At 40.8% G+C, this 144,179-nt stretch overlaps 6 protein-coding genes across 18 annotated transcripts in view; 2 read left to right on the top strand and 4 right to left on the bottom strand.

Moving 5' to 3' along the window:
- Window positions 1-33,252: 33,252 nt before the first annotated feature.
- On the top strand, window positions 33,253-110,056 carry LOC106746471 (sodium bicarbonate cotransporter 3). 8 transcript variants are annotated; one of them, XM_014623090.1, is made up of 22 exons: window positions 33,253-33,447; window positions 56,694-56,818; window positions 63,142-63,276; window positions 73,485-73,623; window positions 74,214-74,433; window positions 74,857-74,980; window positions 76,172-76,348; window positions 81,707-81,811; window positions 87,439-87,542; window positions 88,252-88,437; window positions 91,474-91,683; window positions 92,747-93,159; window positions 93,563-93,728; window positions 94,247-94,405; window positions 94,966-95,115; window positions 95,272-95,547; window positions 95,818-96,207; window positions 96,547-96,654; window positions 98,341-98,475; window positions 103,735-103,916; window positions 104,143-104,266; window positions 106,258-110,056. In XM_014623090.1, the coding sequence occupies exons 2-22, from the start codon at window positions 56,701-56,703 to the stop codon at window positions 106,333-106,335; spliced, it is 3,699 nt and encodes a 1,232-aa protein (XP_014478576.1). In that variant the 5' UTR covers window positions 33,253-33,447; window positions 56,694-56,700; the 3' UTR covers window positions 106,336-110,056. The 8 variants fall into 8 exon arrangements, 7 of the variants coding, with proteins under 7 accessions (XP_014478576.1, XP_014478572.1, XP_014478574.1 ...); XR_001374604.1 differs by lacking the exon at window positions 33,253-33,447 and adding an exon at window positions 38,756-39,089 and having other exon boundaries at window positions 104,143-104,383; window positions 106,258-106,346; XM_014623086.1 differs by lacking the exon at window positions 33,253-33,447 and adding an exon at window positions 38,756-39,089.
- Window positions 110,057-111,475: 1,419 nt separating this feature from the next.
- LOC106746519 (putative gustatory receptor 28b) lies at window positions 111,476-114,750 on the bottom strand. Of its 2 annotated transcripts, none has more exons than XM_014623185.1 (4): window positions 113,089-114,750; window positions 112,901-112,969; window positions 111,978-112,067; window positions 111,476-111,816 (listed from the first exon to the last, which is right to left on the bottom strand). In XM_014623185.1, the coding sequence occupies exons 1-4, from the start codon at window positions 114,166-114,168 to the stop codon at window positions 111,751-111,753; spliced, it is 1,305 nt and encodes a 434-aa protein (XP_014478671.1). In that variant the 5' UTR covers window positions 114,169-114,750; the 3' UTR covers window positions 111,476-111,750. The 2 variants fall into 2 exon arrangements, with proteins under 2 accessions (XP_014478671.1, XP_014478670.1); XM_014623184.1 differs by having other exon boundaries at window positions 111,476-111,864; window positions 113,089-114,746.
- Window positions 114,751-117,987: 3,237 nt separating this feature from the next.
- On the bottom strand, window positions 117,988-119,426 carry LOC106746458. Its single transcript, XM_014623062.1, has 2 exons — window positions 118,280-119,426; window positions 117,988-118,233 (listed from the first exon to the last, which is right to left on the bottom strand). Exons 1-2 carry the CDS (start codon window positions 119,424-119,426, stop codon window positions 118,097-118,099), a joined length of 1,284 nt encoding a protein of 427 aa, XP_014478548.1. The 3' UTR covers window positions 117,988-118,096.
- Window positions 119,427-122,266: 2,840 nt separating this feature from the next.
- On the bottom strand, window positions 122,267-131,088 carry LOC106746515 (PC4 and SFRS1-interacting protein). Of its 4 annotated transcripts, XM_014623175.1 has the most exons (13): window positions 130,817-131,088; window positions 129,337-129,407; window positions 129,043-129,203; window positions 128,681-128,832; window positions 128,180-128,372; window positions 127,274-127,363; window positions 126,524-126,538; window positions 126,193-126,448; window positions 125,898-126,072; window positions 125,760-125,813; window positions 125,332-125,397; window positions 125,095-125,227; window positions 122,267-124,959 (listed from the first exon to the last, which is right to left on the bottom strand). In XM_014623175.1, exons 1-13 carry the CDS (start codon window positions 130,892-130,894, stop codon window positions 124,694-124,696), a joined length of 1,710 nt encoding a protein of 569 aa, XP_014478661.1. In that variant the 5' UTR covers window positions 130,895-131,088; the 3' UTR covers window positions 122,267-124,693. The 4 variants fall into 4 exon arrangements, with proteins under 4 accessions (XP_014478661.1, XP_014478662.1, XP_014478660.1 ...); XM_014623176.1 differs by lacking the exon at window positions 126,524-126,538 and having other exon boundaries at window positions 130,817-131,087; XM_014623174.1 differs by having other exon boundaries at window positions 126,193-126,538; window positions 130,817-131,085.
- Window positions 131,089-132,221: 1,133 nt separating this feature from the next.
- Window positions 132,222-140,023, top strand: LOC106746512 (bone morphogenetic protein receptor type-2). The gene is made up of 12 exons (XM_014623169.1): window positions 132,222-132,401; window positions 134,148-134,424; window positions 134,648-134,750; window positions 134,840-135,031; window positions 135,135-135,371; window positions 135,477-135,632; window positions 135,725-135,907; window positions 136,107-136,276; window positions 136,355-136,550; window positions 136,678-136,878; window positions 137,289-137,510; window positions 137,598-140,023. Exons 2-12 carry the CDS (start codon window positions 134,263-134,265, stop codon window positions 138,638-138,640), a joined length of 2,865 nt encoding a protein of 954 aa, XP_014478655.1. The 5' UTR covers window positions 132,222-132,401; window positions 134,148-134,262; the 3' UTR covers window positions 138,641-140,023.
- Window positions 140,024-142,595: 2,572 nt separating this feature from the next.
- Window positions 142,596-144,179, bottom strand: part of LOC106746517 (zinc finger CCHC domain-containing protein 8 homolog) — a 6,599-nt gene continuing 5,015 nt past the window's right edge. Inside the window, exons 5-7 of one of the 2 annotated variants that reach the window (XM_014623181.1) lie at window positions 144,139-144,179; window positions 143,713-143,891; window positions 142,596-143,625 (exon numbers count right to left, since the gene is read on the bottom strand). The exon at window positions 144,139-144,179 is cut by the window's right edge and continues 137 nt beyond it. In XM_014623181.1, coding sequence (XP_014478667.1) covers window positions 143,209-143,625; window positions 143,713-143,891; window positions 144,139-144,179 — 637 coding nt within the window. In that variant the 3' untranslated portion in view covers window positions 142,596-143,208. Of the gene's footprint in view, window positions 143,626-143,712; window positions 143,925-144,138 lie in introns of both variants that reach the window. The other variant, XM_014623180.1, reaches the window with a different exon arrangement.

The raw sequence follows: 144,179 nt of genomic DNA, 5'->3' as shown, positions 1-144,179 counted from the left end.
TTCGGGGGAACTTTTTAGGGACTCGGATTACGTGATAATCGCGCTCGTGATATTTGCCGAAGTGATTTACGTCGGAGTTGCGGCAAATGAGAACGATGGTGAAACTCGCGTTGCGCGATCTCGAAAAGGGGAAAAGAGAGGACAGAGAAGAAGAAAAGAGGCGAGAGAAAGAGACTCTTATAATCTATTATATAATGAGATATTATACAATTCTCGACCCCCTACCCCGCCCAGCATAGAAACACTTTGCGTTCGTCTGTGTGTGTGTGACACACGGAGGCGTGATGGCGCGGGAAAATACTGATGACGAGGGGAGTTTTCATGTTCGCCTTAGAGACGAGTATCGCGCCGATCTAAAGACAGCCGATGTTAATCCGCTTCTCCTTCACGTTTCCGCCGTAACGAGGAAAGGAGCGCCATTATTTACCGAGGAGAAGGCGAGGCGGTTTATCGTTAGCCGGCGAAATCCGAGGCAATTACGCGCGGAATGTTCAGCCGCATCGCCGGGAAGACACGATTGCACGTTTCGCCCGGAGCTCGTAGCGCGCGCGACTGCATATTACCCGCTTCTCCCCTCGCTCCGCGCTATTGTCATTGAGCGATCGTTAAGACGCGTTTTCTCCTTTCTCGCAACTTTCGCGTTTACCTCGTGCGCACAATTCGCACTGATCGCTCGCTCGTCGATTACCTCTAATAAACGCTCGTTAACGAGTCTATTCCGTTTACCATTTTTTTTTTCTCCATCCGGTGTCAAGGGTGGAGCGTGAAACGCGCGCTTCGTACGTTTCTGTTGTGAAATCTGTCAGCGCGAGAAAAAAAGGAAGAAAAGGTAGGAAGGAAGGGGGAGGGGGGGGGGAGGAACGGCTGGAGACTAGTCCGCAACCCTAATCGCCGCGAACAACTCGCACGATCATGTTTGTTGCCGATGTCTGCCGACGTCGTGCGTTTCTTCACGCCTCCGCGCGAGCGCGAGCGTAAGCAGAAATAATCGTTCTCGCCTGTAAGTCACGGACGAATGAGTCGTTACTATGTATGATCGCCGAGAGCGAGGACGTGGACTCGCGTGATGGACAGCCTGTCTGTACCGTACTTAAGCCGACGCTTATGATAATTACTTAATGCCGCTCTCTATGTTGCACGCACGCATAAATCCGCGTGAATGCGCCGCGCGGCTTCTACGAATCCACGGCACCACTTTTATCCGGCGAGTAAACGAAGCGTCCGGATAAACGCGCGCTGCCTGTCCGATATTAGTGCCGCGCTTACTCTGCGAAGGTATATCCCCCCACTCGACGACGACGACGATGACTCAAAATGAAATCGTCCATCAAGTGCACACGGCAGATATTTAACACGTACAAACAAAGAGAGAGAATCCGTTTTTTAATTTCTAGTTTTTTAATTGAATTAAATTAATTAAATTAATTTGATTAATAATCAAATTTTACAATTTCAAAATTTCAGAAAAAAACCGTTTTTCCAATTTTCTCAGTTTTTTTTAATATCTTTTTTATAGAAAAAAGAAACGTGGTAAATTTTAACCAAACACATATAAATTTTTCCGAGTGAATTTTAGTACCTTTGGGACAGAAATAAGAAAAATCCGCGGAGAAATTAGGGAAAATGTTTTTTTCCCGGAACTTTGAAACCGTATTAAATTCTTTCTTTTTGATAAAATTAATTTTAAAATCAATTTTAAAATTGCAAAATTAATTTAAAAGTTACTAATTAATTTTTAAATTAATTTAAAAATCGAAATTATAATTTTAAAAGCTCGGAAAACCGGTTACTTTCAACGTTTCCGCGATTCTTTTCGGTTTCCCTCCGGAAAAAATATGAAAGAAAAAATGTTTTTCCCTTTCTTTCCGCGGATTTTTTCGGTTACCGCGGAAAAATGGAAAAAAAGCGGGTTTTAAAAACTATAATTAAAATACATTTTCATCCATTATCTCCAATAAATTCGTCTCGTTTATAAATTATTCGAGCGTCGGTTTGTACTCCCTTAGATTGGCCGAAATATAAAAATAATCCTTCGCTATAGTGATGCGCGTAATAAATTATCGTTACCAGCGATAAGGCACGCTACGCTACCACGTGAGCAGATCCGGCACATGGCTCTTTCAATGCAGATAACTTCGCGGACGACCGAGCGATAAATCTTGGAGTTATCATGCCCCTTCGTGCATCTGGACCAAGTGGCAAAGCCGCGGTATCTATCTAAAGTATCGGAACAGTGGCGAAACGAAGGATGCGACCGTACGTGGAACGTTTTATATGCATTTCTCCCTCCTCCTCCTTCTGTGACTCGATCAGATGTTTTAATTTCACGTTGAGTTGCACCGGGTACCGACACAACTCACTCGCAGGATCAAACGTGAATGGTCGCAAATCGCCCATGAATTTGCACGGGACGGGTCTCGTCTTCCGAAATAGACCGCTCGACGATTAATACGCGTCTGAGGTGACCCTCGTGAGCGTGTGTATATGTGACTCGCCTATCACGGATGAAAGGTCGTAATGGGAATCATTCTTTCTCGGAAACCCGTGTTAGGCGAAAATGTCTGCCACGAGGATACTACGGCCGTAGGAGGCGATGTAACGAAAAGGTATAAAGGAGAAGAGAAAGATCCAGAAGCGATATAATTTCTCTTCCTCCCGGCGACCCTCGGCGAAGGTGATGAGGTCCACGCGGCTGTTGTGAAACGGTAATAGCGGTACCGGACGTTTTCCCTCCTACGAGAATCCCGGGCCCTTCTTTCATTTCTCTGTCTATCCTCTCGTGTTCCCTTGTGTCTCACAGATCGTCGAAACGGTTACGTACGACTTCCCGGACAGCGTAACGAATTTTACGGTAGACCCGTGGTGGCAGGGCCACCATGATCACTCCGGTGAACCACCGTGGGCGCAAAAGCGATAATAGCGATCGGATTCCCGAGGAGCGAGGCTGCGGTTCCCGGTTCCCGAGATGAACCCATCAGTACCCTCGAGCGATCTCTCCGACCTTCTCGATTATGTCACGCGGTTATTGGAAGTTTACATTCTTCACCGCAATTGTCCTCGGCGGGAAGGCTTGTCCCGCACGACACTCTGCGCGGCGGCTCAAACCGTGTCCGAACGGCCGCTTCGTGTAAAACAACACGTGTTCGAGGAACTTCCATTGCGAAAACGCAAGTCACAGTTCGATCAGCTATTAACGGCTACTAACGATCAATCGAAGGTAAACGCGCGCATGTTTCATCGTGACGCGACTTCCATCGTGCTCACTTTTGGACGTCGGCCCGACATGCGGGAACGAGAGGGAGAACAGCGAAGGGAGAGAGAAAGAGAAGCGAGACTCTGCTCGTAAATCTAAAGGCAGCGTTCGGAGGGTCCGGGGAGGCTGAATAGGTGTAAATGAAGTTGCGGCCTGCCGCAAACTCGGCCGGACCACCCCGTATATTTTGTCTCCTGTACGCGCCGCGGACTCGCCGCTCCGTCTGGCCGGCCTCTTCCATCTCGGCAAATAAATAGTGCCGCGCGCATAGGTGGGCCTACCTACAAGCCTGATAACAATGTCGATCCCCGACTTCTGATTTCTTCCTTTCTGATCTGCCGGCACCCTCGCGCCACGCCTACCGCCGAGGGAGGAAGAAACGCATCGCGTTCTCGTGCGTGGAAACCAAAATATCAAGTGTTGTCAAAAGAGCGGCTTCCCTTCACGAGTTCGCGTACGTCCGCGAAAAAACATCTTTTTCACTTAAGCCTCCTCTTAAGTTTCAGCCCGTTCGCAAAATATGACTCGACGTATCCGTTCGGTAAGTATCGTGCAATTTTAGCTTTAAGAATTTCAGCCACCGTACATACGAGGCGTTAAAATTCAGATCGGGCAATGCCATTAATTAAGATATCAAGTGTCAGCAAACGTATAAGAATTGCGGCAGGAAAAGAGAACAAGCTCTTCTTATCTGTGCTGTTTTCAAGAGAGTTTTGTTTAGGTAACAGTTAATAAGCGAGGAAACCTAAGGAAAATTTAATATAAGTTTTTGTATTAAAGTTATTTGTAATATAGAGATACATGTAATATTAATGAAATATATAAAATTGTGATGGATAATTGAGAAGGATTTTTAACTATAAAGTATGTATTTTTAAAACAAAATTGTCAATAATTCTGAAGTTTATATAATGTTTGCATATTAGTCTTTAATACCATAATAGTTTTTCATTGAAATCTTATTTTTAGTTTAGAAGATATTAAAAGTTATTAAAAGAAAGAAGATATTAAAAGAAAGTATTAGAAGATATTAAAAATAGAAATAAAAGATACATAGAATAGAAATAAAAAGTATAACATGTTAATCTTAAGGAACACGTATAAAAAGTGTCTTGATATTCACAGATATCTCAGTTCTCGAATAGTCAATTTTTTTCTACTTGCACGAACAATAAGTTAAATATTATTTCAATGTACACGCAGTGCAAATTTCATTGAATTCTTATCACACTCATTTTACCTTACAACTTTCTTTAAAGTGGAATAACTTTTAATCCGAGTTCTGAATCACCGTCGAAATTTTGATACCATTTTTACATGCAATATAGATCAATTTGAAAATTTTTCATAATTTTTTCATTATTTTGGATTACGGGAAATACATTCTTAGCATGGCAAACACATTCGCGAATTCATATACACAGCCCGAGTTGAAATTTTTTTTCTATATTAAGTCTATTTAGTTCTACGTTAAGTCTTCATTAGATATTTTACTGTGCTCTTTTGATGCTACAAATAAGAAGTTATTCTCGTTTTCTCCACTTAAAGACTTAACGTAAAACTAAATAGATTTAATGTAAGACCAAAATTTCGGTTTCGGGAGGAGCTTACAGTATCATCGTCCGATGAGCAGATAATGACAGATGTAGCCAACAATACAACAGCATTCTTGCGATAATGAGTAACAATTGGAAAAGAGAGGAAGGGACGAGATTACTGTCGCATGATAACATGGCGGTAATTGACAGGCCAGACAGGGAGGTAAGGAGAGGAACACAATTATACTTTCCGTCGTCGCCATTTAAGGTCGCTCGGCATTTTTCCCACCGGGATTGTTCAGCACACGCCAACAGCCATTAAGTCCGGCGTAGTTTTCGGCGCTAAGTGCTGCTGAGAGGCCGCGCTACAATGGCGAAGTTTTTGGAAATAGGATTTGGAAGCTACGGTTACAATGAGAATTAGGGATGAGTTTAAGGAAACAAGCGGGAAACCGCTTCACCACGGTCCTACCTCTTTTCTTCGCGGGCGATTTACATTCAGTTAGTTAATAAGGATCAGTGTAAACCTGTAATTCCTCGGGGAATCGTCCCTTGGAAATCCGCCCGCGTGGCGCTTCCTGCTGGCATCGTGCTTATACTCTGGGTTCCTTCATCCGAGAATTTCCCGACAGCCGATCGAGGCCTTGTTTATCGAAGATTTTCGCCTACGATAAACGGCTGGAAATAATCTCGCAAAATATGCTTATTTGTTCGCTACTTTGGAAAAAATCCTCCGGCGGGTCTCACAATCCGGCCGTTGCTGCGAGATCGCGGTAAAGCCGATTGCTTCGCTACTCGACTTCCCGATTCTCGCACTTGTCCGGGGTAACCAACTCAGTAACCAACAATCAGATGCGTGCGTTCACGTCGCACATTTTCGCACTCGCACGCTCCATTACCGGAAAAAGCCATGAGAGAGAATAATGCCCTCGGACGGTCTAAATTCAGCGACTTTAATCGGCTGCGATATTTCGCCCACACCGTGGGCATCGTAAAATTCCAATCCGACCAGTCCCAATCGCGAGATATAAACGGAGTAGCAGAGAATTCCGTTTATCCGCGGGATTTACGGACGACGTTCGCGCCGGTGCACCCGGCGCTGAAGATCGAATCCGTGAGGGCCGATTAAATTCCACCGAAAGTGGCGAACATTAAACTCACCCGTTCTCTCATTATCTGGCGTTGCATACGCGCCCGGCGAGATAACGCGATATTTCTCATTCCTCGGGCGGGTTAGTTAAGGGCCGGCACGTCGCGCGCCATCGGTCCTGAAACTTTATTGTCCGTGCGGTTATATCCAGCCGATTTTTCCATTCACCAAATCGACCGCGACCGCCGGCTAGTATCTGTCCCACGGCACTCCCGTGCGCGTGTGCGTGACTTTCTGCGGCCACCCGGGACACCTACATGTAGAACGTTTGTAGGGCGGGGTGCGAACACGTCGGGGGACATCAAAGGACCCCGTGAGAGGTAATTATTGTTTCTCGATGCCGGCCGGAGAGCGGAACCGTGAGCACGGTGGCGCCTGCACGATAGGCGCTGCCGTTCTCACCCCGCTCCCTCCCCTCCCGCCGAGAAGGCTCATTTCTTATTGAGGAAGGAGACAGGCGGGAGAGGGCGAGAAGAAGGCAGGCAGTGAGGAAGAGAGATAGAGGGAGAGGAGGGGGAGGGAGGGACGCAACGACCCCCGGGCACTCCTCCGGGACACCCTTAATTAAGAGAACGCCATTCGGCCCACGACCGATTTCTCGCGGTCCCGCATTCCAAGATTCTACACGCCGCAAGGTCGACTTAACGATTCCACCATCGGCGCTCAAGGACGACGCCGATGACTAGGCGCGATTTCTCGGCAGCCTCATTGTAAGCCGCCTTTATTCGGATGTCGATTTATCCGGACGACCGAGATGCGCGTAAACGGAAAACTTGAGACAACAGACGCGAAATTTCGCGATCACATACTGACGGAATTCGGTTAGTTTTCGCTGATTGCTTTACCGGTGGTTTTTCGATTAAGACCGATTCAAATTCCGTCGCAAAATTGATGAGACTCATCATCGTCCGGGCCGATAGGATGGAGGCTAAGCGGAGGACCGATCGTTGAGACTTACAGTTCAGAAATCTGAAACTCTTCAGCGCCGTTGACCATTTAAAGCGCCGACTAATTGTGGGTCAAGCGTATTCTCAATTCAAGGATTCTCCATACTGTGAAATTCCTGAGACTCTACGCACCGCAATCTATAGCTGTGACTATTAAGATTTATTCCTAAGGACGTAGTTGACGACAGGACGCTATTTCTCAGCATCCGTATCTGAGGACTCTCTCTTTCACTATTCTATGCAGATGCGTGGAATTAAAAAAATCGCTGCAATCAAAGGCATGAATTTATTTCATCCGACACCGTGCAAGTAATTTACGACTCGTAAATCCGAAGTTCGAAGATATCGCGCGCGAGTCTTGTCGATTTAAAACAGCTTTCGCGTCTTTCAGTTCAAATTAACGGGACGAAAACGCCCGTTAATGAGGTGACTCATTGGCCGAAGTGTGCTCGCTTAACGTGTTGCATTTCCTTTCCATCGCAGGTAACGAATACTTTTGTGCAAGACTGGCACGCTTTTTCGCGCCACGACGCGCGCTAATCCCGCAAAAATCGGCCCGATCACGCACTCGTGAGCGCTGGATCGGCGATCTCTTCACGGCGAAGAGGCGAGGGAAAGGTGACGAAACGGTTGTTTTCGGGGAGGGCTTTCACTCTCCGGCACGCCGGACTTTGTGGTGTTCACGCATGAAGTAATTCGTTACGGCGACTCTTGGACGGAGAAGAAAGAATGAGGACGGAAAAATTACGCGAGAGGCGCCGGCACAGCTTCGCTGTGCTGTATCACTCGACACGTTCCTGCGAGTCTCCCCATCTTCAGGATCGAACAAATATTTTGCGAGAATGACTCTCACCAGGAACAGGATCAAAGACCCCTTCTTAGTTTTTCATGCTATTTTCTTTCTTGATTTAGGGTCGGGGTTTAGGCACATAATAACGCTTATTATAAATCTCGACTATGCGGCCATTGTGTGTGTCGACCATTCGTGCAGCAATAAATGCAATTTTTTCCCATTGTTGAAAACCTAAAACGACGTGCCAAATCGCTGAATGACGAACTCCGAACACCATCGGGGCACACCACGGTTTTAGGAGAGGTAGATAATGTTTAACCTCTATGAAGTCCATTTCTTCAGAATTAAGAAAAAATAAGCAGTTTTGTTTAACTCCTAGAGTTATTAAAATTCTTAATCGACTTTAAGGAGAGTTCCATTGATTAGTGACGCTGATGTCGAAACATGTACAATTTTTTTTGTTTAGTTACAACTTCTTTTATCCTAATGGAAATCTAAGAGTGTGTTTTCTTTTAAGTTAACATATTGAGATTGATTCGTCCAACAATTTGTTTATTTTTAAATGCGCTAAATAAAAAACCGGAAAGTTGCAACACTTTGAAGTTTCATTGTTCAGAATTTTCCAAGGCCCAGAAGGTGAGATTTTTTTCAGAGGTTCGGCGTTCCTTGAGAGTCCTGGTAACTCTCTGAATAGTTCTATCGATTATCCTTAAAAATCAATGTGCTAAAATTTAAAGTAAAAATATGACATTTTCAAGTTACACAATCGAAGTCTAAAATCGATTAGAGATGTGATGATTTCGCAAAGGTGTAATCGTTTCACGAAAGCGTGTTCTCTCTCGTTGTTAACGAAAATAGCGACGGTTGTTAAAAAAGTAGCGTTATTAAGGGAACAGCTAATCTGCAAGGTTCATTAAGTACAAACAGAACAGCGAATCTGACGATCTCTGCTCCCTCGCGGCTATAAACTCTACGATACGGTTCATTACAGGGACTTTCGAAGAGCTCGCGCTGTAATCGAACCTCTGTTTAACTTGAATACGCAGCTCGAAGAGTATACTTATTCGAAGCGGAAGCGGAAGGAGCAGAGATGAAACAGCTCGAGCGTTCCGTTATAAACCGATACGCGATACCATTCACTCACCATTCACTTTATCGGAAGGGATTCGATTCGAAAATTAATCTTAGCAGAATCAAGAAAGGAATTCCAAACGAACTGTTCGACGAACTCTCGATTTTCAATCACCTGTAAATCGAAAAACCATCACTGCCCCGATGTCCTAGGTAAGAAACCACCCGGATCGATCCGGGAAGGATCTTCCATTAAATTCCGAGCCGACAGTTCGGCCGAACTCGTGCGCTTACGTTATAATAATTCCGGTTACGTGATTCTCCAGAGAGCCTTTTAGACGGAACGTTATTAACGAAGCGAAATATCGGGGATTCGCCTTATCTGCGCGCTTTATCTCTCATCGCGTCGTACATCCGAGACATAAAGAAGGTTGGATGGCCGCGGAGGAGGAGGAGGAGGAGGCAGGAGAGGGGGAGACCTGGGAGGAACATAATGTTTTCATTAGGTCGCGATCATTATCTGGCCCAACTGAACAAACGAGCGAATGCCACGGGCCGCATAGCGCACACGTATTAAGACGAATAGCCGCGGCGGTCCGGTAATTAATTACGGCCTCCCCCAGTGTTACTAATATTAATTAATCCCGTGCGTCCCCGGGGCCCGGTCGATCGGGCCCACGCAGCGAGCGTGACCCCGCGCGCCGGCTGATGCGCGCGGATCATCACGTAGACGAAATCGTTGAGGATCGCGAGCCACCTGTTCGGGGAATCGTCCGCGGCGCTGCTTCTCACACACTCGGATCATTAATTATTATAGCTGGCCGCTCGCGAATCGCATGCTGAATCGCGCGCGCGTGTGTTTGTGGCCGATGCCGCGTGATCGAGAGAGAGAATAATCGGATTCGTTTCGAATGAGAATAATCAGTAGCGTAGTGAAAGCAAATCGGCTATCGATTAAAGGTGAGACTCGTCGATTTCACGGATGTATCATATATACATATTGTGAATGAATTAAAATAATATTAGACTTGTCTAGAATTATCATTTAACATTTGATTAGACGAATTAATCAACGATTTGTTCGGACCTCCCGCGCGAATGGACACACGAGATATCACACGTGGCGCGCAACGTGTACGCAGCACGTACGATAATACAGACACAAAGATATCGGAGTACATATCCTGACAATCGGTTCTTTGAAGCAAGTTCTTTGAATAGGTAGCGATATCTTGGGTTTTAACATTACGCGTCGGTCTATAATCGCGTTACTCGGAAATCTCGTAGCGGAACATAAGGGAAATTTACTCTTTTCTGAAAAAAATCACATAGTAATTGTAACGATAAAAATTCTTCATGAAAAAAAAAAGAAACAATTTCGTTGACGCAACAACAAATTTTTCATTGTCTAGAGATCAAATGAAAATTCAGTTGTAGGGACGGGAAAATTCCTGTAGCTTCCACTCAGTCAATTGTTCTCAGTTGTCTCAACCGAGTTGTTTTAACGCTGCTTAATGTTCACACGAGTGTTGCCAGTTGTGATAACAGAAGTATAATTTTTTATTACCGAGTTTTCATTTCTTGTCATCGAGTTTTCATCTGACGCTTATTCAGCCGCGAGAGCTGAGTTTTTTTCCCGTGTTCTCTTTATGTGGCGAATCATCGCTTTTCCGGGGAACCATTACCTTCGACCATAGCCCTGAAATGTCTCCGTCGACGATGTAACATGACGAGGCGCGCTCGACGCGATAATTATTCTCCTGACTCAGGACGATTATGCGACCTCGCGTGATTCGGCACGAGACTGGCGCGATATGAAGTAATATACAGGAATCCCCGGAACCGATCGTTAAATCTGAAGATCCTCCCTCCCTCTTGGATCGGCGATTCAACGATCATGGATTGGGACGGCCGGCGAGAACGAGAAGAAATAGAAACACGTCGGCGCATTCTTCGCGTGACAGGACGCGTTAATACGTGCATCCGTGCGATCGATCCGTCGAACCGATCCGCCAAGAAATGACGTATCGTCGCACGCCGCGGGCCTGTCGATTCGCAGACGAAAAAACTTTTACGAGGTGATGCCCCGCAGCTGATCCGGTATAACACGCTTCTTGCTCGTGCCTGTTAAAGACGCTCGAATTACTGCGCGACACGCGATCTGTCCCGTGATTGATTTCATCGTATTCAATAAACCGACAGCAAGCATTTCAATTCCTCAGCTTTATCATGTTTCTATCGATATAGCAACACGATTGCTATTATCATTGTTAGAAAACAATACGAGTTATTGATTGCGCTTCAATATTAAATCCTATTCGAGTTACGGAGGAACGTCAATCAAGCGATCGACACTGATAACAAAGTCCGCTCGATCGACTATCCATCAACGGAGATCAGCTCGCGTCCGTTCTTTGTAGCTACGAGGCAAATTACCAACGTGTTTCCATTCATAACCGCCGATCCATACTTTCGGACCACCTCGTAGCGCTCGACCCGCGTGACTCGAGACCGATACAGAACCGATCGGGCCCCTTCCTCTCCTCCCGGAGGTGGTCTATATGGAGATGAAAAAAAAAAAAGGGTAACGAATGCCGTGGGCTCGCATTAATAAATCGGCGTGGATGCACGGCGCGTAGATCATCGTGTCGCGGAGCCACGATCCATGCGGGGATCCATACGATGTTCGAGTTCGTGCGAGAGGAAAGAAAGGAAGAAGAGACGGAGAAAGAGGCAGAGAAAGAGAGAAGATTCAGGGTGAAGGAAGGGCCGGAAGGGAGGACGAAGACACAGCGCGAAGGGGGTTACCGGGGGAGATTCTCCTCCTCTTAATTGCTCCGATTAATTAGCCACCACGGTTTCGCTATGGCTAATGGGCGGCCGTACGTTTCCCCGTGGCCCCGCGGACACGCGGATATATACGTTTTAATAACGTTCCGTTAATCACGCGACACGCGAGGCAAATCGGGCCGGGCCCCTCGAGAGAGGCCCCGTTTGCGCCAGCTCTCGTTTCACCAACGTGGTCCGAGGACAACGCCGCCCACGTAGAAGCGCGGAAGGCCGCGATCGCAACGATCGCAGAGGACGATGTCTTGGGACATTTCCGATTTTTTCCGTAGGCGTTTTCGTGCGATTTACGCGGACAATCGACGGACTCGGCAATCTAACGTTTCAATCGAGAAGACCGAAGCCGCGGTGAACAGCACACGAATCTTTCCGGCGAGACGAATATTAGAACCGCGCGCAGCGGGCGATTCCGCGAGATTATTGCCCCTCGTTGTTTCTCACCATCTTAGATGTACTCGTAATCGTAACGCGCACGTGCGAAAAACAAAATTCATCGCCTTCCGATCACGGTCTTCCTTTTCCTTCCGCGTCCCGTCCTTTTACCTGCCAAAATTCCTCCCGTTAAGCCTGCCGAATTAACCGTAGGCAGCAGTACGAGCGCGCACGCGTGCGCGCGCGGAAAGGAAAGAACGATCGGTATATCTCGTGCCTTCATCTTCGCTTCCTCTTCCTTTTTTCTCGCGTCGACTCTTTAATTTGCAGAAGTTTCTGCGCCGGACGGCAAGGAGGGACACGAGAGAGGAGAAGAGTGAAGGGAGAGAGGGACGACGCGGGGTTAAGAGAACGTACCTGCAGCTCGCAATACGAGCGGACGATTCGCTTCTATCTCTTAATCGATCATCGAATCGTCCTCTTCTTCCGCCCCCCTTCAGCTCGTCTTCCTCCACCTCCACCTCCTCCTGTGCCAGGAGAGACGCACTTATGCGTCGCATTCCGGTTTCTTGCCCGATCGCGAACGCGGCCCGTCTTGTATTTTCTTCCCCCGAAGGAAAAGGCTCTCTTCGTTCCCTTCCTCCTCATTCTCCTCCTTTTCCTCTCCTCCTGCCTCCGCTGCTCCCTCGTTCTCACCGCCCGCGGGAGTCTGTCTCCTACCTCCCGCCGAAGTCTCTTCCGGACGAACGTGAAGTCGCGCACGGGAGAGGCCACCGCTGCCAGCTGCGAGGAACCGGATCCTGACGGTTAATTAGTAGCTCCGATCATTCGAGGATGAATCGGTCTACGTGAGCCACCAGTGCTCACGATTCCCCTATGGGTGGCGGATTACGAAAGAATGGCCAGCGTCGTATACTCCCGAAGTTTGTTTCTTCTTCTTCGTCTTTTTCTTCTTTCTTTCTTCCTTTCGGTTCTTCTATATCCGGTGCTCGCAGCTGACACGACCGGTTTCATTAATGTCAGTTAATTTTAACCTCGATTACTCATCGACTGTTTCTCCGTTTCTGTCTAGAAGCAGAATCCTAGAAATGGATCGAGAGAGAGAGAGAGAGAGAAAAAAGATTAAATCTCAGTAAGGATGTTCTCGAACGATCGACCGTGAAAATGATACTATAATTCGATTAAATCCGAACAAATGCAAAACCGAAGATAATATAAACAGATACAAAATACAAATACAAATGATGGACGTTTAGACTCGATTAACCAGATTTGTATGTTGGCTAATGAGTTTTCGTAATTTTGACATGTTTCACTCAGCTAGCGCTTTCAGACGTTGCCTGGCTCGCGCCTTCTTATCTTGAATTTCATCTATTAAATTTCTTTTATTGTGGCTATTTAATTAAATCTTTTATATCAAAATCTGAATCTTGATTGGTACTTTTTGTGTATTCTTTTTCCGTTTCTCTTTCATTTATTTACGAGCTAAAGAATAATTCTCGTTTAAATGAATAATAATAATAATGACAATAAATCCAGCAGTTGACGAATTTATTATCGACTCTGCGAGTAATTTTCACTAACTCTGAGAGATGACGACACTGAAGAAATACTGTATCGCATTATTACTGAAGATAACACGAAATGTATAGACTATTAAACGAAGATACGCGTTTTAGACTGCGATGATATCGGGCCCCTGATTTCATTTTAAGAAACCATCGGGAAGATTCTCGAGGGGTTGAAGACCCACGGCGGGAATTCCTAATATTGATGATGGCGTAAGAGCGCGTCCTGCCGAGCGCTAATGGATCGTTCCTGGGTGGTTCAAATCCCCGCAATCACAATTTAGAGTTCGTAGAGTTCGAATTTACAGAAGAAATTTTTCGTGAATGCGCTCCTCGTGGAAACGCTATCGCGGTTGCACGAGATGTCTACAGATTGATAAATCAAAATGTGGAGCACAATGACGTCGGGACTATTGAAAAGTCAACCCGTTGCTAACTCGAGGATCGATGACAAGATAAGAACGAGCGTCCGTGACGAGCTGATTCACAACTTTGGGCAACTTTTGCTGAGACCGGTGAGACTTGGTGAATCACCGTTTTAGCGGTTCGCGCGTCATTTCCGGAGATCATTTAGACAGCCCGATTCTTTACATAGAAATCGACTTGTCGAGTCAGCGTCGCTGTTGAAAGTTTCATCGACGGTCGTTTGCTCGCGAGCCGAAAGTCAGCGGCCAAAAAATTGCAACGTTTTTTTTTTGATGAACTTCAGAACGCTAATTTTTATCTTGTGAGAAAACTTCTTTTTTGAATATTACTAAAGAAACAAATTCACTTACTGGATATCAATGTGTTACGAAATAGAAAGAAAGTAGAAAAGAAAGAGTTGCAGCCTCTCTACCACTGACTATACACACATATACTACTAAACCGGTAGAATAATAATGTGTCATGGAGCATCACGCATGAAGCCGATGAAATGCATGACCAAGAAAAAGAAATGATATGAACTACAATAAAAATTTCGCTGCTGAATTGTAAGGAACGAGCGCGTCGGCGGTCATCCACTGATCGGCCAGATGTACCTGCGATGACACGCGTAGCAAATCAGAAATGCTTTACCTACGTGGAACACGAAGAACAAATAGGTGTAACTGTGGTACTGGGTATCGTCCGGATACCACAGGCAGCGGTCCGCTTTTTTGACCGTGTGACCACCTTGACCACCCATAAGGAAAATAGAGAAAGAAGATTAGTCGCAGAATAGATCGGTGGAACAATATAAATTTCAGGGTTTTCAGCAACTCAATTCACAAATCGATAGTATCGCTCAACGCGCGAATCATCCATAGTTAAAGGCATAAGCATACTACGTTATTTAATTATGTTACGCTTTAACTATGTTTTAACTATGGTGTCTTTTAACTAAAGACCGTTGAATACGGTTTCTATCCACTCTTTGCGACATGCAATACTCACGTATTATCGCGGTCGCTGAGATGCGTTATTAAAATCTGGGTCACGTAGATAGCATTTCACACAAAATCAACAAAAAACACAAACATTGCATAATATTCTTTGATCCCATACGTTGTCACGCATCAGTTCAATGAGGAAGTAAATCAATAAGTAATAATAATAATTTTATATGACAGCATCTTGCGCTACATATATTTAGTATACAGCAGTCTCATGAGGGATGTTACTGTATATTCTTTGCAGGAATGAAAATGCTTTTTCAGGTATAATCGCCGTCATTTTTAAATAAACTCACTTTCTCGGAAGATACAGAAACTTTAGTAAAGTTCTCCGACTGTACGTTACACCATATTCACAAGAGACACGTATACATTATTTTCCGTTAATAAATGACATTTTTTCCCTATATCGTTTTCTATATAGCTTTGTATTCAAATATTCAGCTTTCCTATATAGCAAAAGAGTCCTTTTGTCAAAATGTGTGTATGTGTGTGTGTGAGAGAGAGAGAGAGAAGGTTCGTAAAGAAATTTGTAAAAGATTTGTATTTGTTTAGAAATATTTCTCCACCACGGTTCCTGACGTTTTACTGACGTTTACAAAAAATGATCCCCAGTGGTCGCCAAGAGTGTGCTTGACCGTAACGAATCTGCGGACATTGCGGTAGGTAAAATGCAAGGTAATGCTAATGCCACCCAGGCGAAGCCGTTCTTTCCCAAGAGATAATTAAAGTACGCCGCCCGTAATTTCGGGCGCGAACAAACGTGCAAAGTCTCGCTCGGCGGGCGGTTTTTCTACGACGGGGTTCTGAGAATCCTGAGAAATTGTGAATAATTTGTCAAATCCCTCGCACGTAATCGACGTTTCGAGTTGATCGTATAACGAGTTCACGCAGCAAACTTGTAGAAAAGAATAATTAACCCTCGCAAGGAAAGATGAAGTAGCAGAACAAAAAACATGAACAGAAAAATGGGATCTTGTGAGTAACCTAAAATATATAAATATTCATATTCTGTTAAATTAAAACAAGGAAAGGGCATAGAAATCATACGGAGCAATAAGCAAGAATATATTTTACGAAAATATTACAACGATATGATAAATAAAATCTCTCTCTTCTTGTTTCTCCTCTCTTTCTCTTCTTTCTTGTTGAGACTCCTACCTTTCTTTGCGACTTCTTAATAACACGTGTTTCCAAACAGTCGGGTGCCCACCGGGAAAAAAAACATCAACGGAAAAGTGACTCGTCACGACACGTAACGTGCTCATCGCCAAATGAAGCTGCTAATTATGCTTCGTTGCGCCATCAGCTCCGTTTAGGATCGTTTAGCGCGACAAGATACAAAGACGCATAATACTTCCTCGGTCTATGCGGACAGCAACGTTACGCGGACGCAATATCGCATGAATGAAACCGGATCTTGTTATAGAACGACAAAGAAAAAAAGTCCCCGAAATGATCGTGCGGTTTTCGCGCAAACTTGTCTCTACCGATGCCGACGGACGTTGGGGAAGGAGAATCCCGGCCGACATTCCGAATTAGCCATCCTTCGCGGCTTTTCCATCGCGGATGCCGCCACAATTATTTCCATCGTCCTCTCGGCGGACTTTTTTCTTCCGTCGACCGCGTCGACACTTTCCCGAATTTGTCATAGACAGGTGAGCGAGCGAGCGAGTGTCGAGACGCACGTTCCCTCCCTTCTTACCGCACATTCGACGCTCCGGATGCACGCTAGTTAGGATCCGGATCAAAGGGGACCTCTCCCCTTTTTCTTAAACTTTCAGTCCGTCGACAGCCGGTCATCGTCGAACCCCTGTGGGGTCTACCTGACCATGAATGGCTGTATGATGTTGTCATCCTGTCCGCTGTGCAGATACGATCGCCTCGAGCCGTTTATAGAGATCCGGGCATTGACGATCTCCAAGTAGCGGAAGATGATCTTCGACCTCTCGATCTCATTCTTTTCAACGAGGGCCAAGCGCGGGTCCAAGGTGGAAATGAAACCAGCGCGGTTTCCACGACATAATGCCCGGTCTGCGTCGCCTCGATCTCGCTTTGTGGCGAGATGCGTCTCTTTCCGCAGCGGCGGTTTCCTACGGCGCGATTATTCGATCGAACGGCGATAAACGATCGAGTGCAAACTGGCGCTGCAATTTGCAGATCCGGTAGACGATACGTCGTTTCTTCCGCGCGCGCGCGCGCGCACTGTTAATTGCGAATACCCGCGAACGTTACATCCCGGGACCTCACGTAAGGGACTCGAGGTGAAATTTATGAATTCCTTTGTTGGAAATGACACATCTCTGCATAAATGAATGGATAAAACGAGATCTGGAATGGAGCGGCGGTAATCCTTATTTAAATTTCTAATCGCTCAACAGTCGCGCGCAAAGTACCTACTGTTTCCACTCCGTTGTGCCGTGCGATCCGGAGGCGCAGGACACCGAGCGCCTCCGGATACCGGCCGAGAAATCAATAATCCGTTAAACGATTGTCGGGGGACATAAATTTATCGTACGACCGGTATTCCGAGTGTGGTCCGCTCGGCGAGAGAAAGAAAGAGAGGGAGGGAGCATCGTTCACTTTCAGCGCGACACGGCGATAAATTAATAGCGGATCGACGTTGATGAGGGACGATAACGATCGACGCTTCGCCACCACTATGCAAACGACTCGGTGGCAGGTACTTGATAGGATGCAAAAAAGGAGAAGAACAAGACAAAGAAAGCGAGACAAAGAGCGAGCGTCCGAGCGAATAGTAAACGAAAGGGGAAAGAGAGAAAGAGAGGGAAAGAGGAGAGAGATAACAAAAACTAGAGAGAAAAGATTCGATAGAGAAAGAGAGAGCGACAAGCGGGGGTGGGCAAAGAGAGAGAGAGAGAGAGAGAGGAGAAGAGGACAAACACGAAGAGGAGCACGACATTCCAGGTGCGCTGTAACCAATTTGTGAGCCGGACGATAGTGACAAATACACGATATTGCCATAACGTATCGCCGGGGCATGACTATCGTCGGAATTAATAGTCAACGCCGCTGACTAATAGCCTCATTAATTAACGATCCGCGGGGCCAGATTAGGCTAATCCAGCTTAATTTAGTGATCGTGCCGTCGTTCCCGTATCCACCTACCTGTCTGCCCTGCTCGAGAGAGAGGTCCGGCTCACCTCTCAAGCGCGCAGGTAAATCTCGTCCCCTCACAGCTTTCGCCCTCCACCGCCCCCTCCCCGCCTCCTCCTCCTCCTTGGGCGTGATCGTTCGAGCCCATCGGGCTTTTATATTAATTGAAAAACACTCGAGGAATTCCCGACTCCTCGGCCTCATAAGCGATTTGTCTTCGATCTGCTTTCCGCCGTTGTCGTGACCGCGTTATTTTTCAAGTAGTCGCGGATACAATAGCACACGTGGGTCACTCTATCTGCCCGAACCCTGGAAATTATTCACAATCGGACACGCGAAAATTCCACCGACCGGAGAAAATGCGAAATAAATTGGAGAGTGTCTGTTTCACGTTTACGTAGGGTGGACCTGTCCCACACGGAAAACCTTTTAAGATCACAAACCGGGCCTTAAGGGGTTCTCCACAAAAGGACACCTTGTGTGTGGCGTGCAGAAAAAATGTTAAGAAATACTAGATCGCACACCTCGCGTAGAAAATTTTCCGGAGTCTGATTGGAATCTATTCCGATTTTCCAAAAAAAAAATGATGGATCCTGATTAGGAAATTGATGAAGATTCGGATTGAGAGACGTAATGTTTCAAAAGTACGATTCTAAGCAGAAAACCCAAACAGATCCCACTTGATTTTCCCAATGTTTTCCTAAAGTTTTCTTATAATTGAGGTAAGAAGGGGATTCCTACTTAGTATCGCAATGTGTCACACTTATTAAAGAATAAGTTTGGGCAATCCGATCGGAATCTATGCTATACCTGAGAATGTTTGGGAAATTTCCAGACGGGATGTTGTTCGCTACGCTTGGAACTTACATCGTTCATCAGGGGAAATTAATGCGGTATGCAAATTCGTCCACACTTTGTCTCGCGGAAGCTAACGAAGAACGTCGAAGAAGTTTCATCGGAGCTGTCGTCGTTGGTGCTCGTTGGTGCTCGCCGCTAGGAATCGTCGAGTCCCAGGAAATTTTTTCGCGGATGCGCACCTTATCGCAGGTGCGCCTGACGTGGGAGTAGGGCAGCTTGATGGTAGCAGGTACAACCGAAAATGGCGGCTGATCCCAGCGTGACGGCGGTCGGGACGCCTGCGGATCGGCGACAGTCCTGATATCTGTTTGCCTGCGTGAAGTGCGTTCGAGCGCGTTACAACTCAAACCTTTTAGCCGGCTGTTTGCACGGCGCTTTGTATTCTATTTGTACAACCGCTTAAACAACTCGGCCTGGACGTAAGCCGCGGCTCAAGCCCCCTCGAGCGAGTTGTGCGAACCCTCGAGAACGGAGTCGAGGAGGCCACTCGCCCCGACGATGCTCACGTCGATGCTTTCCCGATATACCTGTACGAGCCCGTATTCCTAGACGCGTACCCTTCTCTCGCGGCCGATCCTTCACGTGCGCGTCTATATACCTCTCCGTTTATTATTGGGACCCTCTCAATCCTATTACACCGACCACGTTAACGATGCAATCCTTTCACGAATTCGACGCCGGTGTTTTCTTTCCACATGGGGATTAAACGGGATCACGGAGCGCGAATAAAAACCGAAAGGGGCTCGACTACGTTAGAACGCTAATATCTCAACGGGTATCAGTTCTCCACTGTCTAGCGGAAAACACGTGCCATCGTGTCTAATGCCCGATGTTCCATTGTGCGACGATGGTTTTACGCGCGATTATATCTCCAGAAACGGAATCTTTGTGTCGATATCGCCGGATATCTTTGGGGAACCGAGCGCGGGAACCTACCACTCGTCGTCATTCGCCGACAGTTACCCTTGAATTTCTTCCGACACGGTCGTGAGAAATCGCTCCGGCTCAACGGAGGAACGTCCGTATCTGGCGCGTATCGATGGTACCCGGCGACGGAGGTGACGCGATGACGACCCCGAAGTCGAGGCAGCAGGCTGTGGCATCCGAACGAAGGTGGATTGGTAGCGATTAACTCTTAGGCGCACCTTCGGCTCTTGCTCTCGCGGCCGGCGTCATTACCGGGGATGTCGTGCAACAATGGGGCACTTAAACGCCGCGAAAGCTTAAGTCATCGTAACGGCCAATCAACGGGCCACTGCCCCCCCAATTATCTCGAGGCAAAACAATTAAACGCGACCTGCGGTTGCCTCCCGGGATCGCGCCGCTAATGCCCGCCGCCGCATAAGCGGGCCCCGGGATTCGGGACTTGTGGCTTGTCCGGCAGGGACAAAGGGATGTGCATCTTCATCCAATTAGGCGATAATGGAACACGGACGCGCGTTTTGCCACGGGGCGCGACGGAGATGATTCCCCAATCGTCCGCCGGCCTCCTCCTCCCGCGTGCGCGCGGGTCGTTTTTGCGCTTCCCCGCTTTTATACTCTGTGTTGCTGCAATCCCCTTTTTGCGCCCGTAATTTGCAACGGGCCCGGACACATGTCGCCTTTCGCACGCTGCCCTTCCACTTGCCATTGATATTGGATTCTCCGAGGGGGAGGAAACTGGACGCGACGCCGTCCTTCTCGCGTCCGGCGCCGGATACCCGGGTACCCAGCGGAATTTCATTCAGATTTTAAACTTTTCTTTTGGAATTGCATTTGAAACTTTTCACTTCGGTATACTGAGCAAAAAGTACTTGAAAATTTATTTGTGCGCATAAAAGAAATTGGTCTTAAATCAAGAATAGTTATTCTCGTGTGTAAGCAGGAATATTATAATCTTCTTAGACAATTCTCAGTCTTGATTTGACTGAATTTGTACCGACGCAAGTATTACCTGTACTCAATTCAAGACTAAAAATCTTCTAAAAATATTATAATACCCCTGCTTACACGTGAGAATGTCTGTTCTTGATTCAAAACTATTTTTTTCTCTGTGTGGAATGTAAGATTTATTTCACAGAAATAAACCTTATGTCCCATAAATAAATTTTTAACTAATGATTCGACGCTGATTCGACGGCCATGAAATTGGTTTCTTCTCTTTGGAAACGATTCTGCAACCTCTTCAATGTTCAATATCCATCGTGTTGATCTTACTTACTGACACACACACACACACACATACACAGAGGACGCAGAGAATTAAAATCCAATGACACTCTTTAATTTATGAGCCAGGACGAAATTACGACGGAATACAAATTTACTGCGACACAAAAGAGAGGAGCATTCTCACTGTTCGCGGCGCGCAAGTGAGTCAGCGCAAGTGGATCTCCTTGAAAATTCGAATGACCGATCGATCCGGCGGAACGAGCCGGCGGCGACGATCGGGACGAATTAGGCGCACGAGATGTTGTGACAGAATTTCATAATCGCCCGCCGTGATTCGAATCTCTCGACTAACTGCGGAAGCGTGAGATCGATTCGTATGGACCGGCACACGCCGACTCCCCAGTTTCATGTACCGTATAATACCACAAATATCATGCGGAGACGCACACCGTCATCGATCATCGAAGTCGGAACCTCCGACATTCTAATAGACCGCTGATCCTGACGCGGTGGCCCGCGCTCATTCCCGCGAGAATGAGTGACCCGAAACTTGGCATACGATCTTGCGCGACCTCGCACGGTATCGCTACTTCTTGTACAACGGTACTCCTTGTATGTTAAAAAAGAAAAAGTGGCCACGATTTCCAGAAATGGAGATAACATCTCAATAGAGCGAACTTCCTAACTGTGAGAGAACACTTTCCGCCATAAACAATAAGACTTGAATAAGGAAATTGTTCCAACCAATTATTCTTTTAATAAACGACTGTGATTGGTCAATTACTTTTAGGTCTTATCGCTTATCGTAGAAAGCCTCTGAGAGGTACCAAATAATTCCCCAGAAAATTATATTTACTCTCGCTCGGGTTATCGCTTCGCATTCTTGTATTTCTAAGGACTCTTGTCTCCAAAATTAGGACGAAATCGTAAATGTATATTTACCGAGAGGGAAACAAAAAGTTATCTCCACTCCGCATCCCACGTATATAACTCAACCGATCTTTTCTTCCCGCAGCAACGGTTACGTGCCTTCATTTCGAAGGAGAAACCGTACTTGTCCTTTTTACGGGTAGCCTTAACCGTTCGAGGGATCGGATGCCACTGTAATAGTTTTTATTGCGGACTGACGGTTCCGACAGCGGAGATATACACACTCGCCCTTCGGCCGCGAATGTCTTCGATTTGCCTAAGCAAACGGAAGGGCCATAAACGCGTGCTAAAACCCTTTCGACCCGACATTAGCATTGCTATCAAGGAACCATCGGTCTGTGTGATTGCTTAATCCTGCGTGCGGCACGGACGTGCGCCGATCCTGGGAACGAAATCCGAGCTCTCGATTGCCGTTACCCCGCGATTGAAAAGAACTGGTCTCTCGGATTTGTGGATTATCCGACGCGTACAATCCTCCAAGCTGTTACTTTCATGACGTATCCAGCAACGAATCAGCGAGTCTTTTTTTGCTGTATTAACCACATCCACATTTTACACAAGCTCACATGGCTCTTTCCAGCGATAATGTACTGATATCGCCGCTATTGCTGCCCCGGTATTATGTTCGAATCAATGTTGGGACAACTTTGGGTCGGTAATATTCGTACATTCAATTTTTATCTAAATTTTGATACGAGATTGCAGCAGGGCGCGAAGTATCGGTGAATCGTCCGTGCCAGGTAAGATCGAAAGCAGGATATTCGTTAAAGGATTATCTCATTACGGACTCTGTTGATTTTCGAGACTAAGCTCGAGAAGCTTGAAACGTTCGAAGGTTATTTTAAACGTTGAGGCGCCGATTGCCGATGGAATTTTAAGAGAACTCTTTTCCACCTTCCGGTAAATATTTGCCGGCAACGTGACTGGGAAAACTGTACGGTGCCTCTCGATGTCATTCGAGCCTGCTTCGGGCTCGCACGGCCACGAGTGCATCGCAAATATGAGAACCGTCAACGCGAAGACATCGATTTTCACGAAGAGGCGTGCCTTACGAACGTCAACCTTCCCTAGATCCGGAATGATTTATAATCGCGATCGTCTTTCTTTTTCAATTTTCAAGTTTCGATACCTTCGTATATCACGTACTTCACAAACTCGGAGTAAACCTGGGAGTCAACGGATGCGTACGTTACGGCGAAGTGTTCAGATTCTAAACCCTCTACGTACCGTTAGACGCGGTTAAATTACATTAACAAGCTTAACCCGGCATCAGAGTTCAGAAAGGTCTCATCGTGCGGAAAATTAATCAGCGAGCGTCTCGTAAATCTCGCTAATATCGACCAAACGATGAATTACCACGCCTCTCCGCCGCAGCTACGACGATGAGGAGGCAACCGTCGTCTTTCGGTACAGTGAGGGTATTGAGTAAATGGAAGGTTTGATAAATGACGGTAGGAAAAGTGAAGGAGAGAAGACCCCGCACCTCAGAGACACTGATTGAAAGTCAGAATCTGTCGACGCTACTTTCCTTATCCATTTCGCAGGGCTTAATTTCGCTCCATCATCATCGGTACCAATTAACAGACACTGTTGCCCTACCCGATGTATTTAATCTTTGACGAGGATGACGAGAGACGATTAAATGTCGTTATTATCTGAGAAATTTCGCACTTCAAATTCCTCGGTCAGATCGTCGATCCGACTCGATTTTTATTCAACTTGACTCGACTGCAGTTTGTGCGACAAAATTTGCGTAAACCCGAGACTTGGTGCTCTTTTCGTTCGATTTCTCTTTCAGTGTATTATTTATTCGATTCAATAGTAACACGCGGATGCGTGCCGAGACGCCGATTCGCAGATTGCCGGGCAGGTGTCCATCGCAAAACGCGGATACGTGCGTGCACGCACGATACGCTCGATAATATTTGACATCTCGTGAACGAGAGGAAAGGAGGTGCGCCGGGTTTGTTCCTGCCGGTGCTCAAACAGAGGGCCTTCCACGTTGCCGTCTTCGCGGCTCCTTATCTCGATTCTCAAACAAAGGAAATGTCAGTGGAAGAGTCACGCTTCCTTATCTGATCCTCAAGCCGTCAGGGCCCGTCGAAGCCCCGGAGTCATCCCCCGAACTCGCTTCCGTGTTATTCTTTCGGCTCTCGCGCAGCCACCTAGGGCCCTGGACCCCCATTTGCCACCGTCGAGGTGTGTCTCATCCAACCGGGACCCCTCGTGCGTCACTCACGAGGCGAGAAACTCGTGCAATTGTTTCCTTAAGATGGGAGAGATGACCGAGGCCCGCAGATCCCCTCAACGGAATCTGCGCTCAACAGCTTAACAGCTTCAGCCAATTTTCGAGGGATACCAATCTCCGAGAGAGCCGTGAACGCGAACGACGTTTAATCTCAGGTCACCCTCGTCAGGATTAAGTGCGTCGGGTGTCTCATGGTGCAACAATAGCTGTTAATTAATGCCGGACGAACGGCTCATCACACGGTAATTGAGAGATTAAAAGTGTCTCGAAGAGGAATTCACGAAAGATTTACAATATAAATGTTACGTCCTGGGTACTTCGGGAAATACGGATTCCTTTTTATATATATATATATATATGATGATTCGCCGATTAAGCGCGCCGTGGGTTTCCCAACATATCTGTAATCGCTCCCGCCTTTTCACAAAGCGCATAGTCTCATTACCTTTTGGCGACAATGGGATTAACAGGTTCTCTTAATCATCAGGAGATAGGCGTTATTTGGATAAGCGTTATCATGAAAATGTGATTATACGCCATTAATTAGGTCATGAGTCAACGCATCCGTGATTTCATCCGTTTGTTAATCACCATATGTTTCCAGTTTCCACGAAAACTTCTCTCATCCGCCACCCCGAAAAATCTTCCCTATTTAAGCCCTCTCGCCTTTTACCACATCACACACTTTTTTGTCGATTTCTGTCGCGTCGCTACGTCACGCCTATCACTTGTGTTTTCGGGATCACACTCTCACTCTCTCTCTTTGCCCGTTTGACTACTGTCGTGTAATATCGTTTCCAACATCTTTTGCGTTCGTGCCATTACGGCTTCCGCCACGACTTCTCCTTCTGCTGCCGAACAACTCGCTGTGCAAGTCGGGATCTCTTAAGTGAACTATTTCTCTCGGTATTCCGGGATCCCATAAATCCGGTACACCACGATCAACGAACCCACGTACTATTCATCATAGTTGATTCATCCAAATCGTAAGTTTCTATTTCATATTTAAACATGACTTTTAATCATTTCAATCCAATCCCACTTCACTCCTCAAAACACACACATACATTGCGTAATTATTATTTTCCTTGTATTATATAATGATGTTTTTCTCGCCATACCGCTACGCGAAACATTCTTGTTACGTTAAATCCGATTGTATTAAATTAAGTTACACGAATTACTTTTTTACTTTAATCTTCATCTTGTGTTTGCATTATTCCAACAACGCTGATTTATAAAAGTTTGTTTAATGTTAACCCATATTTAGTTAACCCTTTCATCTTTTAAATATTGTTTCTTTTACAATGTCTTTTCTCATCAATTTACCACTATTATTAATCCATGTGAGAACCAAATTATGTTATTAGTATAATTAATAAACTGTTTTATTCAAAATCCCCTAAATTTAACCAAGTTGTCAAAGTTATTAATTCATTTCCTTTCAATTACTTAAATCTGAATTCCCCTCTCAACACGCTCATATGGTCCTATTCCAGGTAAAGAGATTAAGTTCTTTGACCTAAACAAAGGACCACCTAACGTACGTTCTGTGATCGGAGTAAATGGGCCTCTCCGGACCTTGACCTGTAGACCTACCAGTACGTTTAGGACTCGCGAGTGCGCGAGTAAGCGATATTTGTTGCGTACATCCTCTTCCAGGACGTAACATAAATTTAGAAATGTCTCTTTTACGCATTCTCTTTGTATGGCTGTCTAGTCGTTTCTAAAAAAATACAGTAACTTTATAATTTTGTTTTAACAATTTTTTTTTTGCAACGTCTACAATAATAATTAAAATTGCGCATGTCCAATATATACCGAGTAAATATTTCTTAGCTACAAGTTTGGAAAACTTATGTATATCACGGAAAAGATACATATTATTTTATCTGAAATTATTGGTATATATCGAAGAAGCAAGAATAAAAACAAAGAAATAATATAAAGAAACTATGAAATGTATATAAATACTAAAAAGATTGATAAAATATGAAACTTTATATTATCTTGTCTATAATTATCATCCATTTTTAATCTTGTTTATATAATAATTATTTTCGTCATGTAATTCATAATTTTCTAGTCTTATTGGAACGATATCGCCATCTACCGTTCTTTCTCTTCATTTGAAAGGCATATGCTTACAAAATTGGCGATATATGAATGATAAAAAAACATAGATACACAATGCTTGAGTGTAATAAATACTGCAAAAAACCATCGTCCAATGTCCAATGTAATAACTTTTAAAATAATCAAATAGTTCGTATGATAACTGAACGTTATTGTAGCGGAGAGAAACCTACTATATCGATATACAAAGACTTCCCAACTGGATGAGTTACCAGCACTGGATGAGTTAGTTACCACGAAGAAAATTTATTGGAAAACTTGGAACCAATTATAATTTTCTTTTTGGTCTCAGTAACTGGCAACTTCTGATCGTACTTTGTATATCATATTAAGGTATGGAAGAGCGTATCGATTTTATGCACTTTTTAAAATACAGCCTATGAAAAACCCGAAGTGAACTTACATTAAAAATTTCTTTTAACTAATTATACGAAGTAATAAATTCACGATAAACACAAACGAACTGAATGTCAAGTCGATTTATCGATTTATATTCGAACTCGCCAATTTCCCGACACGACTGCGCGGTTTTACGAATTCTATCGAGCTAGTTCTGCGTATAATTGTTACCGCCGCATCGGGTGATTGTAAAGTAAAATCAATCCATGAGCAAAACAATGGTCGACTATTTATAAAATCCATGCCGGATCAATGTGACAAACCGCTTTCGTCATTTTCTCCACAAAGGAAAACTGACATTTACGAAGTGCTCTCGAATGGAACTGAGACACTCTGCTTTCAAGCTAACGGGCTCGTTTCTTAACGGACGTCCCGCAATAACCGATCCGAAACGTTGCCCGATAGTACTTTGTCTTCGCATGAGGACCAAAGTACGACGTGCATTATCGAAGTAGTAGAATTTCCTGCGGTGCACTCAATCCTGTCTTGAGGACAGTAGCCTCGAATTTCGCTGATCGGCGCAAGGACAAATATATGATATCTTTCCTCTCCCGGGTAAAAGAATCCCGTTGGATTCAACTTTCTCCACTTTCTTTGCTGCCGCGCGAGGATGCGGAAGTTTCTTATTAGAAAAAAGTACTCGACGTTGAAAGGAACATCTTATAACTCAATCGCTAATTTGATCCCTTTTCCTCAATATCACGGTTCCTCAGTACCTCGGCTGTAATTCTCCCGCGCTAATGGCGCGAATTCCTTATTTATAGCGCAGACATTGGGTACTGGTATTACGTAGCAATCCCGGTACATTCCCGTAGCTCATTGTTGTCGCGAGAAGAACGGTTACTGCAAAGATATTTTACCGCTTCCCGCTTCTCGCCAATTGAGAAATGTACACGATGTAAATCGAGCAAGATTCCATCTCGCGCATCAAAGATAAGGCGAGAGCGATTATTTTTGCAAATATTTTCTATATTAATTATTTCATCAGTCTTATCTTACTTTATTTTGTAATTTAAATTTCGACTGTTTTTATTGGCGACTGGATGTTACTTAATATTATATACTGAACAGTTTTATTCCCATTAATAAAGTTTATTATTATTACTACTATTTTCATTTAACGACATGTCGTTTAAGCGAGAATATATTTTCTGTAAGACATATCTTAAGAGCAACGATCTCCTCGAGTAACTGTCACCGCGGTAATATAAGTTGTTATTTTTGCTAATTTACTGATCGGTCGCACGCGAGTCCGCCTGTCGAATGCTAACGCAAAAAAAAAACCGAATCAATTAACCTTTGGTCGCCGATACGCGTAGGCCTTGGGAGCAACGAACGACCTTCAGACATCCTTGCCGTGCCAATGTCCTGTCGAGCCACCCTCGAACTTGTGCTCAGGGATTCGGAGGCAGTTTCTTCTGGGAGAGAGCTGTTGCTCAGGTCGATCGTTGAATACTTTATAGCGTAAATGCGTGAATTTGTATGTATGCAGGTGCGGTTCGGATTTTGGCAATAGCATCTCGTCGAAATCGAATATCGAGCTCGAGTGTTATCTCTGGAACAAAATCGTAATCTGAATTCTGGGCTGTCTGCAGTTGGCGCAGAATCAGATAAACGAAACTGATCATACCAGACATACGCGGGAGAATATATGTGTATTATTTTCCGTGTACAATGGTTAGTTCCACGTTTTTTTCAAAGTAAAGACGAAGACGTCTCTGTGCGTATCGATATAATAGATCTCTATCCAATACAACGTCCGGTTATCGCACGAATAGTTAGATCGTGCGTGCTTCGAAAGTTTTTACATTGGGCGATTACTCGTTTATATGAATTATCGCAGACAGGCGTTACTCCGTGTCGGCCATCGCGCTTACACGCGTGTCACACGCGACAGATGGAAGCGCGTATCTTTCGGCCGCGCACGGAGCATTAACCGGTCATTCACTGGAGGGTACATGAACCCTGTCGTCGAATCGCGCCTGCGAACTCGCTTGATCTCGTTCACCCATCCGTGGCCGTGACAATTTCGAAACGGCGGGCCGAGAGAAGAAATTCTTCTGGAGAAAGAAAGAGACGGAGACAGAGAGAAAGAGAGAGAGAAAGAGAGCAGCCCCCGAGCGGGCATACAGACGGCCAGCCAGCCGACCGAGGTAACGCTTCGCGGGTGGGAGTCGTCACTTCGGCAGATCGTCACACGCCGGTGGCCGTCGTGGGTACCGGTGGACGCTGCGAAGAGCGACGGCGGGGCTGGTCGAAGCAACGAACGAACGAACGAGCGAATGAGGAGGAGTGTCGTCCACGTGGATCAATACCGAAGAGCGTGCAGGCGCCTCCACCTTCGGCGAGGAGCAGTACTCTCGCGCCGCGGACACGCGACGCACGCTCTCCACCGCGTCGTCGTCGTCGGCCGTTCGTGGACCGAGTCTCGCCGAGAGGGTTGTCTCCACGGGGACGCCGTCCGTCGCCGCGATTCGACACGCCGGTCGGTCCTTCCTCTTCTTCTACTCGCTCCTCCGCCCTCCGAGAGGATGCCACTCGGCTGCTCGCGCGACAGGAGGATCCTTGGATCTCACGCGCGACGCGTCTCACCCGCTCCCGCCCGCTCGATGCACTTTTCTTTCAACTTCCTCCCGTGATACGTCCGAGGGGATACGCGGCCCACGAGACAGAGGTAGTACTGCGCTCTTCCTCATCTGTTCGCGCGTCACATCTCTCCCGCTGATCGTCTCCTTCCGCTTTTCTTCCCCGTCTGCTGCAGCTTGTAACTTTCGTTCGGGAAACTTGCCCACCGTTTTAGCGGCGGTCTTTCCTCGAGAGCCTCGCGTGTAACTGTTGATTTCTTTCGTCGATGTTAACGTTACGTTAATGTTAGATTTTGATGAGACGGCTCCCGGGTTCGTTGATATCGCGAGGAAGAAATGGGTTTCCTGCGACGGAGGAGCGCGGGGATTGATCTTCCAAAGAGGGTGTGCGTGTGTCAGTTGTCTCCCTTTCTGTGTCCTATATTATTAGCCCTTCTCTCTCGTGTTTGACCTCGCGTGACCCTGTCGAAGTAGCGCGAGTAGAAAGTCGAATTCGCAATTTCCGCTGTTGGACGCCGGCGGACAGCGATGATAGATAATTAGTTATGAGTATTCATTACACCTTCGCCCCGCACTGGCTTCGTAAACATCCGCTTAGAAGTAATTTAATTCAAGCGTTCCTCGCCGTTACTTCAAAACGATAAGATTTGTTTCGCCGGAATCCCGCTTTTCTGCCTCGCGTCCCATTGTCACCAAGTTGAACACCTGTCGAGTGACTGCACGTGCGTTATGTACTAACAATACGACTCAGCGACTATTATGATCGCGATAACGGCTACCTTTAATATCTCGGAGAATGAACTAATTATAGAGTATTAACGTGACGCTTCGGAAGTATATATAAAGGGTTCGGTAGGTCGGGGATTCCTCAAAGTAAACTTCATTCTTTCTCGTCGCGTAATTATATGTACGCAACGAGTCCTGGGGAAGGGGGGAGGGGGACAAGAAGTTCTTAAATTACAATCAATAGCGGGGATTAGCAGACATTTTTAAAGAGCGCAGCTTCAGCAGCGGAACCGCGAACAAGCGGTGAGACCTGAACGAGAGAGGCGAGATGAATTTCACAAAGCATTTCCGATCGGAAGAGGATGTTATCCATTAACGATGGAACAGCCCGAAACGTTCGCAAAGCGGCTCAAAGTTAAATGCCCCCCGACTCCCGNCCCCCCCCCCCCCCCCATTTTAATAATCTTTCGCTCGTGCTTCATAAAGTAAAGGCTGATCGGGAATAATCCGTTTACGTCCCAGAAGCCCGTTTATAGGCGGACAATGAAGCACCGTTATCGAAAATTTGTCCCGAAAAGTCCCGCTCGCGACCTCGCCCGACCTCGTATATCATCGGTATCCGATACATCGACGCCGCTCGACGGTGTCTCTGAAATTTCTACAGGCGCGTCGTCTTCGTCGTCACGGTTCAAATTGACGTCTCGGTTTACGGATCTGTCACGCGGCCGAACACGAAAAGCAATTCGCCGTCGCGCGTTGTACGCCTTCCGCATCCCTGCACGAGCTTGCAACGACGATGCACGCGACTCGCCGAGGGTGTGCTAAACTTTCCCGACGATAAGTGCCGCTGAACTCGGTTTAGCGACTCGGACGAGTCCTTTTCAGCTTATCGCACTGCTTTTAAAACCGCCGCAAGCCGGCTTTTTTGCGTAATTTATCACTCCCCTGTGCCGTTTAATATTTTTTGCTTTCTTATCTTCCCAAACGTTTTCATACAATATTTATTTCATTCGTTTTGCGTTGCCGTTGAACTTACATTTATATCTTTCGCGTCCTGAGTTGAAGTATTTTACATTAATAATTATTTAATCTATAATCTCTTAGAGTATAAAAGATTCTCTCTTTTGGAACAATAACGAAAATAAGTCGTGCGTATCGCAAGGATGCTGCGAGCAAGGTTGCACGGATCGGTAACTTCGCGAAAGTTCATCCAGTAACAGCTTCTACATGCTGTGTTCAGATTAGCTGAGTTTTTCACTTTATTCGTGTAACTGTATTCTATCGCATATAATCGGTACGTATGAGAAATTTTGCCGACTCATGTATCATGCGATATTCGCGATGTTGGCGATGAAAAGGAAGAGAACGAGCGGAAAGAGGAAACCTTTGTGAGAAACGCTTTTGTCAATGTCGTACGGCAAAAGCCGAATGACAGCGGGTTGAAATCTAGTATTGGCGGGTTTCTTTTTCTCGCGGGTAAACACCTCCAGGCTTCCAGCAACACGTACACAAATAATTATCCGTCTCGGGAGTCGAGAGTATACTGAAAAAAGTGCTAGATTCAACAAAAAAATTACTCTAATACTGCTTAGCAAAGTTCTACTTAGATCAAGTAATACTTACAAGTAAAATATTATCCTAGTGAATTATCCAAGTAAATTATTTGCTTGATTCAAGTAAAATTTACTTAATTCAAGTAAAAATTTGCCAAGGAATATTGGAATAATCATTTATTTGGATCTAACACTTCTTTCTGTATAAGATTCGACAAAAGGATCATCCAGAACGCTTTGAAGCACTTTTTACGGCTGATTTAAATTTCGAAAATAAATTCGTGAACAAGTTAAAAGTGAAAAATTAAAAATTAAAACATGATAAATAAAATTCGTAACCCGGATAGCACAGAGAGCTCAAGAAGAATTCGTTTGTATGTCACCAATTCTGAGTTGATTTTCGGCTGCGAAAAGAATTCTTTTTATGAAAATGAACCCAGAATTGGTGACATAAAAATGAATTCTTGTTGAACTCTCTGCGCTATCCGGGTAAACAATTAATCTCGGTGAGACCCGTCCGGTAACAGAGTATTCATATGTTCGGCATAGCTCGTGTGCGGGTGTGCTTTATCCGTCTCTATATTTTGTCATTGTGAGCCACCGGTGAGCCATTCGTAAGCATCGTAGAGGCGCGGAGAAAATCCTCGATTCAACATTGCGTTTGGCGACAGGCCGCGAAGGGCGAGGCGTTCGATCGTTCCGCCACGCGGCAGTCGCAGCTGTGCGCGAACGATTGGGCGGATGTAGCGAAGGTTTCATGAATTTGTAACGCCCGGCTTTTTATAGACGGCATTCGCGCCTGCATTTCGCTGTCGGTGGGTCAAGGTGATACGACTTTGAACGTCGGTGAACCGCGGACAACACGCGCAGGTATACAGGTCGCAGCCATTGCCATCTTCGATCTCTTCGTTAACGTTTTTACACAGGACTCCGTTCCACTCGCGAGAGATCGCGAGGTGATATTTCTTGAAGGAGCGCGATAGTTATGAAATTCGTTATAAACGGAGAGAGTTTGTTTATAACAAGATGTTTTAATGATTATTAAACGAGCGGACGCTTCCTTTCGCATTCGCAAGGACGAATGATCCGAAAATAATCTTATTAATCTTGCATCCGTGATGAGGCTCTCGAGATGAAGCTTCTCGCGATGAAGCTTCTCGCGATGTTATACCGGGGGAATAAAAAATCAAACGGATTGTTGTTTTGTCAACCGACATCAATTAGCGAGTGCAATTTTTCGCGACTGTAAAAACTTCTTCGATAAAATTCGCAACTCGATATCAAAACAAATCGAATTCCCGTCCTCAGACTTGACTCGAGATGTGTTTCAATGTAACTTTTCACGTTAATGGAAGTACTTCGGTATGAGAGAACATTTTATCCCGCATCTGTAAATAATTTCATTGAATTCCTTCCGTCCTCTTTACTTTATTACCCCTCACCCTGTTCCCCTTCGATCCACTCGTTCGTAAGTAACGAGGCGAGCTTGTTCCAAGCAATGAGAAACTTACGCTCTCTGACTCTTTTTTCCAATCGCTTCCAGCATGAGATCTTCGAGACTTCGCACACGAGGGTATCGCGCTGGGATGTTTTAATTAAAGAGCATCGAAGACTACCGGCGCCGGTGATCGAGATCCGGTCGGCAGAGAAAAAGAGTCGATTCCTATCTGTGTATATAAAGTGCGATTTCCTGCGTGTGGCTATGCGGGCTATCTGAAAGAACGTGATCGAGTCGGAAGGGAAAGGAAGTCACGGTCAGGGTGCATTCGAGACTGCTGGTAAATCAGGAGGTAAGTACGTGAATGTGTACGAAATTTTAGGTGTGTGTGTGTGTGTGCGCGCGAGCATTGTGTATGTGTGTACATGTCTGCAATACCGTTCATGTTTTGAATACGTTTCGTAAATGCTAATGCCAAGTAGCGTGTGCACACGAGTGATAATGTAAGTGAAACATTACCGTGACATTTGTAGCTGATATTTGCTCAGCGTCAAACATAGGAATTTCAGCGTTTGCGGTACACGAAACACGTCAATGCAAAAACTCGCGTTATAACTGCACGCATACGTTATTCACGCTCGAAAACAAATGCCGCTGTATGTTGTTAATTAATTTTCCATCACGTTAATTTACATCTTACTCGGGGCAAAAATGGGGCAGGAAAATTACGTAATATTGTTTTATATTTGCTTTAACAGGAGAGAGAGAGAGAGAGAGAGAACTATCGCATGTGTGAATAGATAAAAATCAAAGCGAAGATATTCACGAGCTATCACTCTCGCAAGGCGAAGATATCTAATATAAATTATGTAGAATAAATTCCAATCTATTTTTTTGGGATCTGTAGGAAATGAGAAAAATTAAGAAAGAATATAGCACACAGTAAAAAATTGTGTATTAAATTGAATGCGTTTCACATATTCCAAACGATCTATTCAAATTTTTGTGCTAATTTAACATAAAATGAATATGTTGAAAAGTAACACAAAGTTTTGTCGAAGATTAACACAAAATTAATACGTTAATCAATATTAAAGTATAAAATATGTAATTTTAACACTTACACATTTTGAACGCATTTTGAACACTTATACATGTTGCATATCGACATAACACAAAATGTTAATATAACATAAATACAATATGTTAAATTAACACACGGGTATGTTAAAAACACAAAAGTTTTAATAAGGATCAATTTTAACACAAATACAAAATGTTTTTTACTGAGTATAATAATAAATATCTAAAAGTGCAAAAAATATAACACACATGAGACAAATAAAGAAAAAGTGTAAATCTGTTTTTATTTCTGGTATAAATCCATTTTTCAACCAATCTTCGACGTCTGTGTGTTAACGGTATGTGATATCGGAAAACGAAACTGCGCAATCATATATTACGAAAGTCATCTATCAATTATAAAAAAATTTGGCGGCTGCCGCTAAGCGCATTACGTGCCGACTGAAATCAGACGTCATTTCATTGTTCGCGTTCGCGCCAGGCACACATTAGATTAGGCTCGCATGCAATTTAGGGCATGCAAGCCCTTTGCTCCAACAACTTATCGTCGGACAAGAAGATCGGGCCGAGAGATAACGAGGAAAATAACGTGCCGTCGGTAGTAGGCACGAAACACTATTTATGAGTCTTTAGTGCGTACTGATTGGCTTTAAAAAGGCCCACAGTGTCTAAACAGACGCTACTTGAGAGAGCGGTAGGCGTGAGTTCGCTGTAAAGAATGAAAACTCCTCCGTTCGTGCATGTCGCGCGCGAGGCCAGTGAATATACCCGAGAGGCCCGACCTCCTCCTGCCTGGCGAAAGTTTTCAAGGAAATTTAATTATATTTAACGTCTCAAGATTTAAAGAGTTGGAATGAAATTCCGTGCACAGACAACTTAATCTCTCTTTGCGCACTGATCGCGATTTCATCGTTCGCGTGAGCGTAAAGCGGAAATTTCATTAAACGCCTTATCGGAAAAATATATTTACCACGAAAAACCATCTCTCGCTTTGGAATGAGAGAGGGATGTACAAGTTCACGCGTGAAATTCCCGCTATGAGAAAATCGCCTCGAAATCCTGCGATGAATATTTCATGAAGACCCTCATCAAACAATGCGAAGGCACTTTGTACATATACCGCCTCTCTTATATAATTACAGATCGTTCTTCTTGACTTTCTCGATGCGTGCAAGCAAACAAACGATTAAACCGAGATAGCTAAACGACGTGACGCCGCGACATAAGACGTATTACCGATGATAATATTCTTTTCGACGAACAGAATCGAAAAGAGAATCATTCGACAACTCAAGAAAAGTGACAAGAAATATAGGAAATAGAGAAAGGTAGGGAGGGAGAGAGAGAGAGATAGCACCATTTGCGGACATAGTCTCCTAAAATGCAGAATTCAGTATACAATAAATTAGTAGTATCAATATAAATATTTATATTTAATAATGATCTTAGAAAGAAAAAAAAGGACATGATATTAGATATGAAATAATAGCGAAGTTAAAAACATTCATACTATAAAAATTTCGAAGTTCTGAAAATTAGAAGATTGATATTTCACCGTGATTTCTCATGCAGTATATGTTTGATGTATAGCACTAAAGGTAGGCGTGTCAGATTAGTGCCTAAAAACCTAATCAATCAAAATCCTGCATTAATTCAAATACTGGAAATATTCATACGACTTTGTTTTAAAGTCTACCTGTCTTCGCATGTTCCTGACAGCCGAAAAAAAGAGAGAGAGAGAGAAAGAGAGAGAGAGAAACGTTTATTTCAGTCCTAAGGCATGACTAAAAATTACTAAGTGTTTACATAAGGGAAAACAGAAAACGAAAAAGTACACGAGATAAAGTATAGCACATAGCAGAAAATACAAAAAGTAAAGAAAAAGAAAAAAGTAAGAGATTAAGGTGGAAATAAATTACTAAACGGTGAAATGAAAGAGAGAAAGAATATAATTACGAACCACCTTGTATACCACAACACAATACCACTGCACATGCGACACTTGCAGCGACATTATTCGATTCCACTAGACAGCATGTCGTGCTGCTCCGGTTGAGCTTCGCCGCGCAACAGCGACAATCGGCCGTTCCTTTGCGCGGATACGTGCTGTCCTCCACGCACGACTGTGTGTCGTGGCCCGATAACGAAACACGGCCCGATTATACGTCAAGTCCTGCCGTTTGCTTTTTGCCCCCTCTTTTTTTATCCGACACACGAAAGCGTCTGCGCCTAATTACGGCCGAATTATCCCCGGATCGGCATCAACTAGCTGCCTCCGGTTGCCGGCGGTTCAAGCCGCTCGTTTCCGCAAAAAAAATGAGCGATCCCCAGGGTGCGATAGACCGGAGGATTTGTATAATAAGGAACTCTTAAACGAGCGGTGAAGCTCGAAAGGAATGGGATAAACTCACAGGGAATGACTGAGAAAAGCGTTCCACAATCCGCCAAATATTGGTTTGTCCGTCGTCGCGAAAATTCCCGTATACCGTCAATTTCCCCGGCGAGCGCGCGGTTTCGCGTTAAATTTCGATCGGAAATAGAAAAGCGTGAACGATATCAACGAAAGAAGGCGACCAAACGATAAATATTTTCACTGGCGCAAAGTCCGAGAACATCGTACACGTGGCCGCAGATATTGTACAATGTAATAAAAAATCTCTGACGTGTGTATATGTGTGTGATGTATTAATGAGTTTCATCTCGCAGTAAAACAAATCGAGATCAGCTTAATAACTCGAGCGCCTTTGTTGATGCTTTATTATACCGCTATTTTACGGGCTATTTTACGAACTCGGCACGGTATCGAACAGTTCGGCTCATGAATATGCACAGATACGGTAGAACGGTCTCTAGATATGTGATGGACAATTAAACAAATTCATCAGTCTCCCATGGGTGCGACCCACCGTGAATGCAATATCCAATATTCATACGGACGACTAAATATTTATGAAGATAGGCGCGCTATTTGTAAGTCTCCGCGGACTACATTATGCCGACCGAAACTCTCTGCTGGCCAATAGTAACACGGTTAATCGGCAATGTCGTCTCACAGCGGCGCCTATATCCCGAGAAAAAAGTGTTTGACACACGTGATTGCACCATAAAATAATAAATTGGCCGGAAAACCAACTTTTGCGTGATAAGCGCTACTACTGGTGTTGTGAGATTGACCAATTTTTCTGTCAGTGCGTGTTTATCTTCAGCAGCGGAGATTGCTCTCTCGCATTCGAGCAGAACCATCGTCCTATCGTGGAGCTTGTAACGACGCAACTTTATAATTCGCGCAAGGGAAATGAAAAGCGCGATGCGTGTTCCCAGTGCAAAACTACGTAACGCGCAAATCTATTCTTCCTTCGAAACTACTCATAAACGCTGCAGGCTCCCTATTATATTTGCGCGCGTGCGTGTGCATGCGTGCGCGCGTGTGTGTGTGTGTGTGTGTATGTATATGCGTGCGCGCGTGTGAGTTTTGTACAAGGCGACATCCTCGCACCGATACGGCCAATCCATTATCACGACGGTGTGTAATAATGATTTCCAATGAGGCAACGTCATCTGCCACCGAGTGTGATTTGTATAATAAAAGACGCGTGTTTATAATGCGATAAGCGCGATGATGCAATCGACACACGCGATTATACTAGATATAGGCGTGCAATTGGAAAAACATGTGTGCAAATTTCAACATGTTCCACTTGACGCGCGCTCCGCGGTCCACATTTGGTCAATATTACTCTTTCACGGTAATGACATTTTACATCGTTTAACAAAAACGAGAGAATTGGCGGAAAAACCGAGCTGATCGAGAGCGTTCCCTACACGGCTCTACATTATTTGGAGTCAAAGCTACGGGACTCGATGTACAATAACTATTCAAGAGCATGTATGTGTGCGTATGAGTGTGAATGTACGCGTAAATGACGTAAGATAATATTATCCACTTTCTGCACGCCGTCCGAATTCCAAGAGCCGACGGTTATCGGGATCGTCACACAAAATTTTCCAGAGGAACCGACAAATATTTTCTTAACGGCGTCGCCGCGTGACCCGGCTCGTCGCCCCGGAAAAAATTCGAAGCGCGTCATCGATACGCGCACCCATACCAAGGCGTCCTTGCGAACGTGAGATATTCGCTTCCCGCGAAAACGTCGACGTAAATCCCACGCGAGTGCACTGCATGCGCGACGGCTCGCCGTAGCTTCGTGTGTCCCCTGCTTTTCTTTCTTCTCTCGCCTCGAAATTCGAGCGTACCGATCGCCGAGAGAAGGAGGAGGAGGAGGCCGTCGACGAAGCTCGTTCTGTCACCCTTCCGATTCTCGTTCCGCCGCGCCGCGAAATGACAGAACCGCGATTCCCCTCTCCGCGCGGCAGGCTGACCGGCTTCACGGAGCGTATCTCGGCGCTATCTGGGCGGAGTTTCCTTATCAAAATCGCCGGATGACTGTCGTCCGACTGTCTCCGCGCTGCCGCCAGCCAACGACTGGTTGCAACGATCGTCAGCCACCGGCGGTGATGCCGAGAAGAGGATCGCGATCGAAAGCTAACATCTGGCCTGTGGCGACGGTGGTAAACAGTCCGCCGACGTGCATCGCGGTGCGTGGACGTGCGTACATGGTCGCATGTGTGAGTGAGTGAGCAGCAGAACAGACAGACAGAGGTAATCAAGAGAGGAGAAAGAGAGACAGAGCACGAGTCGTCGATCGAGCGCACACCCTCGCACCCACGCGTACTTCTTCTCTATTTACTCGCGAAGCGCGACTCCGCCGAACATGAGGAGGACCACCGTCGCCTGACGTCTCGTGGCCGAAAGTACATTCTTCGTTGTGTGTTTCGTCGAAAGATCATGAATGCCCAGTCCCTTCGAGTACAGCCGCCGATGGAGCTCCGAGAAGTCTCGCATTCCCACAAGTACGATCTTCTTCTAGCGATACTCGCGTCCGGGAGGAAATTTTGTAGTTTGAACAACGTCGTTGCGTGTCATTATTTTCCAACAGGGGTAGAAATAAAGATAGAATGAGAGAGAAAGGGAGAGAGAGAGAGAGAGAGAGAGAATATTCTCCATGGCAACGAGAATTGCGAGAGATAATTTCTGGAACAGGAAAATGATATTCATTCCGCGAATCACGGTGGAGAGAATATGAATTGATCATTGCTGTGTTACGCTTGATCGGCCGAATCGATTAATGGATAATTAATAACGCGTCGATAACGTTTCTATTAATTTGCATCGTCCGCGTGGCTCGACGTAGTGGCCACTCGAATAACTATCATCGCGGCTAGAAGCGGCCTGTTCGAGCGTAGATCAGAGAGGAGCGTCGAAAGCGAACTGCGGACTTTTTTTTCCATTCGCGTTGGAAACGTGTGCTCTATCGTGTATCCTATCGGGTTTATATTGAGCCCTGATTTATTTGCTCAAGTCTTTCGATACACTCGACGTCAAGTCTCTGGTGATTACTGTAAAAACGTTGAAAAGTAACTGTACGCGGTATCGATGCTGATAACAGGTTGCCGATTGAATTCAGACGATATACGTCACTGAAATTTCCCGGGGAGATTTCTCAACCGCTCTCTCTCTCTCTCTCTCTCTCTCTCTCTCTCTCTCTCTCTCTTTCTTTCTCTCTTCGGAAAGAAAAAAAACGTAGGAAAAATACGCGCGACCGGTATCAACTTCGATAGCGTCGCGAGTTCAACCTGCAATATTACGTCCTGCTGCGCGACTGATAACTCCTTATTTTCACTGGGGAAAATTCAATTTCTGCGACGGGAGTGTCCGTTTCATTAACGTTGCTCGGCAAGCATCGGCGACAATTAAATAACATCGCGACGGCGGGTTTGTAAAATATCCGCGGATCTGACGCGAGGGTGATAATTCGAGATCGATGTCACGTGCGGGCATTGATAATTAATAAATACACGTCATGGGAACGATCAGCGAGGTAATTTGTAGACAACGCAACTGCACTAATCAGCAGTGCGGTCATTCGTTGCACGAAAGGCATTTAATTCCGATGTATGTTCGCCGCCGTGCGTCCTCGAGTCGCGCGAGTCCTCGACGGGAGTGCGGCGTGAAAAGCGAACACCACGACGCTCGGTCAACGCCGGCCGCGTTTGAAGGAATTTTTTTCATGCGCATTGCGCGCGATCCAGCGATAAAAATTACGCGGGAATAATTACCCTCCCCCCGATATACATTGCCGACCGGTCGATCACGAGCTGACCCGTACTTTGACCCGAATGACGCATGGATTCCCTTATCTGCTCTTATATATGCTCGATTCTATGTACAACAATCGTCGTTATCAGGGCAGCGAACTTGAAAAAAATCACCCCTGTCTCGTCCAGGCAAATTCGATAGTTAACTCGCGATTACTATATTCTCTTTGTAAAAAAAGAGAGAGAAAGAGAGAGAAAGATACGCAGAAACGAACATCGGCACGGAACGATAATTTCCGCCCGCATGGGCGACGACAATAATCATCCCTGCCGCAGCAAGGATCGATCGTCTCGAAAACAACGTAAGCACGCGCGTGAAAGAAAAATCCAAATTATTCACGGAGCAATTAAACTTCGCATTGCGCGCTCGTTGCGTAGCATTCCAAAGTGCAAACGAATGTGACATCTGTCTGTTATTGAGTCGAAGTTGTTTGCACGTGCACGCACACGCGCGCACATTGTTACACGAACTCATTATTATATTACTTTTTATTGTGCGACATTATCAGTTTCGATTTAGATAACAGACCGGTATCGACTGGTTGTCCTCAGACGGAATAATACCATCCAAATGATGGGGCGCCGACTGAATCCGTGTATCGCTCTTGCTACGCACACGTACACACGTACACATCACGAATTCACGACTTCCATGACGACGCATTGGCCGTCTAGAATCTCCAAAGTTACAAAATTACGTGCTCGTGATACTTTCGAAATAATCGGCCGAATCGCCGTAACCCGCGTTTTATCGCCGTGCAGTTGTTTTCCGAGATAAAATGGCACGTTGTCGCCGCGATGTGAGTGTATATCGCATCGACGAGCAACGCTTAATTAAGCGAAAGGCGATTAGCTCTCTCGGGCTGAGGACGCGCTTGATACGACACGGTTGGTGGTCCTGATAGATCCGGAGGATCTGCTGATCGCTGCCAGAGCACGGTCGAGATCATCGGAGGTCGGGGGTGACGAGTAGTAAACCGGGGAGAGATAACGTAAAAAATAAATGAGGAGATTCTGAATCACATTTGACCCGCGTGTCGGCTTGTGCTCGCTCCAGTTATCGGCGAGAAAGACACGCCGAGTCCATGCGCTACTTTTAAACAATTCTGAGAAAAATCATTTCAACTGTTTTTGCAACAAAGATATCGCAATGCGAAAAAGTGTGATACTCGTTCGATAAACTCGCTCTGCACTCGTTATCGTGTAAATTGAAATATATTGAATGGAAGTGACGGTGAAATAAAATTATCTGGAAAAATTTCTCGATGAGAATGTCATTAATCGGAAACGATCGAGATACATGCGGGGGAGAAATTTGAAAATTTTTCAAAACAAATATGTGCGCGCATAAACATTAACTGGAGCGAAACTTGTAATGCCTGAAAATTTTTGAGAAACGTTTTGCAACAACATTGGATCGGGAAGCGAGTTTTTAAAATCACGAAAAACGGCAAATGCGCTCTCGCTGTCGCGGTAGACACGTGTTAGATTGAAATTTCAGTCACGCCCGCACGAAAGAGGAAGAGACCACGTGATATAAATCGGGCGGATGTTAATGTAAGATACACATTTTCATTTCATTAAAAAGGAAAAAAAGATCGCACGGTATCTTGTTGTAGAAATTACGTGCTATAACGCAGTCTCAAGTTTATTTCGCGAGAGCTGAGAAAAAGAACGAGGCTGGTAGAAAGTAACGCTCGGTCCAGGGATAGTCAACCTTTGACCTCTTTAATGCGCCGGAGGTGCATGAGAGTCCCACTGGTATTTAGAGTGATAATCGATTAGTCTTTGCGTTTCCACTCGCCGCGCTTTGCCAGCGAGACACTGCGTCTACTTTGTGATTCGTTCTCTCTCTCTCTCTCTCTCTCTCCTAAGATTTTATAAACTGTAAAACAATGCCCTCGTCTATTTTGTGCACGTCGCTTTATAAAATTGCCCTGTATCTCGCCTGTTCACTATCCTCCGTTCAAACGATTTACTTAGCGTAATAAGATGTTGCGAAAGGTTCGACGCGCCGTGTCAAGATTCACTTTTACAATATTCGCGTTCAGACGCGGCTTATCGATACGCGAAGAATTAATGGAAGCGATTAGAAGAGATAGTTCCATGTAGCTCCACAGCGCTATAATAATTATAAAAAAAATGATATATCAAAACTCGGCATGGGTGTAAAAATTGAAAATTGGAAGGGGAACCTGAGTCGAAATTTTAAATTTGACATTAAATCTTTAATGGGGAGGAAACGGGGGGAAATAAGTTCCCACTTATATAACATAAGAAGAGCACAATAAATATTTCTTTAATGTTACAAAAAGAATTTAGTCCTCCAGAGTCTTAATTTTAATTTTACATTTAAGTCTTCAAGTGGAAAAAACGGCAATAACTTCTCCATTTGTAGCACCATAAAAAAGGAGCACAATAGAAGACCTTTGAACACTTAATATGGAACTAAATTAAACTTAAAGTAGGACTAAAATTTCAACTCGAGAATCCCTGTCAGCTATGTCATTGTTCGTCGAGTCTTCTGTCAACTTCTTGGGCGAATTAAGCAGAAGCTATTATTGATCCTATAGGGTTTATTAAAAGCTACTTAAACCGCACGGAATTACACGTGCGCGGAATTATATCACGACGCGCAAGCGGTGGTTCCGACTCGCGAGGTGGAATTACGATGGAAATATCATTTCGTTCCGATCGCTCTCGTCTATCGTTCATCGTTTCCAATCACTTTCCATCCACGGTCTTGCCTTTCCGCTCTCCGCCGCTTCCCGAATTCCATTTAGCCGTTAGAGCCGCGAGAATATAAACGTATCGTCGTGTATACACACGTGCGCGCGTATTCACGTGGGTGCACGCTAATTACCTGTCGGAACTTATCTGTTATTCATCGATTCACGGTTAATATCGCACGATTGATCGATTCGGGCTACGGGTTACGGTTAAACACGCTTCGAGGAAAGTCGGCCGTCTAATGATGATTTCATTATCAATCGGATTACATGCATAATGTATCCGCGGCGTAGCCGAGCGAGAAAACGACGTCTGGTATGCTGCTATATAGCGCGGATCACGCTTGAATATTTGCGCCAGATGCGCGCCAGAAGTCTCGGTCTCTATTTGAATGACAAATTCCTCGGCAAATCGCTCGTTAAAAATTAATGTATTGTGATAACAAGTCGCTCAACACGGCAGATCGATCTTCTTCAACGACGTGTGTATGACTTCGCGATCGTTTACTTAACAGTTTCGCTTAACTGTCCACGCAATATTTGCGAGAGAAAGTAAATATTATATATTTGCGCTGAAAACTAATTCGTTATTGACGTCATGATCGTTTTCACATGACGGAATTTGTGAACAGACAGCACCTCAATTTTTCGTACCAGAAGCCAAAATTTCGGTTCCGATTTTTTTGCCGTGATAGATAACGGAACGCTGACGCGAATGTATATGAAAACATAGGCGGCTGATTAAGCGAACCAAAGACATCAATTCGTTCAGCAAAAAGAATGGCCGAGGAATTTCGAATTTTAACGCCAAGTAACGGCGAATTAGGTTCGGCCGATACAGTTCGACGGATCAGCGATTTTCACGGATGAGCTCAGCGCGACAATACTTCTCGACGCGGTTTTTTCCTCTCCGAGAAATATTTGCACGATTTAATGTAAAATTGAACAGATCGACTTAGCAACGCATAACAAGTACTTTGAATAGCGCGATAACGAGCACTATTATACGAGGAAAACACGCCCATTACACGCCTTTATCTCTAATTGATACTCTCACCTGACACGACTAACCGGCCGTCCTTCTCTCGCTTTCGCACCGATGAAGCGTGAAAGTGGTCGGCGGAGAATTTTTCACGCCATTAAAGCCTCTCCTCTGATGCCGACACGTTTCATTCATCGTTCCTCGTCGAAAACGCGATGCGGGGTGAAAAATATATTTTCGATATGGAGCCCTTTGCAAGTCGCGACCGGCCAGACCAGACGAGGCGAGGCCGTTTTCGCGTTGAAAAATTCTGCCCTTTCGCGAAATTATTATCGTCGAATATACTTGGCAAAAAAGCGCGAGCGTGCGAATGTTCGAGAAAAAGCTACGATAACGGATCGCGCGCAAGGCATAGGCATTTTTCATGGCATGAATAGCCGTCTCGCGAATGTGAAAAAATCACAGGTGATTCGACGATCCCGGGTAGTTTCCGGCCGTCTTGGTGCGTAGCTGGCGTTTTAATAGATCGTTTAAGGTCCGTGTTTTATGCGATTCATGCTGGCTCCCTCGAGTCGGCATTTTTTTCATGCCGAATAAGGCGTGTTTCTCTAACAAACTTTAGTAACCTACTAATAAAATCACTTTCTTCCATCACAATTGGAGATGAAAATGAACCAATCTGACGATAACCTATTCGATAAATTGCGGTAAATTTTGAAAAGTTGGTAAAATAAAAAATAAAAAAATTTTGATATAAAATTCACAAGGAGTATTTAGCCTTAAGATGAGTAAAACGCGTTATTTAACTCATATTTTCCGTAAAATATTTTGATACTGTATATTGATATACTATATAATATATAATAATTAGAATACTAAGTTACCTTGATAGAAATTTCAAGCATTTTTGAGCAGTTATTGGACAGTTACATTAACTTTCTACCAATTGTCTACCAACTGAGAAGTAGAACTATTTGGGATATCAATCAGGATGTAACGCTTTTCGTATAGTTACTGCGCATAAAAGATGCACAAAATCTGTACTCATTTACTGAACAACAACAAAACAATAAATGGACAAAAAAACGATTCGATTAAAAGCAACCCTACTGCTCATGAAGTGGACAGTTTTGCCCTAGAAGTATCCTTGAATAAAACTCTATCAAGTTCTTGTCCATTTCCTACACAGTGTTGTTAAAATTAATGAAAATGCATTAACACGAGGCAATAATCGGGTGAGTGTTTAGGATAACTGCATGCATTTCTACCAGGATAACTAGAGAGACTTAAAAAAATTTTTTAGCGTGGTTTATATATGAGGATAGCAGACCTGCAGAGACATTTGATAAGAATATTAAAAAAATGTTACTTCGTCTTATGCATTAGTGCGGAAAATACAAATACAGCCTATTTGCGTATCAAAAACAATTAATTTTACCAAAATTTTGAATAAATTATCATCCCGCATAGACATTTTTCCAGATTTTCCCATTTATAACATAGATTAAAATATCCAAATTGTTCCGAAATAGGTTATCCGAATGCGATACTATTTGGAAATCCCATTTTTCCTAACCATCGGTTTTCTATTTCTGGCACAAAAAATATCTTGGAATTTAATCAGGATCCTGTCCCATTTTCCAAAATAATAGTGGGTTCCACTTGGCTTAAATTATACCCACGACGCACGAGATATCAATGCAATATTCTGTGCAGTGTTATTCTAATAAATTAGTAATATTAAGCATATGCATATTTAATTTGAAATCCTATATATTCCATAATTTAACTTTAATGTTGTTGCGACAGCTTTCTGCTAAAAGATTGTACTAAACCGTCGAAACATACCGAAAGTCATATAACGAAGAAGAAGTAATATACGACATTTTGTCACTATTTTCTTATATACTAATCATTACATTCATAATGTATAAATCTATAGATATCATGCACATATAATGGAAAAATTCTGCTAACTCTAATTCTAATAAATGTCAAAGATTAGACTATGTTAGGATAAAGGTATTATGCCGATCTATGTATATCTGGCTATTATCACTGTTATATGTACTGTTTTTTTTATGTAAAATACTACTTTACGTTTTTATATGTAAAATTTAAACGGAAACCGGAAAAAATCTTTGGGAAAACGTTGGGATGATCAAATAAAATCTGTTCGTGATTCTCACTTAGAATTGCGTATTTAAAACATTACACTTCTAACTAGAATCCATGATTATTTCGGGAAATCGGACTAGATTCCAATTAGATCCCAAGACATTTCTTATGCGGGATACTACTGTGATCTTACCGTAATTTTACCGTAAATAATTATCAATTTGAATCTGACGGTAATTTTACATTTTCTCTAATTGTAATCGACATTCCTTGCATTGCGAAAGTTTACCGGAAAGCCGCTTTCAGCGCTTATTTGGCGAACACAACAAGAACTGTCGCATCATTCCGCTCTCGACCGGTACTCGAGATTAGAAGCTAAACGTCGTAAATTTTGAGAGCGTTCGACGTTGGCATTTATTGGTCACAATCGCGATAATCAATGAGCGATATGACGTGTCGATATAGGTGTATGTTGATCATCTTTAAACTGGAGCTGTTTCAATTACATAATGAATAGATTGACGAACAAACGGTGTTTTCGACGATCGACGCGCACCGTCGCGACTATCATCATCGCGACTATCATTTTCGTTATTACGCGGTCAATTATCGGCGCGCTTATCATTGCGTGTCGGAGTTAGTCGCCGGGCCACGTGCGGTCTGCGGAAAAGTGTCTATATCACAAGGACTTTTTCATTTGACGTTGTTGTCGCTCGTTAATGCTCTCATTGAACCGTCCGCCGACCTCCGCGGCTGATCATCATACTCGAGCATCGTCCGCTTCCTCGTCCGAAATCGTTCGCTCGCTCCGAAACCGGAAGCGCGACGCGATGCACCGAGAGTGGCGCTTGCGGTGCCGTCTGTCACAGTTTCACGTTGCCGACGTCTGTTTTCCATGCGTAAAATGTTTCAAACCTTGAAACTTATCCCCTCTTCCTTCGGGACGAGCACCGCGACGATCGAACGTGCCAATTTCCTAAAATATCTTAATATTTTGTCACGTCATTTTCCTCTCGGCGTGAAAGCTGGATTTGCAATGTTCGACACGGCCATTTCCTCGATACAGGTGAATATTTGTCGCCTGTTTGTCAATATGTCAAAACAATATCGAAGAAGCTTTCTTAAAGCTCGGCTGTTCATTAATTCAGAGTAAGTTCATAACTGAGGCAGTTTCACGTTCAGATTTATCGGCATTGATTGGAAAGTGCGGACGCAATATCATGGATCAATAAGCAGATACCGGGGCACGGACGTGATGAAATGTGAGGCGGTTTGATGATTTACACCAATTAGTAGCGCTGCCGATATAATGAGTGTGATTGCGCACCTTTATGAAATTGCTGTTGATTTATTCGATGACGAATCGCCGGAAACTATCTCTGCCGCTAACTCGGATAAATTTAAATGAGGTCGATTAATCGGATAACCGACGCGTTTCGGTAAACTATATGTTACTTTTACAAGACGTAAGTTCAGGAAATACGCGATATGCAATTTTAGGAGTACCGGAAGAGGAGTTTTCCGACTATGTTTCTCGCCAGAGATATTTTTAACGAAGGCAAACTCACCGATTTTAATACGTGACGGACCGCTCGTCGAGAATAATTCAACGTTTCCCTCTACTTCGGTTCTCCCCGCATTTTACGGCTCGTATATTTAATTATGTCACACAAGAGTTATTTCAGCAATAAATTTCAATAACTCGAACAGTTCTAAATTTTCACAGTTGTGAAAATTTATAGATGCAATAATTACTACACATTAAAAAATTTTGTTTTAAATTTAACACATTTTACATGTCTTAAACGGTCTATTCAAATATTTGTGTTAATTTAATATAAATCGAATATATTGAAAAGTAAATAACACCAATATTATGCGAAAAATGAATACAAAATTAATACGTTAATCGGCACTGAAGTAAAATGTACAAAATGTGTTATTTTAATATTTACACATATTGAACATTGCTACAAGATGTTAAGATAACATAAACACAATATATTAAATTAACGTTACATATACGGTTTTTATGTTAAATTTTTCACATATATGGATATGTTAAAAATTTAATATAAAAACTGTAACAAGGACCGATTTTAACACAACGTGCAAAATGTCTTTTTACTGTGTGTACTGTAGATTCAAATGCGAATGTGAATAAGCGTGAATCTCATAGCGAGACGAAGAGGAAAATAAACAGAGGAGGATGGGGAGCGTGCGATAAAACGTAAGGGAGTAACTGAGAACGTGCGTTTTTCACCGGACGCGAACCTGGAGCGAGCACTCCGGCGATTAAACAATGATCATACTCTCCGGGCTCGTTAATCGAACCACCCCTCCTCTATTATACAGACACAGCTCGGACGAATAGGTCGTTCATTACACGGAGGTCCCGTACATAGGTATAAGCTATGGGTAATCGTATCGCGGTAATTATCCACTTGGCGGCTCGTAATCGGCGGTCGACAATGGATTCGACAACGGGGAGACGATCTTGACATTCTGTCAGATGACCTCGCATCTTAGATTAACGAGGGAGGGCTCTTGAAAGACGAAACTACCGGCGAGAGCGCCGGTTCCATCGGTGATTGATGTATCAAAGACGATCGCCTTCACCGCGCGACGGCCTCTTTAACGACGTATCTCTGATAACGTATGTTACTACCGACCCACTTTCGGAATGAATTACGATAATTTCGAGACACGAACGTGTCACAAAGGACACATTAGATTATTTACTGAAGCGGCGCTACCGACGGGTCTCGTAACGCAATGAAATAACGTTGATCGATTGTTGTTTCAGTCCTCAATAATATAATAGGAATGGACTCTGCGCCTGTCTCGGAACTGTTCTAATTTATCCCGAGATTAGAACACTTCTTTCGATTACTTTCGATTACTCGTTTTGTTTATCGCACGAGTCCAAAGTTTCGCTTCAATTTCCCGCCCTTTCGACGTGTGCGAATGCTGCGAGAACGTTGGCGAAGGGTCACAAACAACGACGGTGATTTCTCGATCGATGATTCATTTGTTTTCCATGAGATGCAATGAAATCAAATTTCGCCCAAGAAACGAAATAAGACTACGAAACTTTTTGACGCGCTATTTGACGTCCGAGCTCGTCGATGAATCCGATAAGGCCGATTTGAACTGAAAAGATCGGGCCGGATTTGTTAACTGACGCGATATTTGACATTTACGTTCGTCCCAGGGAACAAACCGACGACCTCCGCGGTGTCAATCCCGACAAATCACGCCGGACTCGGTGCACATTAGCTGTGCTTTTGCGACGGGAGTCTCACGATGCAGGCCTTCGTTGTGCGCTCATTGAGGATGCATAACGCGCGGAACCGCGACGTCGCAGCATTCTACGGTCTTTCTCCGCGAAGAAGAGACGGCGCGAGGGGCCGGGACGACCCTGACAACACGTGCATACGTCGTTCGCGTTTATATCGGGCGCTGCAATTGCGCGCGTCGCCGAGAGAGCTGAGCTGCACCTGGCAGCGCCCACGAAAAAGCAGCCGCGGATCAAACGATCGTCTTGCCCGCTGCTGATTCGCGGCAGGCCGTTAAAAGCGCGGTCCCAGTCGCATCTGCGATCGCGGCGCGGTGCATGTGCACGCCGTGCGCGTCGTCGTGCGCTTAAGCCGTCTCCCGCCACGTGTTAATCGGCCACATCGGATTATAAGGAGGACGATGTCGCGCAGCCGGTGATCGTTCAACGTCCGTCGTGTCGCGCGCGACAGTGTTTTTTTCCGTACGTGGGAGTCGACGGTCGCCGGTGAGGCCAGGAATAGGAATCCAAATCGATCGGAGACGGAGGTAACGCGAGAAAAGTTCAGAACTTTGCGCGCAAATTACTATAATCGCGCAAGGTGAAACGTAAAGTCAAACTTGAGAATTAATCAGCGTGTTGCTTTAGACTTGCGTACTCGAGAAGAAGACAGAAGTGACCGTGAGGAAAAGTTGACAGTAAATGGAAGTAACTGGAATTTCAACAAGTTGAAATCTCGGGGTTACTTCTGTTCTTTTCTCTCTCCAGATTACGCAAACCTGAAGCAACGCACAATAAAAAATAAAATGTTGATTTTAATGTTTCTTACGAGTCCCAAAAAGTCCACTCTGAATTTTAAATTGAATTAACTCATTCATCGTGTGTCGCTTGTTCACAAATTGAAGACGTTAATGAACTGGCTCGAACACATTTTCTATCGACACGTGATATTAATTATTTTGATTTAAATTTTACTCGCAATAGTAACATTTGACATTAATTCAGTTGATATATTTATATTGTTTGAGTAACCTCTCTTACGTATTGTACCACTGTTACGCTTTAGTTACACATGTATGATATTTCATATTGTCCAAATTTTTTAATGATAATTGTTACTGCGGATAAGATTAACACAACTCGTCTGTAAATTTTAACGTATAAAATATAACAAATGACATTCAGTTAAATTGACACCTTTGTTAATCAATACTGAAGTATAAAATGTTATCTTAAGACGTGTTATCTTAACATGTATACATGTTAAATACCGATTTAACGCAAAATGTTCAGATAACAACGTGTTAAATTAACAAAGCAATTGTGTTAAAAGAACTCGAAATAATATTTCATTTTTAAATAATATACAAAAAAAGTTAAGTTACTTAATTGATATAAATATAACACATGAAAACGTCACGGAAATGGTAACATATCAGCTGTATGTTTATTTTACTTGAAGTAATAATCAAAAGTTGGTAGCACACAAGACAATTTTCATATTTGGATATAAAATTTGTTATCGTGTATCCTAATTGATCCCTCAGCTTGATTTCACTCACGTTTATTATTGTCTCACGTTTGTGATTTTTCTGTGCGAGAGCCTTATTTTCTTCTTCTTCTTCCTCAATTTCCTCTTCATCACTTATTTATTTCGTTATTTGCCAACGACTAAATAAACGGCCGGAACGCATGGAGACACCATCGTTTACGATAAAAAAAAGTCCGAATGGCAACAGCGAATGGGGACGACAGGAATCTGAAGAAGCGAGGGCGAGACGAGCGTATTTTGCGATCCTCACTTAATGTGACTTGTTCTTTGTTACAGCATGACAAGACACAAAACTGTCCGGCATAGTGCGCGTGTCAAAATTAACATCCGCGTCGTGGGCGGATAATGACGGTGTACCACATCTTTATTATATGCTCGTCGCGTCATGACGCATTGTCCGCGATGCGGCAGTGTACGGTTGTGGTCCAGCAAACTTCGCGTGTCGTTCTTCGTTAAGTAAGCGCGCCACGCCGCGCTAGTGTAGTACCACGCGAATGTGCAGCGTTATCTCAATGATTTTTTTACTTTGTCATTCCGGTTTGTTAGGGCCCCGGTTTGCGGAGGATTCATTCACGCGATGAGCGCGACGTGCCGAATTAATTTCCCTCTCGGGAGCGACACGCAAAAAGAAAGAAAGAAAGAAGAACGGGGCATCGAAAGTTCACGTGTCCGGTTTTATGGAAAAACTGTTTTTTTTTTTTTCCATTACTTCATATATCTCTGTGTATACAGGTGCATAACGATCTGTTTATCTTGCCGTTGTATCCATTCTTCCGCCGATCATGCAGCTTACAATTTCGAATCGTAAATTTTCCCAGAGCAATATTCCCCACGTGTGGAAACGTGCACGGATATATCTATAAACAGAATACGAGTTTTCCCATCAAAACGCGGCATGAAAAACGCATTTTTTCGCGGTGCAAGTTGCAAAACTAGTCCCCGTGCCGGCGCATTAATCCTCCAAAGCAGCTTTCCCCCTCGCCCCGCCGTCGTCATCGCGACGCCAGTGGTGAATAGTGAGTGCAGTCATTGTCGCCGGCGTTCATTCATCAGCGGCGTTGCCGACGTTGTCATTATCCCTGTTATCTTCCACCGTAATCGCCGGCCTCTTCTGCGTGAGAAATTCGCCGGTTGAGCGCGTGCCGTCTCGACGGGAAGAAACACGGCCAATTCGTCACGAACACTCACCGTGTTTACCGTTCGCATCATCGGGATTATAAATCGCGATTAGCATGATAATCGAGCCGCCGCTTCCGCAAGAGCGCGAGCATGGAATACATACCGATAAGAGCGCGACCACGGCGGCGGCAATGCTGTCACGCGATCGATGTGTGCACGTGAACGTGTATGCGACGGTTGTGCGCGAGCTATTTACACGAGACTTATATCCTCGCGACTTGCTATGACAGTGACGCCGAACTTTTCCCTATGAAGTGCGTCACACATGTACCACGATCCCGTGTCACTCGTCTGAGGCCTCCATCGGCCGATATTTAGTCGTTAATCGCCACATCAGGCAATCGTAAGGAACGCAGAAAACGGAAGATGACGTTTTCCAGAAACTCGTTTCACTTTTTCCATACTTGACATTCTTCAACCAACAATTCTTCGTGTCGTATATAATCTCTTTTATTTTAGTAATATTTTAATTATATATAGAGAAAAATATTTCTTTGGATTTAATATGCGTGTTTATTTGATTTGGGAGACTTTTTTAATGCAAACAACATAATTTAATATCACATACCGCTTGGTTTGAATGAAAATATTGTTTCGCTAAAATAAACCAGGTTTTTTGATAGAAAAAACAGTATTATTTAGAGAAAATAATATTTCGTTTCCAATTAAAAAAAATTATTTTATGTGTTAAATATTGTTTCACTGAAACAAACAAGTTTTTTAATACTTTTCTAATATAGTGTTACTCCTTTCGAATAATTTATTGCTTATAACAACCATTGCAACTTATGGGTGAAAATACAAAGGAAATACGTTATTTAACGTAAAAATATTTATTTTGTTTGAAAAACCAAACATCACAAATCCTGTTTGTTAAATTAAACATTTGTTTGTTGGCTTTGTTCCAAAGAAATTTTATGAAATCCAGAAGAATCTTTTTTCCGTGTATATAATGCGTTGGAGAAATATAGATTTTATACGCGTCTTTGTAAACTTTATACTTATCACGAGAGTGGATACTTGCAGCTTATAACTAATTATCGGAGAAACGGTAACGAATTGCGGAACTTTGTCGATAATTACGAGACCGTGCTGTTGCTTCCTCGAGAGAGCACAGGTCGTAATGGTCTCCGAAGGGATTCGATTTTTAATACGTTCCACTTGCGACGTTATGTTCGCGACTTTATGATCTGCTCTCGACAGTCGTAAGATGAACCTGAGAGGGAAGGAATTAAGAACGTCGACGCAAAAGGAAATTAGTAAATGCCGCGGCGGAAGAGAATGATTACGCAAGGAAAGATGAAGATATCATGGCGGACAACTACGTTGTTACGCTTGCTTTTTTCTCCGGGGGGAAAAATGACAGTAAGTACTTTCAATTAGTATAAAAGGAGATTCCCGTAGGATTCCGGGAGCTCGGGATTACGTGCGTATGCTTGTCGGATGAGCTAAATAATCTGCGAACTAATATCCCCAAGTGATCAAGTCCACGGGAAATGCTTTCATTACGTGCGCATAATCATATGTTGCAGACGCACACGAGTAAAAAGAAAATCTTAGATACGTGTGCACCTTCATTGGAATTCGATAAGCGGCGAAGATGCCCACTGGGCATCGACGCACGTTACATAAAGTAATTATGGGCCTCGTTATGAAATAATTTCTAAAATCCAATATTACGTGTCCCTCTCTCTTTCTCTTTTTTTAATATTCGTATAATCATTATTTGATAAAAAAAACTAATTGAAAACAATTTACTATATTTCGCGACGATTTATTCGCAGAAAGTGAATTGATTGATTAACCACTTCGAATGGACGGAAAGATACGTTCAGCCGGGATGGTCGTAATTTCGCGCGCTCCCGTCATTGAACGGAATTAAATTTATGAAGAATCGAACATCACGCACGTGCAACCCGTTAATTGCACTCTTGCAACTACGTCGTTGTTACGAGATTATTCGCGAGCGAAATATAATTCAATAGGAACGCCAGCTCTTTTGCGCAGCATCGACGAAATCCATTCCGACGGATTAGCGTTGCAAAACTCTTCGATGCGATCGATCTCGTCAGAATGTCGGGCTCGAATTACCGCTCCCTCGTTCTTGACCACGTTGTTGTTTTATTTCTCGCAGAGGGGCGATTCGTAATCAGTCTGTCGTGTTTTCCGCGTGCGACCGAGCGCGGAACGCGCGACCCTAACTTTTCTCATTTTCTCGTGCGCGGACATGAAAATAATTCTCGGTTCGTCCTCATCAGCGAAACAATGTGACGCTATGTGCGACATGTGATGCGACATATGCTCTCTCTGTGTGTTTATTCGCTCGGGCCGAAAGAAAGTTGCCGGGTTGTCGCGCTCGCGACGCAAGCCCGGAATGCGCAACACGTAGCGCGAAACGAGAAAATACAAGTCGCGAGATGCCTTCGACGCTGTCGCGTCGATTTGAACGGTTCGTACAATTGGCCGATCGAACGAAGCTCGACAAGAGCGCGGATATCAGAATAGAGCACGCGCGTGGCAATGACAACAGCGGGAACAGATGCTGCGTCGATGCGAAAATGCACGCACCTCGAAAGCTTCGGCCGAAACGCGGCCGAGTTAACTCGTCGCGCGCGATAAATTCATCCCCGCTAAACTCATTCATCGTTCGCGAAGGCGTTGAAATTTATGTATCTCCCGCGAGGATGGCGAAACGCCTGTAAAAAGCAAACGGACGGACAGTTTGCACACTGATAGAAAATTATATACAGAGAAAAGTATTTTGCTGGTACAGAAAATTGATACTATAGAGGTTACTGTAGAGGTAGTAAAAAAATTCCTTTAAGCAGCAGAAAGATTTGTTGAGAGTATTAATTGCTTTTGCCGGATATACAGGCGGCAAAAATAATTTGGTTATGCCAACTAAATTTTATCACTATCGCGACAATGTTTTGCTACAACGGTAAAATTATTTTTTCCATGTAATAAATCTTTCTATTGTCACCGTAGTAATTAACAATCTGCTGTGCTAGCAAAATTATTTCGTGTAGTTATTTTCAAACATACCCTTTTTTTATTTTAACCACAAAAATAGTCGAGAGAACTATTTTTCTAATAAGTATTAATATAATGATAATAGTGAATGATCTTATATGCACGTTGCTATTACTATAAAATGCCTTTGGCGCCGAAAATAACTACACCGAAAGAAGAAATTAGCTGTCTATATAATACAACTAAAATTTAGTTACCAGACCTAATTTTTAGCTGTGGGAGGAACAAAAAAATTAGTTAAATCAACTAGATTTCAGTTGTATTACATAGAAAGCTAATTTTCACCTGTGGGAGTTAGTTCCTTTTTTTCCGTGTGTAATTTTCTATCAACGCAAATCGGACAGGGACATATGTGTGTCCACGCCGTGTGTGTCCGACGTAAAAATATACGCGCTATAATTAATGCGCGCATTACTTCATCGGAGGAAGAGTTAATTATGGAAGTGATTTATTGTGCATGCAATATCATGAAATTACCGGGGAATGCAATCTCGAAGTTATTCGGGGCGCAGTCGGATTATAGCGGGAGCGATTTACACTTTCATCGCTAGAGAGATAATCGTCTGAAAATTGATGAAAGAATTTGCGATACACACCTAGAAAATTGATGAAAGAATTCGCGATACACCGCTAGACAGCGTGTATTAAATTGCCGTTTCGTGTTTCGATAAACCACGGTACATATTTATATTAAGAGCAAGTGTTAAACGGAAATAGCTAAGCCACGGCGGACGTGAGCGCAGCAAATGCAATAAGAACGACCGAAATAAACGGGCATGAAATTTAATAGGACGAAAACGGAAGCGGAGACAGAGGGAGAAAGAGAAAGAGAAGGAGAGGAAGACAGAGAGAAGCGAGGAGGAGGAAGCAATTGTGCGAAGCAACGCGCCTCCGGCTGAGGAAGTTTAATTATTATCAACTCGCGCATACATAGCTGCTTGCACGCGGTCACGGACACGCACGAAATATCTTGCGCTCACGTGCACACTTGGCACGTATCGCACCTACCACCGTCCCCTCCCCTGCCCCCCCCGTTATCGCAAAAGCAGAGAACTTTTGATGTGTATTAATCGGACGAGACACGAATTCGATAATAACTGCGGCGGAGCTCGTTTTAATGATAAAACTGCAGTTCGGCGAAAGTGCGCTTTCTCTCTTTCTCGGAAGGAAATTTATTAGCGATAGTAGCACGCTCCAAAGTTAGAAGCAGAGAGAAAAGGAGCAAGAAAAAGAAAGAGGGAGAGAGAAAGAGAGAGAGAGAGAGAATGGGGGAGCAAAGTCACGGACAAACGGACGTGATGACATTCAGTTGGAAACTCGTTAGTGCGTTAATAATAGAAGTGCGCGTCCGTTGACGCTGCGGTTGCGTCGACAAAGAGTCGTCGTCGCGATGCGATAATTAAATCGGACGTTTAATTAATTTTTGCAGACCGTGGATGCAGCCGGGGGCCGGAACCGGCGGGGCCCACGTGGGCGGGACAGGTGACGATGAGGCCCCGAAGGACCCGGGTGCGCGGATCACCCACCAGTCCTACACGGAAAAAGATTATGAAGGTAAGCAGCCCCGGATTTCCGAATCCTCTCTCACAACAATTACATTACTTAATGGAATTAACCGAAGTTCTTGTTGTTCAATTAACTTAATGAAAATTAACGGCGACCGAATATTTGAACGAATCTCTCTTTTCTCTTTTCATCTAGGTTTCACTCGCGAAACCACTCACTTTAGCGAAAAATAGAAAATTGTCGAATCCAATTCAATTACTATGATACAACTGACTGTCAACTGCCAAATTATGTCACGTGAACTTTGTAATGTGACTTGTGGGAGTCTGCGAAACGCGATTCAAAATTCGAGGTGACGGATTCACATACATATGGATTGAAAAAATTCGGTAAAAATATCCGACACCAAAAACGAAATGTCGAAGTCGGTTAGTAGAGTATAAAAGCGTCGATTCGTTGATATCGAGCGGTTATATGCGACTTACCCGAATCCGCGTCCTATTTTTGCCGACTATCGCTGTAACCTTCGCATGTGTTATACGTTCGAGGATTCTCCCTCATTATCCTCGATATTTCGATGGGAAAGATCGCAGTTGCAATTTAATGACGTGTGAATTTTTTCACCAGCAATATACGTCAAATTTATGCCATCTCTTGCACCAAAATAAATTTTTTATATAAAAATATTTAACTGGCGAAAAGCAATGCAAAAATATTCCTTAATATGTCAGAACTACACTGCTTCGTTTTGAATATTCGAACATGTAACGAAAAAAGCCATGACGACCGAATAAATTTGTTTTCCCGCTCGTCGAAAGTTCACTTTAGCAACTAATTCAATCTCTCTCATTACGGTCTTCTACAGTGAAATTATCCGCGAAAAATGTCAAGCAACGTACACCACAACATTTTACACGTTCGTATCTCTCGTTATAAAATATTCGTTCAATTTTGCTCGCGTCACTGTTCACCTCGCAAAATGCGCAATATTTAAATAGACGCGAAAACTGCGGAAAGAGATAGAGAGTTTCGATGATTCTTAGCGTTTAGCGCGCATATAAAATTTCCGGCCGCGGGTATTTTATAAAGCGCAGGACACGAGGACGAGCTTCCGTTGAAGCGTCAAGTCTCCAACGGGCAATAACGTAGCTATACAGCCGGTATAGGTCAGTCTGATACGAATCTGGCTTCGGTGTTTGCTCACACGACGCCCCTTTTGCACGTGTAGGTGCTTCGAAAATCGTTACTTCGTTAAACAACGGCGACTACGGATGGGCACATAGCGATGAGCTGACCTCGTGCCCGTCGTCGAGGACGAAACGCCGCGCATGGAGGCCGCATGTGTCGTGACGATTCCGAATCAGCAACGTGCGAAGCTCCCCGGCGCGAAACAAATCGATCGATTGCCGCACCTAGTCGGCGTTTACTCCCTTCGTTTGTCACGAATCGAAGCTTTATTGAACGATTGCTCCCCCCCCCCCCTCGCGGGCTTTAGAAGTAAAGTTTCAACGGACGGTCGATTAATAATCTGCTGATTCATAATCCGCCAATTTTACAACACTTCTCAGGTGAAAAGTGAATCTTTCGTTTGAGAGATCCAGATTGAAATCTAGATTAATATGCTAAGTATAAATACTGCTTTCTTTACGAACCATTTGTTTTTTTTTTCTTTTTTTATAAAGATAGGAATATTTTGTTCGTGAAAAATGTATAACATGTATGTAATGTAAAGAGTATACGTTCGAAAAAAATGTACACGGAGAAAATATTGCAGTAAAAATTGCCACGAGTTTTGATGTATATCCATGAAATATACATCACTAAAGATTATAATACACATTATAATTTCAATCATAATTCCAGTATGGTTCAGCATTACAAAATTTTGCGATAATTTTTACCACAATATTTTTTCCGTGTAGGTGGGATTTCAATTTTTAATATCGCGCAATGCGGAGTCGAAAGTACTTATTAAAACACATCTGTCAAGGTAATAAATATCAAAACGCATATCCAATACGTAAATATTTTGATCAAACGTCATTTTGCTGCCACATGTCGCGTAGTTCTCGACTTTAATGTTCGCCTATATTACCCGAGTAATACGTCACGTGTAATCTTTTGTGACTTTAACGGCACGTATAATGTGAACACCTATCTGTCATTTGAATATCTTTCATTTTTCATGTTTATAATAGTAGACGGAAAGATTTCTACACTGTCACTCTTCGCTCGGTAGCTTTTTTTAAAAAAGCGATCAATGCAATTTTATCTAAATGCCGCATGCACTACGTTATTCGCCGCTTTGTGAGCGTTCTGATTGCACACTCACCATTGCGCGATTTCCCGCAATGTCCAGCCGTGGAAAAAGATAGAGAGTTTCGATGATTCTTCTTTCCAAGCCTTCAGCATCCAGTCGTTGTCTATCAGTCGCATTTTACCTACACTGCACTCGCGTTTGTTTCAACGATTAACGATTTAACATTAACAACGATTAACGGTTATTTAATGATTTAACGACAAGCACATTATATTCCGATGCTTTGAGACGCACTCGCGAGTCATGTATAAACAGATCGCGACCCGAAGACCGCATTTAACATCAAAGGCAAGAAAATAAACATTCCGTCGGCCGATTGTACTTTATAAGAAAACACAATTTTCATTTCAAGAAAACTCTAACTTTTAACAGAAGTGATACGTGCGCATGTTGAATACAACGATCATTTCGACAGAGATAATATTATAATATGTCGCGCGTGAAAAATTTAGAAAATTGATGATAGCGATTATCGTAAAATTTATCGCGAACGAAGCAAGTAATCGCGCTTTTCGCATGTAATGGCGCATTTCTGATGCGCAATCTTGGAACGCAATTCTGATGCGCATTCGATGACGCTCGAAATAATTGCGGGATTATACCGGATGAATCGAAAAAATATATCAAGTATTAGTATCTTTAAGAACAATATTCAATATTCAAGTATATCTAGCAAATAAAATGATTATTTAAAAAAGCAATCCGCTAATTGTTTCGAGCATTATTTCAATGGACGGCACAAACACATACATGCGAAATCCTACACTGAGAAAAAAGTATTTGGTATTCGTGACTATAATTGCTTAGTGAAATAATTATAGACGGGAAGGCTATTTTTATAGTAAGTGTTACTACAATGTTATCGACAATAACCTTGTATGCATATTACTACTACTACACTTTTGTTAGTGCACTTAAAAGAATATGGCCGATGTTGAAAATGACTATAATTCATGGTGAGACTAGTTATTTCTTTTCTCAGTGTACGTGCAAAAATCTCTCATCTAAGTAAATCGCATTGATTTTTTTCTTGATATATGAACACATAAATATACCCACTACCTTACATTTTTGTTGTTGATTCGAAAGCAGGAACTTAGGATCCGCCATGTTCTGCTATAGATCTGAAAAAAAAATATAACAACCAATTAAAGATACAACTGATGCTTTAATAGCGAGAAAAATACACGTCCGAGGGAATTGATCTTTGATGATTATATTTTAATAATTTTTATTTTGATAACTATCCCCACTATGTCCCATTTTTCGATCGTTCAGATCGTGTAAGAGTATGGGAAATCTATAAACTCACCTGCGAGCCGACCCTGCTTGGCCCGAATCGAACCCTTCGATACGGTATCCTGCACTTTTCAGAAACCACACCCGCTGTAAAGTTGCAAACTACATCAGATCTGAAACAAAAAAAATTAAATTTTCTAACTAGCTATATTAAGCCGTTGCGGTCCGCGCTGTATTCGCAATTTCGTCCCAGCCGGTCCGCACAGATTTCGCCAATCGCTCATCCGCTTGGTACCGTTTACTTTGGAAAACTTTATGATGCTACACCGCAGCTCTTATCTTATCTCTTTTAGCGTACGATGAAGACTCTGTCAACGTCGACTCTGACGCGTCATAGGACGCGTTGGAACGAAACGCGGTGTCGAGTGTCACTCGACATAGGACTTGCTGGAACGAAACGCTGTGTCGAGTGACGCTCGACATAAGGCCGCAACGGGTTAATGTGTATATCAATGGATATTAACCTATTAACACAATACAGAAGTTCAAGACAATATATTTTTCTGTTAAATCAACAAAAATGAAATATAATAATTACTCTAAAGATTCGAGAGAATATCACTGCTTAAGACGATCTCACTATAATGATTACGCATATGAAATAACAAAATGCGTCTCGCACGCACTTGAATCGATTCAGAAAAATCGTAAATCATACACGTCGTCTCTCCGTTTACCCTCGCATCAAAGATTGTTATGATAGCTCGACACTTGCTTACGTTATGTATGTGTTCTTTCTGTAGTCACGTGACCTTCAGCCGGTGAAACTTGCTCTGGAGTCCCGTTAGGCAATTCATTCATGAATTTAATGTTCTTTATATCGTGATATCGCATTATGCATTATTTCGTAATAATGTTCTCTATATCCTAATACTGCGTTATGCATTATTCCGCAGTATCGAATCAACCTTTAACATTTAAACCGTCAATATACATAATATACGCGATGACAGCTGCTCGTGACGACCATCAAAGTAAGCAAGGACCTGCATCAAGCTCGAGATAGCTAATCAACATCGGAAAATAGGCAACAATGAGATAATTCCTGATGCGACATAATCCTCGTGTGATAACGGTACAGCGAGTAACAATTCACCGACAGATGCAAGCGCAAGCTTACTCAGATTTGAAATAATCTACGAAATATCACATAGGGTATAATGTCACATAGGGTAACATACCGCAGCGAACCACGTAGTTATGCAATAGGTAATTTCAGATTTTCCAATAGATTTTCCAAAAGAAAATCTAAAATCACTTATTACATAAGCCAACATATGTATCGTGTTCGAGAGAAAGTTACGCTCATACTGATAGAAAATTATTATTATAGTTATTTTCGACACCAAATTACTTTTAATCACAAAAATAGTAGCAACAATTAGACACTATAGAGTAACATTTACTATAGCAATAATGATAATAACCTTACATATTGCTGCTATTATATTTTTATAGTCAAATTAAAAAGCGTACTTTTGGCGCCGAAAATAACTATAATTTTCTATCAGTGTATATCGATATTCAAAATACTCGAAGAACACGATTCAAAGTACACGAAGAAAAAAAGGATTGGTTGAATTAACGTGATAATAAACAAATCGAGTGCGTCTTGGCGAAAAAAGATTGTGATAAATTGATTAACGTGATAATGAACAAGCCGGATGCGTTTTGGTTGAAGGGAACAGAATTCCTGATTCTAAAAGCCGAATTTAATTAGTTAATCGCATTAATATGTTTGCTAACCAATATTTGGGTGCTGTCGATTTTTTAATATAACTCGATATGTTTATAAACGCTATCACAAGAAGCATTATTAATTAATTAATACTATATATTACTATACTGTACTGATATATAATCTGCATAAAAGGGAATCACCCCATTAATAAATTAAATTAAATTAAAATTAAATCAAATCTAGTTCAGTGATTTACATACAGAAATCAGCTTAATTGGATCAATTTGAAAATAGACAACTAAATATGTTGAAGGAAATTCAGAATTTCTGATAATAAAGATTAAATTCTATTTTCTTCAATCAAAATATATTTGGTTGTCCATTTTCAGACTGATCCAACCAAATTAGTTTCTTAGTGTAATTCTTTGAACTAAATTTGATTTAATTTTAATTTAATTCAACTTAATAACGGGATAATAGAAATTCTGTTTCCTTCGATGAGAACACATTTATTTCGTTCATTACCGCGTCATAATTCAACCAGTCCGCTTCCTCCGTGTACGAATGTTACATTTTATTAATTAATACACCCCTATGATCGTCGTAAGCGCACATTTACACTCGCTCATTATCAGAAAATCGGCACACGTGCACACCTGTTGACGTATTTTCATTTTACGTCGAAACAGCCGTGCACACGCGAGCGCGTAATGACTGCTCGCGTTTCGTGCACAATCCCCGTGTAAATCGGAGCCCATCGAGGTCGAGACACGAATAGGAAGAGATCATCCTTTCGTCTTCGCGCGGGAACCCCGCTGCCCCGGTTCGCGTGCGCCTTCCGTTCGCGGCGGGATCCTTACGCGATCGAATGTCACCGATCTAATTTTCCCTCGTACGACGAAAAGAGAGCCGCGTGCGCTTCTCGCATGTGCCACTTCGTCCTAAGAGAGAGAGAGAGAGAGTCACGCTAAATCCGCCCGCGTATCGACCACCACTACCATCATCACCACCACCGCCCCGCGGTCGAGAGAGACACTGTGTGACGAGATCGTTCCTTTCATCTGCTTCCAGGTCACAGGGCGCACACGGTGTACGTAGGCGTGCACCTGCCGGGAGAGAGGAGACACCGTCGTCATCATAAACACCATCATTCACAACGGCAGTCGTACCCCTGCGGTAAGGAGGATGCCGACAACGAAAGGCCGAGTAAGTCGATCCTCTTTGTCTCTCGCATCGAGCCCCGATCGAGTCTCGTCGATAATGATGTCGCATTACGGGACACTTCGATCCTGTTCAAACGCTCCGAAAGCGCGCGAATAATGACGACGAGCGCGTTGTGTGGGACTCGTGGTAGTCTCGGGACACCCACGGAACCGTTCTCGCTGATCGTTAACTCGATGATGGTCGATCGGTCGGTCCTTTAATGCGCGAAACGTCGTCGAAACGTATCTTAAATCGTGCGTCTAGTGTACGTACGTACGTTTACCGTGAGGACGAGATGCAATTTCGAAGAGCGAGCTTGTTTTTTGTACTCGGAATGACTTTATACGTGCTACGTGGTATAGTCAGTGGAAGACAGGTTGTTGCAATACCGCCTTCTTTTTCTCAATGAGTTTATATCTCGTGCCCGGTAGGAGAATTCGTTTTTAAGTAACCCTCAGGAAAGAGATTTTCCTGCCGGATATCGCTGATGCGTTCGACGAGTCGATCATGATTATGTTTTTTCGGCGTAAATTCGTGGCGAGTGAGGATTTCCCTCGAATTCAGCTCGAAAAAGCTCTCGAAAGCGCTCACTTTTCACGAGTTCACGCCGGAGGAGGAGATTTATGATTCGACCTTCCGAAGTTCATCGAGGTAAGTGTCGCAACCTTTCTTCCACTACGGTTGAGTACTCGACACCGTTGAGCCGCGCGAGTACGATTTATATTCTCACGGCACGTGTAAACAAGTCGGCGGCGGTATCGTAATGCATTTCTGTCAATAGACGGATGTTTCAAATTCCGCGGTTTATTAATGGAACGTTGCTGCGGCGGACGCGGTGAGTCGTGTGTGCGGTGCGTTTAATTATGCGCGCGATATTACGCGCCCTACGGCAATATAGGATGGCAGAGTTCAATTCAGAAAGTAATATTAGAAGAATATTTTTATGTAATATGCAGATACCATACAGCGTTTTCCAAAGTTTCATGATAGTTGTATAGCTAGTTTTTAACTCTGGTGAAACCCGACGTCATTGCAGCCATCATTGAAAATAAGACATCATAAATGAATATTTATAAATATTTTAAGAAAATTATGCCCATTTTTACTCGTTTTCGTACACTTCATGGAAATATTCACTAATTAGCACAATAGTATTCATTTTAGATACAAAACAATATTAAAATACAACTACTTTTGTTAACATCTTGGCCTACTATAGATCCTCCATTTTTACTTTGTAATTCTGATCTTGGATTTGTATTCTATTGTAAGTCTAAAAACCCATAAAAACAAGTCAATATTAAAGTACGACTACTTTTTGTATTTTTGTCTGCTATATTGAATCCACCATTTTCAATTCTATATACCTGATTTCGGATTTATAATCCGGATTCGGATTTATAATTAATATCGATCTGACATATTATTAAATATAGCTTTGGTGGCAATCTAATTAAACTTCGAATTATGACCACTGTTTCCGATCTACCAGTCCAATGTACGCGGTCTCGGATGAGCTCGCGCTAGGGATGTCCCGATTCGTATCGACACTTTGAAACATCGATATAAGGCCATTTGATATTCAATATTTTGCGTTAATACTTTGAATTTCAATATCGTAGCGTATCGGTTAAAAGCCCATCAATTGATTCGACACAAGGCACAATTTGATTGTGATCCGTTATTGGATGATACACTGTAAATCCAAAGCGTGTAATTTTATGCACTTATATATTTAAAATCATGTAATCCGACTACATTATTTTATACACATAAGTGTGTAAAATTATCCAGTTTAAATTTGCAATGTACTCGTAAATACATTCTCATTTCAAGACACTCTCGAATGCTGTCTTCAGAAATTAATATGACCTCATTCATCAAGGGTTATTAAAGTAATACGGACGCGAACTAAATGGGCGCAGTTCGTACGCATTTTCTCAGGAGGCTCGTCGAAATACGCCAGTATGACAGCTCTTAAATTTCTCTTTGACAATACATAGAATTAAGTATTTTATCATCATTCAACAAATAAGATAATATCTAAAAGACGTATCAAAAAATAATGATATACTCTAATATCGATACATTCGTAATCAATAATTCGGTGTATCAGTATTATATATTTCGATTGATATCGATACAAAATATTGATATTTTATGCCGCTCCACATCGTCCCTAGCTCGCGCTCAGAACACGCGAACACGCGCAAATGATCAAGGATATCGTTAAGTGATCCATCGCGTCGCATGTTAACCGTATCGCGCGCGAGGAAGTTCCCTCTCGACGATAAAGTTACGGTTCTTCCGGATCAACGTCAGCGATCTCGGTCACTGCAGCGTATGTGTGTGTGAAAATAAACGCATAATCCCGCTCTCGTAACTCACGCCGGCATAAATGAGTTTACTCCGACGAAGACGCGCCTCGGCTTCGACAGAGCGACAATGCGCCGGAAACTCAAGGCAAGCTGAAGAATGGTGTCAAGGGGGCGAGTGCTCAGACGATCGTGTAACCGATCAGTCGCTCTCGGAACTTGGAAGTTCCTCTCGCTGACAACGGCCGCCCCTATCGTGATGTGCGAAGATTTCGCGAACGTTCGGCGGACGTTTCGTTACACACGAGCATACGTGTGTCTCTGAGGGAGCGCCGAGGAAACCCTGTTTTAACAATGAATTCGTCGTCGGATCTCGTAGTACGGTCACACGGCGCTCGTACTATTTGCAACGCTCGAAATTTGGCATCGGCGCGCGATTGCGTTTCCTGCAGGCTTCGAGAATGGCTCACGTACGCGCAAATTTTCAACGAATGCGAGAAATCGATTCCCCCCCGTTGCTCGACTCGTTCGCCCATCTCTTTCTATAACATAATACTATCCTCTTCTCACAATCTTCCTCGCGAAACGTTGACAGCGAAGGAAAAATACATGATCGCCGCGGTTTCTCGTTCCCGTAATTTCGAACAATTTCGCAACGCCAATGGCGATCTGTGCGGGCCGCAAATTGTTATTTTGTCGGATATCGTATTTCGTTACGTGGAAGCTACCTCGACGGAATAATCATCGCTCGAATATTCCGTTTGTCGGACGCCAAGCCGTAGACTCTCGATAAATAGCGTGAGCATTTTAATTAAACGCCGCGCAGAGCCCGGCTCACCAATCATATTATTATTCGTGCGCATTTTCGCAGCGCCGCGCGGAAATGCATCCGCCGTTCTTCATTTTCGTTGTTTCGCGCTGGCGAGAACGGTCGGATAAATATAGCGGACGTTAAAAAACGGATTGCGCCGGTCTAAAAATGGAACGAGGGCCCCCGCCATTTTACATCTCGCGACGGTGCGAGTCTCGCAGTTTCGCGACGGCACCATCGTTTCGCCCTCGCGGATTTAATTCCGTCGCGGACAATGCGCTCGTTACGCGACGCATTGTCCGACTGACCGTGCCGCGAAATCGGGCCAGTTTTTGGGCCAAAAAACCGCCGGCTATGTCGATACCGCTTCGCGGCCTCGACGCGGTGTCGCGCTTTTGCGGCGCTATCGAGCCGTACGTGGCAGCCCGCCAACCACTTGTCAAGACTTACCCGGGTATTCACCTTACTCCTGATACACCGAGTATAGAGGGATAACCGATATCGAGGCGACGCGGAAGCCTTTTGACCTTTTTTCCAAAAAAAATTCCAAGCGCAAAATATCTCGCTCACATGCAATGTCTCAGTCACATGGAATAATTCGTATTGTGAAGACTGGTCTCAATATTTCCTTTCGTTGGCATTGGGAATTTCGCATTAGGATTTGGAGACTCAAAGAGATTGGAGGAGAAAAAAAGTTGTAAAGGAACAGATAATTGTTGCTTGCCCAGTGATGCTGTGCGCTAATAAAAATGTAAATTTGCGTCGGTACTATAACAATGAAAAATAGAAGCGAAAAGGAGACGGTTGTCAACAAGATCGAGCTTGCCAACGAGAATTATTAGACGTGTGAATTAACACTCGCGAGACTCAGACTAAACTTCAAGGCTAGTACTCTTGGTTGTAAATTTACGATCATTGATTGTAGATTGTGAGAGAAGAATTGGTCGCAAAAATTCGTATTTACGAGCCGTTATTCGGCTTCTGATCAATATTCTTTGTTGTATGAAATAAATACTGATACAGATTAACGAATAATCGGCGATTTATGAAGCAAAAATTATTTGATAAATACCACGAATTATATATGCCGACCTAAATTTCAACTCGGAATATCTCTTTGTTCTCGGCGAGTTCGTCAAATGCCGGTTAAAGCCGGAAACGTGCTGTATAACAAATGATTCAACACACCTCGATATATATGGCGCGTCGCTGTCCTCGATTTAGCATTCTGTTCCCGGCTGCTCCGAATATTCCGTCGTGGTACTGACACTCGCGTAGACACGATTCAATCGAAGAAACCATATTAATGAACGCGATGTCGAGAAAGCCCAATTGCATATTTTGAGAACCAGAATGAAGGCTAAATTACCGTGATACACGCACGCAACGTCGCAGTACGTGCACGTCGTCCGTCCGCCGTCGATACGTTATGACTCGGGCACGAGAAAGTTTGTATACGACGCACGAGTGTCAAAACAATGGGCAAAAAGGGCTACGTCATTTCCCGTCGATTCTTACCCGCCTAAGGCCGAAGATCAACGTTTCCAGAATATCGCACCTTGGATTTGCCGATGTTTTCTTTTTCGCTTCTGTTAAAAGGCTTATCAGTATTGTACCAGATCCAGACGTATATTTTTATAGATGGACTGGGAATTGTTACATTATTACATACCAATTATTACATAGAAAAAATAATTAATCTTAAATCAAGAATAAATATTCTCATATATAAGCAAGGATATTATAATCTTTTTAGAAAATTTTTAGGCTTGATTTAATTGAATTTGCATTGATGCAAGTATTACTTGAACTCAATTCAAGACTCAAAATTTTCTAAAATTATTGTAATATTTTTGTTTGTATATGAGAATATATATCTCGATTTAAAACTACTTTTTTCTGTATACGCACAATATTATCTTTATTCTTTCATAACTTTTCTTATTCAGTTCTTTTGAATCTCCAAATTTATCAAAATTAACTAACGTTAATTTCTAAAACAGATTAACAGATATTACGATAAGCAGATTATGAGAGAGAAAAACTTGTTATTTCAACCATTCATTATTTGTTTCATCCATTTTAATTGTTTAATATATGTATTTATCGCAATGTGCGGTTCGGTTATATTATTATTTAATTTAATTAAAATTTGGCTCATTGAAATTGTGAATAAAGATTCGTAAGATACTGAAATATTCGAATATGAATAATTCAATAGCCAATACAATGTTATATCTCGAGATTCCCCGTTGGGCCCTCAAATTCGACTGAATTTACGGGGTTAACGCAGAAGCAAAATTTCAACTCGGGGTGTTCTCCTTCTTTTTCGCTGTTTAAATCCATAGTATTAAATGCCTCGCAATTAGCAACTAATCGAATTAAGATCTGCGAGTGAAGTTTATGCGAAACTAATTAAGAAGGAAGTCTTGTTTTCTCTTCGGGCTCTTAAGCGTAATTCTGCGGGAACTCTTCATGCTACTTAATGGCGAATTAAAACAAACATTTTCCACGGTCGAAAATTCCCCGCGCTCGCACGTACGAAGTAAGTGCACTCGAGTAAAATCGCGTACCGAGGCGAACTGTCGCGAAATATACTTTATCTAGAGATAAAGAGCTACAAGACGACACGAAGTAACTGATCACGTTGTTCATCCGTGACGAAACGAAGCGCGATGAAGACTCGCAAGAAACTTTCGGAACATTTCAATTGATGGACTTCCGAGGCGACAAGTCGATTTTCCGAGTTTCCTCTTTAGTAACAGATGGACCGAAACGGTAGAGAAATGGTAGGGAAAGAATGGAAGCAAAGTGGATCTCCCGAAGGCTTTCGCGGAAAATACACAAGTCAGGGAAACTCGTTGCAATTTCTTAGCCGATTGAGTACAGCGTTAACCGCTTAATTTCGGCCGATCGTCGATATCGAAAGCTCGCGACGCGAAGTGTTTGTGTTTTCGACCTCAGTCCGCTTTATCTCTCACTCGCGGTATCTTCGGTAAAAATAAATTGTGAATATCGAAATGTGTCATTTTGATAAGCGATAATGAGAAAATAATAATAAATATCGAGTGAAAAAATCAATATTACAGAATATTAACTTGTCGGTATATATATTTATATATCTTTTTAACGGTCTCTGCGCGACGCGTTAGAAATTTGTTATCGAAGCAGTCTCGCGAAGACTGTCATCTCATCTTGTCGTTAGCGCTTTTGCCGCGCGCAAATTACTAGCCAAACATTGAACGACTTCTAAGCGTGTATTAGTTATCGAAACAGAGCAAACAAAACGAACTCACGAGCGAGAGACTTAAGTGCCGGCTTTAACGCTTATCGACGGCGTGGATAAAGCCTCACGGTAAACATAATCAAAATAAGTCGCCAAACCTTTTATATTTGGTAACGTTCAATCTTGCTTTTAGCGAATCCGCGCGCGGGATGAGTAAACGAAGATATTTCTCGCTACGAGCGCGCGCACGAAGCTGAGTCAGTGTCGCGATTATTCTCGTATTTACGTTTGTATTTTGCTCGGATCGAGAGAACCTCAATGAGACAATAACGATTCCTTTTCGCGTCACTTAGTTTCAACGAGCGATAAATGATTGTACCATATTATAACAAATGATTTCCATCACGCGGTAGAAAGGCGACGGGATCTCAAGTTTCCTCCGTAAGAATGTACACAGGAAAAAAAGTTTCGCTAGAACAGCAAATTGTTAATGTAATGACAGCAAAAAGATTTGTCACGCGGAAAAGAATAATTTTTCCGTTGTAACAAAAAGTTGCTGCGATAGCGATAAAATTTAATTTACCAATAACCAAATATTAATACTTTATTTTTTCATTACTTTACCAAATATTAATATTAATATAACATATTAATAACCAAAAATTAATACTCTTAACAAATCTTTTTGCTGTCCAAACAAACTCTTTGCTGTCACTATATTAATAAACAACTTGCTGTTCTAGCAAGTTTGTTTTCTCCGTGTATCCATAATGTAAAAATATAAGATGAATCATTACATATAATGACAGAAAAGTAAAAAATCAATAAAATTTTTGCTTCGAAATTAGCACGAAATTCAAATACAGTATTGGTGAACACGTATGACAGAAATACAAACAAAATTAAAATTTGTAAAAATAATACGAAGATTCGTAAATTAATATAAAAATACGATATAAAATAACATAACGTCAAATAATTTCTCCTACATTGATTAATAAGGAGTAACGGATAACTCCTAAACACACATCACTGCTAGCAGCCATGTTGCTTATTACAATTTAGGTCAAATTTTGATTGGTCAAAGAGAGCAGCCACCATATTGGACGATTGCGCATCCTCAGCAATAATATATCTTATCTTTTTACACCATGAACGTACCGAATCTTCCTTCTTTTTCTTTCCCTTCTTAATTTTTCCACCCTCTTCTTCTTTACCCCGCCTTATTCATATCGGCAACGCGAGGAACAGAGGGAGAAAGTCATTCCGAAATTAACGAATCTTAACCCTCTCTGCGTGATCCGAATGACACGGAATGCAACAACGTTGACGTTGCAGGACAATTGTTGATGGCGCGCAGAGGTCGTCTCGCTAGCATCTGCGACCCCGCCGGCGAGATGATATGTAAGCCACCCTTAGACATACGCACGAGATTCCTTTGTGTGATGCAAAAACGTTTGACACGCTCATGGGCCGTTCGTGCATCCTGCAACGCGCTGTGCGACGCGAGTCCTCGTCGAGTCCTCGCCAGGTTCTCGCCGAGGGTTATTTCTCACGTGCTTCGCCGTTGTGCCACGGTCATACAGCACAAGATTCGACGACCTCGAGATCGTCCGCGAGATCAATCGCCGCGTATTCACTTGTGATCGTGTCAGTGATAAATAGAGAGAGAGAGAGAGAGAGTGAAGGAGAGAGGGAACTGATGTAATATTGTGCAGAGATTTTAAGACTAATCTGTCGTCTGCGCGCGTGACTCGTTCGACAAGGCGCCGAGTGATCGCGATAATCGCGTCACGTGCGTCGACGTGTACTTTATCGAGCACACAGACGCTGCATAGTTTGTGTATCACGACGGATATCGTCTCGATTTGTTGGTTATCATTATGTAAAGGCGATTGTATCACCGTCTCAGGCTCATGTCATGTACCTAAGTGCTTCGCTGTGAGCGTGCGTTGCAACGCACACGTTCACAAACTGCCGGACATGTCGAATACAAATTATGTATACCGAGGGATAACGCCCGGGTTTACGCAATGCGCCGGTCACGATGAATATTTACAGTCTTGCGGGATGTACGAGCGGCGCTGAAATTTATCGAAGCACCACGACACACTACGTAATTCCGGAGCAGGGTAACAACGCTGTTTTTGCGTTCAATGATGCAAACGCACGAGCGCGCGAACGCGATGAAGACGTTGCTTTACGCGATACCAGACGCGAGTGAACGCACGACCCGAGATTGAGTCACTTTGAAATTTCATTTCGTGTTATTATGCAGCGAGTAATGTAGAATGTTAGTTCGGTAATTTGAATAATTAACGTACACACTTGGGCGTGCTTTTTCCCTCTTCTTCTGTTTCAAACGCTGTACTTAATGACACTCATTGCAAAATCTCTCAAGAAGACTTATGGGGGAACTTCGCGTTATGCGAAGAATATGCAAGAGCAAATGTAAAGACTCTAAGATAGTAGTAGTAAATCTAAGATCACTTGGAATAATAAGTTAAAGCGTTTAAATAACCGAAAGCATCGAAATCGCACCCATTAGAAACGGTTTGAGTAAACCTTGGGTAAGTTCGGCTGAAACATTCAAAGTAATTTAGCTAATGCGCAACAGTCTTCCTCGGTCCGACAACAGTTATAAATAGAGGAACAGGTCGGCGGAGAAACACGCGTTTGGGGCTTTCCTCGTTATTTAAATATTAAAATAGTGTTTTACCCGACTCTGAGACCGACACGCATACATCCGAAACACAACATAACAGTTTATACGATCGTCTTCAGTTTGGAGGATCCTGTCTTTTTTACTCTGCTTTCTGTGTGTCTTCTTTCTCTTTCTGGAAGAACTTTTCTAACATGCATGCGTCATTTATCGTGGTCGCGCGCTCGCGCGTGTCTACACATTTACGTGCATATACGTGCGTATACAGTATACTTTACGCCATTCAGTCGATCGATCAACGTCAACCCTCCCTCATTCCGCCCCGAAATTAACGCAATCGCGCGGTAAGACGGCACCCATCGAAAGCGTCGATACTTTCCCTCTGTCGCGGAAATTATTATTGTCGGATATTTTTTTTTTAGTGTATTTGAGCCGTCAGCCCTCGTCAAATATTCCTCCTTCATCTCTCGTCATCTCCCTCCCCACCCTTTCTCTTTCTTTCTCTCCCTGAACATGGACCTCGCTGTGTACCATATTCCATCAGAAAGAATCTATATTTTCTCCTTTGTATATTATATTATACGCTACGCAGTGTTTTCTTTTTCCTTTTTGATTCTGAACACTACGTAAATATGCATTCGCTGGGAGATGCGCGGAGAATGAAATGCGAACGTTGGCATGTTTCAAAAATCGATAGTTTATACTTGCTTGCACACATCGCTCTGCACGTAATCGGAAACGAATCTTCCGTATCTTGATAATCTCGCTGTTAATCATCGATTGGCGCGTGAGCTCTCATAAACATTGTCGCTAATTAACTCTTCCACACACACACATATAGATACACATATGTATATCGGATAAACAATATTATGTACATAACGGAAAATCAAAGCCTCAATCTCGACACTCGTAATAACTTCCAAGATATATACTGTACGTATTTTTACATCCATCGGAGAATTCTTTAATCGCATCTAGATGGACGTTCTTTATCGCGAGCGATGTTTCACTTTCAACGGATATCTTCATCGATCTTTCGCCTATTTATTATCTCTTGTCGTACTTGACATACACTCTAATAAATGTGTCTGAATCTTGTATGAACATTGTACATATATGCATATATTTTTGTACTTCTGTCTGCGAATGCAATTTCGAGGAACACGGCGATTCACACTCTCTCTGATTGTTTAGTCACCCCGCCGGCGCAGAGGGTGCAGTTCATCCTCGGCGAGGACGTCGGTGACGATGCGCACGAGTCGCATCCGCTCTTCTCGGAGATGGAGGAACTCGTCAAGGATGGCGACGAGATGGAATGGAAGGAGACCGCGAGGTAAAGTTCGAATTGCGATGCCGACAATTCGATTCGTTGATTTAGTCCTTTGTGCCGCGGGAACGCCTTCCTTCCAATGCGCAACGATGTTACGCTTTGGAATCGTCGTGGTTTCTAGATGATGTTTCGTCATATGAGAGATAGCGTGGAATTCTCCTCATTTCGCACAGTAATGTGGCACACAATATATCGCTGCAGCGATATATACAGTGATGTATATACAATTTTAAAAGAATATAATTGCGCCGTTCGTCTCTCTCAGACTTTATATTTTGATATAAAAAATGTTTCTAACAGTGTGTTTTTTTTTAATATTCTAATAATACATTTTTTCATTTGAATGCGCTTTTTAATGTCGGAAAATATGAGATAAAAAAGATAAAAAGAGACAATATTTTTTTTTAACTCTTTTAAGCGAACATACAGAGCGAATCGGAATTAATATCTATTCACTTTGTTATCTCTGGAATATTTCCAAATAAATGATAATAAAAATGATAATTCGTGTATATTTTTAATTCAAAAAAGGACGGCAAAAAATAATCTCGCGTGGACTGTATATTTTACATACGCATATATACTATGCGCAGGTGGATCAAGTTTGAGGAGGATGTCGAGGAAGGTGGCAATAGATGGAGCAAACCTCACGTTGCGACATTATCGCTGCACTCGCTGTTCGAGTTGAGGAGCCTCATCTTAAACGGAACCGTTATGCTCGACATGGAGGCGGTCAGTTTGGAGCAAATAGCCGATCTTGTCCTCGACAACATGATCAACAAAGGAGTACTGCAGATCGAGTTGCGAGAGAAGGTAAGACCGCAGGGCAGGAAGTGAAATATCACACATACCACCAAAATAGGCAAATCTTCGTGACATTTCTCCGAATAGGTCGTGCGAATACATAATGTGCTTATAAACTTACTTTGACGTTCAATCTAGTGCACATAAAGCTCGCTGTTAAAGTTCACACGTTCCCGTTAAATGGGAGATAAGTTATCGGTTAACGAAAATAGCAGCATTTTTATCGAATAGCTGCCGTCACCCTGAAAAATCCGTTGGCGGTTTTTGTTGACAGTTAAAAAATTAAAAGTTCTTGAAATCCTATGTTAAGTTACTAATATCGCGTTGCTCTTATATATTTATCGAGATATCGTACGCATGCATGCGCGTATGTATACACATATATATGTCTTGATCGATCGATCTGACGGAGTATTATTAATATCGTCTCAGGTGAGAGAAGCCCTCCTCGTCAGACACCGGCACCAGCACGAAAGGCGCAAAGACAATAACATGTCGAGGTTACCGATTATAAGATCGTTAGCTGAGATAGGACGCAACCATTCCTCGTCAAAGAGTAAGTTTTCACGTTACTGCCTCTCGTCTCAGTGTCGGTAATCATTTTTTTGACAGGTCAACGATGACTACACGAATAATGTACATAGTTGTTCCAATATATATATCGAGCACACGGACACTCTCGAAATTGCGAGAAACAGAGACCGCTCCAGCATTAATTAGCACCGCATTTGGCTTACTTAATATCTTCCGCTGTCTCGAAGTGCGTGTGCGCGCTTTACTTTTTTCCCTTCTAAATTAATTTTGTTATTATATTTAGTTTCCCAGTCTTCCCCTTCTTGTAATTACGTTGCGTTTTTCTTTATTTTCTCGCGCTACCGTGCTGTTGATTTTTCATTATCTAAATTAGTCTAAGCTTAATTAGATATTTTTTACACACGACTTCTGATGATCCGACGTAATCGCGTTCTTAGACGAAATATAAAAATATAAAACTAGAAAATTGGAAGAAAAGAAAAAAGTGAATGTCGATATCAACACACGGTATTTCCAAACAGTTATCCATCTTGGTACTAACCCAACATTGTTTGACTTCAGTGATCGAATGAGTACTGGTATTCTCGACATGGTATGAACGTTGGAGAAATTTATGTACTTATACGAGCATTTGTGCTATGTAATTGAGAAACCCATTTAGTCGAATCGACTAAATTCTTGTTTGACTATGGGCAAACAAATTTTTTGTTTATGAGAACCAAGGATTTAGTTCTCTGAACCAAAGGTTTTGTTCTTTGAAACCTCTGAAACTTCAGAGAACCAAATCTTCGGTTTAGACAATTAAACTTTGGTTATCACAACCAAAAAATTTGTTTGCCCATAGTCAAACAAGAATTTAGTTAATTCAAGTAAATGGGTTTCTCAGCATATTAAGCCTCATCAATTAAGATCGACGCGAATTCATATGTGAATCGCGCGATTACGATCCGGATGTCTTTAATGCGTCGATATAAATTTCGATACGCCTTCATCTTCGATATCGGGTCATCGGATGTCCGCCTTCCCCATTTTAATTTAAGTTGATTTAAGTTGTTTCTTTTAATTTTTCTAATCCTGTTTTTTTGTTCACATTATTACCTGCATTTTCGTTAAAGACCACCCTGACGGCGGTGGCATGACGAAAGAGCCGGTTCCTCGGCCTAGGACGTGCTAACCTTGCTAAAAACACGTACGACACAATCGACATTTTCAGATTGCGACTGTACATGTGGTATGCATGCCTTGTTGACGTCAGATTTGCAGGAGCGTCGCGAACCCAGGGACACCTATATGCCCCCCGTCGCCCGCAGCAGCAGTTGCCCAAACTCGAACACGGCCCCGCTGTCGAAAGAGGCGAAAGACCTCAAAGGGCCATATCTTCTAGTTCCAGGTACCACTCAGGCCAGTCCGCTAAGCAGCCTTGGATTGCGGTGCTTTCGTGGCTTTTCTAACCACACCCCATCGGAACAACCCACTAACAACTACAACATGCGTGTATCGATCACCTCGCAAATTCCCATTCGCTTTGTGCTGCCGTCGGAAATTAATACGCAAACGAAATTTCCATGAACCCCGAGTGGATCAACAATTGCAACATAAATCTCGAAAAACGATGGAATGGGAACATACGCGATGTTCCCTTGTTTGATCGCGGTGAAAACGAAATTCGTAAAGGACGATGGATAAAATGGCTAGTTTTGGTTCCCGGAGTGACAAATAAAAACAACATGTTTCTTTGTAGTTTTTGAGCTGCTGAATTTGATTCTGACCTTTAAAATACTTATTTGTCGGGAAAGCATTAACCCGTTGCGGTCCGCGCTGTATTCGCAATTTCGTCCCAGCCGGTCCGCACAGATTTCGCCAATCGCTCATCCGCTTGGTACCGTTTACTTTGGAAAACATTTATGATGCTACACCGCAGCTCTTATCTTATCTCTTTTAGCGTACGATGAAGACTCTGTCAACGTCGACTCTGACGCGTCATAGGACGCGTTGGAACGAAACGCGGTGTCGAGTGTCGCTCGACATAGGACTTGCTGGAACGAAACATTGTGTCGAGTGACGCTCGACATAAGACCGTAACGGGTTAAAATCAGCATATTAAATATCTAGTACCGTAAATTATTATTGTTGAACTTTACGAACGTATTTATTCGTGTTTTCCTGCTGGTAAAACATGATAATGCCTTCATCTTTAATAATTCATTTTCTGATCAGCCTACATCCAGGCATTCTATACAATGGAATCTCTTTATAGTCGCATCTTCGAGACCGAAATGTGACCATGTTCTATTTTTTTTTTNATTTGTTCTTTTATGTATGATATATAAATTTGCATTCATTAAAAGTACTTTACTATTGGTAGTATTTTACTACTGGAAACTAAGATTTACATAAAAAATATTTTTAAGCACTAAGATCTGCCTTGATCGAATAAGACCTTCATTTATTAATTTATGTTGTTCACATATCAGTCGATTTTCACTTAATATTTATTTTATTATATTTTACACTTTCATTAATACTTCATAATAACTTCTTATATATTTAATAGCTTTGTATTGTTGATTTTAATATTTTCCCGACAAATTAAAATTTTTTAAAAGTCAGATTCAGTATAAATTAATATTTTTTAGATTCGGTAGTTCCAGAACTACAGAAAAACATGTAGTTTTTATTTGCTACTCCGGGAGCTAAAATCGGCCTATTTTATCTATTATCTTTTTTATTTTTTCAACACATATGATATCTCGATTTTAAAACGGCAACTTGCAAAAGCGTGATAGGTTTGAAGAATGAGCGATACACTGAACTGTAATTTAGTATTATGTGTGCTACAACGTGTGCCGGTCGAGCGAGGATCGAGGAGGTGATCTCGATCGTCGTTGGGTCCGTCGCGTTGAATTTATAAGCCATCATCATGGTCATTTGTGTTCACCGGAAACGATGTTTCTTGGTGACGGATCGCTGGTGGATTGTCCATATTAATTGACCAATGTAGAGTCCATCGCGAATCCTCGGCGAATCATCGAGGCTGCTCGTCGTTCCCGTCGAATCAAACCAACCTCGCGCGATTTCAGAGCCCAACCTGGTCGACAAATCTGTGACATCGTTTTCTCTTTTCTTTTGTCAGACGAATTCGGCATACCCCACGTGGTGGGATTCACGACGTGGTTCGCGATGTGTCCGCTAAAAGGTAGCTAGCCTCGCCAGGTGGTTTATTCTCGATTCTATGAATCTCTGCACACAAAAATTCTACTACTCACCATTTCTGCCGTCTATTCTAGAGTCTCTTCTCTGTTGTTATCTTTCGTATTCTCTATCATGTTAAACTCGCGATCGACGCGCCTCACTTAACGGCCTCGTCGATCTCGCCACTTACTATTTTAATTATCTCGATGGGACTGTAACTGTCTAATTGTAGAGATTGTTGCACAAGAACTTGGATTGTTCGTTTGTTCTGGCCATTCTGCGCGCGCGAAGCGAGAATCACGAGGATCACTGCAAGTCCAAGTGTGTAATTTTACACACTTTGCGGAGTTATTTTTTACATATTTCACTTACACGTGTTATTAGTGTAATATTTTATACAGATAAATGTGTAAAAATTACAATTTTATACACATAAATGTGTAAAAACTACGCGATAAATTCAAGTGTACAATTTTTACACACTTATGTATGTAAAATCATAATAATAACACGCGCATAAATCCGTAAAAAGTGACTACACGTGAAATTACGCATTTGGATTTGCAGTAATCATCACAATGATCTCGTTAGCGTGAACGTCGAAGACGATCGAGGATGTCGGTGTCTTCAATCGCGGAACGCTCGCGACATTTCCGCCTTGGATTTCCGCGGAATTGACTTTGCTCGCGACGACGAGAGAACGGTAAGGTGACTCTCTGTCAAACACTGTCGTCAACAAGAGAGAGAGAGAGCAAAACTCGACGACGCTGCAATGGAGAACTCGTCCGACTTATAACGGTCGCGACTACTGTACGGCGGTTTCGGCAAACGGAAATTCAAGTCGATCGCTAAAGCCAACCTGATCGATTCCTCGGTGCAGGTGTTGTCCTGATATTCCTGATAGTCATCGAGAAGTGGAATTGATTGTGGTCGCTAACCTCGGATACGTCCACGCTATGGGAAGTGGATTGTGGTTGCCGAGCATAATCCGCATCCTCGCAACACATTCGGCATTAAATATGACCGTCCAATTATGATTCTCCCATTGGATCGCAGATACGTTTATCCTCGGTACGGGCAGATGGAACTTCTGCGAATCGCGGACGGGCGCATTTAGCGTCGAACGCGCGGCGAGAGTGCAGAAGGGTCGATATTTCAGATGGTACTTTAATGTGTTTACGAATAATCGGTTTAATTCCTCCGCCGAACGTGACATTATTGAAATTCATCGTTCGCGGTATCATTGTCCATCGATCAACATGCACGCACTCCCCTGTTAACAACGTAGGCCAACGTTTACCATTTCGATCACGAGGCATGGATCTTTCGTAATGGTCGTACTACTATGTGCACGCAACTCGATGTAGATCTTGTCTAATATGTATATTTATTACTACTAACTGTGCATTTTTTGTGGTTCTCAGTGTTATAATCGACTAATATCTTTTCAGTATCCCAGCTAACGTAATTGTTCTCATTGTCCTCGTAAGAGAAGCGAAAGACGCATATATATATATATATATATATATATATTTATTTATTTATTTATATATGTGTATATATATATATATATATATATATATACACAATATATCTCGCAATTGTGAGGCTGACAGCTAATAATTTATTCTTCCCCTGTAACTATACTTCTCCTCCCGGAAACCTGTGCGAGAAACTACACAAAGATGATTTATTTCTCTCTCTTTTTTTAAATATTGTATTTTCCGGGAACCGATATTTACTTTTACGGTGTGACATCGCCAATACGCGCGTATCCGCGATCGTCACGAAGTCGCACGAATCTTTTCGATAGACGGCGGAATACCTCGTGGTAGCAGCCGCGTTTATACACTGAGAAATCCATTTAGTTGAATCAACTAAACTTGTTTGACTATGGGCAAACAAATTTTTTGGTTGTAATAACCAAAAAATTTGTTTGTCCATAGTCAAACAAGAATTTAGTTGTAATAGCCAAAAAATTTGTTTGTCCATAGTCAAACAAGAATTTAGTTGATTCAACTAAATGGGTTTCTCAGCGTACCTGTCCGCTAAGTGGCGAGAATGCGCAGTCTATTTGAGCTTTACGGCCGCCGCGAAATTTGCTGACATGTACATGGAAATGAAACGACGTTAGGGAAGCACTAACGCGTGGTGACGTTACCCAAGAAAATTTACGCGGCGTCGTAGCTATTTACCGTCGACCCTGACGTACCGCGCACGGTAGCACTTTCCGCGTAAAAATAGAAACGGCTGCACGTGCAATTCTTTCTCTTTCTCTCTCTCTTTCCTTATTCTTATCTCTTTCTCTATCTCTCTTTCTCTCGGCGGTAACATTCAGTGATTAGTACGTACGTGAAATATTCCGGAACGGAACTGTTCGCTCGCACGCGACGTTTCCTTGCCGGATTAGAATTCAAGATCAAGATTAAAACATTGCCGTGCACAATGAGACGGCTACTTTTAACAACAACAAGTGCCAAGCTAATCGTCCAGCTATTTTTTTCGCGCGGTAAAGATACATATACGAGGAAAAAATGTTATTGAATCAATAAAATTACCAAAATTGCGCGTAATTGGAACAAATATCCTTGATTTGATAGCAATATTATTGAGATTAATATATTATATATTATTTCTTAATAACTCAAATATTAGTTTCAACGTTGCTGTTGAATCGTGGAGATTCGTCCTAATTATGCGTTGCTGGAAATTCTACACTAAAAGATGAAAGTGCTACATTCAAGTAATATTTATTCGATCTAAGTAAAATTGTTACTTTAATATTCCTTGGCAAATATTTACTAGGAGCAGAAATACAATTGACTGTATACAATGTGATATTTTCTTAATATAAGTAGACATTTACTTGTACGTGTTAAAATAATTCCGACAAATGTTAAATTAATAATATTGAAGATATCGGGAATTTTAATTTTAGAAAATATGTACCGGACAGAAAAATCGAATATCACAATCTCTTCAATGGAAAAGAAGTATATATATTTATAAGTATTCTAATAAATATTCTCTTATATATTTATTTACCTCAGCTTACATGCCAAGGAGGGAAAAGACTCTTAAATTCAGAACAATTTATACTTGCATTCAGTAAATCATATGCAAATTAAGGTATTACTGCCTTCAAATAAGTATTTACTACAAACCATCGAAATATACTTAAATTGATAAAATTACTTGATATAAAATGCTGAGAAAAGAAATATTCATTTACTTGATTCTAGAATTTCTCTTTTCTGTGTGTCGATTCAACATACTATTGATTCAACTGCATTTTTTTGCCCATGTAATAGAAACACGCGACTTATTACGACGAATAATGTACGCACAAATATCGTCGTTTAACGCGAATGTCGCGACAAATATCCGTGTCCCGCGGTCGATTATCCGAGACTCTCCTCCGAGAACGAAGCGATGTCGAAGCATTTCGAGAGACTCGTCGCGACGGCGTGTTATCGCCTCCTTATTACCTCCCGCTCGCACATGTCCTTTGTAAATAAACGACGCTCCTGGTGTTGTGTTTCATGCTCATTTTTAGTGGAGGAATCGAATTCCGCTCCGGCGATCGCCGGCGCAACAAGTCAGGGCAGTGGAGCAGCGCTGAATGCTGGTAGCCGCTTCCTTGCGATACCCGGCAATCCCGGTAAACCGCTTTTCTGTGCTCGCTTCTACTCTACTCAGAAACACACCTTCACACTCACGAGCCTCGTTGAGTCCGTTAGCTAAAGCTCCGTACACGTACACACGTAGATATCGTACATACCTGCAGTAGCAAATTATTCGCGCCGTTGGCGTCGCGCCCACGAATGGAAATCTCACGACGTGGGAGAGCCCGCGAAGAACAGAATGCTTCTTTTTTTTCTTTTCGTGATGCAAGACGAGCTCAACGAACTCGGCGGTTCGCTCGTACACGACAAGTTACAAATTAACGGGGGTGTCCTGACACGCGCGGGGATAACGTGATGGCTGATTTGCAAAGAAGCGCCAAGCGTCATTACTCCTCCTGCCATTTGATCGAATTAGCTCGGTTGACAAAAAGTCACGAACGACCTACGCACATGTCCTTTATTTATTGCCCTCGCGGACTCACTCTTTTTATTTTTTATCTGGAGAAACATTCGATATGCATATGAATATATTGATATATATATGATTATGATTATGCATATGAATATATATATCTTCGAGTCGATCGTTCGCTTGCCAGAAACTGCTAGGAATCACAATCATCAAACCTCTCTCTATCTACGATAAAACAATCGGGGAAATTTACAGTGCGGGCTGTCCCTGCAAAAGATTGCCGGTGAGCGTCCTTGACATTTGACGTAAGCACCGTCCTGAGTACGGCGGCTTCCTATCGAGCACAGTAGTTCGTTTAATCCGCTTAATCGAATGTCTCAGTTTTCGCCGATTTCGTCGATCCGTAACTCAGATTTGATTCGATTGATTTCACGCGGTCTGGCTAATGTATAATTTAATTTTAATAAACATGCACCGGCCGCACTTTCGCAATTAATAACGTATCTCTCTTTCGATCACATGCGATTTGTAACTGATAGTTAAACGGTCTCGTTTTACGTAGACAATTTAATCACGCCGCTTAATGAGAATCGGCTGCAAAGCGAGAAGTAATTTCCTTCGTAAAACCGCGTATTCAATTTGTGAAATTCGGAGATAATTGCGAAATCAGTTCATCGCCTACCTCGATCGAGCGAGATCAAACGTAGTAACGTCAAATTATTCACGATTTTGCTGATGCAATGAAAAGGCACCATTGTGTTTCGCATTGTGATCGCTGCAATGCATCATCAAGAGCGATCTCTCTTTCATGAGCATTTGCAAATTTAAGGTAAAAATATCAATGCCTGGACACGTACATACCCATCCGTGGATATTCTTATTATTTTGGTCGTTAAATATGTTTAATCTTTAAAGATTTATTTATTTATTTAATTTACTTCACTAATGGGAATAAAACCCTTTTTGGTGAAATAAGTAAATCAAGGGATACAGAAAATTAAATAAAAGAAAAATCTGAAATAAATATAAGGAAAAAAGATTATCAGTTATAATAAAATTTTATATAAATTACATCTAAAAGCTCTTGAAAATTTGGAAAAAAGTTAATGGACCTAGAGTACTCGTTGGCTAATACTCTGCTCGTGCAATTGAACCTCACAAATAATGTCTTATGTTGTGTTCAATAAGAAATAAATTTAACGAATGAAATATCCTGGGTGATATATATAGTCTACGAAGCTCAGTAGCTTAGGACATGTGATTATATAGAAGTTTAAATAAAAAGCATAAATCAAAATATACCCTTCTCTTCTCCACGATGTAACAATACAGTCTTCATAAAACATTTGTATATATTCACACAATATATGTATATATATTCTATGTTAAAAGTTTGAATATTAATTTTTAAAAACCAAAATAACAAGAAGAAACGTTTAAAACCAAAACAACAAGAATATATCCAAAGTTAGCTATCCAGGCATTAGTACTTTCACTTTATGATATTCTATTGTAGAGTTTCGCGAGTTTCATTTTGCAATGCCTCGCGAACGAATCTTTACAATAGGACGTCGTTCGTTCAATGAATTTTCATTCGCAAATTGATATTGTCCAAGATGAACAGAGTAGAATGGTTGTTTTAATTTTACAACGCCGGCATTGTTCCTTTTCAACGCGAAGCGCGGGAAATTCATCTGCCGTCTGTCGCTCATTTAGCGTGGAAGAAACGCTCGCTCGTTCCTACCTCGCGGACGTTAATAAGAAGTTTATCTTGAGTTCATAGACGATATCTATTGTCGCAAGCACGCATCAGCAACTTCCGGCTGGAAACCACTTCCGTATTCTACGATTCTCCCTCAGAAACCTGGCCCCTCATTCTCGAAAATATGTGAAAAATTTAAATATAAGCAAGAATATTATAATATTTTTAGAAGATTCTTAGTCTTGATTTGAGTGCGAGTACTTGCATCAATACAAATTCAGTCAAATTAAGACCAAAAATCTTCTAAGAAGATTATAATATTCTTGCTTATATACGAGAACCTCTACTCTTGATTTAAGCTTAATTTTTTTTTTTCTACATAGGACCCATTTCACGCTGCAAACGCTTTGAAGCGCCGTACAGACCAATCATGTTCCTTCCTTAAGCGTCCTCCAAAGCGTTTATAGCGTGAAACGAACCCCAACCATCGCGATATTTTTCACATATTTTCAAGAATAAGGGCCCCGGTTTCCCGCGGAAAGAAGAAACCGTACGAAGAAACGAGACCGTGCGCGAAAACTCGCGAATCTCCGCGAGAAGGTATAATGATTTCACGAATTAAAGACGCATTCGACCTCACGAGAGAGGGTCGCGCCTGCCTTAAAGTAGAACCGGCTGTAGCTGCAGCTAGTTAATTTCGCGAAAGTGCGAATTCGTGTGAACACCTTCGGAAACGCACCCGCGCGCGGGCGAGTGCAATTCGAGTCGTGCGAAATTGCATTCTGGCTGCCTGGCTAAGAGGGGGCACACGCGTCTCATCTTGAGGATTAATGACGCACGGGCGGATGAAGCCGAGTCGAAATTTCGGTTCCACATTATATGTAATCCCGCAGATTCACCGAACTCTTGGAAGATCAACGGGGAATTTTGGGAGCATAACGTAGTACAGGCTATTGTGCCTATCCTGATGCCACAAACGCTTGCTCGATTACTCAACTTGCGGTAAAATTGGAAATCTCCTGCGTAATACATGGTTTGACATACCTGGGGACGCATGATGTATCGTTGGCCACGTCCCGGCGTTCTGCGTCCTCCGTCTGGCTTCCCGATCGAGCGTCTCGGTCGCCGGTTGCTCCGTCGAGGCATTCCGAATATTCACTTGCGGCACTAACACTCATGTTGACACTCACATTGACACCACAAGGACACCAACACTGATACTGACTCGCGTCGGATACGATTCGGCCGGAGGTTAGGTTAGGTTACGTTAACGCGCGTTGACTACGCAATGCCAGCGAGAACCCGATGAAATATTTCACGAACCAGCGAATTATTGTAATTATCTGATGAGAATCGTAACTAAGACGATACACGTACGTCGCGTCGTGTTTATCGCTCGCTCCGCTCGACGTTTTTTTGTCGGAATATAGCGGTTGCTGGCGTATGACGCGCGTAACTTTGTCTTTCTCGCCGACTGTATCGTTCGTTCGAGCGTCGCGTACTTTTCCATAAACGAGTGTTATCTTGAAACCTTACGTCTCGATTCAGTGAACGATGCGAAATATGCGTGTATGTCATTGTTAAGTGTAACTTTAACGGTACTCCCGGCGGACGATTCAAATATTTCTTACGCTAAAGCACGTCGCGACCCCATCGAGCATGGCGAATTGTGAAACTACGATCTGTACCTTCGAGCTGCACTTTTTGTACTCTCTTGTAATCTTTGTCTTTCTTTCCTTTTTACTCTTAAAACTGTGAATGTACTATTTAATTAATGAGTACGGAACACATGTCTGTTTGATTCTATGTACGTAATACATGTATATTTCATTTTGAGGATGCAGCTAGAAAGAGCAAATCTCTAATGTAACGACCGCTTTGTTACTACGGTATGTTCGCCGGAAGTTCGTCGTCGCGACCGCGCAATATAATCAGTCTCTCGTCTACATCACGTTAATTAACATGCATTTCTCCGTTCGAATTATATCTACGCGAATATCAGTATTAGTGTCAGGTACCATAAAGGAGTAACCAGAATGCCGCAATCGAGCAGCTAAGAATCAAAATGCCAAATTTCCAAATTGAAAAGTTAGGACGAAAACTGCATAGGACGACGCGGCCAGTGATACATATATTTCTAGGTGAGAGAAATCATTTATATTACACAGAAGATTTCCCGATTTTAACGAACATTGAGATAATCAAATATTAGATAAATCTAAAATAACCAGATAACGTATGTAATACAATTATGAAATGTTACATATGTTTAAAGAACGTATATGAAACTAACATGTGTTACCTGGCAAGCCTCTCTTTAAATCTCAATTTGAAGAAAGATAAACAAACCCAGCAAACACAAATATATAACAGTTTCATTATTATATAATGAAATGAATATTATGAAATGTAACACGTAATATAACATAGAAGTGGCAACATAAATGTTAGTTATTTGTAATTTAGTTATTTATAATTATATTTTAGTTAGTTATAATTTCCGACTCGAAAGTGCAATTATATAACATAAACGTAATATGTTACTAAAATACATTACATGTGACCGTTATATTATTAAAAAGTTATATAACGGTTATATAAATTGCTGAAATGTTACATATATAACTGAAATATAAATTATCTATTTCCCCGCAATTATAGATGTATATTTGTTTGCGATGGTTACAAACTGTCTCTATCAACTTATTTATAAAAAATATGCTTCCAAAAATGTAATAATTATTTTATATTAAAAGTGATATTTAGTTAACTTATGTAATGTAAACATATCTTGCCATTCTAAATTTATCTCCTAGCTATTATAATTTATTCACTTCCATAAATAATATTTCCGCAGGAGAGATCATTACAAACGACAGTAATTACTGTTATTAATCCAATATAATTCATTAAAAAATTAGTTATAATTAAAATAGTCATAGTTAATCAGAAAATGTGCTATTTTATTATAAGAGTAAATATTATAATGTACAATTTTCGCCATATCGTGATCACCGTTCTTATATAAATTAACACATCATATTTTACATATTAGAAACGGATACCATCTGACAAACAATCTGACATCTGCATACAGCAAATATTATATAACATAGAAGTAATGCGAAAACTTTACTTGTTATAACGCATTATATTTGAGTTATATTGCTGTTACTCTGTCATAACACGCAATTTACAAAGTAATATAACAGTTTTAAAAGTTGCATTGTGCATACAAATTCGATTATGTTACCTCAACATAAAAAAATGTAACCGTTATATTACGTGTTACTTCTACATTACATAGCAGTTATATCTTGTGTTTACTGGGAACATTTATACACAATATCAAAAAAGATGGGACAAGAGTCTGTATAATGTTAAATTTCGAAACCCTCGATCCTTCCACGTTCGATAGAATTTATAGAATAAACGTAGAACGAAAATTTTGACTCGACAAGCCACTTTTCTATCGCGCAACTGACAGGGGGTTGTAATTCACACCGCGCTTGAAAAATGCAGTAGGCAATAAGCCAGGTCTCTTTCAGGCCAAGAGCCAGGCAGCAACGGCATGGACCGGAGTCCCAGCAGCGTGTCCATCAGCAGGAATCACAGCTCCTCCGCTTTGGAAAACGGGGACGCTAATCACAGGGTGCGTAGGAGCATTATTCGCTAAATTAGATCCCGTGTGATCTCGCCGTCGGTTTGATAATACGATGAGAACCAGTGGTGTTTGATTTCGCTCTAAATTACCGCGACACCGCGACAAATCGCGGCATCGTAATTAAACGTCACTAAACTGTATCTATCGACGTCGCTATGTAACTATTAATTTAGCAGAAAGGATCATTCCAAGGCAGAACGATAAATTTCACTAATTCGCACGTGTACGTAGAATGCGGATCCGTCGATTACAATTGTCGAGTGATAATTCGATAGTGTATGTTCGAGAAATAAAACTGGCTCCAAACAAACACAATAAAGATCGGACTTGGCCTATTTGAGTCAATTTGTGAGAGCTTACTTTATTTTATTTTATCTCGTTAATACAGCTGAAACAGTTACGTCAGCTATTGGTTCACGTAAACCAGATCCAATTTTTATCCTATAGTGTTCCTCACACATTGAGAAACTTAGCGAGAATCGCAATAATCGATCACCTACTTTCTCCATATTTTCAGCAATAGTAACACTTAATATCGTACTTAATATCGCACGGATAATAATGAGAAATATAACAGCAGTGAGCAAGTTTGCCGATAAGGAAGTTCGGTCGGAATTGTCCCCCTTTAATATCGAGATCATGCCTTCCGTTAAGTACCAGCTTAACTTGGGAAACTTCAGCTCCGCTTTCTCATTAGGGCAATACACACTTTATGAGGAAGATACCGGCCGGTGCCGAGGCGAGCAACATACTCGTGGGTGAGGTCGACTTCCTCGACAAGACTCTGTCCGCCTTCATCCGATTGAGCCAGGCCGGGATAATGGGCGATCTGACGGAGGTGCCCGTGCCGACGAGATTTATCTTCGTTCTGCTGGGACCCATGGTAAGAAATTGCTCGTTACGATTACACGCCGTCGTAGAAACGAAGGCAAACGCAAAAACGCCGGCTGAAATTGCGGCCCACTTGAGCGCGCGTCTCATTTCCAGACCCGGACATACAAAAATTCGCCTCATGTACACCACTCCCACGCTTTAATTAACATATCGCATATGTGACAGAGATGAAAAACGTTTTTGAGTTCACGCTTTATGAATCCAAGCGAGATCTACGACGGAGTTGTACTCGGTTACTCGGCGGCGACATAATTTCCGTGTCAGAACGTAATGCACGCGTAAATGTAGCGCAATTTTTTCGTTCTATCCGAAAGACAGAAAGGAGTTGCGACACGTGTCTGTTCGATGTTTTTTGGAATAGACGAAAATCGTGAAGAAATCTCTTCCGCAACTCACCAAGTTGAAGTGCACTCCAATTTTTCGCCATTGATCATATACGTGTAAATTAATAAAGAATCAAAAAGATAATAATTAATATTTAATTTTTATATAGTTTGGTCCCGATTTTTAGTTTTTTTACACGTCTCCTTTATAAAGGCGTTAACCGTTGTCTCCGACAGTTTCTCCCGAGTAGAAATATATCTAGCTGACTTGAATCAAAAGTTAGTAGTTAGCTAGAATGGGTTAGATTAAATTTTCTAGTTCATTTCTGGCTAATTATTTATTAAAATGTAGAATAGGTTTTGTGATTTAGTTATTGTCTTGTCATTGCGTATCAAATATGATAGAGTAGATGATGCTGTCTAGTCTAAAATATATAATCTAGCTGCTATATATCCACCACTAATATTTAAAAATGAGGCAGATAGAAATTGAAGGTATAATAAGTCACGAAAAGATTGCAATATTTTTTAAATAAGTTTCAGAACGTATTCCGTGTCCAATAGGAAAGTTTGTCTTTTAATAATCTTCAGAAGATACATTTTCCTATTGGATACGAGATGTGTTGTGAAACTCATCGAAAAAAAAATCGCAACCTTTTGTGACTGACCATGTACGTTATTCCGTAAAAATTCTCAAAAAGTAGAAAAGTAAGCGTTATATTACTGCACGGAATATTACTGCACGGGAAAAAGAACTCGGTTCTTGTAACAGAATAGGGATCGGATGAAAACTCGATGACAAAAAATGAGTACTCGACGGCAAAAAGTGATATCTCTATTACGCGACTGAAAACATTCGTGAGAATATTCAGCCGCGTTAAAATTCGGTCGAGAACAATTGACTGATTGGAAACTCCTCCTACAGGAATCTTTCTGTTCCTACAATCAAATTCTTGTCTGGTACCTAGGCGAAAAATTCAGTTGCACCGCAGAAAATATTTCTGACAACTAATTATGATTTCTCATCTCTTAACTGCAATTTCTTTTGTTTAACCATCAACTTATTTATCAAGTTATTATCTAGTTATTATCTAGTTATTATCTAGACATTAGGAGAAGTGAGCGTTACATTGTTGGCTGGTAGCAACGTTAGGACACGAATTTACCACCCTTTGGCTGAACACTCGCGAAGTTCAATTTCCACTATGGCTATTGACGGAGAACTAATCATGCACGACGTAACTGATTAGTTTACGTTAATCAACTCGTTCACGGCGGGACGCTATGCATGAATCGCCCCAATCCCACGGATATCGCTGTACTCCTGAAACGTTCAAACACGCTCGCGGGCCTGCAAGGATCTGGTGTAAATTAAACGACGCTGAAACATCAGCTCGCGTTACCATCATAGCGCGTCGGCGATTTGCATGTAGATCGCTCTCAGCTACGACGATCCCGTCGTGTAAAATCGCCACGCATCCATACAAGTTGCTACGGTGTTCGTTAAGGAATTCCTTCAAGCCCCCCGAATCGACAATTATCTCAGCGAATCGATACTCACCTACCCGGCTATCACAGTTGTGTATCAACGAGTCATCAAAAGCAATTAACTTTCACGCTCGACCTTGAGTGGATGAAGTTTGAAAAACGATATAACTTATCTGAAGCGTCTCTCTAGCACTTTGCACAAGGTCCTCCTCGACATTCATGCGTCTGTACGTGTGTATACGCGTGCACGTGTTTGACACGGACGACGATTTAAAGCTTGCTGAAAAGGCCGACTCCATCCACAGCAGCGGGGCAATTAAAGCCTCCACCGACAAGCGTGCATGCTGATTGCTCTCGTTGACCATTGTCTCGTGAGACATATGCGCAAAGTAATTTCTTCCCGGCACGAACACGCGCGACTTGGAGGCGATCGCGAACTTATTACGAACCGACATGCGACGGCGAACCTGATGGTTCTTCGTGGAGAACGGACGTGCGTGAGTGAGGAAAGCTTACGCTAACATTGAAAGGAAAAAAATTCAACACGAGCGTCGCTCTTTAAAAATAACGCTCAAGCGAGGATGAAACGCGCGGACTTCCGTTGCTATCAAAATTCTCGAGGGAACTGCGATGATTACGCTTTGAGAAGAAACGTTGATTCTCAAAACAAAACGCGTCTGCGTTAAAACAATACCGCTCTTCTGGAAATAATCACAGTTATGCGAATTATTAATAACTCTTTGACACGTATCTGAAACTCGAGGAGGCCATCCTACGCGTTGAAGTCGACGTCGCTCAAGATCGAACTCCCTTTCTCCCCCCTTCTCTCTCTCTTTCCGATGACGTCTCTCTTCTTGGATAAAAATGAATTGATCACGTCATTACTTTCTACGTAGTAAGTGATTCTTCTGCGATAAAAATTCTTGATCGATAAACAAGAATAATGGTCTATTTACGCGCGCTGCACGTGGCTAATAACTGTCGCCCCTTTTGCAGGCTCTCGCGCTTTCTCCTTGCCTCACCTCTCACCTACCCTTTAGTATTAAATAATCTTGCCCTATGTTTTTTAAGTTATGCAATAAGTACAGTAATTAACTTTAAAAATTAAGAAGAAATAATGGCAAATGAGAAATACACGTATTATTGATATAACTCAATTAATTTCGAGCGATGTGGGGAAAATATAATATTCACTTATAATGAATTGTCTTCAGGGTGGAAGCTCAGGTTTCGGCAGAGAAATTGGTCGTGCCATGGCGACTCTGATGTCCGACGAAGTCTTCCATGACGTGGCTTACAAGGCGAAGAACCGAAATCACCTCTTGGCCGGTATCGACGAGTTTCTAGATGCTGTAACGGTATTGCCACCCGGAGAATGGGACCCGACAATCAGGATAGAACCTCCAGCCGCTATACCGTCGCAGGTGAGCTTAGCATCCGATAATTACAATTTGTATAATCCGATAAACTTGAATCTCGATGTAATTACATATAGGATATATATCTCGATAATAACGTGCGATAATCATTTCCGAATTTAATCTATAATAACTTTGAAAGAAAAACTTTTGCTAGTTTAATAAGATACCAGTACCACCATAACAAATGATTTGCAAATATGGGATAACAAATGATCCCGTAATGGGAGCTAATAATTTATATATTTAATTTGCTGCTCTAATAAAGTTTTGTATTGGCTTGATAATAATTTGTTAAAGTAACAAATGATGATAAGTGATTAGCAACTTTTGATAACAAATGATGATAAATGATTAGTAACCTTTCGATCTATTAATCTGACAGTTCGTGGAACAATAAATCATAAAAGAACTCTTCGATCTGTTTCCTTAACAGATCTTCAAATAACAAAAGAGCTTTTATTCTGGTAACTAAAGGATTTTCCTCAGTGAACGAAAATGCAACAAGTACAATAATGTATATCTTTCCCGATGATTTCAACATCGGAAATTAAACTCGTCAATAGCGTTTTAATTCTTTTCCGCAAAATAACACTTGAAATTGTCAACTTCGGCTTGTAAATCGCGCCTTCGTAGGAATTGTTTGACTGTCCTCGCCACGGAGAAAAATAATTTGCTGGCACAGCAAATTTTATACTATCGCAACAAAATCTGTCAGTTACTATTTGGATAGTAAAACGATTTTTTTTAAGAATGATAATTATCACTCGCTTATTATTTTCCTGAATCTACAAATTATTTTGCTTTAGGAAATTAATAAATATAGGAAAACATAATTTTGTCCAAATAGTAAATTAGCGTGTCCTAGAGACAAACTCATTTAACAGAATATTTCTTATCCTGGCAACTAACCGTTTTTACTTTAATTACGAATAATTCGCTCATTTGGTTATGCCAATTCATTTGTATTGCTGTCGCAACGAACATGCAGCAACAACGATACTTTCGCTACAACAGCAAAATTATTATTCCGTGCGTAATTGCGGAATGCGTAAAACGGCGTTTTCAGGAAGTGAGGAAGAGGCCGAAAGAGGAGAAGCCTAAGGAAGAACTCGATGAGGAGGCTGACGAGCAAAAGCAAAGAGAGGAGTCCGGCCTCGCGAGATCCGGAAGACTCTTCGGCGGACTGATCAACGACGTGAAGAGGAAAGCTCCGTTTTACTGGTCCGATTTCAAGGATGCTTTGGCACTTCAGTGCGTGGCGTCCTTCATCTTCTTGTATTTTGCCTGCCTGTCGCCCATCATCACCTTCGGCGGCCTCCTCAGCGAGGCTACCGGCAAGAACATGGCTGCTATGGAATCGCTAGTCTCCGGCTTCGTCTGCGGCATAGGATACGGTTTCTTCTCCGGCCAACCGCTGACTATACTCGGCTCCACCGGCCCGGTTTTGGTTTTCGAGACGATCGTCTATGAATTCTGCAAGTGAGTCCCGACGAAGTCTGATGTATCGACTGACATCTTCTAGCGATATTTGCACTGAGAAATTCATTTAGTTGGTTCAAACAAATTCTTGTTTGGATATGGGCAAATAAATGTTGTGAGAATCACAATTTGTTTATCTGAAGCAAAAGTTTGGTTCTCTAAACCTTTTTTATTTCTGTTTCAGAAAATCAGATTTGGTATGCTTATATGTAAGCAAAAATTTTGTTTGAATTAACTAAATGGGTTTCTCAGTGTGGTCTCACTCGATTAGTACTATCTGTTTGATTTAAGCGAAGGCAGATTAGACGATACGTGTCAGTGATAAATTCTCGCATCGATCAAAAGTTGCTTCCTTCGTAGATTATTCCGAGATGATCCGATCAGATCCTTAATCTCTTTGTAGGCAGGTCGATTGGAATTACATGTCTTTCCGCTTCTGGATCGGCACGTGGACCGCCGTCATCCTGATGATTCTCGTGGCGATAGACGCGAGTGCTTTGGTCTGTTACATCACTCGTTTCACCGAGGAGAACTTTGCCACCCTTATCGCCTTCATTTTCATCTACAAAGTAAGGGACCATTTAACAATTACATTACACCGTCAAAGAAGGGAAGTCTATTAGTTTACGTGACGGTCTGTGATGGCAGGTAGGGCGAGAGTAAAGGCCATGGAACGTCACGTTAAATGGCATAACTTGTAATTATGGATGCAAATGGTTATTCACTTTGCATTCCTAACACATTTGGTTAAAATCTTTAAGTTTTGATATGATTTTATGTTAATAATCAAAATGCTATTTTTTAAATACCTCTTTTTTTAAAAACACAGTTTTTACTCATGAAAATTGTAAAGCAAAGTAAAAATAAAATAATTAATTTGATATTATATTGATATTGATTTATATCTATATTGATATTAATATAGATGTTCTTCATTCAAAGAAATCTTATTTCACCTGAAATACTATTAGTTAAAAAGATGTTTCAAACATAAATCGTGTTTATTGTATATTTAATATTATTACCTAAAAACTATTTGATATATTATATTTTTATATAAATCGTTATATATATATATATATTTTAGGCTATCGAGAATGTGTTGTCGATCGGCAAGAAATTCCCCCTGAATACCCACCCTAGTGAAACGTTGGGCTACGATTGCTGGTGTAAACCATCGGACACTATTCTGCCATCCAGTTACAACAACGTGAACTGGACGATGTTGAATCAGACGGCATGCGAGGTATTGAAATAACACGCGAAGAAGCCAAGTGCGGCAATCTGCTTATTGCTAGCGAACACAGTAAACAGTCCCATCATATTATATCAAATCCGGACCTTGAACGTACTTTAATCAATCGTCTCCGGTAACAAGATTGTCAAAGCGACTTTTATTCCTAGCGTGTTATATACCCACAACTTTTTACCTTCGTAGACATCGTAATCACATAAATTGCAGTTGCAGCTCTCTCTCTCTCTCTCTCTCTCTCTCTCCCTCAATCGCGATTATAGAAATTGCAATTGTGACTTGCGTGTAGCCGTTCATTCGACACGTTTGCAATCGCGTGCGGCAAAAAGCTCGCGAATATCAGGCATACAAACATCTCGTTACGCTCGCGTTCACGACGATCAAACGCGCAACCCTTCTTAGCCGCGGTTTTTTTTCCTCGAGAAATTACAAGTCCCCGTGCTGGCGAGATTACTCGTTTCCCAGTCTATCCGAATCGGTAGCGCAGCGTGACATCGATCCTATTCACTCCACGACTCCTCCTTTGACATCGCGCTCGTTATTGCCTCTTTCAGAACTACAATGGCACGATGGTGGGCGATGGATGCAGCGGGCCGCATTACGTACCCGATGTGTTCCTCATGTCAATTATTCTATTCATGGGTACGTTCTTGCTGTCAGTGGAGCTCAAGGATTTCAAGAATGCTTTATTCTTTCCCTCAAAGGTAAGCGAGATGTACCGTATATACGCGTTGATCGGAGAACATGAAGCTACTGACACGGCAAAAGATCAGCTTTATTTCTCCGAGTGAGGAATTACTGCTAAATTTCGGTTTTTTTCATATTCTCGTAACGATATCGTGTTAATATTTATTTTGTAGGTGAGGCAGGTGGTGAGCGACTTCGCGGTAATAATCGCGATATTCTCCATGAGCACGCTGGATCACTTCGTGGGCATCTCGACGCCGAAGTTGGAGGTGCCGACGGAATTCAAGCCGACGCTGGAGGGACGAGGATGGGTGATTTGGCCTTTTCAGCAAAATCCGTGGTGGAGTGCTGTCGTGGCGTGCCTCCCCGCTTTATTGGGCACTATATTGATCTTTATGGATCAGCAAATCACGGCCGTTATAGTCAATAGGAAAGAGAACAAGTTAAAAGTGAGCAATTACGTTTTTTCGTCGAAACTCGATAAACTTCATTTCATTTCGCTAACGAAATACCGTTCGAACGTGAAGAAGACGCGTCTCTTCTCACACGTTTGAATGACAATTAACGACAGTCTAATAACGCGTGTGATCGTACGAAATTGCACAGATTTTTAAACATTGACTCGACTGACAGTGACGAACATCGTGGATGCCTGTTAATTAAAGAAGAAAAATTTCGCATCGCTGCTTCGATCTTATTCCTCTGTCGACGTCTTCCAGAAAGGATGCGGGTACCATTTGGACCTCTTCGTCCTGTCGATCCTGATCGAGATATGCTCGGTGATGGGACTCCCGTGGTTCGTCGCAGCGACGGTGCTCTCCATCAACCACGTGAACTCGCTGAAATTGGAATCCGAATGCGCCGCACCGGGCGAGAAGCCGCAGTTCTTGGGCGTCCGTGAACAGAGAGCCACTCACATACTGATTTTCCTGATGATCGGTTGTTCGGTGCTGCTAACCCCGATGCTGCGGAACATACCGATGCCGGTGCTGTTTGGTGTCTTCCTGTACATGGGCGTCGCATCGTTGAAGGGTCTCCAGTTCTTCGACAGGATTCTGATCATGCTGATGCCCGTGAAGTACCAGCCGGATTATATGTTCCTGCGTCAGGTGAGCAAACGAACGACTTGATATCTCAACTATCTCCGTAAGAGAGAAATAGCTTTAAATATACAAATTATTATTATTATTATTATTATTATCGATTTATTACTTGTTTTATTAATTTTTTATTTTTTATATTAATTATTTATTATATTTATTGGTTATATTATATTTTTATTACTTGTTAAATTTTATATTTATTTGGCAACTTATCTGTTGACTCATTTTAAATACTTTACCCCTTTAACGAACTATTTTAGAAATTATGAAAAATTTAATATAGTCAGCTATTAGTTCCAAAATGCTTTGTTTGCAATATTTTGAAACGAACACGTACCTTTTCAGGTGCCATTAAAGCGCGTGCACATGTTCACCGTGATTCAGCTTGCCTGCCTCGCTTGTCTCTGGATCATAAAGTCCTTCAGCACCACCTCTATCTTGTTCCCCTTAATGGTAAGTAAACGTTTTAAGGATCCCTCCACGGTTCATGTAAAATAGCTGGACGTTGCAACAGAGCCAACATTTGGGCGATCTGTTGTCAGTCGTTAGCTGAGAATACGTCGTCCAATTTGGTGGGTCGTTATCTGCAAATAATCGATTACTCGGTGCAGCTCATAAAGTTTAAGAGCGATTTTATTACGGCGATATTAACAACGCAATCTATCCGAGTGAAGTAAATGCCACAATAAATCTGTGTATACTCATACAGTCGAGGTACATCGCGAGAATATGAAACGGCTTGTGAAAAACGTTAAAATTTAGCAATTATTTATAGAAAATTGCTAAAATGAAAATCGAAATCGCGCTCTTACATGCAAATTTATCTTCAGTTTCGGGATGAAGTCGATTGATTTCTTCAATATTGATTTCTTCAATATATCACTAAATTAATCTATAATGCAAAGGAACGATCGTCCTCTCATCGGAAGCGAGACAGTCCCACTTTTCGAATGCAATTTGTTCCACGTCGTTACGTCTTTCCTGAGGAAAGATATCGACGGGCGGCAAATCGCGCTGAAAAGGACCAGTGCCCGCCGACAATGTTGCGCGGCGTCGTTCTCAAAGAAGCGAAAGGTGTCAAGTGTGCGGCGCGAGCGTCCTACAATGTGTTGCGCTCGTGCCGCCTGTCGCCGACAAAGGACCGCATGCCGCTTTGGAAATTTCAAACTCTTCAAACATCTATATCTCGACGAAAAATTGACGTAGGAACGTGAAACAAACGCCATTCATCTCGGTATCGCGCATAGAACGCCTTTATTCTCGCAACGTATATTGTTATCACGAAGCGTATTGGCGTGTGTGATTTCGACACGTGCATATGATTTAACTGCGATATAAATATATTTCGCTATACGCGTGATTTAAATATATTGATATTATATTTAAATTTAAATATAAAAATAGAGCGTTGAGAATTTTTACCGTATAAAATACGAAGTTTCGTGGGCCATTCATTTGAGAAATTTTATGCGGAGATTTCCGTGTAATTTATCATTTTTTAAATTTATTTTCAAGTTACTTTTTTTACAAATAAGGCTAGTATAATTTTGAGTTCTGAATTAATATTACGTAATTAACGTCGAGCACTATATAAAAAATTCTCTCTTGGCTGATGTGTAATTTTTTTTCCGGTGTTGAGGTCGAGAGTTATCATTCGACTGTAATTCAATGCTGGAACCAATACTAGCATCGAACCAATATCGAAAATTCAATAACTACTAACACTCCGCCGCAGTGTCGATTTTAAAATCTTATATAGGAAGGTACTTTTGCGATTTTGTGATATTTAGTTGCAGTCACTATTTTCCGCGCATTTTTTTCGAAATTTATAGAAACGATATACCATACTATAAATTCCATCAATTCCTTTTTCTTTAATTTTTTATCTTATTCACAATAATGAATTATTTCACAAGCTCAGTTAGATCGTTCTTTTTATTGCTAGATATTGCTGTTTTTTTTTTTTAACAAAACTATAAATCAATACGTTCCTGGATAAAATTATCTCACTCGCGGGATTATTTTTAAATGCGACATCTCGTTATTTTAGCTGTTTTAACGAATGGGAAAGCAAAAGCTAAGTAAGCTCAGTTAAGAAGCGACATATTTTGCAAGAATTACTATTTCCGTGCTTTACAGCTCGTAGTGATGATCGGCATACGCAAGTCTTTGGACCTGGTGTTCACGCAACGCGAGCTGAAGATCCTCGACGACGTAATGCCGGAGCCGAGCAAGAAGCACGCCGACGATCTTCGTAAGCTGGAGAACGGCGAGGTTAGCACCGTGACACGAATAATAAACGGCATCATCTGTTGCAAATAGCATACAGAGGGTGATCGCGTGGCGAACGCTCGCCCCGTGGTCACCATAAATCTCTCTGACTTCGGGGAACCCGCCCTTTGCCGAAGAAACGATGTACATACTACAACGAGCGATCGGACGAACGTGACTTAGAACGAAACCAGAGAGTTTTTCTGTTTGCTTTTTTTTTTCGTCGCTGCGCAAAGAGATCAGGTTCGAGTAAAGACACGGTCTTTGAACACGAAGCTCTGAGACATAGTTTAATTTAGATGCGCATAATCACATGTATGTATATGCGGAATAATTTTTAAGGAAGACAATCTGGCCTTCGATGATTTCGAAAACGGACGGACCAACAATTTCCACGATACACTTTTTTTACCGTCGGTTAGATTTTACCATTTTTTACCGTCGGATCGAAGCAACGCTTCTGATCGAGAGTTTTGCGTTCGCAAGGGACGCTGTTTCATCGCCTAAATACGCCAGGATGACGAGAATAATACTACGAAAACGCGGACTGTTCCCCGGGTCTATGGAACTTTTCTTCTTTCTCAAAGCGCGAAAGTATGTCATTCAAAATAAAAAAAAACGGAAATAAATATTAACCCGTTGTGTCACCCGAGCGAGCGCGCGGAAAAACTTTTACTCGGCATTCCAGTCGAGCCGAAAGAGAGAAAGAAAAAAAGAGAGAGAGAGAAAGAAAGAGAGAGAGATCTAGGCGTCGAATGACACCCTCTCGTCTTCCATCCAACACGTGTGCCAAACAAACCAACAAACCAACAACCCTCATCCTTAACCCGAGTGATATATGAACCGACCAGTATTAAAAAAATAATAATAAAAAGAAAAAAAAACCAAGTAAATGTAACGATAATCGTTGTTGAATTTTTGAAACACGCGGTAGATCTTTGGACACCGCGATCTTAAACGTTTGTATCGACCGCACTGTTGTTGTAGCGTGATTAGAGTAATGTGTTGAGTGTTGATCGTTTCTGCGAGCGCTTCGAGCACGTCGACGGCTCCACCCGAGACTCTCCACCTTGCTGCGCAACTCCTCGCACACCGAAATCCGCCGATTGTTATTCTCCAATGGTGATCCTCTCGCGCGATAATCTTTTTTATTGTTTTCCCTCCGTTAATACGCACGACGTCCCTTTGATTCTTCATTTACCGCCCTTAGGCCTTAGGCGAGTTGTTTAAGATAAAAAGAGAGAGAGAGAGAGAGAGAGAGACACGTAGCGAATCTTCCCGTATGTTATAGCGACGTAGTTGCATTCTTATACTTCGTCATCACGATGTCGATCGAGATTAAGTAACATTATCGATGTAACGTAGCCGCGACACCGAGTGACTCGGTTGTGCATCCGGCACGATTTCGGACAATAATAACGGAGGGCGTTACGATTGCGTGACGGTAAGCAGGGAGAATTGTTGTCGCACGGCAATATTGCGCTACCTTGTATATTTTTATTATACAAATTAGACTAGCGCTTTTCTTTATTTAATCATTTGTACGCTTCATTGATATATTAAACAGAGGATCCCCTCCGAATCGCGATCTGCATGATCGCGGTCAGTTCACCATAGGAGAGTACACGTTCGCTGTTTCCTTCGCCGCGACTAGAATCTTTAATATACAAATATTTACGCGCGCAAAAAAAAACAAGAAAAGGAAAGAAATTGATCGCACGACTGCAGAAAAAAGAAAACACGCAGCAGATTACTTAACGCACCGATGGTATTTGTGAAGATGTCAATCGAGCAGTGACCGACGCACGCGCGACACCGATGCCGCGGCACGGACGAGACGGACTGTCCGTCGGCATCGACATTCCGAGCCGCCGATGATACATCCCTCCCGTGAATCCACCCTCAACACTTTTGTATCGGTTCGACGCGCCGTCGTACACAGCCGCCACTTGTCTTATCATGTAAAAATACATTACTGTTTCGAAACACACAAAACCTCTTTATAATTCCAACGTCTCCTAACACGATTAACGGCTCACGTAGTTGAAACCCGCTTGAAATCTCCTTACACTCGAACTTTTGCGACAATACGAGCACCCGATTGAGGATTACTTTTAATTGGGGCGTGCATCGTGAAGGAACAAAGATGAGGAAGAGGATGAACAGTGCATTAATATCTCATTGCGATATCTCGTGCGCAGAAAAAAGTGCTAAAACCCGGTAAATAATTACTCCGATACTCCTTAAAAAATGTTTACTCGGATCAAGTGAAATATTTTCCAAGTGAAATTATCCATATGAAATATTTACTTGAAACCAAATAAAATTGTCTTGATCGAAACAAAAGTTCACTATCGGAGTATTGGAGTAATTATTTATTTGAATCTAGCACCGTTTTTCTGTGTAGCAACTAACGCTAATTTTCAACTAATCGTTTAATCATTGCTGTATGATTTCGCCTTGACCTTCGTCGTTCGGTGGCGTTTAATTTTATTCTCCGCACAATTCGAGCATATAATCCAAGTCTAACATGTGTAAAAAAATTGGCTCTCTAATAATTGAAATACAAAAGCGGGTAGATCACAACTACTAAACTCCATTATCGAGAATCAAAGACTCGGCTTAACCTTGGCCATGCGCTACTTCTGGATAAAAAGGTTACTTGTAAATTACCTTTCATACGTAATATAATCACGAATTGATATTTAACGAATTAAGGATATTACACAAATTGATATTTAACGCGGGCGAACGATCAAACGAAAGAGACAGGAGTCGCCACAACATATTACAATCAACAGCGCGTTCGTTAACGTTCGCGGCATAACCGAGGGCGGAAGCACTGTGATTCATGAGGGAAAGTGACGAGCGGGAGAGAAAGAGAAAGAGAGAGAGAGAAAGCAAACGAAATCACAAGCTCCGGACAAGCACGGGCTATCCCGGTGCGGAATCGCGAGGCGACAAAAAATGCCAGTCGTCGCCAATCCTCCGTCTGTCATCGGTACGTCACCAATCAGTGCACGTCCGTAGTTCCGCCGTATCGCGACGATCGTTCTCTTCCACGAGATCTGATCGTGCTGTTCGCGATTCGGCGAGCGCATCCATCTCACCCGCTCGCACATTAAGTTTCAACGAAACCTTAACATTTGCCTGACCTGACCGGAATTACCCTTTTTGGACAAATTTGCACTATGCTTGGATATGCGTACACATTGTGTCTCTCATTCGACTGGTCTATCACTTGACGCATAGCGTATTATACCATATCCAAATACAATGGAAACAAATGAAAATAAAGTCCTTAAGTAAAAGTCCTAAAGTACTTAAAAATTTATTTCTCGAATGATAAATCTTATTTTACAGAAATGAATTTTATATCTCGCGAATAAATTTTTAAATACTTTTTTCTCAGTGTACGAAGATTGATGAGAGTCTTAGCTTAATAAATGTTAAGGCTTTATTCAAGTTTAGTGTACAGAGATCAGCATAATAGCCTTGACACCTGTATTATTAAGAATTATTACGATTTTCAACTATATTCATATATACATGCAAAAACACAGATTGAAAATCGTAGTCACCACGTGTCGAGACTTACTCTCACCGGTCTGTGTGCACGAAGGAAGAGTGCTTTTCGAGAGACAGAGAGGAAAGGGGACGCTTTTGGCTGGGCGTACGCGTCGATGCGTGCATTGCGAGACATGCGTTTCAATTAAAACCGCCGTGAATTATGCGCTACTCGATCGCGATAGCAGCATGTTGCCAATTTTCCGCGAATAACGAGGACCAGCAAGGATGTCATTGTCGCTTGTACTAGCCCGAAGATCAAAGCGCGTCCTTATCGTGTTTAACCAGTGAATGCTCAAGCGCTGAGAGAAGAAAAAATTATTGTACGGTACCGAAAAATGACAAAAAAACGTCTTCAAGAATTTGTCTGTTCGTTTTTCAGTAACTCAAAACATAATTGTAACTGCTGCGATATTGCATAATGTGACGAGTCGGTGTTATCACTATAATTCCGATTCACCGATCGACTGCGAACAGTGCGATAATAACGTCATTTGCGAACAGCGAATAAAATCGTCGAGACATGTGAGACACGGTTGTAAAAAGACTACTTTAGAATGTCGCCTCGCCCCGATACATAAAATACCTCCGACGATTTCCCGTCGTCGTCAAAGGAACGTAGCACCGACTTTCCATCTCGCATTCTCCCCCCGCTTCCCTTTAGAAAATTGAGGCCGATTTCTACTATACGGTCAAAGCACAGTCAGATTACAGTTAAGTCGCGATCAGTTTTTTCATGCTATTCACATTCTTCCATCATCTAATAACTTTCCGTCGGTTAGTCTTGCAGCACCATTCGCGTCAATACATTGTTTTAAGATACTCTCCAAATCTTCACTTATCAAAATCACTTTGATTTTGCATGATGAAAAACAGAATGGAAAAGTTTAAAAAAAAGACGAGATTTTGAGAGTGCATAAGATACTAAGAAAATGGAAAGAAGATGGAGAATTTACAATTTTATATCCAGAACTTGTGAATGACAAAGCAAAATTTTAGAAATATTTATAAATATATTATATATTATAATATATTTATAAATATGAATTATCTTATAAATATTCTTCGTCTTTCTCAGACGAGAAAGATGAATTCCCCTTCATAGCTGAATGTCTATTGACCGTTTACTGATTGTCTTCTGACCATTCCATATTCTCTCTTGACGATCACGGCAGGATCGCCAGTCTACACTGAGAAAAAAAATACTTAAAAATTTATTTGTGGGTATAGATTTGTAGGTATTTATTTGTGGTGGTATTACATTTAGATTATTGCTTAACTTGACCAATAGTGCGAATGCAACCTCGAGAAAACATTGAATTTAATGAAAATAATATTTGACCGTGATCTTACCGTGATCTGATCAATAGTGCGAATCGAGCATTATCCACGTGCAAAACTATAGCCTTGTGAATTATACTTATAGCGTTATAAGTGATTGCTCCACTCTCCCGAGCGCGTTATTATTTCTTAGCATACATTTTCGTAATTTATCTGTACGATCGATCTCGATCCGCTAGAGAGATACGTCGGCGAACAATGTGTAACGTGACACCTGCTTCCCGGCGATTCGCGAAGGCAACGCGAAGTACGCTTGAATTTGCATGCATGGCCTGATGCGCCTGATGCGCACTCATCGTGCGATCAATCCGGTTTGTCGGTGAGACTCATCTCGTTGTTTAATTCATCCCTCAGGATCAGAACGAGTCGATGGGATATGGACCACCGGGCAACATCCAGATCTCCTTGGCTAACGGGAACATCATGAAGATCCCACTAGCGAGTATCAACATCAGCGAAGAGGTGAACAAGACCGGCATCTGGCAGCAGGTCAACGAGGGCAACGAGAAGTCGAAACAGTCCAAGTCATTAATCAAGTATGCATCGGATTTCGATTGATCAGTCGCGCGTCGGGCTCATCAGTATAATGTATGATCAGTAAAACTGAATTATCTTTAATCTCCAACAAAATACTTAAATCCTCTTCGTGGCAATGATGGTTGCGTTTTTTCACAATTTCGAAACGACGATTTCCAAAAAAAGTCAACTTGAAAATCGTTTCACGCAATTATACGAGGCTAATCGAGATCCGTCGATGTACAGTATGGGGAAGCAGAAGAAGCACACGAAGAAGGACAACTCGTTGCTGGCCGACGAGACGACGAGGCTGACGACGATGACCGAGGAGGACGAGGATGACAGTGGGATCTCGATCAAGGTGACAAACGTAAATGACTCTAAATTCTAACTACCATCATCACCAAACCGACAATTCATATGGCAAGACACACAGCAAGAGCACCAATACACCGGCATGCAACATACTACCCCATGCACCACCGCTGTGAGTAAATTTACAAGCGAGGAGCGGCATGAGACGGCCCTCGTCGAGTCGTCGTAAAAACGAATTTAGATGCGGACGACTCGTCGCAGAGAACGCGGACTTTCATGGACGCCGACGGCCACGACGAGAATATGGCGTTTTCTTTTTTGTTTTTTTCTTTTTTTAAACGTGTAACATCGATAACGAGCATTTTTACGATTTTCTTTCATCCCATAAATTCACGTCCACGAGAGTCGTAATCGCTCGAAGGGACGTCGGTCGGAGAAAGAATTTTTTCGAGCACTCTTTATCGTGTCGTCACGACAGCACGCTGTTCGCGTTTTCTCGCCTATTTTCTCGCGCAGTGACGTCATTCTCCGTGAAATTCGGCTCTGCAGCTCGTGCTTGCGCTCTTAGAAATACCGCATGCATACGTTGCTCTTCGTTGTTCCCTGCGCAACGAAGCAATTGCATTGAGAGAAAGATATAGTTATTTTCGGGGACAACGATATCCTTTTTTTCATTTTAACTACAAAAATAGAGAGAATCAGGAGAACTATTTTCCTAGTAAGTGTTACTATAATGTCAGTGATAATAACCTTGCGTGCATGTTGCCACTACTATTTTTGTGATTGAAACAAAAAAGGATATTGTTGTCCTCGAAAATAATTATATTTTTCTCTCAGTGTGAATATTGATCGAGAAGACGTTACATGCGGATGTAGCTCGTCGACTTGCGTTTCATACGCGTCTTACGTATCCTCGTTTATGGAGTTGACTCTCTGAGTGTGTATGTGGATCATTGTAGAGGTAGAAGTGCCAATCGTGCATCGTGTGGACGATCGCGAGATGCAAGCTTTGAGAAAAAACAGACTGATATAACGTTTTCTCTCGAACGAGCTTTATAAAGCGGGATGGAAGCATTTAGCATGCTCCTTCTATTAATATAGCACCTTTAGGTTTCTGTGTCGTTGCATGGGCATTGAGAGACTCGCTTCCTACATTACTTACCGTATTAAGTGGTCGTGCAAATAAAGAGCGACCCTGATTTTCTTTTATTAAATGTCGCTATATTATAAAATTGCCGCTGGCGATTCTGAGACACTCTGTATATCGTGAAGAATATCAGGTACACACAGAAAAATACATACTGCATTCGAGTAAATATTACTTGTTTCAAATATTTCATAAGTTTATATATATATATATATGAATATATGTACCATAAGTTTACTATAAGCATCAAATTTATTCAAAATATATTCTGAATCCTAAGAGTTCAGTCCAGAATGTCAAATTAAAACAAGCATCGACTTGTTTATTCAAATTAACCGAATTAATGACTTTCCTTCGATAAAGTTTGTAATATTCTTAAAAAGAAAATAAATTCTTCTTTCGAGTACATAATATTCAGCTATTTTGAAATTCATGATGAATATATTTGAAGACAATTATCAAAAAAATATTCTTTGTTGAAGGTAATTATTATTTAAAAAAAGGAAAGTGAATTGTCGCTTTTCTTAGCGTAATCTCTTAGCATAACTTCTTAGGATAATATTTTTCTTGTGTATTGCTTCGTCGATTATAAAAATTTACTCAAAAAGAGGCACCTTTATCATACAGAATATATTTCTCATTATACAGAATATAGGCAGCACAGCATTTTTGTATTACCTTTAAATAGGATGTTTCAGAATTACAAGCGAGAACTCAACTAATTGATAAAATTCACAGAAAGCGACATAATATTCCGCGAAAATTGTGATTGCGATTAGTAACGAATAAGCCAACGTGATCATTCGTCCTGTTGGTGAAATTTTAGGGGAAGCGTACCGAAGCGAGCTCCAAGGAATATTAATTAGAAATTAACGAGCTATTCAATTGGACTATTTCAGGTAGATTTAATACGATCCAAGGAAAGCATCAGTCCCTTGAAAGCGAATGGCACTACCTCAGCCGAAACTTCCGTTTAACATGAAGACAGCGGAAACGAGCGCATGTTGACGCGACACGCAGGCTTCTTTGGTCGATCCTTTCGAGACTTTCGCCCACTTCGTTCCCTTCTCCGCAATCTGCGTCCATCTCTTTCTTGCGAAACGGCCATTCGGCCGACGAGGAACCCGTAGATCGTCGCGTCATCCAATTTCGCCGCGAGACTTTCGTTCGTTTCATTCGAGAAGCGACACCACCCGCCGCCTATCATTTCGCGATTATCCTTGATTGTACTGTATTTGTACTATATACTTGCCGATCGACGCGCGACCCTAGAATTTATACTCGACTGTAAATGAAAGTCATCCATGTACAGAGTCCCGATGTGTCTGTACATAGGAGCGATTCGATTCAAGATTCTCGCCAATTAGTGTCCAGTCGTGTTACTTTACGAAGGCTCTTCTCTCATCCCCGTAAAAGTGGTACGCGCGCTCGAATACGAGAGACGCGGCGGGTCGCCATAAAAAGCAACTTGGGCAAACGTGGTAGAAGCGGAGGAGAAACGATATTTATACGTCTGTATTGTGATGGCTGTTCGTATGACAATTGATTCTTTCCAGAAAGAGAGAGAGAGAGAGAGAGAGGGGGAAGTAGGGTATTCCAAAACTCGACGTGGTACAGACGTACGGTAGTTACGTAATAGATTTTACATTGTAACGACGACGGAAAAGAAAGTACGGTAAAATATAAAGAATCACACATACCACTGCGCCTCAGTCGGACGATAGGAAATACGAGTCGGCGAGAGCCATGACGTTTTACGAGTCACTGGGGGGATACCTCCACGCTGGAACTCGCGGAAAGCGCACATTTTTCCAAGTCGTATAAGCGATACCAAAGAAATAAAGAAGAAAATACACCTGTACGTCGTATATTTATAATGCGCCTGAGTGTAAGATCGCGATAACGCGCGGCAAAATTCGAATCTTCAATCACGGCCCTCGAGAAGTCCCTCGAGCTTCGGTGATAATTCGTTTCCGATATTTCACCGTGACGGTATTTCGTTGCGCGGCATTGTGCGAGCCGCAAAAAAGAGGGGAAAAAGTAAGTAAGGAACGAGTAAGTATGGCATTGCCGTGCAGTATGGCACGCGATTCTGCGCGCGTGTAGCGATTAAGTAGTTAAAATGTCTCTGTAATCCTAGTATGCCAAAAAAACCCCGCAATGTACACGTGTACCGACGTTTCCTTCGAGGGATATCTCGCGAATCACTGTCGGCGAGGATCACCGAGGGGAAGTAACTTGCAACGAGTACGGTCGCTCGTTGAAGAAAACTGCACTGGAACACATCGTTCGTTCTCGGATCGTGTTAACGTGTTGTTTTCTGAACGGCTACCTCGCGAACTAGGAAACGGAGGGGAGAGAATATCCCCCGTACAGCTAAATATCAGGGTGAGGAAAATATCAGGGAGAAGTAGAACATTATTTGTACCGTTACAAGGAAGTTACCTTTTTTCAGTAACAACTTGGTAACGACGTTAATTTTTTTTTTTTTTTTTATTAATAACGGTACATGTTACATTATTGGGGTAACGAACACAATCGTTGCTTTTGTCGTTACTTCGCACACGTAGAATACATGTATGTGGAATAGACAAGAGCGAATCATAAAAAAAAAAATAGGTCTTCAAAACCCGGTGCAAAAGTAACGGTGATGCAACGATTACTTAGATAACGATGACGAGTTACTGTCCAAAATAGCTTTGCTGCTAAGCATCACTCGTCTCCTTTATAAACGGAACACGGTATCGGCGTTCTTCTTCTCGTTCCGGGCACCGATATCCCGCGATTTCTATCACCGAGGAAATCTACTTCGAAAAAATCACCGAGCTTTCTATCAAGCGGATCTCACCCGCGAATAACATTCGCGAAATAGCTACTCGCTGATGAACACGATCGAAATTGGATTTATCTTGGAAGAGTTCGCCTTTTTTAATCGACGTCCTGTTTTCCAAACGATGAAAATCGAACCCCCGAGGACACTCAAAAGTATCTTGTAGCAACGTACCGTTCGTTTCATTATTTGTCACTGAAAATCCTGGACCGGCTGGAGGTTTCGCGCGAGAGCTGATCATCGGAATTCTATTTTCGTAACTCTTTTGATATCTGGACACGTCCAACTAGCCATCAGCGACAATATCGACATATTCTAATTATAGTGAAATTAGTTTCTCCCCCATCGCGCAAAATTCGCGAGGAATTTTCGAAAAAAAAAAACATTCTCCGTGCCGGTGAGGTACGATGCAACATGCTTTTTTATAACACAGTCCCTTGAAGGATAATCGATCTCGTTCGTGGTTAGAGGAAGATAATGTAGATCTGTATAGCCCGTATATCCAAGTAGCAGACGTCATATTGACGACAGTATGACGTCTCTAGCGTCAATATGACGTCTTCTGACGTCACTCTGCTACTTGGGAATGCACATAGCAGCTAATCGTGCGACAATTTACGAGTTCACTGTGTAACAAATAATATTCTGTCGAGCGACGTAAATGGCGCATCTCTCAATTCAGCGTAATCAACGAGTCGATCGAGCGAGAATCGTCGATATTAATTGTTCTCAAAGAGAGAACGACTTTCAAATTTGATTCGACCGCGAAACCAATATTTCGTTGCGTCATACGTTCAATTGACTGTAATCGTACGTTCAACACCACAGTTCATTGCAAATCAGTCCAATGCAATGTGATAACGCAGATAACCAATTGCAGAAGTTCCCAAGTCGACGGAATGTTCGCGTTAACAAGTAACTCGTACGAATCAGTCCGCGACATACGCCAAGCAGAGAAATCGTCAGATCCTTTTCTCAAACGACAGTGCCGATAATTAAGGTCTTCATTATGAAACAAGAATCAGCTTTTCGAATCGGCTAATCAACAGCGAGTCACATCAATCACTTTCGCATGAAATTTCCACAAAATTGGTAAGCTAGCCGGGAGAAGAAAAGAAGAAACGTTCCGCGATATATTTTTTTACACAGACATTTTTCGCTAAACGAATAGTTTGAGGAAACTGCGTTCCAACTCGACGCAGGGCCGACGCGAGAGTCGTGTCTTGCGATACGCACTTGGCGAGTAGGAACGCTCAAAAGGAAGACCTACAATTAAAATCAATATATGTAAACATTTGTATCGCTGGAAAGTATAATCGTGCGTATACCGCGTACTTCTTAAGTATATACATATATATATATGTATGTATATATATATTTTTAAGCAGAGAAAGAACGTGTGCGCGCTCGTGTACTCTCCGAAGCGAGAAGCTTAAAATCGCGAACAGCATTCGTTTGCGGGCGATGTCGACGAGACTGGCGTGTTACGACGCGGTATAACTCGGATCGTGTCGTTTATTAATCGAACGAACCGTGACGAGTCCGGAGAGCGTGCCGTGATCTTCGCGATGCGAACGAGAAAATGGGAAAAAAATTAATCTCAACGGTTAATGCGTAAATTAAAATAAAATTATCTTACCAAACAGATGTATGTACGCGACGTGTATGTGTGTGTTTGTGCGCGTGTATATGTGCGTTAAGTCCGTGTCAGGTAAAGCTCGTGTCGGAGACTAGATATCGGGGATGGAAGATTCCGGATCGGAGAAGACTGCACGGAGAGGAGTAATTTGCAGGCGCATGATCGGATTTTGCTGAATTCACAAGTTATTCGAGTGTAAGAATAAATTAATAAATGTAAGAAAACACTATTCTGTCCTAGCAGCAAGTTAACGTGTCCTATGGATAAATTCACTCAGCAGGATATTTTTTATCCCAACAACGAAACTGTTTCTGCTCTAATTACGAATGATTCGCTAATTTAGTTATGCAAACTAAATGTTATTGCTGTCGCAACGAGTATGCAATATCAACGATGGTTTTGTCGGACTGAGAAAAATTATTTGAAAATCTATTTGTGGGGATATAAATTTTGTGAAATAAACTTTATTTCTGAAAGACCTTATATCCCCCCCCCCTCCCCCCCAAGCAAATTTTTTAACACTTTTTTCTCAGTGTACGACAGCAAAATTATTTTTCTCCGTGCGGAACCGGTTCAAAATCAGGACGCAACGAATTAAGATCGAAATTCATCGATTCGTCGAATACTAATTTCTAGTTCGCAATCCTCGATCCTCAACTTCCGATATTTGATTTGATGTGAGCTTAACAAAAGCGAGATCAGAAAGCGGCGAACAGGCTACAATCGCCGATGTAGTATTAACTGGTTGTGACTAGGTAGGGAAGATCCTGTGAGCGAGCGGCCGAGTCGTCGTCGAAAGTAACTGAATACCTGTCGTGTACCTCCAAAGCGTGCTGTGTTATCTTCCATCGAACAGGCGATCCAGATCGAGACGTTGTGCTGCCGCCCTGCGTTGCTTAAGAAGGTGATGTTTAAAAACGTGGGCCTACGCTACAGCCGGATGAAACTGCGGATTCGAGGAGAGCTAACTAACTTCCTGGCGTACATACGTGAATCGCCGATGTCACAATGGCAATCGTTCGATGACGACGGAGCGCGTCTGTATGACGCGAAGCAGGTCGCAGGACAATCCGAGGAAATGCGACAGCGAGAGAGTGTGATTCATGTTGCAACTCACAGTGTAAAAGAACCGATAAAGATTGCATCTAGAAGGCGGCATCTGGAGAAATACGGCGAACGATATGACGGAGCGTTCAAGTGAGAAAGTTCGTATTAGAAATTCGTACTAGAATTCCATTCTGTCGTTGTATTCTGTAGTGTCGGGTGCCGTTCAGCTTTAGTTAAAATATACAATGTATAATTAATAAATTAATTGATAATTATATGTAATTTATATGTACATTCGATTCTCAACACTTCATTTTTCAGTCCAGCAAGCCAGAACAGCATGTCATAATATAGTCAGAGTTGGGCGAGTTAATTTTTACGTTTAACCAAGTCAAATTAAAAATTAATGCCCTGCAAAATTAACTAAGTTAAAAGTTACCTGAACCAAAATCAACTTAAAGTTAATGCGTTTTAAATTAATTAGCTCGAATTAAAAGTCAACTCATCTAAAATTAACTTAGTTAAAAGCTATTAACTTTTCAACTTTTTAATTGAAGATTACGTTGTGAAGCGCCTAAAAAAGTTTTCTACACCACTTTATTGTCATTAATTTCGTCAAAGTTACATCCTGTTAAATTTTATTTATTAAATTTATTTTAATTTAATTTGATATAAATATATACATTTTTATCATTTACAAGCGCGAAAACACCTCTAAAGAAACATGTCTCTCTTGTGTATGGTTGCTTTACAATACATCCCAAGCTCTTAAAAATCGATGAGGAACATTTCCAGATCTTCTCCCGTAAGATCCAAATGTGAAAATCATTCACGATGTTCTACTCCTTATCGTTCTCTTTATTAATCTTTATGTCATTATTCGTCCGTATTTGGCAAGTTTTCCTGGGTACAATTGCAAAGCGGAGTCGACAAACTTCCCATCTGAAATTGCACAAGTATCACCAGATACGTTGTCACCGCACTCATCATCTGATAAACAAAAATGTCACAAATAGAGTGAACGATTTTAATATGCCGCAATGTTCACATGGAAAATTTTCGCTGAGACCAAACTACATTTCGAAGAAGATAAGTGTCCTCACCGAATGGAAAAGAGTGTTGTCGAGCGAAAAGTATCCGCTAGCCGTGAAGTGTATCTTGCGGTGTAGCAGTTGAAGCGAAAATTGCTTGAGCTGCAATAAATTTCTAATAAATTCGTCGTTACGACGCAATGAACGAACCCAGATAGCACAGGAATATTTTACGAATGTTTTATATAAATATTTATAATAAATATTTTCATTACGAATATTTGTACATTCATAGAATCATGTACGAATACAGAAAATAAAATTTGTGAAATACTTGAAACAAGTATATATCCGCAAGTATATTATAAATTTATCATAAAAATGCACATCAAATTTATTCGAAATATATTATCAATTCTAGTAAGTTTAGTACTTTAATCAGAAATATTAAAACTCGAAAACGTCGGTTTATTTTATTTATTCCAATTATTTAAATTAAAATTTCGATGTATATTATTATTATTATTCCAATCTAACTTTTCTTCGATAAAATGTATAATATTTTTAAAAAGAACACAAATTCTTCGTTTGAATAAATGATAATGAGCTGTTTTAATATTTGTGATGTGAGTATGAATATATTTTAATACTGAATCATCGAAAGAATATTCTTTCTTAAAGATAACCATTACTTAAAAGAGAAAAAATAAACTGAGTAATTGCTTTTCTTCGTAATACAAGTAATTTTTCTTTCTGTATATGTAAGATTGTTTTACTTTCTTCATGCGTAGTAAATGAAGTGTTCTAAGAACGTTTCTTTCTACTATGAATATATGAATCTCTGATTATAATGACTACAATGACTGACTACAATGTTTTATTTATATTCATGTGAAATATCCGGTTCAAATATTCTGGAATTAAGAACATTCGCATTTCGTAATATTTATAGAATATTTCGTGCTATCCGGGAAAGGGTTTCGAGTTTGCGTTACCTCTGACTTCACCACGTTGCCGATCGTGCAACTCAAGAGTTTATGTATCGCATTGCCCGTCTTCCCCATCTGCAACAAATCGAAGATATAGAAACAACGCCGCACAATTTCACAGAATTCCTATCCGTTCCGTTGCTTGCGTTTTCGCGAGTTTCAACGAGTCCATCCAATTATGCGTATTACCCTACCTCATACAAGATCCTGGTGATCCTGGTGGTGAGTAGCATGATGGGATATGTCAAAAATATCAACCAGATGATAGTATCGGCCAAAATGATGTATTCCAAGACCTCGTCGCTCAACAATAACGGTGACAGCAGATAGTAGCCGTTGTACACGAGTGAGAAGAACATGAAGAAGATACCGAAGACTATCGGCGTCGAGTAGAAGTTCGACACGTCCTGGCAGACCTCGCAGAGGTTATAGTGCACGTCCCGCAGTTGCAGCAGCTGATGAACGCTGGCGTTGCTAATGACGACACGTCTGGTCTGATATAGGGACTGCGGCTGGGAATTCGGCGTGTCGACCCTCGAGAGACTCTGTATCGCTTGATTCACGTCGGCTAAGTCCGCCTGGATGACGGTGACCAGCAGGAAGTATTGGATCATGAACCATCCCACGTGAAACGTTGGCAGGATGTCACTCAGCCAAGCGATCGGGCTCGTGTAGAAGGCGAGGTACTCGCAGACCAGGAGAGCCATCGCCAGACTACCCTGCAGGGTACAGACGACCGCCAGGACACGGAAGACGCGCTGTCGTCGCAGCGAAGGGTACAGACGGTACAGACGGTCCAGCTCGCATTTGACGTCCGACAGGCGATTGGCGATTCGCACCAGGGACCTTTCTCCGAAGCAGTAGCTCAGCAAGATCGCGCAGATCGTCGTGCTGCCGAGGAAAGTCTGAAAAACCTCGATGCCCATGGTCATGTTCGTCTTGTTGGGATACTCCATGTTGATCCTGTATGGTATCGACAGGTAGTTTGAGGCGATCATCAGGCTGACCAATACGGCGTTGTAAACGATGCCTAGCTCGGAGTACTGAAACGTGCAGGACATCTGCGGGCTTCTCTTCTTCCCGGTGGCGACGTAATGAGAGAAGGTCGCAAGGCCGATCACCTTGAAGAACGTCAATAGCATCCGAAGCGGCCACAAGGTGTCCTGATGGAGCCGTGACTTAATTTTCGTCGTTTTCTGCTTGCTGAACCTCTCCGTGACGATGCCCACTTTCTCTAGGTTCCCGAAGATATTGAAGACCCTGTGGGCATCCATGAAGACTAGGTACTCAACCGGATCGGAAGCATCCTCGCGATGGGGTTATTCTCTTCGACAAATTAACCTGAAGACGACGTCGAATTTCTTCCTATCATCTTCAACTGGTGGACGTTCGTATAAGCCCTTTCCATAATTTCAGAAATATCTCTCACAATTTTTCGCCAATCAATGAAGTACGCATAGTCTTCCGACGTCGGATACAACGTATTATTTTCCAGATATCTCCCGCCAATCGGTGTGTGCAGGAACTGACTAATTGGTCAATTACTCTTCAATCATTCGAACTTGACACACGCGCCCGAGTCTACGTCGCGCTTCATTCATGCGAGGCGGCACTGAGCGCACGCAGCAAAAAACTTTTTTGCAAAGGTCGCGGGGGCGCATCGCCTATGCAAAACGTCATCAAATATTAATTCTACGAGAGTCATAGGCGGCGCCCTTGAAACTAATAAAAATCATAAAGTCAACACTGTTACTTGCGATGATACCGACGCCGCAATGAAGTTGTCGATTGCCGGCTAACAGGCGCGTTGTGTCACACACTGTGCGCACGCTGTTAGTCTGCGGTATCCGGCTGAAGGAATTATTAATAACGCCTATACGCGGCACGATTCGCGATGCGATATGAAAATACACCGTCCGTGTCATCTTCAGCTGTCGCGCCTCTCCAACTATGACGCTGGGTAGATTATCTGTAATTAACAACGAGCGCTGCTCGAAAGTAGTCCGTATTCGCAACGTACGATCGTTGTTTCTGCATTCGACGACGTCTTCGTTTATCGAGCCGTGTTGTCGTTCTCATTATCTTTATTCCCCCTCGGGGAACGCGATAAAATATTCTCCTCTTGCCGGGCGTATAAAATTCTCCCTCTCGCTCTAATAGAACGTCCTACTGTTAAAATAAACACGTACGTTCATGCGCCGTGGGAAACGATGTTTTGCTGATACGTAGAATATATATATTTTTTTAATGCCGAAGATAACGCTCGTCGTTTGACGAATTATCTGATTTAACGTCGCACCGTCGCAAGCCGGCAAACATGAAACGTACATGCGCAACATTGTTCGTGACACCTGTAATAATGAAAAAAGCATCATCGTGTGAAATCAAGTGTGGGCAGCGATTATTTCTCCTTTCGAAATATTCAAGATACGCGGCTTAAAAATGAGAAGCTTCCAATGTTCGCGTGAAATGAGTGCAAATTATATTTGCGCTAATGGCTACGATAAAACTATCTAAGCAGGATCAAGCGTATACATGCGCAAATACTTCAAATCATTTCGCGTGCATATCGTTTGGTACGTACATACATTTTGCGGCGTCAAATCACTCATTTTATCTTTACAAATATGCGATTTTATTAACGAAATTATTATGACAAAACTTCGCCCTTATTGATGTGTGTTTATAAAAGTACTACTACCTTATAATTAAATAAATGCACTCACTTAACTATAATTTAATCTAACTTTATTTAGTTTAATATAATTGTAATGTTTTTCTCTTACATATGTGTGTATTTATGTACATATATATTTATACTCGTGTTACATATTCACGTGTATTATTGCAAATTTATCCGTGGCGTAAAATACAGTCAACGCGGTAAAATAACGTGTGCTGTGGCAGTTCATCTTTGAACGGAAAAATCTGAATATCGAGTATCGAACATTAAGTCATTAAACAATTCTAATATTCCATTCGATATCCTACGTAAATAGTATTAAAAATAGTATTAATTAAAACTAAAATGTAATACTTACTGATCGTTAAATGATTACCACAATTACTATGTCCACAAATAAAGAAATGATAATGTCCAAAAGTTACTATTCGTTAACTTCTCTTATTTGTACGATTTTGATACTTTCCTATCTATTTATTTTATAATTTTACTGAATCAGCCTATTCGTCTATTCTGCTCCGACTGTCGCTTAAGAATAGCCTGTAACAAGCGTTAAATATATATTGTATTAAGACGAAAATGAAAGTAGCAAAAAGTATTTTATAAGTATACTATATTATAATATGAACTAAAAAATACAAGGCAACAAAAGAGGTCCGTAAACGTGAATAACTGATCAAAATGGAAAAAATAAATGTAGACGGATCGTCAACGACGCATCATCAAGCTGTTATTCGTGAGACTATGAGACGTAATGACAAATGAACGGTTGAGGACGTAGCGCAAACAGTGAAGATTACAAACATGCAAGAACATATAAATCAAAAAACGGTTGTTACAAAGAAAGGAAAGCAATAATAGTATACGAATTTAAATATATGAAAGTCTGTTAAGTAAGTGTCATTAAGATCCTCCGTATCACTTTACAAATTTAAGCCATTAAATAATATAAAATTGTAAAACTAATTATGCTATGATATAAATATATTTGTATTATAATACGATTATATATATATATATATATATATATATATATATATATATACGTTTACCTTCTTCCGCGTTTAATTCCCAATTTGCTATATTGCCGGTGCATCGTTACAACTGAAACAAAAAAAAATAATTGAGGATAGAAAGTTGACTTTTGCCCTTACAAAAATGTTGTAAAATGCAAAAATAATAATCTTGAAATAAAAAAATATTGAAAGCTTAAAATCTAAATACATAGTTATAAAGTATATTAAATACCATAAAATGTTTAAAACATTTTCTCGTATACCTCACGGCTTCCGAAATACTCGCTGATTATCATGTATGTGAAATCAGCCTCGAAGATTTGTTCTAGCTCTTAAATGCACGAGCAGTCATAAAAAAGTATATCCAAATCGATGAAGGGCATCTCCAGATCGTCTCTTGTGTGGTTTAAATATAAAGATCATTCATAACAAATTATATTTGTTATTAGTCATCGTCTTGTTATTGATCTCTGTTTGGCACGTCTTGTTGCGTAATTGTACAATTACAAGGCAATTTCGGTGAGTTCCCCATTTCAAGTTGCGCGAGTATCACTAAATACGTCGTCACCGCACTCAATATCTGATAAACAAAAATGTCATAGACAATGTAAGTAATTTTAATGTACTAAAACGTTCGATACAACTGATATATGTGACTCTCTAATTGTGAAAATCACAAGTAGATACAATAAGAGCTAATAACAGACTAAACGCTGCGTCATTTTGATTTTATCAAAGAATGTGCGTTTATAAAATTACCACTATCCTAATATATAATTATTTTAATTAACTTTATTATATATATATATATATATAAATTTAATAAAATTATAATATTTTTCCGTTAATATAATCATGAACACATAATTTGCCTAACAGGGAAATTTATTTACACTTTCATGAGATACGAACGTTTCGATCCTCATTTTCGAGCTCTCTTTACCGAAATGAAGAAATTTAAAATGGATAATAAGCATAATCAAGAAAGAGAGATACATGCAAACTGATTTCATATGTGGTGTGTTTCAAACTTCTTTATTACGTCGAAAAAGATTCGAAACAATTAGTCTTAGAAGAAATAATAATAAACAGATAGGTAACGGCTAACGAAACATTGTTAAGGTCGCGAGCACACAATTTGGCTGTCAGAAGAATGTTTGTTTACACTTTCGCGAGTAACGAACGTTTCGATTCTCGTCCTGAGTTCTCTTCAGCGTAATGAAAAACTTTGAAGTTGCCAGTGTACCTATCTAAAACCTATTCAAGACAAACGCAAGCTCGGCGTCGTACATTATTTAAGAAGATCCGAAACGCTCGCCTTTAGAAGTCGCAAGTTCGGCCCGAAAGGTCAAACTACATCTGGCTAAGAAATTATCGGGCTAAGAAATCCGAGACTTCTCACCGAGTGGAAGAGAGTGTTATCGAGTGTAAAGTATCCACTAGCCGTGAAGTATACTCTGCGGTGCAGCAGTTGAATCGCGATTTGCTGAAGCTGCAAGAGATCTACAGTAAGATCGTTAAGACCCGATTACCGTGGCCGAAGGGATCTCGAGTTTGCTTTACCTCGAATTGCGCCTCCTTATCGATTACACAACTCATCAGATTATTTATCACCTTGCCCGTTCTCGCCATCTGCAAGAAATTTCAAAGTGGGATGTCGCGCGCGAAATTAATTTCACGGAATCTAGATCTGATCGTCCTCGTTTCCCGGCGAAGGTCGACCGGGTCGACGGCGCGGACCCACCTCGTTCAAAAGCTTGGTGATGCTGTTGGTGAGGAGGAGCACGGGATAAGTCAGGAATATCAGCCACAAGACGGTGTCGGCCAAGACGAAGTACTCTAAGATATCGTCCTTCAACAGCAAGGGCGCTATAAGGTAATAGCCGTTGTATACAAGCGAGAAGAATATGAAGAAGATGGCGAACAGTATCGACACCGAATAGAAATCCGACACGTCCTGGGAGACGTCGCAGAGGTGGTCGTGCACGTCCCGCAGCTCTTGCAGCTGATGAACGGTGGAGTTGCCGACGACGACGACGCGACGACGGTCCTGATAGAAGGACTGTGGCTGGATATTCGGCTTGTTGGCTTCAGTGAGGCGCTGTATCGCGCGATTCACGTCGGCGAAGTTCACCTGGATGACCGTCACCAGCAGGAAGTACTGGATCATGAAGCATCCCAAGTGGAAGGTCGGCAGGATGTCCGTCAGCCAAGCGATCGGGTTCATGTGGAAAGCTAAGGACTCGGCGATCAGGATAATCACCGTCATACCGCCGTGCACGGTGCACGCGAGCGTCAGGACGCGGAAGACGCGCTGTCGTTGCAACGGAGCGTACAGACGGTACAGGTGATTCAGCTCGTGCTCGACGTCCGTCAGACGATTGCCGATTCGCACCAGTTTCTTCTTCCCGAAGCAGTAGGTGAGTAGAACCACGCTGATAGAGATGCTGCCGATCACGGTCTGGAAGATCTCGATGCCGACGGTCATGCTCGTCTTGTTCTGATAGTCGAGCCCGATGGTGTACGGTATCGACAGGCAGACCGAGGCGAGCATCAGGCTGACGAGCACGACGTTGTAGGCGATGCCCAGCTCAGAATATTGAAACGTGGACGACGTCTGCGAGTCCTTTCTCCTCTGGCCGGCGACGCAGTGCGTAAAAGTCGCAAGACCGATCACCTTGAAGAATATTATCAACACCCGAAGCGCCCAGAAGGAGTTCCGCTGATGCGACCGCGTCTTGACCCTCGTCGCTTTCTGTTTGCTCGTCTTCTCCACGACGAAGCCAACCTTGTAGAGGTTGCTGAAGAGGTTGGAGATCCTGTTGGCATCCATGAATGGCTGAATACTCTATCGGACCGGGAGCTTCCTCGCGAAGTAAGTTCTTATCTTCTTGGGCAAATTAATCTAAACGTAATACAGCTCTTTTCTGTTATACCTCGTAAGATAGCCCCCACATATGCTTCTTTTCATAATTTATAAATATTTCTACGGTTTCGTTGATTAATCAAGTGTATACGAGTTCTCGATGTAATTGGTGTAATTAACGCATGTTAAATAATGATCGATCTATCTTTGGTCGCCTCGAAAATCAGATTAATTAAAATTAATTAAATTGATACGCGATCTTTCGGACTTCGTGTGTACACGGTCACGCTTCCGATGAAGAGTCCGCGATACCCGGAATGTACGTCGCGCTTCATTCATGCGAAGCAGCACTGAACGCATACAGCGAAAGACTTTCGCAAATGTCGCTCTCGCAGGCGCGCGCATTGTGTATGCAAAACATTATTAAATATTAACTCCGTGAGAGTCGTAGACGACGCCCTTTGTATTAGCAGAAATCATAAGGTCAACCTTGTAGCGCGCAACGATACCGATCCCGCGATTAAATGCACGACTGCAGGTTAACAGGCGCGTTGTGTCACACGCTGTTAGTGACGCACATTAGTGCCTACTTGAATATTTATAGCCCCTGTGTGTGACATGATACATGTTAGCATATACGAGATAATGCACCGTAATGCTCGTTGGGTTATTAGCAATTAAGCTCGAGTTTTCGAGCTTAACTCGAAAATACGCGTTATTCTCGACGATCGCGTTCTACCGTCGACGATGTCTCCGTTCGTCAAGTTCAAATTGCGCCCTGCGTCCTTCTGCTTCGGGAAACTGCACTGAGATAAAAATAAAAATAAAATAAAAATATTTGTAACTAGAATGATCATAGTAAAAAAAGTATAATCAGTTTTTAATTCTAATATAAATGTTACTGTGATGCCAGTGATAACAGCTTGGCATGCATATCATTACATGGGAAACAATTTATATCAATGTAAGACCTAAACTGAAAACGATCGCTACGTTTAAGCAAATATTTACTAAGGAGTATTGGAGTAGTTTATTTAATCTAAATAAAATAAACTATTCCGATATTCCTTAGTAAATACTTATTTGAATGTAGTAATTTTTTTTCAATGTAATTTTTCATATATTTTTATATGCAAACAAGAATATATAATTTCATATGAGGATAAAACTTGCTCATATGAAGAAATTCTATGTAATTCCGCTAAAAATATTATATTTTAGTTAATTAAGAATAATTTTCATGGATTGAGAGCAAAAAATTTTAGACAGAAAAAACAATATTTTCAAGTTACGAATTGTATTAATTTGAAAATATAATATAATATAATTGAAACTATAAAAGGGGTTGAGGCTGAAAATAACTAGAATTTCTCTCAGTGTATACTTGATGGCGATTCGGCTCAGTCTGGGCTTCGTTAGGCTGGCTTCGTGAACCCACATTGCAATTTCCAGGATATGTCGGGTTCCTACTCGGTGCTGACATCGTTGCCGAGACTCACCTACTTCGGGGAGAAGAGTCAACACGCCGGATCTTCGGCCCTCTGTCAAGCTCGTCGCGCCATCGACGGCAAGTTCATCAGCTGTTGAAGTTACGAGACATGCATACCCGTCTACGACGTCTCCCAAGACTTCTATTTGATGTTAATATTGTTCGTTATATTCTTCGTATTCTTCTCGCTCGTGTAATTCGATTATTACCTTATATTTTCCCTGTCATTGAGCGACGAGGTCTTGGAGTATGCAATCTTGATTGATACCGTCTTCTGGCTGATATTCCTGATACATCCCGTTCTCTTCTTTACCGACAATATCACCAAGTTTTCGAATAAAGTAGAATGGTCCGTGTTACCAAGCCGATCTCGTTGATTCGTTGGAAAACAAGAGATCAAATTAGTTGAAATCGAACGACACCTTATTTCAAGATCACAAATTTCCCCGCAAATAAGGAGAATAGAAAATGCGATAAATAATTTCATAAAATGCGACAATAATCTTATTTTATAATGAACAAAGAGACGAGGCTCAAGTAATGCAAACTCGAGATTCTTTCGACGACAGTAATAGCTTTAATTACTTTTACTGTAGATCTGTTGCAGCAGATCTCGCTTCAACTGCTGCACCGCAGGCTGTCCTGCCAACGTTTCATTTGGTATGGTTCATGATCCAGTACTGCGTGCTCTGGATCATGATCATAAAATATAAATAACATAAAATAATACATAGAGTGTACGTATATAAAATTTTCTCGCTTTTGACATAACATCCTATTGTTGGAATAAATGCGTAGCAGGGAACTTCAGGGGATATTTTGTTATCCCTGAAGATCGTGTTCTATATCGTTGACTTTTTCATTTATTAAGTTATTTAAAAATTTTTTTCATTTTATTTGTTATTTGTTAAGTTAAATGTTTGAACTTTCTCTTTCAGGGAATACGTAAAATATTTTCTATAATATCGGACTCACATAAAATTTTACTGCTCTTGAAGAGACACGCTTTTATTAAAATGACTACGTACGCTCATGCATCGTGGAAAGCGATGCTTTACTATTCCATTCGATGAAAACTTAGATTTCTTGATTCGAAATATAGTTGGTCATTCAGCCACGGCTTGCGCACAAACGTTTCGGATCTTTTTTAATACCCAGATAATATAAACTCGGAACATAAGACGTCTATCAAATGTCTTATTTAAAAATATATTTAAAACATCTTAAAGACGTCTTATATCCTGATTTTAGACATGTCTAAGTAAGTACGACGCTAAGCTTCCGTTTATTTTAGACAGGTCTTAAGTAAGTACATTGATAAGGCGTTTCTTTTTTATTGACAAGTAACATTCTGCTGACTCATAATCTGATTCAACATCGTGCAGATATTTTTTGACGATGTTTTTAAGATTTGACGGCTCAAAGAACGTCACACACTTAAATTTCATATTCTTTTCTTATATCTGATCCTAGTTGTCTAGGTAATAATTCTATTACCATTTTACAATCGTGAATAATAAACGATTCGATTTGCAATTTTTAACAATTATATAACGCGATTAAAGTAATACAATCTATCGCGCAACAAAATCAATATCCGATATTTGTTGCGCGATAGATTTCAACTATGTATAAAAGTTTTTGATGTGTAAATACTGTTAAATCGCAAGATTAAGATCAGTTAAGATTAATATCAGTTAAGACTTATGCTATATATTCAACTTTTGCTATATATGCTACATATGCAGACTTACGCTATATATTCAACTTTATTATACCTCATTTTCGTACCTATAAATTGAAGAACATGAAATTCAAATGGATGACATTGTTTGCGTCATCAAATGATAAAGAATCGTCGAAAAATCCAGTAGTTGGTGCAGAACGAGCGATAATTTTGAAACACGAGTAAATCTAATTAATATATAATAATATATGTCTCTCATGATATTACACGTTATTACGCATAACATGCAATTATTTTTATCATTATAGACATGTGATTTTATTAACAACGTTACTATTACAAAATTTTGCCTTTTTATCGAGATATGCGATTATAAAATTACAATTATCCTATGATTACTAAATATACACATTATTTGTTATAATTTATTCTAATTTTATTGTAATTTTATATAATTGTAACGTTTTTTTTTTTTAATTATCTTTATGAGTACGTACGTTTATAGTAAATTTATTCCTGGCATAAAATGTAATCGACATTGTAAAACGTGCGCTACGGCAGTTCATTTTATCTCGCGACGAAATGATTTCGATAAACATTACATCGATCAATTCTGATACTTTCCCGGTATGCTTAGTAAGTAGTATTTAATTAAAAGGTCGCGTTATACATGTTAATCGTAAAATATTTACAATAATTGTCATATCACCGGATAATGTCCAAAAATGATTTTTGTTAACTTGTCTAATTTGTACGATTTTGATACTTTTTCATTAGCACTTTGTAATCTTACTGTATATCAGTGACTGATTTGATGAAGTAACCAATATTGAGGATATTCAATCAATGACACCGTACATATTTGATGAAATGTTAGTGAATAAAAGAAATATTATATTTATTAATATTATTTTTTCATAATTTCGAAAGTTTTATCTGTTACATGAAAAACAATTTATCCCTCGTTACCATCACATTTTCTCTCAATGGCAATAACATATCATTAATAATCTTAGATCATATTACATAAGAGAGATATTGGAATTAGCGAATCTGATGTATTGCTTCGCCCATTACAAACCCATTACAAACATTATATCGAGTGATAATGTATATTTATTGCGACAATGTAATGATCAGGGATTTACTTTCCAGCACGGGTATACTCGTCAAATGAAATAAAAAAGAAAAAACACCAGTCAGAATATAAAAGACGAACTCGTCAAATAACGTAAGATTACTTATCGAGCATGGTTTTCACGTGCGCAAAAAATTATCGGTCGCATGTACAGAATTGTGCTTCAACACACACGCGTTCTATAATATTCCTAACTTATCACTCGAAAATATTTACTTTACATAATCTACAATGGTGATAAAAGTCTGTAGCAAATTTATGAAAAATTCTCAAATAGACAACTTATATCAAAACACAATGTATCGGCTGGTTCGTTAACATGTTGATTGCCGCGTCAAAATTAGTTACATAAGCTGGCACCATAATATTGCCGTATCCCATTATTTTCTGTTTAAAACGTAAGCAATCTGTATAAAATAAATATATAACCGATAGAGAGTCAATGAAGCCAGCTGATCTGCATCATGAATTGCACTTCGTTATATCTATAGTGATCACAGTGTCAGTTAAGCATTGGAAAAATTAAGGAAAATTAGCGTGAGTCAACTTCGGAATTTCGACATCTTTTATGTAATATGATATAATATATATCATAGTTGCACAAAATTAACTAGTTTTGAATTTTTCAGAATTTTGCTACTACTGCGATTGCAAGAAGCAAGCACTACAAGTTGTTTAACATTTCGCCAAATAAGGGATGAGTGCTCAAAGAATCTTACGCTTCTTGTTTCGAATTGCTCTACGGACGCATTTCGGCTGACTATTTCAGCTTTAATGCGCTTGATTTATTAATGCCATGACAATGACAATGACAATTATAAACGAACTTTATGTTTTACATGAGCATGACAATTACATGTACGTGAGAATAAAGGAGGAGTAACCTGATATCAGGTAGACAAAAAAAATGGTTTACAATGTTAATTCACCTCCTCATTCTTAGGACTCGCACTTTTAGTAGGCACTTCTTTTTCAGCCTCTACTTTCTCAGTTTCGGTGTTGACTGATTCTGCTTCCGTCGCAGGTTGTTCTGCAGCTGATTGTGATGGTTGAATAGTTTGTTGTATGTCCGGTGCTGTTTCTAATTCTGATCCTTCTTCAGTAACAGGTTCTATTTCAGCTACTACATCGGTATCCGGTTGACTCCCGCTGTCATCCGCAGGCGAATCTTGTGGTCTGACAGCATCTATATATCAAAAACTTTTATACATAGTTGAAATTTATCACGCAGCAAATGTTAGATATTGATAATTGTCTTGTCAAATATTACAAATCGAATCGCTTATTATTCACGATTGTAAAGGGATAGTAGAATTATTACCTGGACAAGCTGGATCGGACATCAACGAGAACATCTTTTCTTCGGACATATCTTTCGTCAATTCTTTAAAATGAACAACTTGGTCTGAGAATGATTGCCAAAATGATTGGCCCTCAGGTATTGTAAACATCGCCTGTGTACATTTCATTTATTAAATATAAATACATTTTATTCATTAAATGTAAAACATATATTTAAATAATCCTGTAGTAATATTTTTTTAGAAATTACAGTTACCTTGTATTTGTTGTATATGTGTTCGGCTTTTTGTCTGATCTGCTCAGCTTTTTGTTTGAAAATAGTCTGCAAACATGTTAAAAATATATCATAATGAGATAAAACAATGACAATTATAGAGTATTGTATAGTATTACAATATTGTTAATATACTACAGATACTATTAATATGTATAGATATTACAATATATAAAAGTATATTATAGCATATAATACATATTATTGTATTATATATTATATTAATATAATATTTAGATATTATAATACTATTAATATACTATCGATGATAATAGAACACTTTCTATAATATCAATATCTTATATATGTATATATATATATAGTATTGTACTATTTTATAATGTTATATACTATTTTATAATGTGAACACGTATTATAACAGAGAAACATTTATAAAATGTGTTTTTTACCTCTTCATCAACGCTCAATTTCCAATCTGCTAGATTGCCGATGTATCGTCGCAGCTAATAATAAAAAATAATCATATGAAAAAAGGAAATTTTTCGATGCTGTTACAAAGATATTGTTACTTTTAATATAATATTCACCCTTTTCACAGTTTCAACGATGTGCGGATGTTTTTTCAGCATTAAAGGATCAATCGAAAGAGCCAAGATGTCATCCATCGCCTGTAAGCATTTATCTGCATTGGCTCGGTCTAGCCCCAAGCTAGATTTTATTTGGGCGTCCAATTGTAGAAGTTGAGCCTCTATGCGAAGCCATCTGCAAAACAATACCACAGACGTTAGTACACGGTTGCTGATATCTCTATAAAATTTTCCCATTTTCTTCATATACTCGTTTCTTTTTCATAAAATGACACAGCGATGTATTTCTTTATACCTTAGCTTATAGGTTTTACGGTGAACAGCCCCGTCTTTCAAAGCACGTTTCTCATCTTCTGGCACATGCACGTTGAAGTCTAGAGAATCCTTCACTTGTTCCGGTAAAATCTCACCGCTCTCTAATTGTGCCTTGAGCTTCATGGCTTTCCTAGCAGTTACCCAATCCCACTGTGTCCGGGCTTTCTCGTTTTCGAAGGACTTCGGTCTGTCCACGTCCAACTTGATGCCTACGTATTCCCCAGTGAATGTACGAGCTAGAAGAAAACGACCTGGTGTATCAGAAGATGTGCCACTAGATACTATAGTATCATCTAGTATCGGCCCTTCACCTGCATTACTTCTCTCTGCAAGGTAAACAGGATATCATATCAGGATATCGAGAATAGAAAATAAGTAAATTGGGAGAGACTAATAAAGGCATTGGTAACTAGTTGTGAAATTAAAAGAATTTGACTTACGTCGATAACTCTCCTCATTGAAAGTACAAACTTCGATCGTAGATTACCGACTGCTAATGCACAAGTTTGCTTGGAACTTAAATAAAGCTAACAGCACTCACGCAGTGTTCAGAACATGAATTGTGAATTTGCTGTCTAATCTCTGTAAGAGAGGAAGGTAGGAATTGAGGAAATCGGTGTTGTTCTGCAAATAAAGAGCGTGTTTTCGTTTTTTGAGATGCAACATCTCCGAAATCCGATGATTTAGAGGCAGATTTAGGTCACCTAATGTTAATTCATCAATAACGATATTTTTTTAACACTTCTAATGTGGGTAACGATCGGAGATATTTGTTCCTGACTACGTTAAGAAAGGAATTAGTTCTATTTAAGCGCCAAACAAACTTGTGCATTGTCAGTTAATAATCTTCACTAAGGAGGGTCGGACGACCTACAAGTATAGAGACGTTTGTACTTTCATTCATGGAGATTCGTCGACTTGGTAAGTCAAATCGTTTCTCAATCTCGCAAGCAATTGCTAGTGCTGGGTCTTTTTTATTGGCCTCTTCCAACGGAAGGATTGAATATCCCGAAAATAAATATGCTGATTTGACTGAAAAACAATTATTCACAGATGCTTACTTTCAACAGCAGCTCGTTTTTTAGGGATTACATTCGTCGACTGATCATTGGAATCCTCAGTTTTCGCTTTACGGCCGCGTCCAGAATGTTCTAAATAAAAATAATAATTGCAAACTTAGTATATCATCAATCTAAAGCCAGCGGCACACGAAAACAAGCATCGCGTGCCGCTGGCTTTAGATACAAATCCCTATAAAACAATCGACTTTTTCATAAATAAACTTTTAACATTTGAATACATGATTATAACGAAAACAATATGAGCATGCATCCATCTCTGACACAATTAAAGAACAAAGAAGTGCGGTTTAAATTATGTACTACGCAAGGTTGGGGTAATATTTTCAAAGAATGTAGAACAAGTACTGTGATATTTTATTAATAGAAAATTACTTATGTGTATAATATATACAAATTAGTTACTCAAAATTTTAGCTTTCTGTAAACGAATTAATGACAGCTGTTCCAAAAGAATTAATCTCTTTAATCCCTTTCCAGATAAATTCCAAGTTTCAACGGATTCCAGAGATGTTGTATAGTTTTCAAATATTTCTGATGAAGTCTGAGTTGCTTCGTCCACCATTAAATATGGAACTGATGAAAGTCTGTTTATCGTACCTTTAAAAATTTAATTATGATGTAAAATTGATCTTAAGTAAAGGAACAGCACACAATGTTCTATCTTCATATTTGTTTTACGGTATTGACATACTTAGAGCATATCCATCATGAAGCACAACCGATTGATAATCATTAAAATATCAGAAGGAAAATCCAAACAGTGGAAAAAGTCGATTGTTCGATAGGAAGATTTCATCGCTCACAATATCCAACAAACGGAATCTCAAGAAATTAGTAATAGATTCTACGAAGTCTATGTAATAAAAAATATTGTTTTAACGATACCGTTCTTTTCTGCAGTGCTTTCGGTTTCTTCTGAACTGGAGAAATCAGCAAAACGTTTTGGCTTAATCTTACGACCACTACGGCTGACAACCTCTTTAGGGGAATCTTCACCTTGTGAATCCAAGGCTTCTTGTTTCGACGTGTCAATTGAGGCTTTTCCTCTGCCACGTTTCTTCTTTACTTCCGGTGCATCCTGTTACATGGTGTTACAATATTTTTCGATATAAAAATTCTATTTTGATAATTGTGTTTAGGTACACCTGTTACATATATATACAAAGTTGTGAGGAACAATCGCACAAACCTTCTAATCTTTAGAAATGTTTGTCGGCAATTCCTAAATTTTTGTTGGAGTATATTTGTCAATGACTGTTTTATTACTACAGTATTGCACAGCATGCATATTGAACACTCCATTTTATATTATTGTTATATATATATATATAATATTATATTCTTACATATTATTGTACAAAACGCGGAAAAAGAAATATGGCTTACAGGAGTGTTGGAGGCAGAGGTGAGTGGTTTTCTTTTCAGAGGTTTCTTCTTATCTCCTTCATCTATTATCAAAGAACCAGTATCCATATCACTATCAGTAGCACTAACAGTTGGTAATTCAGCTGTATCAGTATTTTTGGGTAAAGTATCATCTAAAACAATAGATTTAATAATCACTAAAGTATTATCAAGAAAACCAAAAGTAGCAAAAGAAGACAAATGCTAACTAAAAGTTATTGTTCATGCGTGATCAAGTTTGACTCTTGTTTGTTAGTTATTCTTTTAGGTTTAATAATTATTTCACAAAATACATTTTATCATCGTATAGAATATATTATTATTAAGATAATATAAATAATTACCTTTAATATTACTGATATTTGTTGTGGATTTACTCCTATCATTTTTAAGTTCTTGTTCAAGTTGTTGAATACCTTCAAGAAAGAACTTTCGTCGACTAGGCTTACAAAATTTCGCTTTGTGTTCAGAATAGGTGTATAATTCTTCTACTTTACAAACGGCTCTGAAATTTAATACATAGAAATAAAAAGTTATCTTCAATTATATTATATACTTTTACATGTGGTAATATATAGGAAATAATACTGCATTAAGTTATCATAATTAAATTTCAAAAGAGATCCAATATTACTTACGTTTCTCCTGTACCGTAAAAGTAAACGCTATATTTTGCATTCTTCGAGTTTGCATCACTAACTTTCTCAACCTACAAACAGGTAAATAATAAACATATTACTAACTTATAAGACATAACCTCACCAAGGTCAAGATATTGATCTTATTTACTATTTATTTATTACCATCTAACCTAAATTTTGGACTAAGTTTAGTTTGGTGATGAGAACAAGCAATATGAGGACAAACAATGTCAAATCGAACTGATAATTCCTAGACTTTTTCTCTTCAAACAATACATATGTCTAAAAGATGACTCAAAGACGTCTTATTACGTCTTAGATGTCTTATTGTATAAAAGATATCTTTATGACGTCTTATGATGTCTTAATGCTATCTAGGTCTTAACCAATACATAGAAATTCTAGAAGTTATTTTGCAACAATATCGCATAGTTTATGTTTAATATTAAATATTTAACTTAATTATTAAATTTAAATATTTCAGTATTTAACTAATTACAATGCATTTATAGTAACACATATTTAATTTGAGTGTATTATTAACACATTCCATGCTGGACCAATTTTATATGACTTGTTAATGCCATATAGATTATCAGTGATCCATATATTTATTTTGAGCCATGTTTTATTTATCAAATAAATACCTTATAATTATTTATCAAATGACATACGTCTCAAAATCATTACGAGAATATTTCACAATTGCCTTATTTTAGAGCCAAAATATCAAACGATTGAAAATGGATCTCCAATCCACAACAGAAAGTTCAACGTGGCTACTCACAATCTATGCGGTATGGAACGTGTTTATAAATAATGAAAAATTCATTTATAGAATCATTTAAATTGAAATACAATGTCGAGGTAGATTCGAAATTTAACCTCTAATATACAAAAAATTAACATATCAACATCATTGTCATTATTTGCCATTATATTATCATGATATTGTCGTTATATGGTCATTATACGCCATCATCGCCAAAATCAAGGTAATTTAGTCCAAAATTACAAATGTTAGGCATCATCGACATAATCAATATCAAAGCCATACATTTGTCCACATTACGTGCATTATATGCGCCGTACCAAGAAATCCATTAAAACAGAATAATAGGCAATTTAGAGAAAAAAAAAAAATGTAAATAAGTACAGCTCTGAGCATTGCATCAATACGATCGTTCGATGAAATATGGTTAACAAATTACTACTGATCGTATTTCAAAACCTACACAAGCTAAAATGTACGCGGACAAAGCGTGTGCTTACGAAACACTATCGCCGACAACAAATATGATCGGAAAAAACAAGAAAGCAAGAGAGACGCAGTTTGTGAATATTTCATACCGTTAAGCAGGCACACGTGAAAACGACACAATACTCCGTTTGACAATATTAGATATAATATCGGCGATCAGGACGTTTACATAGTTTACAACAACGAGGCTGCGAAAATTGGTAGTCAAAAACTTACTTTAGCAGGCCACGGCGGGTAACCTCGAACTTTGGCGAACACCTTGTCGCCGGTTAAGAACTTCTTCATTAGCTTCATGATAATCACGAACGATCCGCAAGCAGCAATAATAATCTACTCGCTCTTGTCACCCCTCCGATGAGCCGTCTGTCGTGATTGCAGGTTACGCCGTAATTAACTGCGGGGACGCATCACACAAAACACTTAACCGACCACCATTTGCACGACGACATTTGCGCGGCGATGCCAAAAACACGCACGATACGACGCGGGTCTCCGATTGGCCACACCATCAGCGAAGAGAGAGCAGCCCGCGCAAAATCGGCGATGCGATTGATCGGTGGGGTCAACCGAGCGAGCGTTGATTGGCTACGTCTGTGCACGCATCGAACAAACGAAGCCGTAAAATGCCGTGGCCGCGATCGCAGCGACACTCTCTACGCCTCAAGCCTGGCTGGTTTAGATCGTTCTGCGAACACGCGTGAAGTAAAAGAGAATTTTTTAAAAATGAAAATATCAAACGCCGCGAAATATATTTTATTCGTGCCTTTTTATCGTGTATCCGTATCAATAGAGATATTCGATTCTCTTTGATGTAATCAGTAATGTAAAAAGCATCCGACCACCCGCAAAAATAATATATGGCAGGGCGCTTATTTGCTTTTTCCAGATGAAAGAGGAACGAACAAAGATTATTGTTCGAATCTATTCACTGGAAGTAAAGAAATATATAAGAATATATGTATAAAATGATATTAATGATCGATTCAGCACACTTGTAAAAATGTCCGGGCGCTTACCTTTAACCTGAACAAATAATAAATATAAAATTGACACAACAAATGAGGAAAGATAGGTTAAAAACGTAAGTTGCACGTCACACTAATTTTCAGCAGATTTATCGATTGTTGAGGTTGAAGGAAAGCGTTCGGTCATTTTTACAGGTGTGCTGAATCGATCACGAGTATCATTTTGTGCGTATATTCTTTTATCTCTACGTATACCGCAATATATTTTGACATACGATCTCTCGCTTCTGACGTCATCAAACAAGGACAGCCCTGGCGAGGACACAGAAGCCTAAAACGCGACGAGATTATATTTTAGATGCGCCAAAAAAATATCATGCGTTCAATACGGATTGTCGTATTATTATACTACTCGTATTATTATACTCTGTGTATATTAAACGTGCGAGATTATTCGATTTCTTAGCACGTATGTTATATATATATATACGCATCCACGCGAAATTATTTCGATGGAATTTACAACATAAAAAAGTTGAGCCTTAATACGGTAGCGCTGGACTCTCATGCAAATCGTTCCTAAACGTAGCGTACGAAACCGCGGCTTTACGATAAGAAGCGACGAAGCGACTTTTCAGTGGGTTTGTGGACGCACGATTAGAATGCGACTCAATGGATACGGCTTGACTGTCAAGTGTACGAATATTCAGGCAAACACTTGCTACGAATGCGCTCGGCAGCGTTTTGAGGGAACGTGCGATGTTGTGTCCGACGACGAGGGCCTGGACATCACGCGTAGACCGTATCGAACTTCCACGAAGGGCGCCGGGCAGAATGTGAGTTCGTAGATACCTCACGACGTTCATCCGTAATGCATTATGCGTTCTCATCCGTGTCTTCTTTTTCATTTTCGAAACACCGATTTTCCGTGGCGCGCGTGTAACACACGCAGCACGACGCACGGCGGGCTTTTTTTCCGGCCGCCCGCCTAAATTCACCACGTACCCACGTTAATCCACCCCAGTGGTCGTTTCCCGGCCGTTCGATATTTTATATCCACCTCTCTTTCGTACGTGCCAAGAGCTCTCCGATTAATCAGTCATATCGTTGATGAGATTTTGCAACATTTGCCTCCGGATTCTCGTGTTACTCTTGTATATTGTAAGAGAAATTAAATTTCGGGACATGCGTGCGAGAAAAATTATACTGCACAATTGTGGGAATTGTACCTTCAAAACTAGTGATTTTGCAAAAAAAATTATACAGCGATTGTGTATATGCAATTATAAAAGTTACTACGCTTACTAAACTACTAAACTACTTGCTTATAAAAGTTACTATACTTACTAAACGATTTTGCATGACACAATGAATGCGTGAATTATCAAGTGATGTTGATGAATATTTCATTTGAAATATAATGAGTATAGTTTTTGTATAATGATATGATATGAAAATTACATAATATTGCAGCATTCAGAATTATATAAAAATCTGAAAATTTCTGACATCTATTAGGTTGGTGCATATGAAATGTCGGATTCTTAAGTGATTGTATAAAACTGTATATCTTTCTTCAAAAGCTGTTTATTCAATCAAAGTATGCTCCATTCGCTTCAATACACTTCTCCCAACGAGATTTTAAAGCGTAGATGCCTGTCTTAAAAAAATTTTGGTCTTTAGAATTAATAAACTCTGATATCGAGTTTTTTAGACTGTCTTCATTTTCATGGTGTTTGCCTCTTAAAAACAGCTCTAAATGCTTGAAAAAATGAAAATCGGTCGGCGAGAGATCCGGTGAATATGGTGGATGCTGCAAAACTTCATATTCCAGTTCGTTCAGTTTCGCAATTGTTTTGTGCGATGTGTGCGGCCGAGCGTTGTCATGGAGCAGTAGCGGGCCATGCCGATTCACAAGCGATGGGAGTACAATTTGGTGTCTCAATATCGTTGTATGGTCAACTTTCATCCTGATAGCAAGTTCCCTCGTGGATACGGCTGGATCCGCTTCCACTAGAGCCTTCAGGTCATCATTATTCACAGACGTTTTGGGTCTTCCGCGCGGCTCATTTTGCAGTGAAAAATCGCCAGTCCGAAATTTTTCGAACCAACGCTGCACTTTCCGATTGTTAACCGTATTCTCCCCAAACGCTTGGTTTATGTTGCGTGCAGCTTTTGCAGCACTATTACCAAGTTTGTACTCATATAAGAAAATGACGCGAATGTCGGCAGAATTCATATCGGTAATAAACTCAAAAGAAATAAAAAAGGGAAGACCTTCGAGAAAACCTATTTTGTTGAAATGAGTCTCTGGCAATGGACAATACGAGTATGAATGAGGTTATGCCAAATACAAAAGTATAACGAAAACAGGGAGGAAAACGTCCGCATGTAAAGAGAATGCGACATTTCATACGCACCAACCTAATATATATTCATATTATACATATATATGTGTATATGTAACTCTTATATTGTTGCAACTGAAAGTATACTTGAATAAAAAACAAAGCAATGATTTTTATTTAATCTCATTAATTATTCATGAAATTATTATTTTTTGCATTATATATAACAAACAGATGAACTCAGAGTCTCTATGGCAGCGTTGTATATTACTATGATGAAAGATGCCAATTCTTAAGGAGCAGTGTTTCTGTTGAAGTGGTTCTGGCTCAAGAGGCCTCCTAAAGCACAATGAGGGCCATTGTATCATTCATACTGATCACACTGCTATGTGGCATAAGCATAGCCTCTGTCAATACCGTTGTATGTGCCAGTAGAAAGAAGAATGTTGAAAATTTATCCTTGAAACAGAACTCAGCAGCTGTACCTGAAGATATATCCATTGATCATAATGTAGGTCACATAATAGTACATCCTTACAAACTAAATTTATATTTCTTATTAATTTTGCAGTATTTTTTTCTAAAATTATGCAAGATTCAATGTTCAATGCACACAAAATAGTTCAGTCTTTATTATGAATAATATTGATACTCATGTTACTACATGCATTAAAATTAAACAGTCAAGTAAAAGAAATAATAAAAAAATATATATTTATATATATAACTTACAGGTATATGAAGATATCGGATTTGAGATATGTAATAATTTCTGTCATGCCTTATGGCAAGAAGATAAAACTGTAAATGGCACTGAAATTACAATATTGTCTCAAGGTACATGTCATAAAATTAGGCTTATCATAAATATTCATATTAATATTATCAGAATAAAATAATATGTTATTGTCTTGCATATTGACTAGGTTGTTGGAAACAGTCTGGTGAACAGAAATGTCAAAATACAGAATGCGTTGCACTTCAGAGATCCACAAAAGCTTTGAACAATACGAAATTTTGTTGCTGTCATGGGAATTATTGTAATCTTAACATTACCAGTTCCAATCTTGACTATCCAGACAAAATATTCAGTCCTCCTTCGCAAAAGTATCGACCAAGTAAGATTAATAGTAATATTAAAAGCTAGAATATATATACATATGTGTGTGTAATAATATAAAAATCAATGATATTATAAACTATATTACGATAATTTCTCAGCTACAGAATATCTGGAACAGTCAAACTCCGAACAACGGGTGTTAATTATAGCGAGCGTTATTATATGTCCACTACTAGTGATATTTGTTATAGTCATAGTTCTATACAAAATATATCGCAGCAAAATTTTAGCAAGTTTAGGAAAGCCGTTATCTTATAATGATCAGTTTATGGACAGTACAGCGTTAAGAACTGGTACTTATACAGTCGATCACTTGAAACTTGCGACTATCGTAGGTATGTTCTCATTAATTATATTTTATGAGAGATTAATTTTGTATATAATGTTACAGTTGATAAATATATTGTTCTATGAATTATAATCACATGATAATGTTACAGGTCAAGGAAGATATGGCTCAGTTTGGCAGGGCAGTATGGGAGACCAAGATGTCGCAGTTAAAATATATCCCTCGCATTATCGTAATTATTTTCAAAATGAAAGAGATACTTACTGCTTGCCTTTTATGGAGCATCCATCATTGTTAAGCTATTATGGTTAGTGTTTCATATATTTTATATATAAAATATATAAAATTATTTCTACAACGTACGTTGCGTCAGAAATTTAATTTATATCCCAAATTTAGGTGTGGATGAGAGAATAAGCATGGAATGCAGCGTTGAATACCTTCTGGTATTGAGTTTCGCTCCAGGTGGTACTTTAACAGATTTCTTACGAACACACACCATTGACTGGAGCACATTCTGTAAAATGAGTCTTTCCATAGTTAAGGGACTTGCTTACTTGCACACAGATATACGCAAAGGCGGTATGGCATTAATAATTTAATTTGATCGTATTTTAATTTAATTTAATTTAATTTGATGCAATAATTTAATTTGATCGTATTTTTGGTACATTGTGTTTTGTTTATTAAATTGTAAATATATGCTTAATTGTGAATTAAAACGTAATATAATTGAGGATAATAATCTCTTTAATAGACTCTTATAAATATTGATTTCTAGATAAGTTTAAGCCGTGCATCGCACATAGAGATATAAATTCAAGGAATATATTAATCAAAGCTGATGGTACTTGCTGTATTTGCGATTTGGGATTAGCAGTTCAGATTTCTGGCTCGAAATATTATTCTAACGGAGAGGAGCAGCATGCTGAACTAAAATCAATCAATGACGTGAGTATCTGAAGTTATCTCGAGATTTTACATTCTACATTCATTCGATTCTCCATCGAAATCTGTCACACTCTATAGGTGGGCACTCTGCGATACATGGCGCCAGAAGTGTTGGAAGGCGCTGTTAATTTGCGCGATTGTGAAAGTTCTTTGAAACAAATAGACGTTTATGCAATGGGATTGGTCCTCTGGGAATTGGTCACGAGATGTTCTGACATTTATATTCCTGGATCGGAAGTACCACAATATAAACAGCCGTACGAGAATGAAATAGGTGCGTATGCAAAGTACATTTCTCGAAATTATAATGGCTTGTCCATTGATGCTTTGTGATGCTCTTATTACATTTTATATTATCCTATGTACACATAAAATATCTTTTTTTTTTTTTTATTTCTCAGGACTTCATCCGACGTTCGAACAGATGCAGGTCTTGGTATCGCGCAACAAAGCTAGACCTCTCTTAGAGGGTAATTTAGTAGATAGACCAGGAGTGCGTTTGATCAGAGAGACTATGGAAGATTGCTGGGATGCCGATGCCGAAGCGCGTTTAACCGCTTTATGTATAGAGGAACGTCTTTCAGAATTACAGTCTCATCGTGGTAACGCATCTATTGATACATCTTGATCTTTTTACATTACTCTTTGAAAGTTTGTATAAATTACCTCATTACCAACATTGAAAAAAATAACTATAGTTACTTTCACACAATTGTGATCGCTATCATTATTCAAGAAGTAATTTACAGTCTTATTACTTCTCATTTTGTTAGAGTACAATTGAACTACCCAAGAGAGTAGTAGCTTTCTTTAAATTAACAATTAATTATCCTTACGGAAGAAATATATATATTATTGCGTTATCGTTACTAACGACGATAATTAACACCTTTACACAATTGTTCCCGAAAGAAAGTAATTTGAACGGAGTATTGCAAGTACTTCCCAACCTTGACTGCCAGTGAAAGGATTTTGTGTCTTTTAAAACAAAAAAGCTTGTTTTGTTTTGCAGTGACAATGCACTTTATCGATGGAAGTCCGATGGTTAATTCCCATTGCACCTTAGTGCCTTCAACGACGAACAGTCTTTATAGCGAATCGTCGCATCACGACAATGTACATGTTGTACAACTCGCATTGAATATGATACAAGATGGTAACGCTAATGAAAATGCGATAGCTGAAAACTTGGTTACATTATCGCCGTCTGACAGTGTCGTTCATGAACACAGTTGTGAGTACGCGATACAAGTGAAAATTACGTTAGTTTTACGACGACTCTACGATCCCTTCGAGTGCTCTTAACCTGTTTGCATTTTAGTCAAAAATTCCAACGAGATAGCAACGTATAATCACACTCAGACGCTGCAGCCGTATCAGGGCAGGAATCCGTGTATGGAGAGAAACTTGATGTTGCAATCGGATTCCTTGGAGGATCTAAGCTGCAACGGTAACGTTCTCGTTGACAAATCGCTGAAGCACGCGTGCAACGATCAGTATAGGACCGCCACGGAGGCGCAAGGTCTGGTCTCGCATGATTACTTAAGTCAGCACACAACGCAATTAACGCAGCTCAGGCCGGCGACGCCTATACCGTACGTGCAGAACGTCATCTCCGACGAAGGGACACCTTCGTACGGCAAACGAAAGCAGACGAACATACAGGACTCGTCGCTTCAAGAGAGCCCGCGGAAGAAATTGTTCGCCTGGCCCAACTTGAAGAAGTTGCTCATCAACAAGAAGATGTATCCGTACAGCAGATACCAAATAGACCGGGAGGACTCCAAATCGAATCTGTTAACGAAGCAAAACATCCAGATTAAAACCGTCGAAACGAACGTGACGATCTCGCCGGGAGGCAAGTACGTGAACGGTATCATCGGCAAGACCTCCACCTCGGCCGTGCCAGTGGAGAAGAACGACAAGAATGCCGCGCAGACGGGCAAACAGAAGCAATACGAGAACGACAACGCGACATCGAACGTGCGTCCCTCCACCTTGCCGCTCGTGAGCTTGAGAAATAAAAAGCGAGAGAACAATCTCAGCAGGCAGCAGAGCATCGACAAGTTCAACGAGGTATTCAACGTTGGCTCGAACGTGAACAACGTGCTGAAGGATCCGCATATGAGAATAAAAACGCCTGGCGATCTGCCGCCGTCAGTCAGGAAGATACGCGGTCGTGCACAGTCAACGGCGAGATTTTCTCTGTATGACGATCGTATGATGTGCAATATCCTTAATGAGGAGGACGATCGTAACGACAAGGCCATTTGGAATTCTGTGCCATTCGGTATGGATTTCGGTGATAACGACGGGAAGCATTCACCAACGAAACTCGGTACCAAAAATGTTACGTGCTTTTAATCAGATATAATACTATAACGTGTTTGTAAAGTCCTTTATGTCTGTATAATTTAGTCAGGAGGAGAGAAAAACCGGCTGTAGAATATCTTCAGCTTAAATTTTTTATGTACAGAACACTTGTGTATAAGAATAAGTAAGGATTTTGTACTCAATGCAAATATACATTATTGCCACACTACGGATGAGATAACAATGAAATAGAGAAGAAAAAACAGAGATAAAACGGAGTATACTAAAAAAAAAGAGAGGGTGAGAAAACGGTCGATATTCTGAGGATAAACTGTACGGGACATGTAATAACTCATGATACACGATTGATTTGTCAGGTTATATTTAATAACATTTGTGCATCACGAATGCTTTTGATAAAGTAAACGATTGAGTATGATTAGCGCACGTAACGATTTTAGATAGAAAATAGAAAATCAAATCTCGACTTTCAATCCATACGCACTGGACCGCAAGAGATGGATTCATTCATCGTTACTCTACTTTTTCATCTCATCTATGTGTTACATGTGAATCGTCTTCTTTGTAGTCGATGTTTCTTTCAATTTGATATCTATAGCGTTTAGTGGATTCAGTATAATTGACAAACATGGACAATCAATGTTAACATTTACACCACGTCGTGAAAATACTGTTAACAATCTCGATGTGTATATTCGTCTTTTACTTTCTTCACAGCATTTAAAAAACATAATCTCTATATGTAATGTAAAACAACAAATCTCTCTTAATGTTAAAATTTATAGAATATTCTCAATTTGATATTATTAGCTCAAAGAACTGTACAAGCTGGCGACGAACTATACATTCAATCTTTTTATTATTAATTTTATACATTCTCAAATTTTACTCTTCCTGTATATATTTACTTCTTATGTGAAGTATAATTTAAGTTTTTAAACGAATTTTGCAACATTTTTGTTTATCAATATGCAACGATATTTATCAGATATACGACTCTATAATTAATACAAAGCCATTATTAATATAGACGCGATTGTAATTATAAGATAGAGATAGTAAAAAGTTATATTTGAGCACAAAGTATAATTGTATCGAGTTATATGAAAATGATTTTTCCTGACCCTGCGAGCTCAGTGTAAATATATGTGTACTGTAAAAAGAACTTATTCAAATGCGTTAAACATGCTTGTTATGTTATGTTGGAAGTATCGTAAGTTCTTATGTTATACAGTTTGCGATACTTTATCGTGCAACATGTTATAGATAAAATTAAGATAAATATGATCATGCAACTTATAATAAAATTTGTTTTCCGTCGAAACTTTTCGTCCCTTTATTTAAAGTTAAGTAATTAAATATTATAGAAAAGGACTTGCGTAATGAATTGAAATTCTCCTGGCCGTATTTTTTATTTTTATAGGAACCAAGAACGTTTGTAAAATGTTATAAATTTTCTATATTTATTTCATTCGTTTCTTAGGATATTTTTTTCCATTTTGTGTGATATTGTACGCTTCTTTCTTTGGTTACAAAATATATGAAGACGAACTTAGAAATATTTTAAATATGAGTAGTGTACGAAACTACTTTTTTCAGTTTCAATTGAACTGAAAAACGAATATTCAATTCTTTTGCAAGTTTGGCCGAAACCGGAACTTTAGCGGGAGTTTTATAAACGTTAAAAGGAAAAATGAAAAATGAATTTTATGATGAAAATATACATTTATAATGATACTTGATTAAATTATGTATGTGTACATGTTGCATGTCGTGTGTGTATATAATATTTTATTAAATTTTATTAATCCTCCAAATGTGGCAACGTATTTTCACTATCTTCGGAATAGCAACCAGAGTCATTTGTATCTTTCATAGTTTTTTCTTCTCTTGAACTGCTCGAAAAAAATCTCCAAAAAAATAAGGCCGCGGTCCAACTCATGCTTACACAGTATTTCCCGGTGAAAAAGTGACTGGTGTCGAATGAAACACAAGGCGTTATTTATGTTTTGTTTTTATTATTGATTATTCATAATAGTCCCGTTGTGAGTCGATACACCGCTGGAACGATCGTAAAACTTTTTAAAGCATTCCTTAAAGTCCTCTGTCGGAATCGCCTTTAGAAACTCCGTCGAAATCTTATCGTTTAATGTCATCGGTTTATACAATTATACGGCGGCGATAAATGTTAATACATACATATAGTTATGTGTAACGCCTATTCTTGAATATAAAATGTTTTTAAAAAATGGCTTTCTTTCATAATTTTTGATAAGCGACGTGCAATTATAGAAGCTTGTTGATAATATTATTGCTTACAGGGTTTGTCCAGAAAGTAATGTCAGTGATTTTTTTTTGACGCGACTGACCGTCAGAGCGCGCTCGGATCAGTTAGGAATAGTAGAGGGGGAAGTCATCTAACGAATGTTGAGTCATTCAATCTTCTTCCGCCAGCCGCATAGTAAGGACATGTATTTCCGTGGAAGTCGTTTTGTGACCTCGTGCAAGTAAAAATGCAGTGCTCGTTAGAACAAAGGATGGCGATCAAGTTTTGCGTTAAACTTGGCAAGACCGCGGCGGAAACTCTCCAATAATCAAGACAGCTTTTAAAGTAGATCTGTCGGATCGGCAAGTGTTCCAGTGGCACAAGGTTTTTTTGGAAGGTCGGGAAGAGGTCGACGACGAAGCCCGCGCCGGACGGCCATCGACGAGCACCACGGACGACAATGTGACGCGAGTGAAAGAACTTTTGAACACGGACCGACGATTGAATGTCCGTTTACTGTCAGTTATTTTTTACTAAACATAAACCAAGGAATCGCCTCCTTGAGTATAGCTGGGTACTTAACCCATGGAACTCTCTGTATATTCTGATTTTAATATTCTATTAATTGTCAGTTGCACGCAAAACTGTACGTTAAACCCTGAAACTATGCACACATGTACTCAGTTAGCATACTCTTGTCATTTTGACATCGGAATTTGGCATCAGAAAATGACTAAAAATTATCAATGTAGTGACGTGCAGATGATGGACTAATGACATAGACCGATGATATCTCAAGTTAAAAAGATATGACTTTATGACCTTTTGGCAATTGTGCTTTTTTGATATTATAAAAGACTTTTGGCTATTTCTTCTACGTTGAGAATTAAAAAAAGACTTGTTAAGAGACCATCTATTATGAATAGAGAAAGGAATTGTCATTTCATATCCCGTAATAATTTCGATTTCGATCGGTGGCCGGTTCATTCATTCACCTCTTGACCGCAGTTGTTGCCCGACTTTGACTGCGTTTCGATATTCACTGTCAGTACTGAAAATCTATAGTATATGTAACCATAAATTATAGATTTTTAGTACTGGCAGTGAATTTTGAAATATACCTTTCCGATGGCTAGCATTGATTCCAATGATCCAATGATATTCTCGTAATTTAGACTTATAAAATGTGTTTTTATATTATTTACAATTACATTGTAACGACATATTTATTGACAGACATTAAAAATAACGCAACAACAATTAATATGCTACGAATATTGATATATCTCTTTCACGTCTAACTTTTTTTGAGAATTAGAACATATCTTGTCAAATTATTTTTAAAAGTTGTTGAGGTCGCTAAATATAATACTATCAAAATATAAAATAGAAAATATTAAAATATAAAAAATTCAAAATAATATATGTAAAAAATGAAATATTAACACATTTTTGCATAATTTGCTTATTTAGTTACATAAACTGATATTTTTTTCTATATAATAAAGTAACCAGCTAAAAATAACGCAAGTCTATATTCTAATATTTCGTAAATATTGCAGTAATATTGTAGTGTTATATATTATATTGTAATATTTATACGATATCGCAGTAATACAGTTACAAAGTGATAAATCCCATGATAATATTTGTAAAATATTATAATAATATTTCAAAATTATGTCACACTGCAATATAATGTAAATATTACAGATATTATATTGCAATATATCATATTTTAATATCTCAATAATATTACTTTATACAGCACAGACTTCCAATGGATGTCCTAAAGATATCCAGAGAACGTTCTTATATCTTAAGGACGCTCATCGAATAATGTGTATAGTATAGGACTACAATATTACATTATAATAAAAATCACGATATAATGTACAAATTCCTTAAGACATCACAAAAGACATTTTAAATTAGATATTATTTGATCAAAAGATGTGAAATCTATATATTGGATCTATCTGTTGGATCAATAATCACCAATTTTCAACGTCAAAATGACAAATGTGCTAGTTTTGGGTATATTTTTCTGTTGCATATTCTAATGCTGGAAGTATAGTGAGTTATATACGACTTAACATAAAAACGAGAAATGTAGATATAGAAATGTCTTTTTATATTAACTTAATTATAACTGTATACATGTTTACATAAAAACATCTGTTTTAAGTCGTACAAGTGGTCAAAAATCTATTTACATAAAAATATCAATATTTATTTAGGAGCTTTATCAAATATTGTATATTCTAGTGCCCATTCACATGTACATGCGCATTTGTATCATTCAGTGTTTTTTTTTTCGTAAATTATCAATCTATATCCGATGAATTTTTGTCATAGTACCTCTGACTTTATGTAACACTTCTGTCATTTGTTCATACTTACCTGTTGAATCGGGCAAATTTTCAAAGTTTAGAACGTCGCAAATGTTTTTAGAAAACTTTTCTGATGACGGTAATTTGTTGTATGGAGAGGTACTTTGTAATATTGGTGTACCTAAATCTACCGACTTGGTCGAACTTTGATTCAGATTTAAAGATTTTCGTAGAATGGGAGAGCGATTGAGCTGAATATTGTCTTCTGATGTAATCGTAGTATTCAAATTATTTTTAAATGATGCATCTGGATTAGACTGCGAACTGGTTTCTTCAAGTTCAACAAGTAATTGTTTTTTCATGCTTTCTAATTCGGATAGAGATGGTGAATTTGCTCTGGATAAAGTAGTGTCATCCTAAAGAATGCAATATATATAATGCAATATATATAACCATAAATTAAAATGCATAAAATGAATATTAAGAATTTTCTCATGACATACCGCTGAATCATAAGAAAACAACTCTTGAGATCGTAAATCCGAATCTTCTGTTACAACATCTATTTGTGATGGTAGTGGTGGTGGTGGTGGTGGCGGAGGTAGTGGAAGTGGCGGTGATGATGGCGGCGGTGGCGGCGGAGGTAACAACAATTGCTTTGGTAATGGTGGTATGAAATCTTCTTCATTAAAAGAGACATTTTCGATAGTAGCTTCTATTTAAATAAAATAAAAAATCGTCTTCTATATTTTAATAACATAAGAAAGAAGGTATAAAAATGTATATGTGTGTTAATAACGTGATACAGTTGATGTAAAAATAATTATTACTATTTTCTCTTGTTACTTTCATGATTGTTTCTAATAAAGTAAAATTATAGTAGAAATAATATAACTTCATATATTATTATTTCTAATAATTATATTTACCTTCAATATCTTCTATGTCCATTTCACAAGGTATTCTTTCC

Source organism: Dinoponera quadriceps, unplaced genomic scaffold, assembly GCF_001313825.1.
Source record: "Dinoponera quadriceps isolate SergipeBrazil2010 unplaced genomic scaffold, ASM131382v1 scaffold1850, whole genome shotgun sequence".
In the NCBI taxonomy this organism is placed as follows: domain Eukaryota; kingdom Metazoa; phylum Arthropoda; class Insecta; order Hymenoptera; family Formicidae; genus Dinoponera; species Dinoponera quadriceps.
This window is presented reverse-complemented; position numbering and strand designations above follow the sequence as displayed.

Excerpts from the sequence above, each read along its gene's own strand:
- LOC106746471 (XM_014623086.1), top strand. The coding sequence starts at position 39,025 with ATGAATGCCCAGTCCCTTCGAGTACAGCCGCCGATGGAGCTCCGAGAA. Across the intron at positions 63,277-73,484 it reads TGCCGACAACGAAAGGCCGA|TCACCCCGCCGGCGCAGAGG; the intron begins GTAAGTCGATCC and ends CTGATTGTTTAG. Across the intron at positions 93,729-94,246 it reads CCTTCATTTTCATCTACAAA|GCTATCGAGAATGTGTTGTC; the intron begins GTAAGGGACCAT and ends TATATATTTTAG.
- LOC106746519 (XM_014623184.1), bottom strand. The coding sequence starts at position 114,168 with ATGGATGCCCACAGGGTCTTCAATATCTTCGGGAACCTAGAGAAAGTG. Across the intron at positions 112,970-113,088 it reads TCACCAGGATCTTGTATGAG|ATGGGGAAGACGGGCAATGC; the intron begins GTAGGGTAATAC and ends GATTTGTTGCAG. Across the intron at positions 111,865-111,977 it reads ACAACACTCTTTTCCATTCG|ATGATGAGTGCGGTGACAAC; the intron begins GTGAGGACACTT and ends TTTGTTTATCAG.
- LOC106746458 (XM_014623062.1), bottom strand. The coding sequence starts at position 119,426 with ATGGATGCCAACAGGATCTCCAACCTCTTCAGCAACCTCTACAAGGTT. Across the intron at positions 118,234-118,279 it reads AAACGAGGACGATCAGATCT|TCTTGCAGATGGCGAGAACG; the intron begins AGATTCCGTGAA and ends CACTTTGAAATT.
- LOC106746515 (XM_014623174.1), bottom strand. The coding sequence starts at position 130,894 with ATGAAGCTAATGAAGAAGTTCTTAACCGGCGACAAGGTGTTCGCCAAA. Across the intron at positions 127,364-128,179 it reads AAGCACTGCAGAAAAGAACG|AACATTCTGGACGCGGCCGT; the intron begins GTATCGTTAAAA and ends ATTTTTATTTAG. Across the intron at positions 125,814-125,897 it reads TCGTTGAAACTGTGAAAAGG|CTGCGACGATACATCGGCAA; the intron begins GTGAATATTATA and ends TTTTATTATTAG.
- LOC106746512 (XM_014623169.1), top strand. The coding sequence starts at position 134,263 with ATGAGGGCCATTGTATCATTCATACTGATCACACTGCTATGTGGCATA. Across the intron at positions 135,032-135,134 it reads TTCGCAAAAGTATCGACCAA|CTACAGAATATCTGGAACAG; the intron begins GTAAGATTAATA and ends ATAATTTCTCAG. Across the intron at positions 135,908-136,106 it reads CACAGATATACGCAAAGGCG|ATAAGTTTAAGCCGTGCATC; the intron begins GTATGGCATTAA and ends ATTGATTTCTAG.